We start from the raw sequence: 144,179 nt of genomic DNA, 5'->3' as shown, positions 1-144,179 counted from the left end.
TTAAAACAAATAATTATTGCAAAGGACTGTGGTTTTATTTTTCCAGATTGGTGAGCTGAAAGTCCGATTCTTTCCTTAGATGTTATGACACAAATGAAAATAATGCAGACATTTTTCAAATTTCGGATTTAATCTCTATTTAAAAAGACAAAAGACACATATATAAATGTTGTTAGCCTGATGTGATGTTGGTACTTTTGTTGATTCTTGTACTGATCTGAATGCAAAAATTAGTTTCACTGTACCTCGGTACATGTGACAAATGAAGTATTATACCAAAGTAACAAACTCTTCAGAAATATCCCTGCCACTATTTTAATCCAATGCGTTTGTGCCTTTGATAAGACAGGAAGCAAAGAGATCCATCCAAACACATTATTATTGGCTCAATTTCGGCAATTATAGATATAACGAGGGGCTTTCATTCCCGGAATGAGTTGGGAAAATATAGATCCCACACGGATTCAGCGCTGTGAAGCACTGTAGATTGTTCACATCAACCAAGGGTGATCCTTGCATCATTGATCCCAGTCAACTCAGTTTCCATGAGGAACTCATGAGGAACTAACTCCATCCGAGTGTCAATTCTTTGTGTCCAGTCTCAGCCTAATGTGAGACCAAGCATGAGTAAATGCAAGTAATTCAGCATTTCTGGAAGAATGTAGCAAGGCAAATTGTCCTGCACGTGGTTAACTTTATCAATACCCAATATGACATCGGACACAAAAAAAAAACAATCAAACCAAAACAACGGGTTCCTCTAAAACACTTTACTATGGCTATCCACAGCGCACTGGGAGAAAAGAAAACCACATTTGCTGGAGTCTTAGAGCTGAACCCTTACATACGCGGAGGGAGGTAATAATCTATTACAACTTTCCATCTCAAAACTGTACTGTCATTCTGTCACTCTGCTTGTACTTATTTGGTTGATGCTGCAAACCGATACATTTCCGGTTGTATTATTCTAAGACATTTTTATTCCTGTAACATGTATGTTGTGGACTGGCTCGGTCCAAGAGTGAGCCCCGTCTGTGCAGACCAGCGGTTTTCAAACGTTACTCTGGAGTTCCTCGCTGTTTCATTCCCGGGGATAGTCACCGTCTCGGAGGTCCGCATCACAATAATGATGTGTCCTTCTGGCGTCCCTGTATTATTGACAAGCTGAAGGATCCTCTGTAAAGACCGAAGCATTTCTTAAATACTGACAAAAAAATGGCTGCTTCCCTGGGAAGCACGTATTTACTAAGAGAAGCAACTGGGGAAGAACTATTTCCACACTCCCAGACCCCTGCACTAATACGTTGCTATGCAGGATTCCTTCAAAAGCCTTGACCCACATCCATCTGAACAATGTTTTTTTGTTCCATAAAGATTATTTTTGTACTTGTGATTAATTAAATTAATAAATCCAGAAACTGAGAGAGATCCTCTGACAGTAGAGACACAACATTGTCACTTTGTCGATCTCTTCATGTGGGAGCGCTCCAGTTTGAAAACCTACGGTTTACAGAGCAGAAATGCTATCTAAGTCATGCACTTGTTAAGATAATGTTTCATATTTAGGCCTGTGGAATTGCTCTGAGATATAGAGAAATAGAGGCTGATTACATGTGACATACTGTAAGTCTGGCAAAGGTATGTGTTACAGAGCAGCTGCATGCTATTTACACTCAATACTACTCTGCTTATAAAGATGTGCATCCTTTTATGTCATTATTGAAATAATGAGCAAAACAATCAGAGATTTATCTAACGCCTGCACAGTGCAGACTTATTTCATTAAAAAATTTCTAGGAACATGGCAGTAAGAAAGGGCAATTCAGCTCAGGAGTCGTTCAGCTTCGTCAACGCCCTGGTCCACCTGCATTCTTCCCATCTATTTATCCTGAATCCTTGGTTGTCCTAACTAATGCAATCAGTGCAATGTGTGCACATAAACTAGTTGCCATACGTTACAATTCCCCCCCATTCCTGGAAGTGTTGAGCATGATAGGACATAGTTCTTCAGTGACTTGCACCATATTGTACTTAACCCAAGTTACCAACATGTATTACTGGCATATCCTGCCATTCTCACCTTAAACATCAACATTCTCACAATCCAGCGGAGCTGTATTTAAGAAGCAGCTTAATTTGTTGGTTATTCAAAAGCAATTAAATTGCAAACGTTTAGCCACATTGCCTTCAGGCTAAGTGAGTAATTTAGTTTGGAGATACAGCGCGAATACAAGCTCTGCAGGCCACCGAGTCCGCGCCGACCAGCGATCTCCGCACGCTAACACTATCCTACACACACACTAGGGACAATTTACAATTTTACCAACCCAATTAGCCTACAATCCTGTACGCCTTTGGAGTGTGTGGTGGAATCCAAAGTACCTGGAGAAAACCCACGCAGGTCACGGGGAAAATATACAAACTCCGGACTGACAGCTCCTGCAGTCAGGATTGAACCATGTTCTCTGGTGCTGTAAGACAGCAACTCTACCACTGTGTCACTGTCTGATCCCAGTAAACACATATTTGCCCCTTGTGTTGCTGCCAACAAGTCCAGCATTGATCCTTTCTTTGATTTAAATGACCCCTTCCAATGCCTTACTGCCATAACCTCTGGAGGAGCACCCACCGGCAATTAATGAAGACTGGCCATGGACAAACATTGGGCAAAGACAGGATTGGGATCCAACGTCCCTGATATTGACGAATCTGTTAATAGTCCTGTATTAGGAATAGCCACGTAGGACAGGGAGCATCCAATCAGGAAAGAACAGTAATAAGAAGACTCGAATGATCAAGCTTAGTCATTTTTATTTTATCTGGTGTGCGTGTCGGAGGGGGAGGCGGGGAGTTGTATTATGTGAACTGTTGTCTAATATCTTTCTGAATGAAATATTGTCTATTTTTAGACCTAGTGCGTTTAAGCAAACAGTGAGTAACAGTAAGTTCTGCAGCGAGCGCTGTTAATGGAACAAATCACCAGCAACACAGATGCTTTTGTGTGCCTGACTTGGTTCACAATGATACTCTTCACTCCATTGAATGTTTAAAAATGTCATATTTGTCCTAATCGCCAGTGCTCATCCCTCACCGTACCGATTCGTACAAAAGCAACCAAAAGGGAAAATCGCAGCCTTCTGGTGGTGTCGGCATCATCTTTCGCCCCTTTCATCAGCACAACTAAAATTAGATTGGATTGTTATCTGCAATTAGCAGTGATATCCCTTTCCCAATGTTTGCCTGGCCAGTTCTAGAGTTGAAGAGCCAATGCTAACAAACCATGTAGGAACAGACCTTGTAGGAACAGACGGAGCAGTAGATGCATCAGCATTTAAGGATTGCCCAGGGGCATAAAAGTCTTTTGGTTGAGAGAGCAGGGGGAAGACTGAGGAAAGATAAAGATTGGTAGCATTGAATGTTGGAGATGGTTTGATGAGTGTTGATTTGAATTTAAGGGATGATGAGACACAAATCAAGCAGTAATTCGCAATGGATTTGATTTAAAGCAAATTTTAAAAAGGATATGCGTTAAATTTGCTGTGGGTTTATCGGTCCCTTGTTCAGAAAGTCCGGCACAATGCCGTTAGTAATGGCACCAAGACATTGGCACTTGTGCCTTTCACCAGGATTTCTATTGACATTTGGCACAGGGAATCCCCGACAATCCTCTCTCAGTCGAAAATAACAGATAAGGAAATCAAACTGCGTGTTGACAATCGCGGAGCTTCTCTAATTGTGGCAGCGAAGGGGATCATTCACAGGATTTATCTCACAATTGACAAAAAAAAAAATGTTTAATCTCACCCCCAATTAGAAGATAGTTTGTTCACAGAGTGCTTGGAAACATGCTGAACTTTGCACTTGTTTGAAGTATTTAACCTCCTGCCCTTGGATCTTGTTTAACCTGTAGAGATGATACTGAAAGCAATCTGACATCTGCATCGTAAGGTTGTGATTCAGATCCTCCTATTGAATACCCTAATCAGGATTGTCATTCCAATATAATGCTGTAGGCGTGTTATAATGCATTGGATGATGTGTCTTAGAGGAGAGATTGAACTGTGATTGTCAGTTTTGTGAGGATGATGTAAAGGAATGTATGACTGTTCTTTATGTAATAAAAAGTCAGCCTAGGTGATTGGATTAAGGTGCAGGTCATCGTTGATCCCATTGAATGGGAAAGCCAGTAAAAGGAGTAAAAAAACAGCTCGCCCACCCTTTCACCAGGGACACCTAAGGCCCAATGTGTCACCCTGAAGTGTTCTCAGAGGGTTAGAAGGCTGATGGGATTGGGGTAAATCCATCAACAATTCTATCTCTGACACCAAAAGCCATTCCATCAACTCATTACGCGTGCATGGATGCAGGAATGTTGGATCGGCCTGGACTTGGATGCCATCTGCAGTAGAATAACCTTCTTGCTCATGCTGTTTTCTTGAAGAATGGACATTTGGAAAGCCAGTGAGAAGTTGCTGGGCTTGTGGGCCTGCGGTCCCAATCCATAAATAAATACAAGCCTTCTTGTTAAAGGCTCGGCGACATCTATTCCAGTCGCCGAGCCTTTAACACGAAGTACACGTCGCAGCCCAACGTGCAAAATTGATTTCATTTTAATCTCAACTAATTTGAAAATCATTCAATTTGTCTGAGTTAGGGATCTGAATTAATCACAGATGTTTAGGCTGCAAAGCTAATCAGGAATGTTTGCTGTGAATTGTTTGTTGATTAGTTCAGTGAAAACTGCCAGAGAAATCCAAGCCAAATTAATTATTTCAGAGTTTTCTGGAAATGTTTTGTTCAAGTTGATGGAGTGATCTGTTACTCTCCAGAGCCCAATGCTAAAAACCAAGACCTACCCCAGGGCACCTGTTGCAATGCCTATTTAACAGAGTTTCTGCTCACCACAGTGTTGTGACTGAGATTCTTTAGACGTCTCGCATTCAAAACTTGTCTATTGCACAGTTGATTGTAGGATAAAGGTGTCTCTACTCTAACCCTAACCCTAACCCTAACCCTAATCCTAGATTGTAGGATAAAGGTGTCTCTACTCTGAGCTAACATTGTGACCACATTATATGGTACTTGAATCCCAAGATTGTTAAATTGCTTCCATAATGGAGGTAAACATTTGTCATGCAGGTCAAATTAGGTGTCATGTTGTGAACGATGTTACTGCCTATGAAGCTAATGCCCATTAGAAGTATCAGAACAGCACGCATGGGTGATTTACCACCATTGCTGCAAGATGAGTTTGATGTTCAAGCTACCCCACTATATTCTAACACACAGCAGAACATACAACCAGAAGAGGTTATCAACTAGTTGGAGATCAGTTACTAATGATATTTGTTGGCTTGTACAGTTCCACCAAGCTTTAGTGGTCTCCACGGTGCTTTAAAATTCTTGAAGTCCACAAGGAGTTTTCTGCCAGACGCTGAAAAACTGCAGAAACAAAGAACAGCAAATGCTTGTTTATAACAAGGATAAACACAAAGTGCTGGAGTAACTCAGCGAGTCAGGCAGCGTCTCTGGAGAAAAAGGATGGGTGGCGTTTCGGGTCGGGACCCTTCTTCAAACCCGGAGTCCTGACCCGAAACATCACCCATCCTTTTTCTTCAGAGATGCTGCCCGACCCGCTGAGTTACCCCAGCACTTTGTGTCCATCTTTGCTGAAAATCTTGACGTTTAGCGTAGTTGGTACATATTTTGGAATGCAGCGTAACTCGGAGAACAGGCAGAGGGTTCAGAAGGGGGGGGGGAGCTGTCAGAAGAGGGGGGAGAAGGACGGGATAAGAGCTCTTGTGCAAAGATTAACCCTGAGTACAGTTCTGCTTGCTCAATCTCATGGATGGCCAGTGTGTGGGGAAACTGGTGCTTCATTAAGGATCAGCTCACTAATAAATATCACCACCCCACTAGCAAAGTATGCTGAGGACCACATTGCCAGTTGCTGTCTAGGTCATTGTGGCTATGAAATGTTAGGGGCGTGATTCCTTTAAGGCTAAGGCAAGAAACATTTGCAACACCTCTCAGCCTGCTGACCATTGCTGCACAAGGGAGAGGTAGGTCACTGATACGCTCTAATCCAGAAAGGTTGAGTGCATTTCATTCCCTCTGGGCAGACGCCAACAGTAAGAGCAAACTAACAGCTTTGGGAGATTTGCAGCTTCCCCATGACACAGAGTGCCACTGACAATGTGCACGTTGTCTTGAAGGTGTCTACGGCACAAACCCAAAGGGATTCCAGTCCCTCGTTTGCAGTTAGTTTGCGACTAAGCACGGCACATTATGATCTCCTGGCAGCAGTCAAAAGGTATTCATCCTGATGCTGTCCAGAAATGACATGCTTCTGAGTCTCCATAGCAAACCAGAGGGTAACTACTTTATGACAAGGAATATCAATGCACAATCCATTCAAAGGTAGGGCAATGCACATTGAATGGATGCCATGTCACAAGAAACGTGGTAAGGCATCCTGTTGACTCGAGATTCATGGTCATTTCCTGCATGCTCCAGAGCCTTGACAGAATAGTGGTGAACCTGTACATTGGGCAGCAGATGGGTCCACACAAGAACACCAGCCCATTTCTGCCTGGCCTATGTGCCACCAGCCCACGTTACCAATAAATACCAGCTTAATTTTCCATTCACCAACAACCCATGTCATACCTTCTCTCATAGCCTCTGCTTGCGACATTTCTCAAACAAAGGGAATTATAAAGTAAAAATTCCTAACTTAGAAATCAAAATCTGTCAAATTGCCGACTTGTCTATATTGCCTTTGTTCAGTTGCTCCGCTCGCATTTGCCTGCGCTAGAGTTCCTTTGAGGTGCTGCCAGTTGCTGCCGCATTGCTGCATGCAAAGCCCCTGCTGATTCCGCATGGGTTTCTCACAAACCTGTCATTGCATTCATTGTCCATATCATCTGACCACAGCAGCTGTACAAGCCCCATCCAAATGCCCCATCTATGGCATCTGCAATTAAGCTCTTGCAGAACCTCATTCCCCTTCTGCTTAGCCTTTGCTGCAAGTCCAGTGCTCAGCGTACGTACCCTCTTGCCTCCACATTCATCCCCAAGTTCCCTGCATTGCAGTGCACTGAGCTATTGGTTGTGAATGCCAGACTATCCACAATTGTGCCTTGACCAACACTCGATTCTTACTCTCCATGCACCTTTTGGCTGTCAGAATGGACAACGTTACAAGTGAAAGAGGATGGGAAGGAAAGGGAGAGAAATACTGTGTTTGATTGTGGGATGCTATGAATTGGAAGATTGAGAATGAGGTCACCGTCTTCCTCCACGGTCTTCCCTCCCCATATCCCTCATCGTCCCCAGACTCAGTAACTCTCACACAAGTGATGTCCAACAGGCTTCTGTGTGGCAACAAGATGATGGAACGGCACTTTACCTCTGCTGCTTAGCTGTTGCCCTGACTGTGCACTGCCTTGTCCTGTGATAGAGAGGAATGTGCCTCAACACAATGTGATCTATTTGGATAGTGCAGCTACACGTAAATAACCCGCTGTGTGTGCAAGCTATGAGATGTGTTTGTGTGATGTTGCACCAAGTGTGGGAGAATGTGGTACAGATTATGAATAATAGGCTCCAGGTTTGATCGTGCAAAGTTGCTGATGAGTGAGTGATAAGGATGTGGTGCACTGAGAACTGTGTGCTACTGCTGGTGCTTTTGATGGCATTTTAAGATGCATTCAGACTTTGATTGTTGATGTGAGGCAGCATCAAGCTTCTAACGACAGGATTCAAGTTCTCAATGCTTGAATCCTGGCATTGACTCCCACCTCAATGTGTACTTGTTGCCTTCTGTGTGAGGCTAGGGGAGCACCCACTCCCTCAACCCACCCTTTATTGCAAGCCCCTTCAGAAACAGGACCTCCCTCCCCTCCTGGACACAGGCCTTCATTATAACACAGGAGAGCCCCAGAGTATGCTCCCTTCATTGCCATGCCACTCTTAAATGTTTCCCAGGTCTGCTGCAGAATACACACCAGCTCCTGCCTCAGAATGCCTTCCCTTCAAGAGGCACAAGTTGACTTAAAATAGCATTGCCTTGTCTTAATTGGTGCTAGCCACTCACAAAATTGGATCCCTGCTTAGCAACACACCAATGGAAAGGATAACTCCCATCTGGGCTGCAGACTGAATTTGTTATAATTATCAGACAACACAAACAGCAGACTACAAAAGATCACCATGCAGGTTTTTTGAGGACCATCCAATTTAGCCTCCTCTGTTTTTCAGAAGAATTCATATTTCTACATGAGTAAGTCATTATATTCAGCGCTAACCACCCACGATCCAATGCCCGTGACATTGCCAATTTATGAGCAAGATTTATTTTTTTTGCCATAGGTCTAAGTCCATTAGGAATGAGGGTTGCCAGGCCTGATGGAAATATTCTTGAAGGTTTAATTGCAGAAAAATCAATTCCACCCCATTCCAGCCATCGCTCGCCAGGCTTATAAATTGTTGTGGTGTACGCCTTCCCACAGCTGTTCAGTGGCAAACAGCCTTCAAATTACAGGATTGGATGGTACAGAGTCTTAAAGCAGCTCTGTTTGTTTTGCCTCCAGTATGCTATGAATGAATCTTTTAAAAAACATACAAATAACTTATTTATGTTCCCCCCCCCTCCCCCTCCGAGTTTTACCTGCAATGGCATCTCGGAAGTTTGTTTTTATTTCCTGCAGGCACCAGGGTCCATTCCCCCACTGTGGGCTGGATCTCAGCTCAGTGCCTGGTCAACCCGATGTCCACCACCTATTTCTCATCCCCCCATGCCTGGATCATTGAATTGCTGGTGAAGTATTGCAGTGACATTCTGACAGCACTCCTGACTTCAGAAGGCCAGCAAGCGTCGCCTGTGTTGAGCTGGAATTGGTCACATGTGGGCCAGCTTTACTTCCCTAACGATCCCCAGAAGATTTATTTTTACAACAATTGCCACAGACGACTGTGGAGGCCAAGTCAAAGTACATTTTTAAGGCGGAGATTGACAGATTCTTGATTAGTACGGGTGTCAGGGGTTATGAGGTGATGGCAGGAAATGGGGTTGAGAGGAAAAGATAGATCAGCCATGATTGAATGGTAGAGTAGACATGATGGGCCGAATGGCCTTATTCTTCTCCTAGAACTTATGAAGCTTTCATAATTACTTCTGCTTCCAGGTTTTTTTAAAGTGAAGTCAAATTCATGGTGATGATCAATTTGATCTTAATCTTGACCGATTAGTAATCTTGGGATATTATCCTGCTGCCTGTACGATTGCAGATCTAATTGTACCAGTCTTGGGATTTGAGACCAGGGTCACATAGGTTAAAGTATAACTGATTGCATCACTCCATGCCATGACAATGATAACCATGTAATTTGCACTAATTTTTAAAACAGAGTTGTTGTCTTGTAAATATAAAAGACTTGAGTAGCCTCTTTCTGTGCGATATCATTCTATGGTTGAAGCCTTTCCCGACATTTTGTTACCTATTAACCAACAATGTTACTGGTTATTCCTTTGTTGACATGTCCTTGGTTTATAAATTGGGTCTAATATCGGTAACATAATTTTATTCTTTTTGTTCCCCTCTCTTCCTTCAGAGTGAAAGAATTGAGAAAGGCCAAGGAACCTGAAGATTCACAGAAGCACCCCATAGCAATGTAACATTGCTTCCTGACTGTTTTCTTTATGTTTATATCAGAGACATTTACAAAGATCACTAGAGATTTGGGAAGATTAGCAACACTCTCATCGCAACAAGGCTCTAGAAACTTTTTTTCTCTCGACCACATCGGCACTTTTATGGAACTTTTTTTAAAGAAAACGAAACAAGGCGCCATAGAACTTGCAACTTATTGTTTTAAGAACTTGAAAACTAACTTGTAGAATGAAATAACCTCTTTACCAGCCTGGTGCGTAGTACTGTAAACTTGTGTCAAGGTTTGCAACACAAAAAAAAGGGGCTTTTTTTGTCGGGATTAAGCAAATGTATGTAGAGATATCAAAGAGTGAAGAAAAAAGCAGGTCAGTGCATTGAGGGGAGTGTTAGTCTGAAAGGAAAGGTGATGCACAGCTTATGTGGATCCTGAGCCAGGGGGTCACGGGTTTTGCACGTTCTGGTGGGTGTGATCACGGCCACCCTGCAGTGATAGGGAGTGGTCCAATACTAGGCCTGGGACTTCCTCTCTTCGAACTTCTTCCTTGCTTTCATCAAATCCTGCTGTTGATCCATGCTGGGATTGAACATAATGCAAGGGTAGGAAGGAGGAGGAAGAAGAGTTGGAGATGAGCCCTGTCTCCAGATGTTGGATGCAAGCAATGTGCAATTTGCCAAATGGAAGTGGCCTGTGGCTACATATAATCTGCTCGTTCAGTTAACTGGGCAAGGTGCCTGAAATCTGATATATTTTCCTTGCCCGTTCTCTCCTTTTCTGACTAGAACCCTCCATACCAGAAGTACTACGGTCTTAAAAACTCTCTTAAGGACCAATGGTAACTTCTTGGGGCCAAACAAAGAGAACAGCTTGAAGCTATATAATTTTATTTTCTGTATATTGGTTAAACCTTGTGGATATTTGGTGTGTGTGTGTGTGCGTGCATGTGTGTTTCAAACCAACCAATGTTTTGCGTATCTTTCAGCCCACTTTTGGTTGTAAACTGTGAAGGAAATCAGAAGTTTAACAGTTTCTGAAGTCCCGGAGCCTTACTGTTTTGGAGATACTCATCACTGTTAGATCAGGTAGCAAGCTGGGCTGAATGTCCCAGTCAGCTGGAAGTCACCTGGCAAATCTGCACCAGATTCAGCCTACTAGGTAGGGTATGCACTGCAAAGAAAGGTGAATAATTACTTGCAAAAGACCCCATTCTCAAATATAGGTATTGTCCTCACTGATCTGGAGGGGCAAACGTGAACTGACAAGTCTCTGCTGTTGGAATAATAGTCACTAATCAAAAGAGTTCCTTGCAGAATACCTTGTGCAATCTCTAGCGTCAGATCCGTTATTCGTTAGTGGGAGTTGGTGGGCTGGTTGCCTGCTGGGGACATCACAGCTAAGAACAGACCCGATGGAAACATATATGCACACTTTTCCAGCTGGGTTGACTGGATCCTGATTGAGAGCAGCAAAGCCAACTGGTTTCTCCCTTGATCCCATGCTAACCAGGAAGGACCATCGCATACCAGAGTCTTGGTAGACTTAAATGTGGTTTTGTTTGGAAATCTGAAGCCCGCATGAAAGCTGAGCGGCACCAGGATTGAATGCCTCAGAGGGACACTGAGTTACACCGTCAGAGAGCATGTCATCTCCATGCCTCCAGACTCCACGGAGATAGGTCACTCCCAAGTTAAGTAATTATGTGCAATGTACAGTAAGTGGATTTATCACATCTTCATCTCAATCAGTGTATTCTGCATTGATGGACTTTGGTGGGGTGACCTACACTACACAAACAGCATGCAGTGTATAGAGCCAGCCAAGTATTCATTACCCCCTCAGGTGCTACATTGATATGTGTGGGTCATTTAAATAAGTTTAAAAATAATGAAATGATGGAGTGACTGTGTGTGTGTATAAACTTATTGTTGAGGTTTTTTTTTAATGTCTTACCAGATCTTACGAGAGTTGCTGGAACTGAGATTTTAAGATGGTGGTTGGGTCACCTGGTGAGATACACCCAAAGCTAACACAGGAGGCCCTGGCATGTCTACAAACATACCCTTGCAGTATTCCCTGTATTGCCCTTTATCCCTCTCTTCCCCTCTCCTTGTCTCGTGAAGGGCGTTACTGCTACAGGTCAAGCCCCAGGTGCTGTCCATGTTCCAGGCAACATGTAATTCTCAGCTAACATCTCTGTAACCAGTCTATCTTAAATTGGCTGCTGTGTTTCTTTAAATATGACAGTGATGAAAAGTAGTTAATTGGCTGTATCTCGGGACATCCTGAGTTTGCTTTATCCAAGCACTCATTGTTTGGAGAAGAGGCTTGGAATTGTCTGTGGTGTTGACATGTGGAGCCCAGACCTTTGGCTCCAAGAAACAGTGCAAACTGACCGATTACTTCCGTTCCTGTCTCCATGCTGGCCAATTATCAGTGTTACGTTGATTTGAAATGAACCATGAGGGACATATACTTTCATCAACAGTCAACAACGAGCCTGGTCTTCCCAAGGCCAAAGGCCAGTGTGAGGAGAGAGGATTTCAATTTTCCCGAGTGTTAAAGGCTAGTAATATGAGATTGAAGCTGGCCCTACTTTTCTATAAACAGAAAAGGCCTCCCAAGGCCAACAGTGTTGAAGGTGGCACAGCCTTATTTTCCAGATTGCCTGCCAGTTGGGGATGTTGAAGAAAAGCAATGTATTTTATTGGACCATCTAGTTTGCTGTTGCAAAGGGGCAGGAAACTTGGATTAGGTTTGTACTGAGATACAGACAGAAACCCAACCAACCCTCCATAAACTCATTATTGATCCATTATTGAACCCTTTGCCGTGGTCAAAGTAAAACAGATTGCTGCCCACTCTATTGCCATGAGCTGATTTGAGAAAATCATGCAGTTTTATTCTTCTTAGCTTAGTTTTAAATTACTGTGAACTAGCATAACGGAATGCTTCTTGAACAACCTGAGCCATCTAAAACAAAATGCTTCTGGTGGGGGGGGGGGGGGTAAACCACATCAGTATTTCTAGTAGAGGGTAGATGTGTTGCTACTATGCAATCGTGCTATCGTTGGTAAACATTATTACTGACAGCTCAGTGCATCAAGTTGTAAAGCAAGACCCTTCCCCAAATAACATTTCAAACTAATGAACAAACAAAATTGAACAAACTGACTCCCTCCATCTACCTTTACCCTTCAATTATACCTTGTGAGGCACCATTAAAAAGCCCCCCTGCGGTCTTTATTATGTTGCTTCACTGGCTGCATATCATTAAAAAAACATTGTACTGTCAAAAAAAAAGTCTTACTCTGCTTCTCACCATTGAGTTCACAAAGTACGAGTATCTGCTGCACTTCGGGCCATGGCAGGGTAATGATCCTGTTCTGTCTGTCATCATTGCAAGCTGAGGAGGTGCCCAGGTGCAGCCCAGGTGTGTTGAGGTGAGAGTACCTCACCACATTTGTTTGCGATTGAAATGTTCTCTCACTGACCACACTACAAAGACAAAGGGAATGGAGGGGGGTTGGGTTTGCTGACAATGGGGGCAGGAGGTTCCACATAAGCTGGGTATTAACCTTATCCAAAAACTCCCGAAACCTTTCTTCCTCAACAGTCACTGTCACCTTGCTCGTGTCCTGTCACATCCTGCACTTTATTTTGCCTTACTTTATAACTTTTTTTTAGTCTGAACTTTTTTTTAATATATATATAATATATAAATAGTTTATTTAAAGCTTTGATTATTTAATTTATTTTCTTTTGTTCTTTCTTTATTTCAAAAAGCATTTAAGCTTTTTTAGCCTTTCAAAAATAGGACAATTTTTTTGTGGGGTCACATTCATTGCCTTGACATCGTACAAGACAGTAAGGTCTTGTATGATGTATTCTGCTGGCCAGTAATGTCCATATTCTTGGCTACTGTCAGTAACCTGGGTGGACTCTGTATATATTGAAGATCATGATAGGGAGATGAATGAAAACAATGAAAAAAAGTGGGATGCCAACAATGAATTATTTTACTGTGAGTGGTTATGAGATTGGTAATGGCAGAATGGGAATTTGTATAGTTTTATCTGAATGAGCTAGCAATGTGGATATACTGTTTGTAAATAATGTATATATACTTAAAATGATGGAAAAAAAACACCAGAGATATGTGCATGACTGTAATGAACAAAAAAAAAACAAAAGGAAGTATTAGAAGCAAATGACCTGTAAAATGAAAAAAAAATCACTGTAAGAATTCCTTATTTTAAATGTTCTTTAGAAGAACATTTTTGCTAAAGCATGATTACTTGCAAAAAAACTACTGTACTTAGAATTAGAAAACAGACAGCAAAATGATATAACTGAAAAGTTTATGTTTACATATTTCTTTTCTGTTTGGCTACCAAGACTTATCTCCTTTGCCAATGGGTGCCAAGTAATGTGAATGCTGTATTGCTAAAAGAAAAGACACAACATTAAGTTATAATCTTTGCTGAGCAGGTTACTGTAAGGATATAATATATATATATATAGCATTATACCATAAATCACTCTTTGAAAAGAAAGATTAACAGGCATTTTTATGTTAAATACTGTGTGATACAGTGGAAAATGTTACACACATAATACACACATACATATGCATACAAATACACGCACACATACAGGACACAATAGATTTTGAAAAAAATATATTACATAAATCAAACTTGACAGTAATGGAAAGAATGTCCACTTCATCTGTTCATCTGAGATTAGACAAACAGGTCACAACATTGCACAAAAAAAAATAAAAAAAATAAAATTCTAGAAAATGCAAAGCTTTGTTGCACACTGCAACAACCCAGAGACATATGCTACGACAGAGACTCCTGGGGTTGCTCACAATTGCATGTGATACTAGTGTAGATTCTCCTTTTTTTTTTTTTTTGTCTCTCTTTTCTTGCCCCTTCCTTTTTTTTCCCCCCCTCTCTTTCTTCCTCTACACTCTCTTGTTTTTAACCTTTTTGATTTCAACCTTTTGTTTCAATTGTTCCTCTTTTTGTATGTCTGCATGTGAGAGCGTCACTGGGTCGTTTAGAATCTTTACAAGGGATAGCCCAGCTGCCAGAGTCATGCAAACATTTTAAATTCCCCGTCAAAATTATGTAAGATGTTTTTGAATGCTTTATAATCCTTTCTGCTGTAAATTAAAAAAACAAAGAAAAATCTCTCCATGTTAGTTTGTTAAATTTATTTCTGAATATATATCGTTTGATACTTACTAACTTTCTCGTTCTCTGGACAACCTTTTGACTCTCGGCACCAAGGTGCCCTCCAATGGATTGGTTATCAAACCATTTCATTCTGGTTTATTTCCTGTTTCTTTTTATTATTGCTCTTCCCTGGATATCACTTTCCTGTCATTGGTCTTCCTTTTCCTTCTCTCGACTTCCCCTTCCCTCACCCGATCTTACTGTTTGCTTTTCCCCATCCCTGAAATGTCTCCTTTACTGGCGCCCACCTTCCCCTTTTTCTTTCCCAGCTGCGTGCAACTTCAGTCTCCTCTCACATCTCACCTGGCTCCCGAGTTCCACCTCCAGTTGATGGTGCCTGGAGGTTGGTTCTGTTCTCCATCGTTGCCCCAATCAAATGTATCCCAGTTCCAATATTTCTTTAACTAATGAGCAAAATTTATATCAAGGAAAATGAAAGGTATCCATTTTATTTATTACCTCCCCTAGTCAATCACGGTGTGCCAACAATTGGTGGGTCATTTATGGGGGCACGTGCACAATCCTGGAAGGTTACGAACTCCACCTTCTTCAGTGGGCCATGATGAAGAAGGTCAGCAGGCTGTTAGACCACCATGTGTCCCTTTTACCATGAGAGACTGTGGATCATGATCAGGTTGAGCTTTTCCCCCCAAAGCACAGACTGACCATCAGATTGAGTGTTATGGCTGCTGTTAATCCTCAGTAGTGTCTCTCAGTTTCTGGCCTCAGTGTTGTTCTGCCATGGTCCCGTGCTTTTCTGTGGCCAATGAAATAAATACTTGTCTGGCTGCACAGTTGGTCCTGCACGGGTATATGGTTAAATGTCTGACTTTCTTATTGTCTCTCTCTGTCATTGTCTCAATGGGTAATTGTCTAATTTCCGTTTGTGCCTCCCTCTACCTACAACGTAGGCAATTCAGTATCACAGGACTAGTGTATGCCCTTTTCCAGCCAGGTCCTCACACCTCTGTGGGACTGCCTCATCTTCCACTGGCATTATTTGCTCCAAAGAGTTAACTACTGACGAGATGTCACCCCAAGTGTGTGCTTCCTTCCTCAAGGTAGTTCAAGCACATTGTTGTTCTTGGAGGTTGAATCGTTAGCTTGGCCTCCTACAGAACAAGCTAACTCCTTGAAACATGGCTAGGAGCAATCAAAGATGGACAAGATAACTTTAAATGAAGGTGGAAAGCACTCACTTCAAATGTAAATAAAATGGTAGACCTCGTTCTTACACCTTTGAAAAGGACAAACCCTGGAACATTGAAGACAAATGTGGGCACTGGAATCTGCCCAGCAATAGAAGGATTACTATAACATTTACCTGAATAAAGCAGTGAATCAAAAGGTGGTACTGATTGTGGTGGAGGTACAGTGCTGGACTCGGACAGAGCAGTATTTGATGTCAAAAGGAGCAGTGATATTTCACTTTTTGATTCTCCTCCTTCATAATTGTAATGGCTTATTTCAAGGCTACAGGGTTCAGGCCACGTTGGTCATCTTCCTGCCATTTGTCCGTGCTTGCTGCAGCAAGCACGGACAAGATCACGTATCAGAGCTGAGAAAATGTACAGTGAAATATTGGAGGCTAACTCAGCATGTTGTCCACCAGCCATTGAATATTCAGTTCATCGGCAGAAATGACAGTCGGAACCACAAACTCCCCTTGCCTCATCTATAAAACAGACCATTGGAAACTGCTAACATAACACAAGGAACAATGGAGGTGCTGAACATTTGGCTTGGCATGGCACGACAATAATCTCAACAATAAGCGGCATTCACAGAGTGAGTAAACTTCGAAGAGAGTCCAACGCATCCAACTCAAAGGTACACAAAAATGCTGGAGAAACTCAGCGGGTGCAGCAGCATCTATGGAGCGAAGCCTTGGCTACTTCATTACTGGCTTGCAGACTGACTGACTTTAGAGATACAGTGCAGAAACAGGCCCTTCGGCCCACCGAGTCTGCGCCGACCAGCAATCACCCTGTATACTAGCACTATCCTACACACTATGGACAATTTACAGAAGCCAATTGACCTACAAATCTGTGCATCTTTGGAGTGTGGGAGGAAACCAGAGCACCTGGAGAAAACCCACGCGGTCACAAAGAGAACGTGCAAACTCCATACAGACAACACCAGTGGTCAGAATTGAACCTGGGTCCATGGCGCTGTAAGGCAGTAAGTCTACCGCTGCGCCACTGAGCTGACCCTGCTCCAAAGCATTCATTGGTATGGCTGAAGCCGGCTGAAGGAAGACAAAATGAGTGCAGCCCAAATGTTAAATGGAAATGTAATTTTGAACCGTGTGACAGATAAAAGTTAATCCACACCTCTGTTGTGTTTTCACTTCTAATGCTACATGGCGGTTAGTTTTATACAGGAACCAGCAATGTCATTGGGATTCCTTTGTTAACAATTTGCTAATCCAACAGCTACTACAACACATGATATGTATAAAATGTCAGCTTGCATTAAGAACCTGTTTTGTGAGAGAGTACTGTGTCTGTGAGATGTGTTGCCAGCTGATATGGTGAGCACTGGCCTTCAAGCCAGGCCTGCTCCAGAAGATAAGGCATGACAAAGAATGTTTCTCATGATACCAGTTATTCGTCTGGACTGGATTTCAATCATCCAAAGCAGTCAGAAGAAATTTTTGTTTAAATGCCTCAGGGGAAGGAGGGAGACAGCAAGTGTGTCCTACCTGTTGAATAATTGATTTATTCGCATGACAAGCAATGTCATGTGTGGGGGAATCTAGATCAAGTTTTTAAATCATTCGAGAGTAATGTCAGGAATCTATAATATTCTGCTATACGTACTCACAAATCCCTTTATCATCCCCTTTACAATGGTGCTGTGTGCAGGTAATGTAACAAGAGTGCCATGAGTTCAACCTATCGATACACGAGAGAAAGACACCTTTGAAGGTGAGTTGGATATCATTCCGTTTGAGGTTGTTCATTTGCTTTTGGACTTCAACACACGATACATATAGCCTGCTGGTAGTGTGGCATTGGTAGAAGCTGACGCCCGTTGCACTAGTTAGGAGTGGCCATGTCTGGACTTCATTTGGCATGACTGTCAGCAAACATGTCATCAGCACTGGCCCAGAAAGCCCTCCTCCCTCCAATTAATAGGCGCCACGATTAGGTTACACGTCTGATAACATATGAACATCAAAGTTGCGAGCCGTATAATTAAATTGAATAGCATTGTGATATAGCGTATCAGCACAAATTGCATACCCGTCAAGTGACACAGTGATGAGTGGGGGCCTAATCTGCCCACCAGGAGGCTGGTGATACTGGGTGCAGTGATGGATTTGTTCCATAGATTAGCATGTCTAGATCAGCTGTAAAATTGATGCTGTGTTCACTTCCCACTGGTAAAGTGTCATGCCTACAGAACTAATTTAAAATCACCCCGCTAGAATCAAAGAATATCTTTAGGCCCATTGTTCATGTATTATCTAACCTAATTCTCTAGCTCTTGCTCGATAATAGTGGTTTTTACTTTCCGTTCAAGTATTGAACTAGTTCCCCTTTTGGAAGTTACTATTAAATCCTTCCTCTATTCTGTCAGCATAGTTCAGATCAGTTTACTCTGTTAAACAATGCCTGCATGACACGCTGCTTCTTTTTCTCTTTATCTTAAATCTATTATAAAATTAATCAAATGATGAATGATTGTCCTCGCACTTGAAACTGTTTCTGGTTATTCACTCTGTCGGAATGAGGGGAAATCTCGGTCTCGGATGCGTGAGGCGGTTTAGTTATGCTCAATGCTAACAAATACCTTCAAAAGCAAGGTTCGGACGCCATGGGACGAGATGAAAAGAAGAAACATGAAGACTTGAGCTCTGCCTGTCAAAACGCAAGTGAAAGACGAACCTGGAGGTGAGTTGGACATCAATAGATTTCCATTTGCAAAGACGTTTGAGGTGTTCAATTGCATTTGAAATCATGACAGTGTTTACAGAATTTTTGCTCATTGGAATTGTTGTGAGCAATTTGTTCACTGCATTGAGAAACGGGTAATCTACATTGGTGCATGAGAGAATGGAAAATAAAGAGGCTAGGTAGTCAGTACAAAAATTCCCAAACAGGTATTTACTAAAATTTACTGACTTTGAATTCTTGAGGTGAGATTCATATTTTTTTAAAACAGCTCAGTATTTGTGGGTTAATTCCTGGATTATATGAATCCTGAGCTAAAATCTAGTTTGGGAACTAAATTTGGTTGAAGATAGATTTGGAAATAAAAACCATCAGCAGAAGTAACCAGTTAGGAACCCAGCTGGATGCCGGAGTGACCTTTGGACAAAAGTCTTGTTAGGGTCTCTGCCTAACTCCAGTTTCATGTCACCATGATAGACACAAATTGCTGGAGTAACGAAGCGCCACAGGAAGCATCTCGGGAGAGAAGGAATGGGTGACTTTTTGGTCAAAACACTTCTTCGTGTCACCATGGTTGGTCCAACTGAAGTGGCCCAGATGGACACTTGTATTAGCAGCGAGCAGAGATGCTGCGTTACTGCGTCGCCAATCTTGTGCAATCCTGACTTCCACTGTTGTCTGTGTGGAGTTTGCATGTTTTCATGTGACTTCATCAATTTCCTCTCACATCCCAAAGATGTGTGTGTTTTGGGGGTCAATTGACCGTTTTAAATTGCCTTCAGTGTGTGGGTAAGTGTTGGAAATGTAGGAGGAATAGATAATAGGAAACTTAGAGCAAGTTGGGAAGGGCTCGATAGACTCAATGGCCTCCTCCTATGTCGCTAGGGAAAACAGAAATAGGCAACATGGGCAGCACAGTGGCGCAGTGGTAGAGTTGTTGCCTTACAGCGTCCGAGATCCTGGTTCAATCCTGACTACGGTGCTGCCTGTATGGAGTTTGTACGTTCTCCCCGTGACCACGTGGGTTTTCTCCGAGATCTTTGGTTTCCTCCCACACTCCAAAGATGTACAGGTTTGTAGAAGTGTAAGTGTATAAGTGTAAATTGTCCCTAGTGTGTGTAGGATAGCGTTAGTGTGCGGGGATCGCTGGTCGGTGCGGACTCGGTGGGCCGAAGGGCCTGTTCCCGTGCTGTATCACTAAACTAGTATCACTAGTATGCTGTATCACTAAACTTGTGGGGCTGCCCCCCACAAGCACCTCACCCAAACGCACCCCACCCACACACTCCTAACCCCACAAACACCGACAGTGCACACACACATCACCCCCCCCCCCCCCCCCATCCTGTCATCTCCCACTGAGAGTTAATGTTTAAAATCTCAGCGGTGCGTGATAGTTTACAAGTTGAAGCCAAATCACATACAAGTTACGATGCCTATCCTGATGGCCAAAATATCTCCAAGTGTTGCAGAGGTTTGGAATGCAAAACACAGCTGACACTGGGAGGAACTAATTACAAATCTGGCAAATAGTTCTTTGTTAAACAGGGCCTTCAGCCCATTGAGTCCACGCCAACCAGCAATCCGTGTACACAACCACTATCCTACACACGAGGGACAATTTACAATCTTTACCGAAGCCAATTGACCTACAAACCTGTACGTCTTTGGAGTGTGGGAGAAAACCGGAGCACCTGGGGAAAATCCATGCGGTCACAGGGAGAAAATAGAAACTCCGTACCGACTGAACCCGAGGTCAGGATCAAACCCGGGTCTCTACCGCTCCACAACTCTACCGCTGTGTCACCATGCCACTGTGCCACCATGCCACCATGCCACAGCTTGTCAGTAACAGTAACTGGTGACCAATGCAAATCAAAGAGGATGGAGATTTTAATTTAGCCATTGGGCTTAAAATGATGTAGCTCATTGTCAAAATCTTGGCTGTACCCTCAACTTACATATCAGTTGTGGCATCTACGATCAAATAGTACATTTACTGATTGCAGAAAAGCAGTGAATTTATTTGTCACGTTTAGCACAATGATTGGCTTCCTAGGTCTAGGCATAAGTTCAGGGGCGACCGCGCCTTTGCGGTTGCAGCTCCTAGACTGTGGAACAGCATCCCTCTTCCCATCAGGACTGCCCCCTCCATCGACTCTTTTAAGTCGAGACTTAAAACTCATCTTTACTCTCTGAGGGAGGGCTATATGTATGTATTTTAGTATGTACTTAATCTATGAACCAATGTTGTATGACGTTAGTACCTCCATCAATGCAAAGCAATTTGGTCAACGAGAGTTGTTTTTTAAATGTGCTATAGAAATAAAAGTGACTTGACTTGACTTCCTGTATTTTTAACATGTGTAGATGGGGCCACGGTGCAGGATTTCACGATGGCACTCCAACAGCACGACACGGGGAGAGACAGCCTGGATACTTCTGAGCTCTGGTTAGTGTTTGCCTCCCTGGATACAGATGTTGCTGTCAGGGAAACATAATGAAAAGGACTTTGGAAACAAAAGCTGCCGTAAACACAGGAAGAGCGGATTCTCCAGAGACCCAGGTACAATAACACCCGTCCATATTTCCATGGCTTTCTTGAACTTATGCACTGCAGCATTATTAACGAGTAACAATTTTACACAGTTTTATCTCTTACATTACTTCCTCACTAATGTTTGTTGAAATTGCCACAGCTCAAAAACCATCGGCTTTGATTTTGAATTTGTGTAACAGGTGAAAGTAAATTAGAAACCTGACTGTCATTGTCTGATATAACTTGTTTTCTGTATCGGTCTGTGTGAACGAGGTGTAACAGTCTGCAGAATCATTTCACTCATTCTGCACGATTGCACTGGTGGGATGTACCCCATTCTTCAGGTGACTTTCACAGTCACCAGTGAGTCCTGGTTGAGAATGGCGGCTGGATCCTCACACCAGAGGGGGCAACACCTTCTTGTGATATCTTCCTGTGCACCCTTTTAAAAACTTCTCAGCTACGTGGCTTCAATGTTGTACTGAAGTGTGGCTTTGCTGCCAAAGTTTGGCCCACATCAGAGGTGTGTTCTTTCAGTTGGGGCATCTAACACCCCCTGCCTGCTCTTTCAGGTGGATGTAATTGATCCCATGTCACTCCTTAGTAGAGTGAAAGGCCAATGCTTATCGTTCAACCAATATGATTAGTCTTTGTTGTTTCAGCACAATGCTGCCTGTGGGCAGTTGCTGTGTATAGATCTCATGTCCTGATCCTGCATTACAACAGTAACGGGAAAAAGTGATTCAATGGTTACCTGGAGATCACAAAAAAACACCACGTAAGCCTGACACAGACATGCTTCAAAGGTAATTTATTTGTCACACATGCAACTGCAGGGTGAAATTCTTTTTTCATATATTACACATGCAGACGTTGCCATTTTTGACGCCATTATTCAAAGTCCAATCGGCCCGCCGCACGGTCTACTGGAGCAGTTCCCGCAAACCGACATCCCTCTCCTCGCCCGGCCATCTTTGTGTCCCGTGGGCGTTTCCTGCAGCTGACCTTGAAGGTGCTGGTTGCATTAACCCGGTTCACCTTCCCGTGTTGTTTCATTCTATGGTGCTGAGCAATTCTAACGTACTTAGCTTTACTCTGCAGAGAACAATTCTTTATCACTGCACTTCAGCCAACATTCACAACCAACGTGTTTTGAATTCCTGCAATAGGGTTTTACATTCATTTTGCTATTTAGTTGAGATGGTGGTTCATGATGTCCTAACACTGACCTTGACAGAGCTCCTTCATGCAATTATTACCATTTTAATTATACATATTTTTAGAAAAATGAGAGAAAATACTGGAAACTGGGTTGGCACTTTTCAACATTTTCAAATTTAATTTCAGAATTCCAGCTTTCACAATGTTTTGCCTCTACATTGTTGGAATCCCTTTTCCAAATACACTTTGGTCCTTTTCCACTCGAACTCAATCATATTGTGTGGTGTTTCTCTGGCACATTACCAGCCTATTGTTAGTGTCTGCACTCAGAGAGTGACAGGAGGTTAATCACAGGACTAGCTGAGTCACAAGACAAGCAGATGAATCCACTTACCAGCAGAAATCCCTGGATCAGGGACAGCAAGCCTGGAATGTCTGTTAAACTTCTCAGGGTTGGGGCTCAAAGCAGCCTAACCTCCAGTGGCCAGGCCATTTCAGTCATGGGGGAACATGATTCTCCAAATCTTCCTGAGGTTGAACATGGTGGTTTAGATAAACACCCTCCATATTACAGATCCTTGCTCAGTTCCCAAACCTACCTGGCCATATTGGTGGATGTTTCAATACAACATTCAAATTCAGAGTAGGGCGATCGAGGACCAGAGGACATAGGTTCAAGGTGAAGGGGAAAAGATGTAATAGCAATCCGAGGAGTAACTTTTTCACACAGAGGGTGGTGGGTGTATGGAACAAGCTGCCAGAGGAGGTAGTTGAGGCTGGGACTATCCAATTGTTTAAGAAACAGTTGGACAGGTACATGAATAGGACAGGTTTGGAGGGTTATGGACCAAGCGCAGGCAAGTGGGACTAAAGGTAGCTGGGACATTGTTGGCCGGTGTTGGCAAGTTAAGCCGAAGGGCCTGTTTCCACACTGTATCACTCTATGACTATGACCTAGCCACGGAACCATAATTACACGTCTCACACATCCATCCGCTTATTGCCCATCTTCCCTTAACCAATTGGAAACCAAACAGACTCATAATTACCTGTTTGGATGATGCTACGCTTTCTAATCTGCCAAATACTTTTGTAAGTCATTAAAGAAAATCACTTGCATCTTATAATACCAACACCAGTTTGCCTCAATGTGTGTTTGGAGATTAATTCCTGGAGTTTCCAGGGCAGTCCTGGAGGGGCAGCAATGTAAAACGTAACCACTCAGGATAATGGCCATTATTAGTCAGGGAGATGAATAGAAAACCAGGGAGGTTATGCTCAACTTTATACACCATTGGTCAGAGCTCAGCTGAAGTACTGTGTATGGTCCTAATCACCACAAGATAGGAAAGATGTGACAGCGCTGAAAGAGTGCAGAGGAGATTCACCAGGATGTTGCCCGGGATGGAGTGTTTGAGAGGCTGGGTCTGTTCTGCCTGGAATGGAGTAGGCTAAGAACTGAGCTATATAAAATTTGCGAGGGGTACAGATATTGTAGACTGCAGGAAACCTTTCCCCATATCAGCTAAAAACAGATAAAACAAGACGACATAGATTTAACTAAGGGGAAAGAGATTCAGAGGGGGTTATGTAACATCTGAAGGGAAATAATTTACAGTACCTATGTGGTTAGGGAGTTGGACTAGTTAAATTGCTTACACAAAGGCAGAATGAACTTGATGGACCAAATGGGGGGGGGGGGCACAGTGGCATAACAGTAGAGTTGCTGCCTTACAGTGCCAGAGACCCAGGTTTGATCCTGACTACGAGTGCTGTCTGTACGGAGTTTGTATATCCTCCCTGTGACCGCGTGGGTTTTCACCGGGTGCTCCAGTTTCCTCCCACACTCCAAAGAGTACAAGTTTGTAGGTTCATTGGCTTCAGTAAGTTGTAAAAATTGTCCCTAGTGTATGTATGTTAGTGTACGGGGTGGTCACTGGTCAGCATGGACTCGGTGGGCCGAACGGCCTGTTTCCACACTATATCTCTAAAGACTAAAGTCTCCTTAATGACATACTATATTAGTGCCTCCACTCCAGGGAATCCTGCATTAGCAGCTGATCCCTTGCCTGGCTGTTCCAGTGAGCTAAAGGAATGGTAGGTCATTTCCTGCCTGAAGTGGGTCCCGACCTGAAACATCCCCTATCCATCTTCTTCAAGAATGTTGCCTGACCTGCTGAGTTACTTATGTCTTTTTTTGTTCAAGGCTAATCAAAGGTGTCCTTGTGTGTAAACCAGCATCTGCAGTTCCTTGCATCCACTAGGTGATATTCTCTCCTTGTACATGTAGCTTGTTGTCTTCCATAGTGGAGCTGGGTGCCGCAAACTCCGCGATGGAGTTGACATCAACAGCAGCAATTCAGAATGATCTTTATGCAAGGGAGCTGGAAGTGATTATGACGTGAACCCTTCGTGGCAGAGTATTCCAGGCACGTAAGTGGGTATTTGCTTTGCTTTGTAGGAGGTAACATGTCACTTAGGACTGTCATTCTGAACTCCTACCTGCTCATTACAGAAGTTTAGTTGCAAGTCTTGATCTCTATACATTTCTGGCTGGTAAAACCTCAGGAGATGAGCCCTTTTATGCCACCTCCAGCAAAGTCCCTGTGGCTACCCGAGATGCCTTGAATGCTATTAGTTAATTTCCATCCTATCCAACAAAAGAAATGTTACCTGTAAACAGACCCTCTTTGGAAGTAAGTTGTGAGTTCAGGTAAGTCTCAAAGGGTGAGGGGAGAGAAGCCTTGATTTAAGTGAGAGCAGCATGCAGAGTAAGCAGTAAGGCTGCAAAGTGCTTCCCTGGCAGAGAAAGCCATTTGTGTATTGGCCCTTTTAATATATTATTTCAGTGGACACAGGGTTAGCAAACAACGACAGGCCTTTTTCAGATAAGTGAAGTTAAAAATCTTGCTTGAGACAAATACTGAGCGTTGCACTTCTGTTGACATAATGTGAAGGAATTTTATACCAGTCAGGGGTTGAGTTTCCTGCCTGGTGCCAACGAGCGGGACAATACTATTCCAGTCTGGGTTAAGCCTCTTTTCAACTGCACAGCAACTTTTTCGATATTTTCCCTTTATGAGAAGGAATCAAAATTTTCGAATTTTAGGTGGTTGATTAAACCTGTAGAGATGTTTTGTTCCTATTGGGGAGAGGGTTGACCAGTTAACTGAATATAATCATGGCATTGTCTATCACGACACCTCAGTCATGTGGAATGTCAAGAATTAAAAAAATCATAAATCTAGACCTATCTCACCAGGGACTAACTTTACTGAACCTTTTTTCCTTCCAATATTTAATATGTATAAGAATATGTGTGTGTTTATGATTGTGTTTATAGTTTGTTTGGTTGTTTGTTTGTTTGTCTTTTTGCACAAAGTCCGCGAGCATTGCCACTTTTCATTTCACTGCACATCTGCATGTGTATGTGACGAATAGACTTGACTTGACCATGTTGATCTGAAATAAAGCAGCAAGTTCTGGTGAAGGTTCTTTGACGTGTAACGTTAATTCTTAAACATTTTGTTTTACAGATGCTGCCTCACCTGTTGAATGTTTGTAGTGCTCATTAGATTTAAGCGCCTTGAGTATTAGAAAGGCGCTATATAAATCCCATCCATTATTATTATTATTATTGTATTTGTGTCAGTAAGAGCAATACCCAAATCTCCCACTCTTTCCCCTCAGCACTACATGTTCACAAACACAGGTATCCCAATGTCTTACCTCATTTCTACAGATGTTTTATCTTTCCCCTTCCAACTCTGACAACATTCCTCCCTGCCTTGCTGGACGTTGTCAGGAGCAAAGATCAGGAGCATCCGAGTATGCTGGGGGGGGGAGAGGGAGGAGTAGGGAGAGGGCGGCGCAGGACAGGCCAGGCCAGGCCCGAGGTGGGCAGAGGCCGAGGGCGGGGACGAGCAGAGGGCGGGGACGGGGGCGGGGACGAGCAGAGGCGGAGGGCGGGGACGAGCAGGGGACGGGGACGAGCAGAGGCCGAGGGCGGGGACGAGCAGGGGACGGGGACGGGGACGAGCAGAGGCCGAGGACGGGGGCGGGGACGAGCAGGGGACGGGGACGAGCAGAGGCCGAGGGCGGGGGCGGGGACGAGCAGAGGCGGAGGGCGGGGACGAGCAGGGGACGGGGACGGGGACGGGGACGAGCAGAGGCCGAGGACGGGGGCGGGGACGAGCAGGGGACGGGGACGAGCAGAGGCGGAGGGCGGGGACGAGCAGAGGGCGGGGACGAGCAGAGGCCGAGGGAGGGGCAAACAGGCCGCTGGCAGTGCAGGATAAAGCTCCAGTATATTTGGTGGAGGCCGCGCTGGTGCCGTGACGTCTCCGAGCCGCTGAGGACAACACCCGACTCCCGGCCGCTGCGTCGACGGCTCATTGTGAGAAGACATGTAAGTTCTTACCCCCGGGCCTCTCAGCATTCGCTCCCTTCCAGTACCGCACATTTTATTGACCTCTTTCTCCCACTCCCCGGCGCAATCCCAGGCTTATGCTGAGGCAAGGCCGCGGGCGGGGGATTGTAGAACCGGGCCGCCGGTCACTCTCTCAGTGAATGTTCATTTATAAAAAAAACTCCCCACCTTCAGTTGGTAGCAGAGTATTATGAGAAATTGGTTCCAAATGCTGGAGTTTGTCGGAAACTTGTTGCAGTCTTTGCTGTCAGTGTCTCTGAGGTTCAACAAGTTGCCTTCCTTGAGGCCTGGTTTTGAAGGGAGAGATACATTATTGTACTTTTCGTAATTTAAAGTTGCTGACTATTTTGGAAAATATCAAGCTTGCTTTTCCCCAGAAGATTTCTTGGCTGCTGCTTTCAATCATAGATAATGAAAATGCAACAAGTAGTGTTAACCCTTTCTGAAAACTGAAAGATTAGTAGTTATCTAATCATGCTTTTTTTTATTTAATGGAAAATTGTCGTGTTTCTTCTTTATTGTTTTGGGTTTGGTCCAAGCGCAAAGTTCCTCGGAAATTTAGTGAATCACCTGACCTTTTCAAGACGGGGTGTACAAATTGAGGAATGCTCTGATGCAAAACCCATTTAAACTATAATGAATGCCGTGTTGGCAAAATGTCGGAGAATAATGTTATATAAATTCAGATTAATCTGATTAAAGCTCGTGGCATTTTTCTATTCATATATTTTGTGATGACTCCTGACCACATGTTTGAAGGAATGGTTTTATTAATATGTGGTTGGATATGTCAAGGTGTACTTCCCAATTCTTAAAGCTAATACTTCATATTGTTTGTTGTTGACACTACTTCCAAAACTTTGTACTAAATTTGGTTGAGTTCAAATCCCAGCAGATGAAATGAGAATTTTAAATTCAATTAGTGTAAAAACGGTGTCAAAAAGTCAATAGATTAATTGTCATTGTCATAAGTGAATATGCCTTGTTGCTGAACAGTTAGGAAAATTGCCTACTTTGGCTTGTATTGAAATTAGTGGCATGGTAGTTGATTAATAGGTCTTCAAACTGGCCCAAAATGCAATTTGTGGCATTTGGGCTTGGACAGTGACTGTAGGTCTTGCCAGTGAAACTGTGTTGTGTGTCAAAAGTTGATCAAAATTAGATTACATGTAGCTCTGAGGAGTTGACTTGTTAGACATTCCCAGCTGGGCTTGACTATTTTCAGATTGGCATTGGCATTCCTTAGATTTGGATTGCTCTTTCTAAGGGAATATTTAATGTCAATTTTGATTTGCAACTCATTGGTGATTTGCATCTATTAACTGAGCCATCTGGCAGCATAATTCAGAACAGTGACTATAGGGCATGAATTAAATTGACAGTCTTGAAGAGTCCTCGCCCAAAATGCAGTCTGCCCATTTCCCTCCACAGATGCTGAGTTCCTCTGGTAGTTTTTTTGCTTGTGATTCCAGCATCTACAGTCTCTTGTATCTTCTTAAATTGTGTTGTTGGGAAGCTAAGTAAAGATAGTGCCAATTGATACCTACAATGATCGACATGGGATTTCCCAGAATTTGCTCCAATGTTAAAATTGCATTAAACAAATATGGCAGTATGCATGCTGGTCATAATCAATTTCTGTTCCCACCTCTCAATTCCTCTGTGCCTTCTCCCATTTTGGTGAAATAGAAACGTAGTCATTGACCATTTTTTTCTCTCCGATAGTTATTCATCTCTATTTGAATTTGTTGAATCAAATTAATCAAATTTAAAAAAAATAATCGGGGCTTTTGAAGGTCTTGCATAAAACATCTTGGGAGTGTCAATAAAAGAAGGCTCTGTTAACTTATCCCTTTCAAACGTTCATTGAAACTGTGGCATCTAGTTTTTTTTTTAATCCAATAAATATCTGGGGTTGCATGCCATCCACCCTCTGGGACTAGGGGAGTGATTTGTAAAATAGTGTAGAATTGACGTCAGTACATGTTGATTGGGGTGTGGGTAGTTTATTCATTGGTCCCAGTATTTGAATCTTTTTTTCCCTCAAACAGCAATGTTAAGTGCTTCACAAGAGCATCATCAAGCAGTACAAGGCCTGACACCGATGAGGGGAGATGGGATAGTTCATTATATTTGTTATGGGATGATGCGAATGGTGAGTTTTAGAGATGAGAACTTTAGAACATGAAAGCAAAGCTGCCAGTGAGTGGAATAAAAAGGACGAAAAAGAGGGTATAGCTAGTTTTGTGCTGTCAAGGCTCTAAACTTTAGAACTGAGCCTGAACAAGCTATTTAGTCACCAGTCCCGAGAACCTGCCTCAGTTTGACACCGAGCACTTTACATGGAATGTTTTATATAAAGTTGTCTTTGTTGTCCCTTGAGCAGCTGACTTCCATGATCTAACTGCTTGTTTCAGATTATTATTGTGGCCCTTCTGAGTTTGAGGAAAATGTTTTTTCCTGTGGAGACAGCATACGTGTTAGTTTTTCAGAAATGGATTAAAAGCCCCATGATCTCAACATCAGTCTGTATACCAGGGGCTTGCTCTTGGGCTGATTGTTAGCATGTCTGTAGCTTTCATTGTTTCTAGCTTGTCTGAGGTTATTTTTTCTACTCTGTACTTCCCCAGTTATAAATATATTGCAAAGTGCTGCAGTGAGTACAGACTTGACCTAATCGTTTTACAAATTGATGAATTATTGGCTGAGAATTCCCAAATACTTGGGTTGCTTGTGGTGGCGTAAAGAGAGTATGAGAGGGAGAGAGAGGCCAGTTGTCTTTTGACCCATTAGTAGTTCTCATTTTGAGATGCAACTCAGCTATTTGGTGTATATTTCTGCCAGAATCCTTATCATCTTATCCAATTATCATTGGCTGGACTAGAATGTTTATAATTTTGCTTTCTTGATGCTATCATGTAATAGCATAGCTGCTTGTACGTTTGTTCCAGCATGTAAATATGGAAGATTCCAAAGCCCTGTATTAGTTTAATTTTGGAATTTAAGCACCCCACCCTCTCAACCACTGTAAGCATTGTAACAATTTTCTGTTGGTTGTGACAAAACATTTTCATCGAAGCGTTCTAATTTCATGCCCTTTTGTAACTCCAGGATTTCAGAATGCCTACTTTCACAATGATAGTCACACATTAGGTACTTAGTAACATGAAGCAAATTTATGTGGAAATTCTCCCCCAAAAAACTGCAGTAATGTGATATGAACATAAATCTTTTTCTGGTAATTATGGCAAAGGATAAATAGATCTTGGAGCATTGGAAGAGTTTGCTTGACTTTTGCAATGTATTTTGGGGATCTAATCAAGCTGATGATGGTGACCTGTCTGAAAGAAAATCTCGCTACTTCTTCCTCCACCTCCACTATCCCCACCCTGCTGGAACCACGATATGGATTTTCCCGTCTGATCTTGAGGACAGTTTTATCTATGACTTCTAGTTTTCACATTGAGTCGTCAGCCATGGTAATTTTTTGCTTACACTTGGGTAGTTTTGGAATAAGTTTCAGCTAGACCTGGGCTTTGTGCTACAATTTGTATAAACAACTTGTGGTGGGGAGTGAAAAAAATGAGCAATGGTGGGGAGTGAAATACAAGAAGTCGTTTGGTTTATATCTTTCACCAGCAAGGAAGTGCTGAGTAGGAAGCATTGGAAGCATTCTCTTGCCTGGGAAAATCTTTCCCACGCAGGCAAAAGTACCTCTTGCTGTGTGTTCCTTTTTATACAGAGACATTAGAGCAACATACTGTATTCAGGCATTGGGTGAGATTTTATTCTGCTTGCCTTTCACATTGTAGCATACCCTGTAAATCTTCTGCATTTAATTTCATTTTGAAGTGCACTCATCTTTTATTATGAGGCACTCAGAAACATCAAAGTTGGAAAAAGATACAAAACCAGTTTGAATTATTCATTCATAGGTGTTATGGTAGTTTGTGTCACTTTTCTCCATTCTTCGAATCTTGGCTGTCATATGGAAGAAGATTGCTGCTCAGTTCACTGAAGAATGTTCTCGGCCTGAAACATCACCCATTCCTTCTCTCCAGAGATGCTGTCTGTCGCTCTAAGTTACTCCAGCATCTTGTGTCGATCTTCGGTGTAAACCAGCGCCTGCAGTTCCTTCCTACACAGTTCACTGAATGATTTAAATTAGAAGCTCCTGGTCTGTTGGTCTTTGTTTTTAGTAATGAGTCCCCCAATGACAAGGCTTGATTACAGACAGCAACAATTACACATTGCTTTGAGATGGTATTTCTCTGAAGAGGCCTGTGAGCTTTGGGTAAACTGGCTGGTCTTTACCTGCAGGATAGTGATGGGAATTGTTGCCTCTAGGTATTCACTTGAGAGTGTAGTTTGATTCTGCATGCCTTTTCTCCATATAAATTAAATTTGTCTCTCACTTGAGCATCTTCCTTGGATATTAAACTAACGTAAATAATTTGACATCTTTGACTTGGTCTGTTGTCCATGCAGATGTGAGAGCAGGAGATGTTGGAGACTGACACCAAAAGCAGTATTGCAAACGGATGAGGAGCTTCATTGTTTCTGGATTCCAACCTAACAAATGTCAATTCCTTCACTGTGTACATCAGTAAACCCCTTCATAACTTTTTTCCAATGACCTCACAGTTGTCGCATAAACATTGATTAAAGCTTTTAACCGGTTAATTCAATCCTGAGCTTTTTGTCAAATGTGATCCGCTTAAATTTGCGTGCACTGAAAAGCAGCAATCACAACTTTCCATCTCTCTGCTCCAATCTTTAATGTATGCTCTTCATTAATCTGAAGACAAGATGAACTTATCCACTGAACTAATAGTGTTACTAACATGTGTGTGTTACTTGGGAAATTAATTGGGAAACACTTTCATAAGTGATAGAGTAGAATTTGGCCATTTGGCCCATCAATGCCATTCAATCATTGCTGATCTATCTCTCCTTCCTGACCTCATTCTCCTACCTACTTCCCCCGTACTAATGAAGAATCTATCTCTGCAGTAAAAATATCTATTGACTGCCTCCTGTGGCAATGAATTCCACAGATTTACCACTCTGACTAAATAAATTCCTCCTCATCTCCTTCCGAAAAGAACTTCCTTCAATTCTGAAGCAATAACCTCTGGTCCATGACTCTTCCACTAGTGGAAACATCCTTTCCACATCCACTCTATCCAGGCCTTTCACTATTCGTTTAGTTTCAATGAGGTCTCCCCTCATCCTTCTAAACACCAGTGCCATCAAACGCTCATTGTTCATTTTTCATTATTGTCTCCCATCAACGTGACCTCTTTTGTCCTGGTTTTTACTCGCAGGCTGGTAGCTTAAGAAAGTATTCTGCTCAGCTCTTCCCCCTGTGGGTGAGGATTTGTTTTTAAAAATTCAAAATGTCATAAGCCTTTGGTGGGTGTGTTCACTGCATTTAAATTCTGTGGGTACCAGGTAATACATAGGTTGACATGTTGGCATTTTTTTCAGTCTGCACTTGAGACGATGTTTGATAAAGGTAGGATTCTGTGTACATTTGCCCGATGCGGCTAAATGCAATGGTGTCTGATTCACCTATAGTTAATTATGAGGCAACATTTGTTCAGTTGAATGGTTAAGTACAAGGAATTGTGGATATATGACTAGATTTGTTTTGAGCTAAGCGTTAATGGAATGCATGATTGGATCAGAAAGCTGTATGTCTGGAAATGGGAAGAGATGGATGCAGTGGAGTTAAGTTCACTGCATACCACCTCAGACTTGTTAGGTTAAATGTGCTGTTTGTGCTGTAAGTTGCAGGCAAAGCTTTAATATATTTTAAGTTATTTCAAAATTAACTTAGCAATATGCTATGGGTGAAGCTTCTATCATTATACATTGAATAAGAGAAGTTGGTGTTAAAATTCATTCAGTCCCATCTTGGTTTAATAATGGAACTTCATTGGTTGGGGCTAGGTTGAACTTGGCTTTTTCTTCTAACATTCAATCTTCAATCTATCCACTCAAGTGCATTCAGTCTGTTTGCCAGTGATCTCTTTCTGATATTGCTTGGCACTAAATGCATGGAGTTAGGGATCAGAAATAGCTAATTAAACTACTGAAATAAGTTCCACCTGTGACTCTTCTAATTGTCTGGTATGTGTGTTCAAGACCGACAGAGAGAGGAGCACAAAACAAACAGTTGTGGCCCAGAGTTTGTGGTTAACAGCAAAGCGTGAATGATTACCACAGACTTCCTTGTGAGTAGTGATCTGTGCCAAGCATTTCCCTTTCGACCATCTGTTGCTGTCAACTGTCTGGGGATCCTTGGTATTCAATAACTGGCTCTGCAACTCTTTACTTTAAAAAAATTTCAACCTTCATGGCTGTAACGATATGAAGGTAGACCAACTAAATATTAGCCATTATTTTTCAAAGAAGTTGCATGTTTATTTTGCTAAGTATTTATTGCTCTACTTCATTTAAAAAATTGAATTTTGAGTGCCCCAATGCAAAATGTTCAAGATGTTTGGAGTGTAATGGAGTATTGGCTACCAGTATCATAGCCACAAATCACGCATCCAAAAAATCGGACTATGTGGCCATGACGTCAGGACCATTTAAGGTTAGGATTCCTCTGTTTCCCACTGATTTCTATATTTGTTGTACACTGAGAAATCTACTGTCAAACTGCATATACTCAATGCAGCATTATTGCAGCTGAGGCACTAAACTAATTCCCTGAACAATCCCAGTGCAGTTTGAATGGGATTTTTCCTGGGATCGTAGCCACGTTTATTCTTGAACTAACATTTAAAGCTTGTAGTTACCTGTTTAGAGCTTACTGCTTTTCTCCCAGGTTGAAATCAAGATAACACTTATTTTAGTGGCTTATAGCATCATATCACTTGATCTACTTAATAATAATTGTCCCTTCCCACCCAAACCACCCCCTCTCCTGACACTTTCTCTTGCAACCGCAGGAAATGCTACACTTGTCGCTTTACCTCCCCCCCCCTTGACTCCACCCAAGCCGTCTTTCCAGGTGCAGCAGAGGTTCACCTGCATCTCCGCCAACCTCATCTATTGCATCCGCTGCTCTACATCGGTGAGACCAAACGTAGGCTTGCCGATCGCTACGCCCAACGCCTCCACTCGGTTCGCATAAACCTACCTGATCTCCCTGTGGCTCAGCACTTCAATTCCCCATTCCGAATCCGACCTTTCTGTCCTGGGCCTCCTCCATAGCCAGAGTGAGGACGACCGTAAATTGGAGGAGCAGCACCTCATATTTCGCTTGGGCAGTTTACACCCCAGCGGTATGAACATTGACTTCTCTAATTTCAGGTAGTCCCTGCTTTCTCCTCCCCTTCTCAGCTCTCCCTCAGCCCACTCTCTCCGCCTCTTCCTTTCTTCTTCCCCACCCTCACATCAGTCTGAAGAGGGTCTCGACCTGAAACGTTGCCTATTTCCTTCGCTCCATAGATGCTACCTCATCCGCTGAGTTTCTCCAGCATTTGTGTCTTCGATTTTCCAGCAACTGCAGTTCCTTCTTAAATACTTAATAATATTGTTGGGTTTTCATTTGGAGGTTTGCTGAGGAATACTTGTGTAGCAGCATTGTGTACCATTCAGCTGTGTTCTGTCCATGATCTTGCATTTCTCAAACCAAGCTGAGGAGACATGGTGGGATGGGTGAGATCCAGAACTAATGTGAACAGGATTGTAGTCATCTGAATATCCAGTGTATGATATATCAGCATGAAGTGTTGAGCTCATTCTTTCTCCAAGGAGAGAGATTTGTTTGTTATGCAGTGCTTTGCAGTTCTATAGCCTAACAGTTTAGCACTGGTGATGACCAACCTGCTTGTATACAGCCCATACATTTGAGTAGACCGGTGGGATGGATTTTCTGGTGCTGCAACTGTGCAAACTCTGTACGTGGCAATATTGTTGCATTTAGCAGAGAAACCTGAGTTAAACACCCTGGTTTAGCTACACAGCCCCTGGTTGGCCTGGGTATTCTCTGGCTGTGTTTCTGGCCATTCGGTTTACGATCATTTCTCTGGTGTGGAACCCTGACGTAACCTGAGAAGAACGTGCTCCAGATAACCTCTCCCTCTAGTGATGCAACATTGAATTGCAATCATATGAAATTGTTTCCTGCATGTCACCACAAGGTGCTGCGATTCAAACTGAAATTCTCAATGTTCAGTGTGCCAGACCAACTCTTTACAGTGTTGTATAAATGGAGCACCTTATGGTACTTCTATACTGTTTTAATGGAACTAATGTTCCTTGTAACTAGTGATGCACAGATTCCAGATATAAACATTCTTGTTGAAATTAACATTCTCCATGGATATTTACTGTCACAGATGCAATTAAACATTACACAGAGAAATTCATTTTGCTTATAATACCGGCAACACCACGTGTGGTGAAATTTTATCGCATTCCCACGTGTTCATTCCACTGGAACGTCTCCCGATTCCCTCCGTTGCCCACGACCGGCTCGGCCTGCAAACTGTTGTCCCTCTTCTTCTGGCCAGCCATCTTGTGGTCTGGGGGCAACCTCCTGCAGCCGACCTAGAGGCGCTGGATTCTTTGTTCATGTCTTGTGGACTAAGTTCAGTATTATTTCGCAGGTGGCCTTTCTTCATGTTGACAAATGTGCAGAGTGTATGCCTCTGTGGGTCAATGTTGCTGAGCCATTGCTCTGTAGGCGAACTAGTATAACAGATCGATAGAAGAAATGAACCTGACCCCTCAATCTCAACATTTATCGTTGAAGCTAAAATGTTAGGTGTTTGTGGAGATCTGAAGGACTAAGCTGTTGCTTCTATTGCAGGTCTGCACCATGTCCCCCAGACACTCCGCCAACTGCTCCAGGGCCCTATGGCAGCAACAGGAAATTGCAGCAGACCCAGGCACAAGTGGATGAGGTAAGAACCATGTCCCAATGCACAGATATGTTTAATGGTTGGAATATAGAAGCCTACAGAAGACAATTTTCATCCACTAAGCACTCAAGCTAGAGAAGAGCCCCAAAATTTGTACTTTTGAAATTAAGTCTGCTTTACGATAAATGAACACTTAAGAGTCACGAACCAAAGATGATTGTCATCTCCTTTGGTTAGTAAACCTGAAATGCTCAGTGATTGCAAACCAAGTTTACTTTCAAAAGTGCAAATTTGTCCTGAAATAAATAAATGTTGGGAACTTGTGAAACCTGGTTTGGTGTTGACTGCTCAACATTCTCAGTCATTAATGATACAGGCTGATCACCCTTATGTTACCTAAAACAGTTATTCATTTGGGTTGTGCTACAGTTTATTTGATTGAGCAGATCTTTAATGTCGATCTGCCTTTGGCTGGTTTAGACAAAAGGTTTGATTTCCACCTTCAAGTGAACCAGGCTGCTGGTGCTCCTGGAACTGACCTTGTTGACCTGCGATGGTCAAGAATCACTTGCAGGTTGCACAGGACTTGTGGTGACCTTCAAGGGAATCGGGTATCTATTGCATATATTTAAGCACCATGCAGCAGTAGCTGCTGAATTGGGGCTATCCCATGTCCACTTTATTTCAGTTAAAAAAATAAAACAAATACAGCCTGTGCCATTCAGCCTGCTTAGAGTAGTTGTTCTAGTTCTAAACTTGATTGTTTGCAACTCCAAACTTGAAGGATTTTGTGGAGACTTGGTAGTCATGCATTCAGTTTCCAGCAAAGGGGGGTTGGGTTACTAGATTTCACTCACCTTGCATCTTCTGGCATTGACTATATCAGAAACTGTCCAAATGACTTCTACCTACAGTTGTACCCATAATAGGTAGAAATTACATTGAACATCATTAGAACCATCTGCTCTGCAGACGCTAATCCAATCAAATAATTTTATTTTCTGTTGCTACTTTATTCTTTATTGAAGTATTTCTCCAGACACTCCAGGTGCATGTACTTCACAACAAGACCAGTAGAACACACTTTCAATAACAAGTTTGAAGTTCCTCCCACCTATCTCGGCTTGATATTAGATTTGCACAGGACAGAATGATTAGCCCATGTGTTTTGAGCCATTCACTCTCTCTTTCCCCCCCCCCCCCCCCCCCCGCTGATAGCCCTGCTGGGTGTTTCTAATGGGTACATTTGAGACCCTGAAGTAAATCCTGCCCCTTACCTTCTCAGGTTATACATTTCAAGCCATAAAGGTTTTAATCTCTGCACTTTCCCCAAATTCTTGCCAGAGACTCAAAATCAGTATCCTTTGGCTACTTGCAGTCATTAGAAACAGTTCTTTGTTTCCACCCTGATTCTTTTGAATAACTGTTTTACTTGACAAAAGGACTGATTAACTACTTGCCTTCATACTCCTCCCACCCCTAATTCCAGAGGAAAAACTCATGGTTTTCTTCACACTAGGTTGCGCAGCAGTCGAGTTGCTGCCTTACTGCGCCAGAGACCCGGGTTCGATCCTGACTTTGCATGCTGTCTGTGTGGAGTTTGCACATTCTCCCTGTGACCTCGTGCTCCGGTTTCCTCCCACATTGTATTGTATTCAATTTATTGTCATCTCATATTAGAGACAACGAAATGAAATTTCCTTACAGTCCAGTAACATATAAATAAATAATAAATAATCCCAAAGACATATGGGTTTGTAATGGTTCGGTAAATTGCCCCCTCGCGATAGAACTTGTGCTTGGGTGAATGTTGGTTGGTGTGGACTCTGTGGACCAAAGGGCCTGTTTCCCTGCTGTGTCTCTCAACTAAACTACACTCTTGCATCTCTGCTACAGTTCAGATAAAAATTCCAGGCGCCTTTTACTTCCTATTCATCGTCAAGACTTTTCCTGTACACTCCGTTCTATTTTGCCACCTTCAGGTTGTGGATATCATGAGAGTGAATGTAGACAGAGTTCTTGAACGAGACCAGAAGCTGACAGAGCTGGATGACCGGGCTGATGCACTGCAAGCAGGGGCGTCGCAGTTTGAGACCAGTGCTGCAAAACTAAAACGCAAATATTGGTGGAAGAACTGTAAGGTAAGATCGTGATTTATTACTTGGCAGTTAGCTTCAGCCATCGTTCCTGATCAGGAATATTTATAACAAAAATAAATCGGTTGCTTAAGTGCTTTTCATAAACTTTTTTATCACACGTTTCTGCATGGAAGTATCCTGACTTGCAATTGAGTTTCATTTGAACATGCAGGCTGGAAGTGACTGATTGAAGTGACTGTTCAAGATGAGTCAATTTGATTGAGTCTAGTTCCTTAAACTGCTGGCATAAGTTATTCTTGTGGTGAGCTGGCCACATTCTTCCTGGGCTTTTTATGCAATGAGCAGATGTGGAGCTGTCAAAACACATCCTCTGGGTAATGAAAAGAAGGCTCCCCTGCTGAAAGTTGGAATGAGTGATATTTGCTACATCAGATTGGAACGCTGCATATCCAAAATTAATGGGTTTTTGTTATCGCTGCATCTGCAGAAGTGGCATTTCCTGCATTGAAATATAATATTCAGGCTTTTATTCCAACAGATGTGGGCAATCTTAATAGCGGTCATCCTGATCATCATAATTATCATAGTTGGTGAGTATTCCTTCTTGCTTTACTTTCCTTTCCATCTTCTGTTCCTGTCTCCAATTCCTAATCTGTCCCTTGAGTACTCCTCCAATAACCTCTGTTTATGGAAACTCAATTCAGAAGATGGTGAAAGTACTTGTGATGGATGCTCAGACTGTCAGGACAAATTTGCCAATGTACAAATTCCTACCGCCTCGACTCTCAGTCCATGCCGCAGGTGTGGTTCATTTAACCAACAAGCTTGCTGGTTGACCTCTGAGCTTGTGTCAAATTGGAGCTGTTTAGGAACCCTCAGTAAATGCTGCCGGCAAAACTTGTCTCATTCCAGCAAAGAACTACTGGGTTTAGATTGGAGACTACTATGTACTTGTACCGCGAAAGTGGCCAGATTGTGACGCTTTGGTCATTTGTGTGACTTGGTTTCCTGCTGTTAAAGCTGCCTTTTGTTATAACTTCCACAACAAACATGCAATCACTGTAGTCCACAATGTGAGTAATCGCGTGGCTGATCTATTCTTTGCTTTCTTTGCAGTTTGGCAGACCTCGTAAGACTGACCAAATTCTTGCCTGTTGGAAATTGGAGGTGGACTTTCAGATTTCAGCTCTACATCTACTGTTTTTAAAATAGTTCATTTTTGTCTCGGCTTAACATGATTAAACATTGGAGGGAATTATTGAGTATAATCAGGAGTTTAGAATGTTGTAAATTAAGTATTGATCTTGTCACCTGAGACGTGTCCATCACACACTGAACTTCAGCGGCATAGTTTCTCAATCTGTTAATTGATAATAGCACCATCTTCTTGGACTTGGATGGGACCAAATTTCTTTGGGCAACTTCAAGTCTTAATGCTTTCATCTAGTGCCTCGTTATCCTGGCCTGAAGTTACCTCAAGATTCAACTCCTGATCACGGCCAAACTTCAACGTATTTGTCTTGCTGAACTTTTTCTTTTTTCTGCGCCCCCACCCCCCACCCACTTCCAAGTAATGCCCCAACTCAAATTTTTAATTTGAGTAAACGGTTCATCAAGTTGAGGGTTATTAGATGAAGTCAGATTGTGTCATGCCAACATTTGAATTGGCTTCTGCTCAAGTAATGATTGAGCAAAGGATCATGAGTGCTAAATGGAGACATGGTTTCTCTGTACCTCAAACCTTGAAGAATACTCTGGACATGGGGTGCACGTGATTACCTCAGTCTGATTGCACAGAATACACAGCTAGCCACCAATAATAGTGTTGCCTGCTGCATCTGTGTTATTGTAGAAAGGGAGGATTCTTCACCAAAATGGTATTTCCCTGTCTAGATGTTTTATAACTCTCCATTGAAGCAGAGTGGCCTGTATATGAAGACCTTTGCCCTATTCCTGTTTCATTTGACACTTGAGCATTATTAGTTTAGAACTCTTCTTTTCCAGATGGGTTCTTTTAAAAGGTTGAATGAACTATTTGCCAACTCTTATCTCGTGGAGATTTGTTTGGATTTCATGCTGTACCTCCAAATTGCTGGATTGGAGGATAATGGAAGATCTACACCACTAATTAGTGATGGTTGTGGTCTAGTTAAAATCCATCCTTCCGATCTCAACAGGAAAATTCAAAAACGCCTTAAATTTGGTAGTGCTAGGTTTTAGCAACCATGTTTTTTTTAAGATATGCCAGTTGCCTAATTTACCTTGGGAGCTTTTCTATAAAATAGCCAAGAACCGTTTGATTATCTTGTGCCTTAACTGGTCTTCATCCTGGTTTGATGTTGTGATTTACTGGATCTCCACTGGAAATCTGTGCCTTTCTAACTTGAAATAGACTTTCTTGAACCATGTACAAAGCTTGCTACGTGACAAGGTAGTGTTTTTGGTACAGTTTACTCAGAGCAAAAAGGGGAGAAATGTTTGGTCATGTACACTATGTGGTTACTACAGAAGTAAATTTGGCTCTAGACTTTGCTAAATATCTTTTTCACAATAAGCCCTTAAATTAATAACTGCATCTTTGATGTGGGTTCACGAATCCGTATTCTTTCTGCACAATTTTTCGTTTTAACGTCCTTGTTGACCTTGTCCTAAAGTCCTTGACATCTAATCGATCTTGAAGTGCGAACTCCTGCACATCTTGATGGCTACACCAAACAGCAAATGAGCTGCTCTGTAGACCTGTGTGCCAGTTGGGTCGGTTCACTGCACTTGCCATTCAATTTCCTAGTGATAGTTTTGGTTAAAATTTATCCAGCACTTGCCTTTGTATTGCACTGTGGGACACTGAACAGTACATTAGTGATGGGGATTCTGCTTGCGACTGCAGTTTTGGTGACCCGAGTGACAGTTTTTATGCTTTGTGAGATGCTCCTTCATTTTGCATCTTTCCATATAAAGGGTCAGGCAGAACTGATAACTTGCCTTTACCAACTCTGCTGCTGAACTGCAGAATTGACCCAAAGTTTGTGCAATGTGGATGAATTGATTCTTGATTGTTTGTTACAATTTAGGCTTTGGTTTAAAATCAGAATTTGAATGAACCATCACCTCGGGTTCAATATTGGTCTGCCAATTTTTTTTTTTCTAACTTTTTAATGGAATTCACTTAATCAGCAATTGGGATTTGTAAATTGAGATGATAATTGTAAACTTGAGCAGGTGCCTTAATGTCTTCAGCCAGCAAGTTTGATGTTTTATTGAGCTTGGTTCTTGTTGCCTTGTGCAGTAGTTACTGCCACTGGGACTAGATCCCAACCGTTACCAAAACCCAAACAAGTGCCTCTTGCCGAGAGTGCCCCACTTAATTACACTATTACAAAGCTTGTCCAGGGTAGCAATGCAGCTAAGCCTGTTCAATTGCATTTTACGATATGAAAAATTTAATAAAATATTTCACAATCTGAAGGCTTGTCATTCATGAGGTTGCGTGCACACTACACTGGGTTTGAAATGCTGGAGTAAGAAAATGCAAGGAAATTTCATTAAAAATGAACAGTCATCTGGTGTCAGAATTAAGAAACTAGTTGTCTTTCTCCAGAACAAGGCTGGCATTTATTGCATCACAAACCCAATGCCCTGAAGGTGTTGGTCGTGTAACGTAAGTGATCTTGTTGAAGTCTTGCCCCAGTGGTGGTTTTGCAGATCTTGAAAGAAGCTGGGATGGTTCTCTCCTTTCTGAATTATCCCTCCTGCTTCTGGGTAATGAGAAATGGCAATATTGAACAGAAGAAAAATTATAGACTGGCAGTATGGATATGGGTGGATTTTGTAAACATGGCGAGATGTTGCAGGAGATGGGTCATATGATATCTACCAACACTATGTGAATGCTTGAACTCAATATGAGTATGTAGGGAGAACATTTGAAGGGAAAGACTATAAATTCCTGTTTTCCTATGATGGGATTTTTCCCGTACCCTGGGAAAAAAGATTTGCAGTTTTATACAACCACATAAGATCATCCCTCGGCCTCCTCTGCTGCATTGAATAAAGTCCTAGCCTGCCCACAACTTTCCCTGTAGCTCAGGCCCTTGGTCCTGGCACTATCGTAAATCTTCTCTGCACTCTTTCCAGCATAATGGCATCTTTCCCGAAGCAGGGTGACCAAAGCTGACCACAATACAAGTGCATACTCACCAATCTTGTACAACTACAACACAATGTCTCAACTTCGATAAATGCCACTGCAGGAAGAATTGGGTAATTCAGAGGGCACCAAAGGTCATTGGTCGAATGGTCATTTTTTTCAGTAAACACTCGGAGAACCTTAATTTGTATTGAGGGTTCGGAAGCCTGCTCAGGATTTGGTGTGTAGGTGAGGGTCAGACACAGGGCGAACTGGAATGTGTTTGAGGGGGAAGAGGTGACAAAGGAAGGCTTCCCGGCGAGCCATGGAGTGGGTGAGGCCGCTGATCAGATCACAAGCAGATTTAATATGAAGCGCAGAAATCAATGGAGGTCAGATGGGGGCCTAGCGTGTCAGTGCCTTTGACTTTGTCAGTGCCCTTAGCTGGCGACTATTTGCATACCTTGGGTATATAAGCAAAGAATCTCATTGTGCCGTCAGATGTGACCTTATAGATTTCATCGTTCATCCATTCACATGCTGCAATCTTGAGTAAAAAACAAACTGCTGGAGGAACTCAGCGGGTGCGTGGCATCTGGGAAGAGCATGGACGCCGAAGAACGCCGTAGATCCATTCCCTCCGTGGATGCTGCCGGACCCGCTGAGTTTCTCCAGCACTTCTGCATGTGGGCGGATGTTGCCTCCAGCGCCCGGCGCGGAGTGACCGCGGACATGGCCCTCTCCCGGAACTTTGCTCGGTATCTTTAATCTCCCGGACCAGATGTTCGCCACATCAGCCCACAACAACTGAAGGCAGCTCATGTTTAAGAATGAAGGCCGCTCGCTTGATTTTAACTGCGCCTCAAAGACAATGAAGTGTTTGTACCGGGCCGGCTACAACCTCGCTGCTGCCTCTTCACAGCCCCTTTCACTCTGTGCCCGCACCCAGTGTGATGTTAATGCGGCTCGTTGGGGCTTCCTCGCCCATTCACAACCCGACCCACCCTTTATGCCTCTAATCAAACTCGAGTGACTTAAACAAGCTCCGGGAGAGTCCATCGAGCTTGTGTTTGGTCTCCACTTTGTGTCAAAAAGCCTGACGCGTGGCAACACGCTCCCTTTCCCCACTCGCCACTTTCCTCGCGGTATCCAGTGGATCGGTGGCGAGATGCTGCCGCGTTGATTGCGCGTCCCGGGTGGCGACTTGTCCCTCCCCGTGGCCGCGGGGTTGGGGGCTGTGGGAGCTCAATGGCACGGAGGCGTTGCTGCGATTTTCCTCGCTGCGAGGCGCCGTCCGCGCTGGAGGCTGTTGTCAGGGAATTGGCTCACATTTAATATGGGCAACGGGGCCCCGCCGATTCGCTGCGGATCAGCAAATTGCTCCTTTTGTTCTGGGGATTTCTTGCGCGAAAAAAAAAGAGCAAGAAGGGAAACTGTTCTTTGACAGCCCGAGAGTCACTTTCACCTTCCAGCGAGTTCAATACAACCGTTTCAAAAAACTATGTGTTGTCGAAAGGAACTGCTGGTTTGCACCGAAAATTGACACAAAACGCTGGAGTAACTCAGCGGGAGAGGCAGCATCTCTGGAGACCCGTCTGTGGGGTAATGGTACAATACTAAGTACCATGAGAAGGATCTCGACCTGATTCGTTACTCATTCCTTCTCTCAAGAGATGCTGACTGTCCCGCTGAGTGACTCCAGCATTTTGTGCCGATCTTCGTTCCAAACTTTGAGCGTTGGAGCACGCACTTCCTCAAGTCACAACCTATACACTCAGAGCCGAGTTCCTCCAGCACAATCTTGTGTTTTACTCAAGATTCAAGACACCTGAAGGCGAAGGAGGGAACGCTGGGCTTCATCAGTAAGGGATGGGGTGTAGAAGAGAGCAGGGCGTTGGTAGATTCGAGAGTAATTCGGTATTTAACTGGAAAGTGGAAAATGACAAGAGAGAGAACTGTCTCAACGCGTTATCCTCTGCCTTTGCCGGCGAGAGGAAGGCGACTGGGGTATCATTCAGAGGCTGGAAAGTGGGGGGGGGGGGGACTAAGATCATGTGGGCAGTGGGTCCAACACAAAGCCGAGATACATCAGTGTTCGCCTCTGAGGTGATCAATGAACCAGGGGATTGGCAAAGAAGGGAGTTTCTAACTATTGGGGGAGCGAGGCGAATGCATTTTCAACACTGGACAGGAAGAAACTACAGATGCTGCTTTGATTCGAAGACACAAAATGCTGGAGTAACTCAGAGCGCCAGGCTGCATCTGTAAAAAAGGAATGGGTGACTTTCAGGTGGAGACCCTTCTTCAGTCTGATGAAGCGTCTCGACCCGAAACGTCATCTATTCCTTTTCTCTGGAGATGCTGCCTGACTCACTGAGTTACGCCAACATTTTGTGTCTATCTTCATCTCCGGACATGTCGGCGCTCCAGTGCATGGTGATGGAAGTCTCTCTCCGGCCGCAAGAGCGCCCGCAGGAAACTATCGATAAGCAGAAGAATGTCTAATTGTGTGGACAGTATATGAAACCATTCGGAAATGCCAATTATCCGATCATGGCGGAGTTGCTTCACAATTCTGTTTATATGTCAGATTTAAAAGACTTCTGAACTGCCCGGACCAGAAGGCGAGTCATGCGGGTCCGGGCCAGGGTGATTCGATCAAATGAGGACAACCTAATTATTAAAACGTGTCCAATCCAACACCAAAACGCGTTCCCAATGAGGAGCGGAGACAGTTAACAGAGTTGAGAGGGGAACTTATGCCGGCCGTTGCCGGGCGGGAGGTGCTGTGAGATTCCTGAGCAGAAAATTGTGATTGTGTCAGGACATGGAGATGATTAGCACGGCGCTGGCTTTGAGCGCGGAGCGTGAAACGGATTTGCCATTTACTACAGAGCGAGAAATGAGCGTTGAATAGCATCCCCACTATGACACTGGCCGCCAGCCCCGACCGCCCTGACACCCGCACACACTCAGCACCACCAATTTATCGCTTCATTTTCCGCTGCGGGAGGGTCACCGCCGCCCAAGATGCGTTTCATTTGTCGGCGCAGAAGCGAAACTGATCAAAGTTACACACAAGTATCTAACTGGAGACGGGCGGCGTTTTGGAGAAAGCAACATTCCGCGATTATTTCATGGAATCTTAGCCTCTCACGATGCACCTCATTTAGAGTCATACAGCGTGGAAACAAACCCTTCTGCCAACTTGTCCACACCGTCCAACATGTCCCGTCTACATTAGTGACACCTACAAGCGTTTGGTCCATATCCCTCTAAACATGTCATTTCCACATACGTGTCTAACTGTTTCTTAGACATTGCAATAGATCTTAAACGCTTCAACTACCTCCTCCGGCATTTCGTCCCATACACCCACCAACCACCCTTTGTGTGAAAAAGTGATCCCTCGGATTCCTATTAAATCTTCCCCACTTCTCCTAAAAGTATTTGCAAAAGTTCATGCACCAAGAATCACTAATTTCCATTTTAGTAATCTTATGGGAATTTGAATCAAATAATTTTTTAAATCGCACTTCTTTCCGCCTCTAACGGTGGGGACAGAATCTCCCGTTGTCTTTGATCAGTTGGTGTTCAATTAATAATTGGTTATGACTTGTTTGTTTTGCTGGACGTTGATTAATGGAGAATAATCCTATCAAGGGCCTTAAGGAAGGAACACTTAATGCAAAGAGTTGACCAACTGACCATTGGCAGATCAGCTCCGTGTTTCAAATCCAGTGGGGAGGAATAATGATGAAGGAATCTCTCTCTCTCTGCCGCGTTACAATGGGCGCGGGCAGCTGCGGGGAGCGGCGACTCCTTGCATTCACATGCAAAGTGGCGATACTTTATAAACCCTCGCCAACGGCGTTCCCGGCTATTTCACCGCACACCTGTTCTTGCGGAGCAAGCACACCCAGAAAAAGACCCCATAACTATAAGGGGAATCAAAAAAGAGTGTGAAATGAAAAATACCAACAAGCCGGCGGGTCGGTTCTTGATCCCAGTCGCCACACAAACCTGCGGCCACAGGAAGGTGGGTGCGAGATTTGCTGGAATCTAGCCGATTTATGAAGTGTGTCGGGAGGAACTGCGGTTAGGCACAAAATGCTGGAGTAACTCAGCGAGACGGGCAGATAAACCGCAAATGCTGGTTTGTGCCAAAGAAAGATACAACAAGCTGGTGTAACTCCAACTGAGTTACTTCATTCGGCCTTATTTTGGAGGTAGATAAAAATGCTGGAGAAACTCAGCGGGTGAGGCAGCATCTGTGGAGCGAAGGAAATAGGGTCGAGTCTGTCTTCGATTTGTGACGTGTTGATTTGTGGAAATTGCAAAGAACGTAACGTGTTTGTTGTTTGCAGATTTCAAAGCCGCTGATGGAGAAAAAGAGAAGGGCTCGGATCAACGAGTGCCTGGAACAGCTGAAGTCGTTGCTGGAAGACCACTACTCAAATAACGTGAGGACCCAAACCTCCCGCCGCCGCGCCAACTCTGCCCAAGTGTTTAGTTTGGTTTAGTTTAGAGATACAGCGCGGAAACAGGCCCTTCGGCCCACCGATTCCGCACAGCCCAGCGATCCCCATCTGACACACACTAGGGACCAGTTAGATTTACACCAAGGCAATTAACCTCCAAGTCTTTGGAGTGTGGGAGGATACCGAAAATATTGGAGAAAACCCATGCAGGTCACAGGGAGAACGTGCGAACTCCGCACAGACAGCACCCGTAGTCAGAAGATAGACACAACACGCTGGAGTAACTCAGCGGGACAGGCAGATTCTCTGGAAAGAAGGGATGTGTCCAGACCCTTACTCAGGATCGAACCCGGATCTCTGGCGCTGTAAGGCAGCAGTTCTACCGCTGCGCCGCCACAGAGAACCAGGTGTTGAGGGTTTTTTCTTGAGTGCTTTCCTTCTCAGTACCTTGCCCATCTCATTTGTTCCCTTCACGTTTTTACGCCACAGATTAGGAAACGCAAACTGGAAAAGGCCGACATCCTGGAATTAACCGTGAAACATCTGAGGGATTTGCAGAGTTCTCGACAGGGTGAGTGTTATCTCAGCCCAGACATTGGCGCGGGGTGGTGGTATGTTTTGGCGGTGTATACGGCCAGTGGAGGGTCGGAGGAGAGGGGTGGGTGAATGGTTCTTTGAGTGGGATTAAAGAAAATTCACGGCAGGGCGAAAGGGGGCTGCCCGGATTAATCGCTGATGGAGAAAAAGAGAGGGGGGGGGGGAGGGTGATCCAAGACCACTCCTAGTGAAGTTGGTGTAGGAAGTTACTGCAGATGCTGGTTTAAACCGAAGATAGACACAAAAAGCTGGGGTAACTCAGCGGGACAGGCAGCATCTCTGGAGAAGTCTTCGAACGGGTTCGAACGGTTTCGATCCAAAACGTCACCTATTCCTTTTCTCCAGAGATGCTTGTCCGACCCGATGAGTTAGTTACTCGCACTTTGTGTCTATCTTCTGAAGTTGGGAAGTGTTATGCGCAGGATATACGTGGAGGTGTTGGCGCGGTGGCCCTGACTGTGTGTGTGTGTGTGTATAGGGGCGGTGCGGATGTCCAGAGACGGAGCGGCGCAGTACCAGGCGGGATTCAGGAGCTGCCTGAACGCAGTCAGCCAGTACCTGCTGCGGAGCAAGGGCACCGAGGAGCACCTGCGGCTGGGCGTACTCAACCACCTGGTCACCGCTTTCCCCGTCTTCTCCGGCTCTGGCTCCGGCTTCGGCGCGGTGGACGGCGGCAGCCGAAACGAAGGCCGGCTTCTCGTCAATCCGGCGGCGCAGCCCCAAGGCGAGCTGTGTGGGCCCGCGGCCAAAGCCACCGCCGCCTCCGCGCTTCGACACAGCATCCAGCAGCAAGTAGCTGACATCGCGGCGACTGAAAATTCCAGCCCAGAGACCCCCGCACAAGAACAGGACGCAGCGCCCGTCGCTGCCCAAACTAAACCCCCCGCCAACCGTGTAGCCTCCTTTGACTTGGAACCGCCGTGGCGGCCTTGGTAGCTCTCTCACCCCCTGCGCTGTACATAGCGTGTACTGAGCTAGTGAGGGAATGAACTGCAGATGCTGAAGATAGACCCAGAATGCTGGAGTAGCTCGGCGGGACAGGCAGCATCTCTGTATAGAAGTGTTTAAGAAGGAACTGCAGATGCTGGAAAATCGAAGGTACACAAAAATGCTGGAGAAACTCAGCGGGTGCAGCACCATCTATGGAGCGAAGGAAATAGGCAACGTTTCATCCCGAAACGTTGCCTATTTCCTTCGCTCCATAGATGCTGCTGCACCCGCTGAGTTTCTCCAGCATTTTTTGTGTACCTTCTCTGGATAGAAGGAACGGGTGACGTTTCGGGTCGAGACCCTTCTTTGTATATAAGTGTATGTAACTGCTTTGTAAGAAAATTGTTGGAATATTAATTCTATATCTAGAAGGAATAAAGGATTTTTCTTTAGATTCCGTCTCAAGCCTTTTGTAACCTTCCTATCTTAAGATCCTTATAGAAACATGGAAAATAGGTGCAGGAGTCGGCCATTCGGCCCTTCGAGCCTGCACCGCCATTCAATATGATCATGGCTGATCATCCAACTCAGTATCCCGTACCTGCCTTATTTCCATACCCCCTGATCCCCTTAGCCACAAGGGCCACATCTAACTCCCTCTTAAATATATATTTCCAGAAGCTTTTTGGAAACCAAGAAGATGTTGGAATCTTGAGCAAAACACGAAGTTCCGGAGGAACTCGGCGGGTCAGGCAGCATCTCTGGAGGGAATGGGCAGACTGAAGAAGGGTCGCGACCCGAAACGACCTCAGTCCATTCCCTCTACATTTGACGCCTGAACCGCTGAGTTCCCCCAGCAACGTGTGTGATTTAATATTCTCCACGATCAGAGGACACACTCGCAGTGTAAGTAACCCACCGACCTCAATTAATAATCTGGCTACAGGTGGTGACTTTAAAATCAGATAGTTATCAGATTAGTGCTATTAGGTCCCTGTGTTTAATGCCGCACGTGCTGCTAAAATTCACCTGGCACCCGTGCATCTTTTAGCGAGAGAAAGCTAAAGACAATTTCGAAACAGTGCATTTTTTTACACGAAAAACGAAGAACATAGAAACATAGAAAATAGATGCACGAGGAGGCCATTCAGCCCTTCGAGCCAGCACCGCCATTCATTGTGATCATGGCTGATCGTCCCCAATCAATAACCCGTGCTGCCTTCTCCCCATATCCCATGACTCCACTAGCCCCTAGAGCTCTATCTAACTCTCTCTTAAATCCATCCAGTGATTTGGCCTCCACTGCCCTCTGTGGCAGGGAATTCCATAAATTCACAACTCTCTGGGTGAAAACGTTTTTTTCTCACCTCAGTCTTCAATGACCTCCCCTTTATTCTAAGACTGTGGCCCCTGGTTCTGGACCAGGGGCCCACGCACACCGCTCTTCCAAAGTTGCCGAGTATTTCAAGGGTCTCCCGGGAGCAGCGTGAACCACAACACACAGCGAACCGGGGACGAGAGATTGGGACGGGGTCCGAATCATTGGTTAAATTAGCCGGTGTTACCGTCTGCCAGCAGGAAGAGACACATGGATACGTTTCGGGAGAGAACCGCGGGATTGAAGGTAGGTCACAGAAAGCTGCATCGCCTTTGGTGAGTCTGAAAAATAAATTATTATTTTTCACTCTTTCGAATTCCAGCGTCACATTGGCTCAGTGGCCACAATAGAAAACGCCCCTAGTCCCAGATAACCACGGTAGCTGATGTCAAATACTGAGTGTTCCGGGGGGGCGGGGGGTGATAACGTGACAATGGTTGTAGATGAGAAGCTGAGCGGACACAGAGCAACATGTCTGTATATGGAAGATAAACACAAATAACTGGAGTACTCAGTGGGACAGGCAGCATCTCTGGAAATAAGGAATGGATGACGTTTCGGATCGAGACCCTTCTTCACAATTCATGTCTGTATATGACTTTGTAATCGATATTCTCTGGGGCCACTGAGTTTCACCGGATGGTTGTGTATTTTATAGGGCGGGTCTCTGTCTGCATGAAGTATCCTCCACATAAAGGGCAACGATTGGGGGGATTCTAGCGTCAGTGGAGTCACATTATGTTACACTTAATGTTCGGGGTCAGGTGCGAACAATAAAACGAACAAAGCACCAATAGCCTTTGTAATGCATTGATCGTGGACACCCCTGTTGGGCAATTGTGTCATTTCATAAACTGTCTGAAGGGGAATAATTGGTGAGTCCGGTTAATCATTGACACGATAATAGTCATTAATCGCCAATCCCTGCTTCCTCTCCCCTCACCGCAGTCATCACAAGATCAAAGGGATCTCACTCAATACAACAACAGCACAAATCTCACGATGGTCGTATTATTCCGGTTTTACTTGGAGTATTAATACAGGAAGGACGTGGAGGATTTGGAAAGGCCACAGTGGAGGTTCGCCAGAATATTGGCGGAATGTTGCTTTCTCCAAAGCTCCGCCCGTCTGGTCAGATACTTGTGTGTAACTTTGATCAGTTTCGCTTCTGCGCCGACAAATGAAACGCATCTTGGGCGGCGGTGACCCTCCCGCAGCGGAAAATGAAGCGATAAATTGGTGGTGCTGAGTGTGTGCGGGTGTCAGGGCGGTCGGGGCTGGCGGCCAGTGTCATAGTGGGGATGCTATTCAACGCTCATTTCTCGCTCTGTAGTAAATGGCAAATCCGTTTCACGCTCCGCGCTCAAAGCCAGCGCCGTGCTAATCATCTCCATGTCCTGACACAATCACAATTTTCTGCTCAGGAATCTCACAGTGCCCCCCGCCACCCGGCAGCAGCTCTCGCTGTTTGAAAACATTTAGCACTGCTCCTCGAGGCTATACCGTTGGCGCTGGGTTGTGCGCTTATGTACCCCACCTGCCCCCTCCCCCCCCCCCCCCCCCCCCCCCCCCCCCTTGTCTGGCGAAATGCCTGAACTCCGGGTATCGCAGGTGGTATCGCAAAGTTCCAGGGCATTTAATGAAGACGCGAGGCCATTGCTATTAACAAAGGCGAGGACGGAGGACTGCAGATGCTGGTTTACAATATGGACACAAAAAGCTCTGCTTACTCAGCAAATTCAGTAAAATGTTGGAGCAACTCAGCGGGTCGGGCAGCATCTCTACAGATCTCTTTTCTCCACAGATGCTGCCTGACCCGCTGAGTTACAGCAGCACTTTGTGGCTATCTTCGAGAATGGAGATGGTTTGTGATACCAATCAATAAGCAAGGTCACATTCACATTATGGTGGTAAACATGTGGAATTCGTTGCCACATGAGGCTGTGGGGGGCCAAGTCAATGGATATTTATATATTTGCAGATTCTTGATTAGTACAGGTGTCGGTGGTTATGGGTGGAAGGCAGGGGAATGGGGGTGAAGGAGGAAGTGATAGATCGTCCATGATTGAATGGCGGAGTGGACCTGATGGGCCGAATTGCCTAATTCTGATCCTATCACTTGTGAACTTTCTAAGGGGGTGATCTCCCCTAGAATGGAAGAGCCGCCGCCAGGGCTTGTTTTTATCGGGGTAGCAGCAGACGAGACGAAATGCGGTGGAAAGCTTCACTGTGCACGTTAGCTGACTTCTGTCAAAAGACACTTGTTTATATCTACACATGTTAATAGAGAAATAATTAGCATGTCTATAGCCCCCTTCACAACGCCTGGACGTCCTTTACAACCAGTCAAGTACTCTTGAAGTGCAGTCATTGCTGTGATTTAGTGACGGGCCGCAGCCCAGAGAGCACCGCACGCTGCAGTTCAGTGCAACTGGCCAGTGGTCACCTCCCGTCGGGGGCTCCATCTCCCGGGGATGGTGCACTACACCTGGGCCGTCGCTGCCCCTCCTCCCCTTCGCCTCTCTCGCAGACCCTATCTCTCCCCCTCTCCCCTCTCCCTCTCCCCCTCTCTCCCCCTCTCCCCCACTCTCCCCACTCTCCCCCACTCTCCCTCTCCCCCACTCCCCCACTCCACCACTCCCCCACTCCCCCTCTCCCCCTCTCCCCCCTCTCCCCACTCCCCCTCTCCCCCACTCCACCACTCCCCAATCCCCCACTCCCCCACTCCCCACTCCCCCACTCCCCCACTCCCCCACTCCCCCACTCCCCCACTCCCCCACTCCCCCACTCCCCCACTCCCCCACTCCCCCACTCCCCCACTCCCCCACTCCCCCTCTCCTCCACTCCCCCTCTCCCCCTTCCCCAATCCACCTCTCCCCCTCTCCCTCTCCCCCTCCCTTCTCTCCCCCTCTCCTCCTCTCTCCCACTCCCCATCCCCCCCTCTCCTCCTCTCAAACCTCGATCGGGATGCTCTCTGTGAGTGGGGAAAACCTGGCAGATAGCATTCAATACAACCAAATATCATACCATGCATGTCTCACTCAAGATCAAACCACCTTTATCAGAATACAACATGGGTAGCTATACATTGCTTGCTGTCGACCATCATCCATATCTAGGAGTCGAATTAAACAAAGATTTGAGTTGGGCGACGCCTATTAATCAAGTGTCTAACAAGACAAATAGAACTCGGCCTTATCAAGAGAAATGTTCACGCATGTAGTACGTCCATTGAAGAGAATGCCCACAAGTCCTTGGCCAGCCGTATGGGATCCCTTCAACAACAACAACAACAACAACAACAACAACAACAAGATCACCCTGGAGAGAGTACAACGTCGAGCAGCCCCCTTTGTATGTAATGACCACAAGCGCAAATCAAGCGTGAATAATATACTGACTTCTCTCGGATGGGATACCCTAGAGCTCCGCAGAATCAGGTCCAAGACTTATTGTAATTTACAAGGAGATTCACAAAATCTCGCCATCAAATCTCCCGCCATCCCAGAGCACCAACTGCCATGAAACAAGACAAAAAAACGGTCCCCACATCATCAACTCGCTAAATTTCAATAAACTGTGCTACCAATATTCCCTTCACCCAAGGACGGTAAGGGAGTGGAATAGGTTACCACCCAACACACGTGCTGCTCCCGGTGTTAAGTCGTTTAAAAAGGGGATTGGGCAACTAGATCTCCTCAACGCGGTCAAAAAGTCCCACTTCAAAATGTAATCACAACTCTACTCACTCCGACCTGCGCGACATAACCACTGGTGAGGTGTTTACGCATTAATCAACCAGAACCAGAAACACTGCCCCAACCACCACCGCCACCTCCCTCTTCCCCAACCCACTTTCCTCTCCCCTGCAACAATCCTACCCTGCCCCAACCCCCACCCCCTCCCTCCCCCTCGCCCACCAAGAGATAACTTTTCACACAAAGGGTAGTGGGTGTATGGAACAAGCTGCCACAGATGGGAATTGAGGCTGGGACTATCCCAATGTTAAAGAAACAATTAGGCAAGTATATTGTTAGGGCACGTTTAGAGGAATATGGACCAAACGCGGGTAGGTTGGACTAGAGTAGTTGGAGCATGTTGGCCGGTGTGGGCAAGTTGGGCCGAAGGGCCTGTTTCCACGCTGTATCACTTTATGACTCTTTGGCATTCACTGTATCCAGGCGTTTCACTATTGGATAAGTTTCAATGAGGTCCCTCGTCATTCTTCCAAACGGTGTTCTATGCTCCCTCCGTTAGTACAGGTGGGATTCCTTTAGTAAGCAACGTCCCCCCATTTAATCAATGCAATATGGGCAATATTGTTAAAAAATAATCAACTGTAGATTCGGTGAAATGATCTTGCAGGGAATTAGGCATTATAACAATATTCTAAGGTGATGAATATTCATTATGCCTCCAACCAACTCCCGATTAATGCGTGGACACTATCAGTAACCCAGACAGTAACGTCAGATTTCTCTATATTGCACCCCCACCCCCACTCCCACCCCCACCCCCATCCCCACCCCCACCCCCACCCCTACCGGTTGTGATTTAGCTGAGACCTGAGTTACTTTCGCCTTCCACCCAATTCAAAAGAACAGTTTCCCTTCTTGCTCTTTTCCCCGCAAGAAACCCCCAGAACAAAAGGAGCAATTTGCTGATCCGCAGCGAATCGGCGGGGCCCCGTTGCCCATATTAAATGTGACACAGTTCCCTGACAACAGCCTCCAGCGCGGACGGCACCTCGCAGCGAGGAAAATCGCAGCAACGCCTCCGTGCCATTGAGCTCCCACAGCCCCCAACCCCGCGGCCACGGGGAGGGACAAGTCGCCACCCGGGACGCGCAATCAACGCGGCAGCATCTCGCCACCGATCCACTGGATACCGCGAGGAAAGTGGCGAGTGGGGAACGGGAGCGTGTTGCCACGCGTCAGGCCTTTGACACAAAGTGGAGACCAAACACAAGCTCGATGGACTCTCCCGGAGCTTGTTTAAGTCACTCGAGTTTGATTAGAGGTATAAAGGGTGGGTCGGGTTGTGAATGGGCGAGGAAGCCCCAACGAGCCGCATTAACATCACACTGGGTGCGGGCACAGAGTGAAAGGGGCTGTGAAGAGGCAGCAGCGAGGTTGTAGCCGGCCCGGTACAAACACTTCATTGTCTTTGGGGCGCAGTTAAAATCAAGCGAGCGGCCTTCATTCTTAAACATGAGCTGCCTTCAGTTGTTGTGGGCTGATGTTGCGAACATCTGGCCCGGGAGATTAAAGATACCGAGCAAAGTTCCGGCCGAGAACTCTGGTTGAGATGTTCCATCTCTAAATCCCTCCAAATTATTGTTTAAATGAGGAACAATATTATTTTGTGTAGGAAGGAACTCCAGATACTGGTTTATACCGAGGATAAACCTCAGCCGATCAGACAGCATCTCCGGAGAAAAGGAATAGGTAACGTTTCGGGTCGATACCCTTCTTCAGTCTGATGCTGCCTGCCCCACTGATTCACTCCAGCATTTTGTCTGAAGAAGAATTCTCGATCCGAAACATCGCCTATTCCTTTTCACCAGAGATGCTGTCTGACTCGCTGAGTTACTCCAAAATTAGTCTCTGGGTATTATAAAAAGGAGAAAGCGGTGCTGGCGTAGGCGCGAAACCAGGAGGAAATATCTGAAGGGTAACGGGTGGTGATTTTATAGTGTGATTGGGATGGGAGAGGGGAACAGTAAACAGGTTGAGTGTGGGTGTCAGTATTATGGGGAGAAGGCAGGAGAATGGGGTTGAGAGAGAAAGGTGGATCAGCCATGTTTGAATGGCGGAATAGGCTTGATGGGCCGAATGGCCTAATGCTGTGATTTTAGTTCTTGGCTACAATTTAACACGTGTCTGCATCAGGGTTTTGTTTAGATTTATCGACAAGGTGATATCGGGCAATCACCTTGCAACTTAAAACCAAATGCAGGTGATTTGCGAATATATTCTCCAGGCATTTGTTCATTTATGGAGGATGTTCTTTGTTGTGCAAAGTTGCCCGAGTTATTGGTTTTCGATTTTACTCCAATATCAATGTTGCCATAGTCCTGGAGTTTGACAAGATTTGAAGTTTGCTTACACGTTGAATTCGAAGTTGATTTTCATATGTGGGCAACTCTTTATATTTCTTTGTGAGTGGGGTGGTGGGGACAGAAGGCGGGGTGGGTGAGGGGGGGGGGGGGGGGGGGGGGAGGAATAGATAGCGTACTTCTGGGAAACAGGGGGAGATCAGGTGAAAAGTTGCTAAGGCAAGGATGGTGAAATACCAACTCCGGGGTTACATAGGATATTGTACATATCCAGTGATTGGAAAGAAAGTCATGTCTATTGAAGGCATTGAAATACATCACGGCGTGCCAAAGCCGTGTTGCTCTCTCAGAAAAAAATAGACATTATACTCAGGTAATCTACTTTTAATATTGATTTTAAAATATAAATCTTGCCATGGGCTCTGATTTAAACCCTTATTGGCGGGTTCTATCCCACGTGCAGACGGCAACAGTTCTTGGTACTGACAGTTAGAATTTGTTTACAGTAAATTCTAGATCTTCCTAGGAAGTTTGGGCCAGGAAGAGGCACAAGGCTGCGACACAGTGGAACTCTGCTCCTTAAACGAGGTTGTTGGAGCCGGGTAATAGTACATCGAGTGCAGTTTGGGGATTTTCCAACCAAAAACAAAGTCGGATAAATGGTTTTATTAATTGATGTCTGATTTCCAAATTGAAACAATACTACTTTGAAAGCCACCCCAGATACGGTATAGATAGTTTCGGGAGTGGATAATTTGGCTGCTTCCTCCGATACTGTTATTGGTCAGATAAAGCTCGGTTATATTTTATTCTATCCTGTCCCTGACTCAACCTAACCCCAAGTCTCCCTCCATCCTGACCTCTCCAGTTCATTTTAAACAGGGTCCGGTTAGTCATTTGGCAGACAAATGAGACCCGAGCTCTGATCAGAAGGATCTCCTTGTAACTGACAGGGTCTCACAGTGAAACTGACAAGCCCACGCTCGCTTGACGAGACCTGAACTCCAATTGAGAATCAAAGGCCATTTATCTCTCGCCTAATAACACCTTCTAGACTGAATCGCCCCTTTCAGAAGTGAATTAGTTGCCATTAACCAAAGGTAATTAGATTCTCTCTTGACCAGAGTGAATGTGAATTCAAATGAGGATTTGAACTCATGATCTCCAGATGAATAGTCCTTTAGTGTTACCACTATCGAACCTCGCGTCTGGGGATTCAATAACCCAACAGCTTTATGGTCACTTTTACTGACACCTGCTCTTTATTTGTGGCGCTTTAAACAATGTGGGCTCATATTCCCAGACTGTCTCGGAGTCTTCTGAATCGCGGGTCCAGTAACTATCGCTGCATATTACCGAGCCACTTCACATAACCTGTTCGGTGGCGATGAACAATGGTAAATTATTACAGATACTGGAAATCCGAAAGTCATGGAAACTCCCCCTCTCTATCTGCTCGTGGTTCCAGCAAATTATTTATTTAATGTTTGATATCAATTTCTCGATCAGGAAAGTTATTGAGCTATAATGGACTCTGCCGTCCCCCACTCGCCCACGCCGACCAGGGTTTATAGCTGGGAAAGGCACAATGTACTGGAGTAACTCAGTAAGCAAGTGGGCAAGTGGGATTACCCAGTTATAAAACCCGAGGAGATACGAGGAACTGGCCTTGCTCGTTCATGCAAAAAGAAAAATACACAAGGTGCTGCACTAACTCGGTGGATCAGGCAGCATCTCTCTGGAACATAGATAGGCGATGTTTCGGGTCGTTACATATCCCGATGTCCCGGTCTCTCCAGCCTCATGCCATCCAGTCCCGGTAACATCTTGATGAATCCTATCTGCATCCTTTCCAGATTAATGATTTCCTCCCTATAGCTGGGCGACCAGAACTGCACCCAGTGCTCCAAGTGTGGTCTCTTCAACACCTTGTACAGCCACAGCATGAAATCCCAACTTCTGTACTCAATAGAGAGACACGAAAATGCTGGAGTAACTCAGCGGGTCATGTAGCATCTCCGGAGAAAAGGAGTGGGTGAGGTTTCCGGTTGAGGCCCTTCTTTAGATCTTTTACTGATGAAAGCAAGCAGGCCAGTCGCATCCTTCAACACATTGTTTACCTATGTCACCACTTTCAGGGGACCATGTACCTCTCTGCTCTGCAACATTCTCCGGGCTCTGCCATGTACTGTGCAAGTCCAACCCTGGTTTAACTTACTAAAATTTAATATCTTACACTCAACAAATTGGTCCAGGTCCTTCTGTAAATTACAGCGTATTCCTCGCACCCCACTGTACCACCAATTTGGGGGCCAAATGCCAATTTACTAAATGCGTTAACTGCACTGTCGTTAGCAATATCTCCTAAACATATCTTACAATTATGTAGATGCTGGAATTCGGAAATAAAAAAAGTAAAGATTGTAAATCCTCAGCATTTGTGGGAAGAGAAAAAGAGTCAACGCTACAGGTTAATTCTGAGCTGGTTGGGAGAAATAAAGCGACATAAATTGCAAGCGCGAGGGGACGTGTAAGAGGAGGAACTGCAGATGCTGGTTTAGACCGACGGGTAAAGTAGCATCTCTGGATAGAAGGAGTGGGTGAGGTTTCGGGTCGAGTCCCTTCTTCAGACGGAGAGTCAGGGGAGAGGGAGACACAGAGACATGGAAGTGTAAGGTGTGAAAACGACACATCAAGGTGGACAGAGATCAAGGAAAATGTAGAAAAGATCACTTTTAGCTGGGGAAAGTTGACAACGAAGATAACATTTAATTAGGAGTAAGGTGGGCGGGGGGGGGGGGAGAGAGGAAAAGCAGGGATATGTGTAAATGTTAGTGTGGAACATACCAGAAAGAAGGTCGCTTTAGCAAATTAAAAAAACATCACATTTGATAAACGTGGTGAGGTTGTACATTTTGAGAGCGGGAAAGAGATTGCGGAGTGTACAATTCGGCGCCGGATTATAGTTTTTTTTCATTTAAATGCAGCAAGCGGGAGTCGCGGATTCGCATCGAACGCGATTCCTGGGCATCATTCGGTGGGTTATTATGGGAGCAGCGCCTTCATAAACAAGCAGCATTTACGGGAGATGCCTCGCTTTTGTTAAATGATAGGATGGATATTAACGAGTTTCTTGTGATTGACTTCGTTGTGATTTGTATTTTGAGGATGAAAAGGAAAACGAATGAAGTGAAGTGAATGGGGAAAAAATGATGCCAAGTTTGGAGGAGATGGCGGGAAAGGACCGGTAAACCGTCTCCGAATTATCTGACTCCGTGACTGTGTGACTTCAAGTCGGGAGGCAGAGGCCAGCTGAGTCCAGGCCTTGGGTGTAAACGCGGGAGGAGGTAGGGGAAAGAGGCAGAGCGGTCGGGGGAGTCGCCTACTGTATGATACAGGTGGTGATACAGAGCCAGTGGGAATCCATACCGTGTGTGGCACCACCTTGGCAGAATAGATGCAAGCATGCCAGGATCTTTCCAATAGATTGAATTAAAGATTCAACAAATGCTGCTTGTTTTCCAACCTCTTCTTCTTCTTTCGTGTGCCGTGCACAGCCTAAAGTCGTTGACCAACTTGTTCTATTTGATCTTCCGTTTGTGCACGTCGAGTTGATTGCATTAGTCGAAACAGGGCGGACCACGTGAAGGTTGCAAACTTCCACCCCTTCCAACCTCTGATGCCTGCATTCGATTCTGAACGAGGCTGAAATTCGTTACTCCCAGAAAGTTGTGTTTCTAAACCTTATTTTATTACTCGTTGGCCTGGCGTGTAAAAAATGTAATCCTTTTTATTTGACCGGGAGACCACATCGGTTTGAGGGAACGGGGGGGGGGGGGGGGGGGGGGGGGGGTTGAGTTTGCGACCATCGTGGTTTATGAAAGGGTCCAGGGGAGGTTTCCGTGAATGATCCCAGGCATCATTGCGTTAACGTAGGGTGAGAGTTTCACGGCGCTGGGCCTGTTCTCTTTAAAAGGATGAGGGGAGACCTCATTGCAACTTACCAAATCGTGAAAGGCCTAGATAGAGTGGATGTGGGGAGGATGGTTCCACTAGCGGGAGAGTCTAGGACCAGAGGCCATAGCCTGGGAATAAAAGGACGTACCTTTATAAAGGAGATGAGGAGGAATTTCTTTAGTCCGAGGGAGGTGGATCTGTGGAATTCATTGCAAGAGTCGGAGGAGAGTCGATGGATATTATTTTAGACGGAGATTGATAGATTCTTGATTAGTAAGGGTGTCAGAGGTTATGGCGAGAAGGCAGGAGAATGGGGTTGACAGGGAAAGATAGGTCAGCCTTGATTGCATGTATACTTGATGGGCGGAATGGCCTCTTTCTGCTCCTAGAACATTTGGTGTTTCGGCTTCTTGATCAAGCTTCGGGTTAGGGGCGGATTGAGTCTGAGTTTGCAACCATAAAGTTAGTTTTCCCGAACATGTAGGAGATTACATTGTTGACTCGGCTGGATAGACTCGGCTTGTACTCGCTAGACAGGATAGACTCGGCTTGTACTCGCTAGAATTTAGAGGATTGAGGGAGGATCTTATCGAAACTTACAAAATTCTGAAGGGGTTGGACAGGCTAGATGCAGGAAGATTGTTCCCGATGTTGGGGAAGTCCAGAATAAGGGGTCACAGTTTAAGGATAAGGGGGAAATCTTTTAGGACCGAGATGAGAAAAACATTTTTCACACAGAGAGTGGTGAATCTGTGGAATTTTCTGCCACAGAAGGTAGTTGAGGCCAGTTCATTGGCTATATTTAAGAGGGAGTTAGATGTGGCCCCTGTGACTAAAGGGATCAGGGTGTATGGAGAGAAGGCAGGTACAGGATACTGTGTTGGATGATCAGCCATGATCATATTGAATGGCGGTGCAGGCTCGAAGGGCCGAATGGCCTACTCCTGCACCAGGACCATTCTATGTTTCTATGTTTCTATGACTCCACCCTGGATATGGAAAGATTCCATGAAACAATATCGGAATGTTGCTTTCTCCAAAGCGCCGCCGGTCTCCAGTTAGATACTTGTGTGTAACTTTGATCAGTTTCGCTTCTGCGCCGACAAATGAAACGCATCGTCAGGATCCGCATCTTGGGCGGCGGTGACCCTCCCGCAGCGGAAAATGAAGCGATAAATTGGTGGTGCTGAGTGTGTGCGGGTGTCAGGGCGGTCGGGGCTGGCGGCCAGTGTCATAGTGGGGATGCTATTCAACGCTCATTTCTCGCTCTGTAGTAAATGGCAAATCCGTTTCACGCTCCGCGCTCAAAGCCAGCGCCGTGCTAATCATCTCCATGTCCTGACACAATCACAATTTTCTGCTCAGGAATCTCACAGCACCTCCCGCCCGGCAACAGCCGGCATAAGTCCCCGCACAAGTCTCCGCTCCTCATTGGGAAAGCATTTTGGTGTTGGATTGAGTTAGGTTGGACACGTTTTAATAATTAGGTTGGCCTAACTTGATTGAATCGCCTTCGCTTTCTTAGTATTTTAAATCTGTATTCCCTATTTGAAGCTTTCAAAAAGCGAGAAACGCTCAATGAAAGGTCAGAATCTCACTGCACCCGCACCCTCTCTCCCTCCTCCTCGCCACCCTCCAGTTTCCCACCGCGAACTGTTCGCCCGTGTTAGCAGAACAAACGTCCTCCAACATTCTCCGCTCCTCATGTGAAAGCCTCATCTGGAAAAGCCTGGGCCGGGGAACGCTTTGAAGTTACTTTCTACATGTTTGTGGTGACTGATGCCTGCAATTGTCATTCGGGTGTGTGTTATTAACCACGCTTTGCCGTGATTGATGATCCCCCCAGCTCTGTAACATTAGCCCTACAATGGACTGGCTCAGCAACCTTGGTCACGGGGCAACCTCGCCACAAATCACCTATCCAGAGCGTTGAAGAGAATTGCCTTCGCAGGTAATTCAATCAACAATAATACACGAAGTCAAGCTTGGTATTGTCTAATGCACCACTACCCTACTGAGGACAATGGACTTTTGTCTGAGGAATTGATGCACACCAACATGCTACAATGCTGAGAACCAAATCCTGCACCGTGTATCTTCCCCTCTGCTCTATCTATGGTATTGGAGTATGAACTGATTGCATTGATGTATGCTATATATCTGAGCTGTTTGGATAGCGTGCTAAACAAAGCCTTTCATTACCTCGGCGCACACGACAAAGATAAATGAACATCTCCTAAACCATAGGGGAAAGAAAGCGATGTTACTAATGTGTGAACTTTCCAATATTCTGTAAAGTTTTCCAATTATAATGTTATGATTATAGAACTAACTTCGAGAAGTAGGTCTGGCGGGTGAGGGGTAGTTTTTCATTCATCGGCCCTCGGTGAGACCGTGGGTAGAGTTTCAAGCGTAAAGGCCGGTGTTACATCGCTTAGATTGTTCACAGACTCTGAGAGTTTCTTCTGACGGAGAGGGAGGGGTTGGGGGATGGAGGTCGGGATGCAGTGAATGGAGAGACGCCAGCTGTCTCTGGAAGACGCAACCGTTTAGACACTCCGCGTTACGGTCATTAGCGATTTCTACCTTTCCCACACCACTAAATGGCAACGCTCCCAGCCAGGCCCCGGGTTTGCTGATGAACCAACGTCTCCATTTATCATCACCCCGCACTCAGTACATTGAGCAGCGGATGAATAGATGCACTCACTCGCCCCACTGTGAGCTCCATCCAATCGTGCTAATTGTGCACAAGGGAATCCTCTCGAGTTTTCTGTCTAAAGTTCTCTTTGGTATTTCATACTGAGTCTGATACAACGGAATGTCATGAGATCAGATTACCAGGTGTTTTCAAGATTATATATATATATATATATATATATATATATAAGATTTTGGGGGGATCATTTTCCTGATGGAGTAATTACTCTCTGGAAGCCTCTCTGTGTTTGGGAAGCGGGATGAAACTACGGCAATCTCAGTGAGTGGTGGAATATGTTAAGGCGGACAATAACTTTCTGATAACTCCCCCCAAAAAAGACAATGCAACTGCAGCACAGAATAGAAAATGAATATTAGAATATATTAGATATTAGAATAGTAGGAATACAACCCAGCGGTATGAAAATTGATTTATGTCAAGTAATCCTTGCATTCCCTCTCTCTCCGTCTCTTCTCCACTCTTGTCGTCCTGCTAGTTGCACTGTTTGCATCCCTTCGTTATCCCACCTCTTCCACAACCAACAACGGGCCATTGTGGGCTCTACCTTTCCCGGGGCATTGCCGCTGGCTCTAATTTGTTCTGTACCCTTTCACACCTCTGTGTTCTCTCTCCCCTGGCTTTCAATCTGAAGAAGGGTGTCAAGCCTAAATATCACCGAATCCTTTCCTCCGTGTCTATCGTCGGTGTAAACCAGCATCTGCAGTTCCTTCCGATACAGAAAATTAATATTATCTCGTTAGAAGTGACAGTGGAGTTGTACTTTGGGGAATATTCTGCACTTTATATTGAATGAAGTGTACGTCTAAATATCCCGCATTGACTTCTCCCACCTGACCTTGCAGCATCCATCCTACCATTTAATTTCGGTCAGTCAGTGGTGAATGTATATGATAACTTCACTCAACACTTCTGCCGATCCAGTCTCCTTTGTGGCTTTTCAACACTTTCTCTTTCCACGGACTTTTGCTCCTTTTATTGTCATTATCAAAAGGAACAATTTGCTGATCCGGAGCGAATCGGCGGGGCCCCGTTGCCCATATTAAATGTGACCCAGTTCCCTGACAACAGCCTCCAGCGCGGACGGCGCCTCGCAGCGAGGAAAATCGCAGCAACGCCTCCGTGCCATTGAGCTCCCACAGCCCCCAACCCCGCGGCCACGGGGAGGGACAAGTCGCCACCCGGGACGCGCAATCAACGCGGCAGCATCTCGCCACCGATCCACTGGATACCGCGAGGAAAGTGGCGAGTGGGGAACGGGAGCGTGTTGCCACGCGTCAGGCCTTTTGACACAAAGTGGAGACCAAACACAAGCTCGATGGACTCTCCCGGAGCTTGTTTAAGTCACTCGAGTTTGATTAGAGGTATAAAGGGTGGGTCGGGTTGTGAATGGGCGAGGAAGCCCCAACGAGCCGCATTAACATCACACTGGGTGCGGGCAGAGTGAAAGGGGCTGTGAAGAGGCAGCAGCGAGGTTGTAGCCGGCCCGGTACAAACACTTCATTGTCTTTGAGGCGCAGTTAAAATCAAGCGAGCGGCCTTCATTCTTAAACATGAGCTGCCTTCGGTTGTTGTGGGCTGATGTGGCGAACATCTGGCCCGGGAGATTAAAGATATCGAGCAGTGTTGGGATCAAAATAGAAAATAAATCGTTGGAGAATTGAAAATGTGTTAGATTCAAAGATTCACATCTATGATGAAACTTGGTGCATTTTGCCAGTTTTTCACACAGGAGTGAGTTGGCGACCGCAGCCCTTGTTCGATGTTTATAGAATGACAGGGTGATAGAGGTTCCTGCTGAGCAAAGTGGCCATTCGGCTCATAATGTGCCGTCAAAGTCAAGAATGTTTAATTGTCTCATGCACCGACAGCGGAATTATGAAATTGTTCATTGCTGCAGAGAGAAAAGATTTTGCCTTCCATCACAGTGAGGAGGAGATTCGCTGTGATGGATGTTTGTGTAAATTGAATTGTTTGTGTGTCTTGTAGGAATTGTCTTTGTATGGCTGTGGAAACGGAGTTTCGTTTGAGCCTCACTGAGGTTCAAATGACATGTAATAAAATATTGTATATTGTATTGTTTACGGGGCCGTTAACATAATAACACACATTATAAATACATAATGATCAATAATACAACAAGCGAATAACAGTAATTCTAGACAATCATAATAGCACAACACCGAGGTCCATGGTGCAACCGAAGACAGAGTCCGCGGAAGGTCAGAGTTGCTGAGGTTAGTGTTGTGCAGTGTTCTAGAGCTTGTTGTTGGTGAGAAGAAGCTGCTCTGGAACCTGGAGGTGTTCGTTCTCAGCCAGATCCATCCGCTTCGCATGTCTTGGTCTGTAAGTTAGACGTTGGGACCGTCAAGTGCTGTTCGGGACACTGCGGCCTTTAACTGTTGCTAGGGACACTGCCTCCCATCCCATGCGCTCCAGTAACCGGCCATGTGTTCTCCTTGAGAATCGAAGTCTTGGCTGTCACTCGGTCTCCAGGTTGATATTGATATCACTGTTAATTGTTCCCAGTGTTACATCAAAGATATTCGAGTGGTTAAACTGTCTATCAAAACGATGCTTTTGTTTTTCTCTTACCCGTAGTTACGTGGTCTACACTTTTAGTAAATAAAGAACAGGATACCGACTGATGTTTTGTAGTCTTTCTGGATCTGGGCGAGTAGGTGGAGAAATGCTAATTCTGGTTTGGAGGAAGTCCACAGCAAAGACATAACCTTCACCGTAGAACATGTTTAAGAAGGAACTGCAGATGCTAGGACAATCGAAGGAAGGCAATAATGCTGGAGAAACTCAGCGGGTGAGGCAGCATCTATGGAGCGAAGGAATGGCTGGCGTTTCGGGTCGAGATCTCGACCCGAAACGTCACCCATTCCTTCGCTCCATAGTTGCTGCCTCACCCGCTGAGTCCCCCCCCGCCCCCGAACCTTAGAACCTCATCAGTTAGAGTGCCCCCCTGACCTCACATCAACATGAAGAAGGGTCTCGACCCGAAACGTCACCCATTCATTCTGTCCAGAGATGCTGCCTGTCCCGCTGAGTTAACCCGGCTTTTTGTGCCTATCTCCAATCTACCTCATTGGCGACTTTTAAACTTTTTTTGGTCGGATTTTATTGCAATTCAGTGTTTTATTTTTGCGCTATATGTGGTCCCCTTTCCTTCATCTCAGTATAAGCTGTTGGATGGCTTATACATTTCATTCATGGATAGTGTTTTCTTTGACAATAGCGTGCAAACAACTTTTCACTGTACCTCGATACACGTGACAATAATAAAATAAAATAAACTAAACGTGAAACTCGGTCACTCGGGATAAGACATAAACACCACGCACAAAGCGCAGATGAAATTGAATGATCTCCTCTATGTTGAGTCTATGCTCTACGCCAGTGATTCCCAACCTGGGGCCATATGGCCCCTTGGGGTCATGGCAAATTTCAGGGAGGCCACAGACATTTTGGGGGATTTAGGGGGCCACGGGTTCAATGAAGGGGGCCACAGAGCTACCACCCTGTTGCCTCCTAAATTTCAGTTCTAATAAATGTAAATCTGTGTATTTGAAATATTGTTGATGTTTGTGGAATAGAATAAAAGAGAATATATGTGCAATTAATAGACATTGATATTTTTATGGAAGGTGTTATAATATTGAAGTACTTTTTTTCCGCTAATAATGTCAGGGGGGGGGGCACAGAAAAATTAAAAGATCCCAAGGGGGCCATGAGCTAAAAAGGTTGGGAAGCACTGCTCTATGCTATATAGTTGGGGTGGGGGGGGGGGGGGGGGGGGGGGGGGCGTCTGGCAACACGCGAAAGGAAATGATGCATTTGTAAGGCTTTAAAGAGTACACAACCGGGGGTAGTAAAGGGGGTTTGCTTGAGATCCGCCACGGTCCGCATGAATAGCCGGGGGAGTGAGATATCCTCTCATTCCATGCGAATGCCAAGTGCGACCACGTCCTACTTGTCGATTCATTCACATCATAACAAAACAACACAACAAAAATGAAGCGAGGAATTGGTGGTGCTGAGTGTGTGCGGGTGTCGGGGCGGTCGGGGCTGGCGGCCAGTGGCATAGTGGGGATGCTATTCAACGCTTATTTCTCGCTCTGTAGTAAATGGCAAATCCATTTCATGCTCCACCCTCAAAGCCAGCGCCGTGCTAATCATCTCCATGTCCTGACACAATCACAATTTTCTGCTCGGAAATCTCACAGCGGTCTCCAGCTCTCTCCGGCCTTCCCACTTTACACCATCAAGCAGCTCCCTCCATTACACCGTGAACAAGCGATGACTCTTCTTAGAGGCAATGCAACAGTTTGTCAGACTGCCGCTAAATTTGTCAGCGCCGTAGGTGGCTGCTATTTGTATACATTGTGTATGCAAGCAGAGAATCTCACTGTGCCTAGTCACACGTGACAATAAAGTATTCCTATCCCTATTCTATTCGAACTTCGGTCTCCATAAGCCTCTGTTTTTTGCCAACCTGCCTTTGGTTCTCTGACCTTGCTAAGTGGGGACTATCTACGTACGAAGAGCGTGCATTGCTCCACAGAGCTACTGAAACTCTGCTCGTCTACATTTCCCAATCAGTTAGCTTGGAGACTTCTCATTCTGAAAAGTGTGACTTTGTACAAAGAGTCTGTGACAATAATAAAATATTGCAGGAAGATTGCTCCCGATGTTGGGGAAGTCCAGGACAAGGGGTCACAGCTTAAGGATAAGGGGGAAATCCTTTAAAACCGAGATGAGAAGAACTTTTTTCACACAGAGAGTGGTGAATCTCTGGAACTCTCTGCCACAGAGGGTAGTCGAGGCCAGTTCATTGGCTATATTTAAGAGGGAGTTAGATGTGGCCCTTGTGGCTAAGGGGATCAGAGGGTATGGAGAGAAGGCAGGTACGGGATACTGAGTTGGATGATCAGCCATGATCATATTGAATGGCGGTGCAGGCTCGAAGGGCCGAATGGCCTACTCCTGCACCTAATTTCTATGTTTCTATGTTTCTATGTCTGAAGAATGATTCGGACCCGAAACACGGCAGCCATCCTTCTTCTCCAGAGATGCTGCCTGACCCGCTGAGTTACTCCAGCACTTTGTGTCTATTTTTGTACAAATCAGTTGGCCAAGGGGGAAATAATCGTCAGTTCAGTGCACTGGTTGATTGAGATTTTTAGGAAATAATGTGTATATAATATATATATTTGCGTATGTGGGTATGCATAGGAAAGAACTACAGATGCTCGTTTAAATTGAAGGTAGACACAAAATGCTGGAGTGACTCAGCGGGCCAGGCAGCATCTATGAAGATTAGGAATGTATGTACAGTATGTATTTGTGTATATATATGTGTGTATATAAATATATATATACATATGTATTACACACACACACACACACACACACACACACACACACACACACACACACACACACACACACACACACACACACACACACACACACACACACACATATATATATACACACACACACACATATATATATGTCTGAAGAAGGGTTTCGGCCTGAAACGTTGCCCATTTCCTTCGCTCCATAGATGCTGCTGCACCCGCTGAGTTTCTCCAGCACTTTTGTCTACCATATACATGTATATATATATATTGAAGAAGCTATTGAATATATAATATATATAATTGAATATATATATATGTGTGTGTGTGTGTGTGTTTGTGTGTATATATATATATTATTCAATAGCCTCTTCAATATTTTCAAACTAGGACATGGTTTTTTTTGTGAAGATAATGATACACCTTCTTCTTCCCCTGCCACCTTTATATGGCCTTGTTTAAATTAGCAAGTTTCTTTGTTGACAGACCAGCGGGTATGTGATGGCACGTTTCCTTGTCACTCTTCCCGTCGCTTCGCATTGGGAGTTTTTTCATGCCGGTGCATTTAGAGTGTGGAGAGATTACAGATCCATATATCCCGAGGTTGCAGCCAGTGGAAGAACAACGCAACTGTGTCTTTATATGGCGCCTTTAACACAACAGGGGCCCTCGAGGAAACGTCTAACAAAATGCAATGGACAGCGAGTCACATTGGGAGATGGCCCAAAGTTTGGTCAAAGAAAGAGGCTTGAAGATGCGTCTTAAAGATGAAAAAAGGAAAGCAGGGAAGACAGTAATGGAAGGACCTCTACAGCTGGGAGCGTTGAGTGCTGAGGCTCCGGTCACCACCCGTGATTGAATAAGGAAATAAAAATATATAAAAACAGAGGATCCACCAAACCGGTGTCACACGCCTCCTGCCGAATAATCCGAAAACATCCGATAACTTTTATTTCGGATGAAGTGACATTGATTTATCAGACATACACACTCACTCACTCAGACACAGACACACATACACCTATAGTATAACCACAGGGAATGTTTTCTACGCCGCGTAAAAATCTTTTTTTTTACTGAAAGGAGCAATTTGCTGATCCGGAGCGAATCGGCGGGGCCCCGTTGCCCATATTAAATATGACCCAGTTCCCTGACAACAGCCTCCAGCGCGGACGGCGCCTCGCAGCGAGGAAAATCGCAGCAACGCCTCCGTGCCATTGAGCTCCCACAGCCCCCAACCCCGCGGCCACGGGGAGGGACAAGTCGCCACCCGGGACGCGCAATCAACGCGGCAGCATCGCGCCACCGGTCCACTGGATACCGCGAGGAAAGTGGCGAGTGGGGAACGGGAGCGTGTTGCCACGCGTCAGACCTTTGGCCCAAAGTGGAGACCAAACACAAGCTCGATGGACTCTCTCTGTCGGAGCTTGTTTAAGTCACTCGAGTTTGATTAGAGGCATAAAGGGTGGGTCGGGTTGTGAATGGGCGAGGAAGCCCCAACGAGCCGCATTAACATCACACTGGATGCGGGCACAGAGTGAAAGGGGCTGTGAAGAGGCAACAGCGAGGTTGTAGCCGGCCCGGCACAGTCCACACCGACTGCCGGAGGTGACAAAAGCAGTCACTCGGTCCTCGCCCTAAACTCCGTCATTGGGCCGTGGTTTTAATCTTCATCAAACAGCTGCTGGAGAAAATTAAAAGCAGCTCTTGAAGAATCTTTACAATGTAGCTGAAACGCTCTTCCCTTTCTCCGTTCCAATGATTCACAATTAAAGGAAGGTTTTAAAAATATAATTAACACAATTTGTGGACAGATGAAGAGGCCGGATTCTAATCTTGTTAATCCCGAATAAATTGCAGTGTTGTTCGGAGACAGGTCTCTTTCAACGACTGCCCCCTTTTACAATGGATCAGATGCAGCATGGTACTTCGTCAGCCATTAATTCCTATTTAATTACAGGCTGGAAATCGACATTATTCCTCCCGAGTTTGTGTGAAGTAATTTCCTGTCTGAATTTGTAATAGCCTCATGAGATTCTCACCTCTATCAAACGGCTTGTCGTTGGATTGGAGTTATACCCCATGGGGCATGAATCCCAAATGGAACGTTATCATGCCTTCGCTGCGGTTCCCTCACACTCGCATCGGGACCTCAGTAGAGTGAAGGGTCAGGCCATTCAACCAGCGTTCTAGCACCAACTTCCATCCACCGTCTCCCCCTCCCCGCCCGCCGCCCCTTCACTATCTCACACCTTCTTGTCGCAGTGTCTATCTGATTCCATAGCTAGATCTTCCCGGAATTATTTTAAGATCAGTGCAGAGTGACAAAGTATTTCAAAGTACTTCGCAAAACTAATATAACTTTTGCAAGGGAATAGGTGAGGTTTCGTGTCGAGACCCTTCATCAGTCTCGCCTCGAAGAGACTGTCTCGATCCGAAACGTCACCTATTCCTTTTCTCCAGAGATGTGTCTGACCCGCTGAGGCATTCCAGCTTCTCGTGTCTATCTTCGGTTTAAACCAGCATCTGCAGTTTCTTTCCACACAGAGCTCTTGCAAAGGTTGGCTTTGTGCAAGAGTAACATTCAAAGGAATCAGATGTGAGGCTTACATCAAGAACAATTATCCTACGTTTCTCCCCCACCACTCCCCCCCACCCCCACATCAGTCAGAAGAAGGGTCTCGACCCGAAACGCCACCTATTCCTTCGCTCCATAGATGCTGCCTCACCCGCTGAGTTTCTCCCGCATTTTTGTCTACCTTCGACTTTTCCAGCATCTGCAGTTCTTTCTTAAACATCTTAGTTCATGCAGCATCTTTCATTTAGGAAAATGCTCCAAATTGCATCACAAATCACCAATCTGAAGAAGGGGCTGACCCGAAACGTCACCCATTACTTCTCTCCAGAGATGCTGCCTGTCCCGCTGAGTTACTCCAGCTGTTTGTGTCTATCTTCACAAATCTATAATCAGACTGACAGAGGGGCTGAACTAAATTAAGATATTAAGCAGGATATTTAGACAAATTTTACTGCCTTCATTTGATGAAAGCAACTTGTTCCAAAGTGCTTTGTTAACCATATTGATAGGTAGCCGTCGCAGCAATGTTCCAGGAAATAAACGAGCACAGCATTTGTTGTTGACAATAACTGAGAGTTGGTAGTGGAAGGAACTGCAGATGCTGGTTTACAGCAAAGAACTGAGAGTTAAGGGCCTGTCCCACTTGGGCGTCATTTGCGGGTCACACAGGTGGGGCGCCGCGCGCGACCGCGCGTCACTACCTATGTCACCACGCACCATGCACGCATCACGACGTGCGCGTCGTACGTCGTGACGCGTAAATGACGCCCAAGTGGGACAGGCCCTTAAGTGTTGGCCAAGGCACTGCAGTTCCTCAGAATGTTTCATGACCTTGTATGTACACTGGAGGCGATGTAGATCAGCTGACATCTAGAGCAGCGGATGCAATAGATGAGGTTGGAGGAGATGCAGGTGAACCTCTGTCGATGTAGCTGATCTACAACGGTGAGACCAAGCGTAGGCTTGGCGATCGTTTCGCCGAACACCTCAGTTCGGTCCGCATTAACCAACCTGACCTCCCGGTGGCTCAGCACTTCAACTCCCCCTCCCATTCCGTATCTGATCTTTCTGTCCTGGGCCTCCTCTATGGCCAGAGTGAGGACCACCGGAAAACTGGAAGAACAGCACCTCATATTCTGCTTGGGCAGTCTGCACCCTAGTGGTATAGGGTGATTTCACGAAAGGTCACTGGATCATAGATCCTCACCCACGTGACCGCAAAATCCAACTGGGGTACAAACGTCACTTCCAGTACATGTTATTGATGCTAGAAACGCGAACTTTCAAACCTGTTAAAAACCGCGAAAACGGCCCGTTTTTGAGCTGTAAATAACTGTGCCAGTCTGGGTGACCGTGAGACACAGCTATCTTACTTTAGAGTCCAGAAGATAAAGAAAAACGAAGGTAAAGACAAGAGAGCGCTGAAGGGAAAATAACAGCGGAAGTTGTTGGCCGTGCAGTAGAAAATATCGGGATTTTATCGCGTTTGCTCACTGCATTTCATCAAAACATCAATAATGCCTTAGTTTTGATGAAATGCAGTGAGCAAACGCGATAATTCCCGATATTTTCTATCTTTATATCTGATGATCTATGATCCAGTGACCTTTCGTGAAATCACCCTATAAACATTGAATTCTCCCAATTCCCTTAGCCCTTGCTGTCTCCTCCCCTTCCTAGCTCTCCCTCAGCCCTCGGGCTCCTCCTCCTCCTTTTTCCTTTTTTCTCCCTGCCCTCTACATCAGTCCTAAGAAGGGAAGATACACAAAAATGCTGGAGAAAAAGCTGCACCCGCTGAGTTTCTCCAGCATTTTTGTGTACCTTCGATTTTCCAGCATCTGCAGTTCCTTCTTGAACAGTCTGAATAAGGGTTTCGGCCCGAAAAGTTGCCTATCTCCTTCGCTCCATAGATAGATGCTGCTGCACCCGCTGAGTTACTCCAGCACTTTTGATTTTGCAGCATCTGCAGTTCCTTCTTGAACAGTCTGAAGAAGGGTTTCGGCCCGAAACGTTGCCTATCTCCTTCGCTCCATAGTTCATAGATGCTGCTGCACCCGCTGAGTTACTCCAGCACTTTTGATTTTGCAGCATCTGCAGTTCCTTCTTGAACAGTCTGAAGAAGGGTTTCGGCCCGAAACGTTGCCTATCTCCTTCGCTCCATAGATGCTGCTGCACCCGCTGAGTTCTCCAGCACAATTTTTATTGTGTATTGTGTGTTCTTTACCATTGTACCGCTGCTGACAAATTCATTTCACTTGCACTTTATGTGCAATGTGACGAATAGAACTGATTGTATTGTATTGATTGTACTTTAGATTTTCCAGCATCTGCAGTTCCTTCTTGAACAAAACGTCAGGAGCACGTTGCGTACGTGTTACGCACGACGTCAGGTGCTGTGGAAACGGCAATGGCGGCGGACTGCACGAAAGTGGCCGCGGGCGTCTGGACGGCGCGCTCGGCGCGGGACGGCCTGGACAAAAGCATCACCCTGCCGCCCGACGAGATATTCCGCAACCTGGAGAACGCCAAGAGTTTCGCCATCGACATAGGTCAGGGGAGGCGGCTGGAGCGGTAGTGGGGAGAGGAGCAGAGGCCTGGGGATGGGGAGGGGGTTGGGGGGGGAGATGGAAGGGCTGGGCCGCCAAGTGGACGCTCGGCCCACCGCGCTGCCCTCTGGGACTTGTCGTTCATTCAGGTCCCGCCGCTGGTTTGATGACGATGTCCAGGGAGCTGGGCAAACTACAACTCCCATAACGCACCGCTCACCTCTCAGCAATACATAAACAAGTGCAACTTGTGGATTAAATGCAAGCAGCCAGCCCAGAACACGTATATGTTGGACTTTTTAATTACACATAGCAGTGTAGCACAGGAATTCGGCGCCTTTAACGAATAGGATGCCAATTTAATCCATTCTGATTGCACGTGATTCGTATCCCTCCGTTACCTACATTACCTGAAGAAGGGCCTCAACCGAAACGTCACCCACTCCTTCTCTCCAGAGACGCAGAGTTTCGCTGTTTGTGTCACTCGTCGCAGCCAACAATGGACTATTGTGGTCTCCTTTCTTTGGTCATCGTTGCTGCCTATAATTTGTCTTTTTGCAAACCGTTCATTCATTTGTTCTATGTACCTTTTCATATCTCTCATTACCTTCTCTCTTGACTGAGTCTGAAGAAGGGTCTTGACCCAAAACCTATCTATTCATTTTCTCTAGAGATGCTGCCTGATCCACTGAGTCACTCCAGCTTTTTGTGTCTTATCTTCGGTATAAACCAGCATCTGTAGTTCCTTCCTACACATTTTTTATGCTAATGACTCCAGCCATTAGATTGCGTTGGAAAGAACTACAGATGCCAGTTTATACCGAAGATAGACACAAAAAGCTGGAGTAACTCAGGCATATCATGCAGCATCTCCAGAGAAAAGGAATAGGTGATGTTTGTTTATCTTTTGAAGCCCATTGAGTTAAGTCCTACAAGGTTTCTTGGTGCCTTGGTTCTGTTGCACAGCCTCAATGTCAGGGGCAGCAGCTTTCCTTTTGCTTCTGGAATTATATTTTGTTCTGCTTTTGGTCTAACTCATGATGAGATCTGGGGAAATCCTAACAGCAGAATCTTGTGAGCAAATGCTACCAAATAACATAGTGGATTATATCTATATTTACAGTGCTGATATTTGAGAGTGTTTAGGTAGTAAGCCAAATTTGATTCCTCCTGTTCTTTATGGATGTGATATACAATACCAAATAATAACTTAACAGTACAGCTTGACTTGAGACTCGCTCCAAAGTGCATATCTTTAGTTTTGGAACAGAGATGTTGTCTCCTACCATGTTCTTTGTTGTATCTGGTTATCAGTCATTTCTTAATGTCCAATGGAATAAATCAAATTAGTTTAAACCTGGTTTCTGTGAAGTTGGGGATCTCCGCTGAGGTAGATCATCGACTTTGATTGCACGTAGTTGCATACTCCAGCCTGACGTAATTGTACCCTCACTATCTATCTTATGGGCAGTATGTCGGGTTGGTGTGACAGCTGCGCATTATAGAGGTATTTGACTTGTGTTGCCTGTCTGAGCTACAGAATTAGCAGCATGTTCTTTGTTAACAGGTGGCTCTTTGACAAAGCTGGCCTACTACTCAACGGTGCAGCACAAGGTCGCCAAAGTGCGATCATTCGATCATTATGGCAGAGTAAGTATGTGAAGAGTCTACAAATCCACCTATTCCCTGGAGCCATTATCAGTCTAAAATTGTTATAGCTGTAATTGAGGGCCTGAACGTCTTATCTTTCCAGCCAAGTCATCTTTTTTACTCCCTTGTCCTGCCCCATCGTTAACAAAAATATACTTTTACCTGTAATTCTGGTATTTCACCATGGGTATTTTGTTGTTAACTCCACAGTGTGTCTGGTGTCTTACTGAATGGTCAGGCTCTCAATTTTACAAAATATGTCGATGCTTGTGGTATATTTGGAAAGAAGATAAGTAGGTAAATCGGCCCTCACGTATGCTTATCTCCTAGATTAATTTAATGGCTGAATATGGTGATAGGAATCTACTGATATTGTGCTTGGGTGAAGATCAGCGGGCTAGGTGGAAGGTGTGGTAGTTTTGACACTGATTCCTGAAATAATTTGCAAATATATATTAGTTTAAATAAAGAACGTTGTTTCAGTAGAAAGTGATTGACCAAAAATGATCAGCAGCCAAAAAAACCGGATGCTACGATGGGTGATGTACAAATGTTTGCTCTTTAAGGTAACGTTTGGGGAGTTTTAAAGGAGGATAGAAGAAAACATTATAACCATTTTGTGGATCACGGAGATGGGGGCTGGACAAGCGTTGAAAGAATGGAGGGTTCTTGGAGAGTATGAATGGAGGAAGTTGTGGTAATGGGAAAGTGTGCTCATGGGGTGATTGGAACAAGGGGAAGAATATTTTTAAATAGGTATGTAGATATTTGAAGAATTATCATAGGCCTGTAATAACGGGACTTGTGAGAGTTGGGTTAGGATTTGAACTTTTGTAAGAGCTCAAAATGGATAATGAGAGATTGACTGGGAGAGCGTTGGAATCTGAAACGATAGAGCTAGTGATGGACACTATGATGGAGTCGAATTTAATGATCTCTGATGGAGAAGGAACATTTTTGAATCTAGGCAATAATTGGATGGTGGGATTAACATGCAAACATAGAAAATAGATGTAGGAGTAGGCCATTCAACCCTTCGAGCCAGCACCGTCATTCAATATGATTATGGCTGAGCGTCCAAAATCAGTACCCCATTCCGACTTTTTCCCCATATCCCTTGATTCCCTTAGCCATAAGAGCTAAATCTAACTCCATCTTGAAAACATCCAGTGAATTGGCCTCCACTGCCTTCTGTGGCAGAATTCCACAGACTCACAACTCTCTGGGTGAAACGTTTTTCCTCATCTCAGTCGTAAATAGCCTATCCCGTACTCCTAAATTGGGACCCCTGGTTCTCGTTTGTATTTAATCTAATTAATTTTGCAACAATAGCTTGCTACAGGATTGATGATCATGGAAAACACTGAAGATGTTTCAGTGTCCAGATGGACAAAGTGTCCAGATGGACAAAGTCCGATGGCTGCAGCAATAGAGTTTGAGAATGGTCTGTACACTTGGACCCCTGTAGAAAGTGTACTTGTATCTTGAAGGGAATGAAGTCCTGGGCAATAAGATACTCATGAGCTGGTGCAATACATAAGCACAATAATTTTTAATAAGTTCTCTGGTGATGGAACCTTCTGTTAATGAAACGATGAAAAGTTCCTAAAACTAATTGTTCCTGCACAAACTGAAAGAAGGTGCATGATTTAATCTGATTGGCTGATAAGCATAAACCATAATGTATAAATAGTTATGAAAACTTTGATTGAAATTAATTTTTAATTGGGCCAAGCCTTCAATTCTTAATGTCTAAACTAAGAATATAATCTAGTTTAGTCCATCAAATCTGGGCAACTTATGCTTTTGTTTCTTCCTATTTGAATTTTCTGTTGCTTAATATTTGGAGAGGTTTGTTTTTAATGTTCTCTTATGGATTCAATTATTTGAAGTCAGGACATGAAACCATGCTAATCAACTTATTTCAGAAGACTGATTACAAACTGCCTGAGGTTCCATTGGGGGCCAGTATATTGAATTTCTATGCTGTCAAATTTCACAGTGACATACCTCTCCAAAAAAATTATCGGTGTTTGCATTCCATGTTTCAGATCGTGACCTTGTGTTTGTGTTTTTCCAAGGGTCATGATGATGAGCCATTGTATGAGATTTCAGTTCAGGAAGAGATCACTGCCAGACTTCATTTTGTTAAATTTGAAAATGCTTATATAGAAACGTGTTTGGACTTCATCAAAGCCCATCTGGTCAACACCGAGACCAAAGTAATTAAAGCTACGGGAGGCGGTGCTCACAAGTTCAAGAACCTGATTGAGAAGAAACTAGGACTGAAGTAAGTGAAAGCTTCAAAGTTAGTGATAATCATTGGTGACGATGATGGGGGGGTGGGGTGGGGGGGATGGGTGGGGTATGGGGGGGGATGGGGGGCGATGGGGGGGGGGGAATGTGGAGTACAGAGGCAAATAAATAAATGATGGTTCTTTGTCTCAAACATTGTGGAGGTTACTGTAAGTGATGAGGAATATTGTACTGCAGATGCTGGTGTATGTAATCAGAAAACTCCCTGAAGCATTGTAAATTATGGGTGTGATAATAATTGGAATGCCTAATTAAACATGCCGGCTAACTTTTGGATGAACTAGGTCATTTATCCTGTGCATTAATCAGTGGTCTGAAGGACCAGTGTTTGTTTAACCCTGGTCCTAACTTTAGCAACAGCATTAGCAAAAAATATGGCCTTGATGTTCCCATTGATTATTAATACTGAAAATTGAAGAGGCAGATTAGGAATCAGAAAGGTGGTGGGGTAAATCTGGGAAATGTCAGGTACAGTGAGCTGGGCATGTATTGCAGCTGGTTAATACCTTCTGTGCTATGCTACAATACTCCTCTCATGTTGTTCACAGTGGCCAAGGTTTATATTGTGACCAAGTAAAGACACAAAGTGCTGGTGTAACTCAGCGGGTCAGGCAGCATCCTGGGAGAACATGGGCAGGTGAAGTTTCTGGTTGGGACCCTTCTTGAGACTGATGCTGCCTGACCCACTGATTTGCTCCAGCACTTTGTGTATTTTTGTTTTTTAAACCAGCATCTGCAGCTCCTTGTTTCTGCTTTATTTTATGACCCTTCTGTTGTATCTGATTGAACTGCCAGCTTTTTATTGTTAAATAAACATTGTTAACTATTGCTATGGAGGAAATAGCTGTTTTATGGATATTGGGCATTTGGAGTCTAGATGTTGTGTGGGAGACATAACAATATTGAATGTCACTGAAATAAGCAGTTCAGTGAAATGAAATGCCTTGTGCATATCTTTATTCCAATTATGTGTCTTAGCTGACAAAGTTTTGTTATTTCAGATTTAAAAGTTATAGATCAACTACTTTTGTGAGTGTTTTTTTAATGCAACACCCTATTAATAAATCCCTACCAGTGTGAGTGAGTTTCTCTCTGTCCTGGCAATTTCATTCAAAATCTTCAATTGTTTCTTCCTTCTGCTGTGATACCTCTGCAATCCTTAATAATATTTTGGTTAATTTTCCCATTGGAAACCAGCACCAATTGTCGCTAATGCTTTCAAGGCTGGTGAATGATGAGAATAATTTATACTGCTCCCTCGGTCAGACCAGGCCATACATGGTACTCCTGAATGTGGCGCAGTATGTGTTGTGTATTTAATATACACCTCACTGTTAGGAGAGTTGAAGTAAATACTGGTCAAAAGATAAAGGAATTAGTGAAAATTTTAAAGGCAGGAACGGTGTTTCAGGTAATGATAGATACATGCCATGTGGGTTGGAAATCACATATCATTTCTGTTGCATGATTTAGTCTGTTTTCAGGAGAATGCAGGAGAACATGCTGTTCTGCTGTTGCTGTGCTCTTCATACACTGGAACTGAACAATTTCAGTCTTAATTTATTTTAACTTGATTCTCTTGTTAGAACAGAATTCAGGTTAGGTTCTTCATAGTTTATGCTTAATGCGAACAATTCATTTTATAATTTCATTCTGTTGCTTCAGTCAATATAGTGATTTTGTCACAGCTTTCTGACTGAGGCTTACCTTTCAATATCTTTGCAGAGTGGATAAGGAAGATGAAATGACTTGCTTAATCAAAGGTTGCAACTTTGTTCTGCGAAATATTCCACATGAGGCTTTTGTGTACGTGAAGCATGCAGAGCCTGAATTCCGATTTCAGACAACACACCCAGACATCTTTCCCTACCTGCTGGTCAACATTGGGTCAGGGGTATCTATAGTCCGGGTAAGTAGGACCTGTCTACCCAAGCCCTGTCAATGATCGACAATAATGCAGTGTGGCTGTGTTCTGCTTTGGCCATTTTAGAAAATTGAGAGGATTGTTCCACTCAGTTATCTCTCAAAAGTAAGGGATATCTATAAATTCAGCTACACATTGTGTTTCAATGTCTTATTGCTATGTGTTGACTCCTTAGCTTTTCAAAGACAGCATACTGAATTGATCCAGAAGCTTGGTTACAATCTTTTAAAATTAATCCATTTGTCAAAGTACAGTTTTATTTGCAGCTTTGAAGTTATTTGTCCTAGCAATCAATTTTTCAAAGTATGCTGACTTGCATCATGAGTACCAAGCTTAAACTGAAGTGGGGTTTTACCTGATAGACTCTGAACGGGAAGCTATTATTGGTTGTCAGATGTTTTGATTGTACTTTTCACAGAACATCTGCTTGTGTAGTAGCTGGAACAGGTTGTCTTGTAAAGAAACTATGAGCAGACTCGATTTGTATGTATTTGAAAAGGTGAGAGGGAAATGGATACATTCCTAAGTAGTCTTTGTAGGGTGGAGAGGATATTTCAGTTTGTGTGAGAATTGAAAACTCACGGTTTAAAAGTAAGGCATTTGTTCTTTTAAGAAAATGAATCTTTGGAACCCTCTACCTTAAAGGGTGCTGGACTCAGCACCTTTTTTTAACCTGTTCATTGCCATCCTCGAATATACTCGGGTCATGGCCAATAGTGGAAAAAAAAACTTGGCAGTGACCAGGTTAATGCCAAAGTTACCATATAAGCAAGGAGTGATCAGTTACCAAGGGTAGACAGGAATATAAAGACGAGCCTACGACCATCAAAGTACTGGAGGAACTCAGCAGGTCAGACGGCATTGGAGGAAGGAAATGGACGGACAACATTTTGGGTTGGGGCCCTTCAGACCGCCCGTTATCTACCTGACCCGTTATGCTGCTCGACCTGCTGAGTTCTTCCAGCACTTTGTTTTTGCTTGAGATTTCAGTACCTGCAGTCCTTTGTGTCTCTGGTTACAACCAGACCAGCTGTAATGCTATGAAGCAGAGGAGCAGGATTGCCAGCCAGAGTGGCCTATTCCTGCACTTAATCTATATGTTTGAATATATGTTGATGTGTTTGAGAGAGTTGCTTGCACACAACTTCTCCTTGAAAATGGGGCATCATAAAATGCTAATTAACACATTTTCTCTTGTTGTGATTCCTCTTGTCCATGCAGGTGGAATCTGAAGACCAATTTGAGCGAATAGGAGGAAGCTCAATAGGAGGTGGTACATTTTGGGGACTCGGAGCTTTGCTGACACAAACAAAGGTATTTATGGTTGTTCTATCTCTTGTTCTTATATGCCTAACCATAGCCAGAAGTGCAGGCTTGAAGCAGTCTTTGATTCTGTTTTAAAGTAGAGAACTTCTAGGATCGGCATGGCAGTCCTCTGCCCAAATGAGATTTAAACAAAATAAAATGGCATGCATTTATGGAGCATATTTCATAATTTCAAAACTTCCGAAGTATCGTACACTTTTGGATTGTAGCCAACCGTATTATAATGATACAGTAGCTGATTTGGCCACAGCAAGTTTAATCGATGATATTGATTGAGGGAGAAATATTGGTTAGGCACAAAGGCAAACGTTCTTGCTTCTTTTTGAAAGTGCTATGGAATTTTAGATGCATCGAAAAGGATGGATGAGGGGGCCTCGTTTATGTTACTCAAAAGGCAGCACCCCTAACAGTGCAGCAGGCCCTTCCTAATTGCTCATATGTGTGTCAATGTAGATATTGTGCATGTCTTTCTGAAGCAGTACCTGAGAACATGACCTTCTGCTTTGCCTCGCCCCTATAATTCTGGCTGACACCTTTAATCAGTTTTAAGAGTTCTTCCACAACAATGATAAGAATGGCAGGTGCATCATTCTGTTGAAGATTCCAGTTAAAATGCTGCCTTGTTCCCCAAAATACTTGCTCAGAGAAATCTTGCGCTTTTTTGTGTGTTGTTCTTCGTGAAAGTATATTATCGTTGTGCTCCATTAACTAAATTAATAAAATAATTAGCCACAATTCTGCATTATCAATTAAAAACGATTTCCTGAAGTTTGCTTTTCTGCATCCATCAGTCAAGATTGACTATTGACATTCATTTTTTTCTTTCCAGCGTTTTGATGAATTGTTACAACTTGCATCAAGAGGGCAGCATACTAATGTAGACATGTTAGTTCGTGACATTTACGGAGGGGCATATGAATCCTTTGGCTTGACTGGGGACCTTATTGCTAGTAGCTTTGGAAAATCTGCAACTACAGATAAAGGTAGGTGCGCCTTGGTAGATATTTGGCCGTTGGCTTGTTGTTTGAGGCAAGGTGGCCACAATGACACAAAGTCTAATTTCACTCATTTCACCTCCATCTTTTCATTTCTGTTTTTGAATTTTTCACTGTTTCATGTAAAATTGTGGACCGCACAATTTAATGTGGTATAACTGAAGTTTGCCACTTGGTGTATGATGAATAGAATCAGATGTTCATCTGCATTCTTTTCCTCTGTAATAGTTATTAAGAAAGGTGATGTTTGAGATTTGTGTTGCTTTGCAAAAAACATTAATATCTCATCCATGTGTAACCCCTGTTTACTTCCCCTAACCTTACAGAGCATTCAATCTGTGTTGTTTTTCTGTACGCAGAATTCACTAAAGAGGACATGGCCAAAAGTTTACTTCACATGATCAGCAATGACATCGGCCAACTGGCTTGCCTGTATGCCAAACTGCATAACCTTAGCAGAGTTTACTTTGGTGGGTTTTTTATCCGAGGACATCCTGTTACCATGCACACAATTACCTACAGTATCAACTACTTCACAAAGGTACCAATCGTGGCGAATGTTGTGGGTGAAGGCGCGTGGCAATGGTTGGGAAGTGGGGACCATGCGAGTTGCTTGTTCCAATTAATCTCAACAGTCATTCAGCTAAATTGTTTAACAGTTAACTTCTCCCATCAATTCAACCTTATTAATTTCTTTACAAATGTGAAATTCAGTGGAATTACACATTTATCGTTGTTTATTGTTGGTTTTATCTTATTTGGTGGTTAGGGTGAAGTCCAGGCACTCTTTCTGAGACATGAAGGATATCTTGGTGCCATCGGCGCCTTCCTGAAGGGAGCAGAAGAGGACAGTAAGCACTTGTTTCAATGTAATTCAGTTATGGTTAAAATTTGGAAGATTATTTTTCACATTTGATTCTGATCTGTCTCTCATTTAGATCACTTACAATCTGTATCTTAATGCTATAGATTCAAAGTGAAAAATTACCTGAAACATCTGTCGTCTACTTAGCATTTTTTCTTAGAAACTTAGAAATCGCAGCAATTCTGGGAGCAAGAACTCCAAATTTTCCATGATCCTTAATGTGAAGAAGTGTTCCTGATAACTCCACTGAGTGGACTAGCCCTGATTTAGTTATGACTCTTCACCAACGGGAACAGTATCTCTCCATCAATGCACATGAACCCCTGTGTTCATCTTAGATTATCTGTGCTCTTAATTCTTATTTAAAGAATGTACAGTATCATAATGCAGGCTATCCTCATAATGTAAAGTCGATCAACTTGATTCATTTGAGCAGAATACTTGCAACTTGTCCAAATTATGGCATTCATGGTAATTGCTCTCCATGGTAGAATTTGTGTAGGGTTACTGGGTGTGCATTGATTTTTGGTAAATCTATTTCATTTTAGTAATGTTTAAATTTTCACTGCTATCAAAACTGTAGCCCTTCCATGGCCATCTCATCTTATTACTTTTTACCCTATCTTTTACCTTTCAGATCCTAATCAATATAGTTGGGGGGAGAACTATGCTGGCAGTTCAGGTTTAATGAGCAGTTCTCCTGAAGTACATCCAATGCAGCGGACACGGAGTGGAACGGTATGCCTCTCTAATACGAATTGTGTTTTGTTATTGCACCAAAAGTTGTATAAAATCTGTTTTATTGAAACTGTTGACAGCAGTCAATACAGTGGGCAAAATACTCCCGCGTTCATCAGTAAATCTTCTCTTAGAATAGTGTGTAGCAAGCAGGCTTGTAGATACCAAGGAGTTGTTGAACATACATTTTTGTCTAGGATGGCACAGATTAAATTTAGGTGTTTTCAAATGTCATGTAATGTAATTTGTTCCAAAGGATTTGCTAAAATGTCCTTAATTATGCTTAATTTGGTTTTGCAGATTAATATGTGCTATTTGTTGATCAATACATGTGGCCATCAGTGCAGGATTGAGCCCCAGGTTGACAATAACAAAGTTTTGTAACGGTATTCTCCACAGTAGGGGCTACATTTGAAGTGTTAACGCAGTCTGGAAATAAAAAGCTATTTATTGAGTTAATTTACGCACTGGGCCTCTTGTGTAAAAAAAAAAAAAAATGATGCTTTCATTTAATGAAAGGCATGGATAAAGACCTTTGCTTGAACTCTCCATACATAATTTTTGCACTTTTGATAGTCATCTGAGAGGATTTCCAAACAGGCCCATGGTCGTAATTATTTTGGGGTTTTGTTTACATCATTTTTATAAATTGCAGTTTTATTGATGCACCAATGTAAATGTGTATAGGGGAATTGTGAGTTTAGACAGTACTTTTTGTAGACGTTTTCTGGGTATCTTTGTCGCGTCACTGGACTGATACCAGTGCTGCCAGGTGGAGATTTGCAAAAGCAGAATCTTTACTACCTCATACTGAAGAAAATATTTGGTTACTTCATGCAAAAGGATGAATTACAAGGATAATTGTTAACACAAAGGTGTTATTTCAAATGTCTCAGACTGTATCATACATTATTTATACTGTATCATACATTATTTTTTTGTATTTTTGCATTAAATTAGACTACAACTAGTTACTAATTTAAGATTTATTAGCTCATTTCCAATCCAAAGCAAGTAGAATTTCAGCTGTCAGTTTAAACATTCTTCGGCAGAGCCAGCCTGCATAATGTAGCCATAATCTGTTTAAGTCTTGACATTTATTTTTTTTAATCCACCCTCTTGTATCCACCCTATAATCTCCCTATTATCTCCCTATAAGTCTGGATAGGATTTCTGGAGAGTTGGTGAAAGACATCCACCTGTTGCTTGTTGGGGTATGCAGGGTATATGGTTTAGTTATCTCTCTCATTTTGCACATTTACAGTGCCCTCCATAATGTTTGGGACAAAGACCCACCATTTATTTATTTGCCTCTGTGCTCTACAATTTGAGATTTGTAATGGAAAAAAATCACATGTGGTTAAATTACATATTGTCAGATTTTATTAAATGCCATTTTTATACATTTTGGTTTCACCATGTGAAATTACAGCGGTGTGTATACATAGTCCCCTGCATTTCAGGGCAACATAATGTTTGGGACACATGGCTTCACAGGCGTTTCTAATTGCTCAGGTGGGTTTAATTGCCTTCTTAATGCAATAAGAGAGCTCTCAGCACCTAGTCTTTCCTCCAGTCTTTCCATCACATTTGGAAACTTTTATTGCTGTTTATCAACATGAGGACCAAAGTTGTGCCAATGAAAGTCAAATAAGCCATTATGAGACTGAGAAACAAGAATAAAACTGTTAGAGACATCAGCCAAACCTTAGTCTTACCAAAATCAACTGTTTGGAACATCAATAAGAAGAAAGAGAACACTGGTGAGCTTACTAATCACAAAGGGACTGGCAGGCCAAGGAAGACCTCCACAGCTGATGACAGAAGAATTATCTCTATGATAAAGAAAAATCCCCAAACACTGTCCAACAGATCAGAAACACTCTTCAGGAGTCAGGTGTGGATTTGTCAATGACCACTGTCCACAGAAGACTTCATGAACAGAAATACAGAGGCTACACTGCAAGATGAAAACCGCTAGTTAGCTGCAGAATTAGGATTGCCAGGTTACAGTTTGCCAAGAAGTACTTAAAAGAGCACCACAGTTCTGGAAAAAAAGTATTGTGGACAGATGAGATGAAGATTAATGGCAAGTGATTAACAGAGTGATGGCAAGAGCAAAGTATAGAGGAGAGAAAGAACTGCCCAAGATCCAAAGTATACCACGCATCTGTGAAACACGGTGATGGGGGTGTTATAGCCTGGGCATGTATGGCTGCTGAAGGTACTGGCTCACTTATCTTCATTGATGACACACCTGCTGATGGTAATAGCATAATTAATTCTGAAGTGTATGGACACATCCTATCTGCTCAAGTCCAAACAAATCACTCAAAACTCATTGGCCGGCGGTTCATTCTACAGTCAGACAATGATCCCAAACATACTGCTAAAGCAACAAAGGAATTTTTCAAAGCTAAAAAAGGGTAAATTATTGAGTGGTCAAGTCAATCAACCAATCTGAACCCAATTGAGCATGCCTTTTATATGCTGAAGAGAAAACTGAAGGGGCACTAGCCCCCAAAACAAGCATAAGCTAAAGATGGCTGCAATACAGGCCTGGCAGAGAGCATCACCAGAGAAGACACCCAGCAACTGGTGATGTCCATGAATCACACACTTCAAGCAGTCATTGCATACAAAGATATGCAACAAAATACTAAACATGACTACTTTCATTTACATGACATTGCTGTGTCCCAATCATTATGGTGCCCTGAAAGGGGAGGGGTGGGGGGGGAGACTATGTATAAACACTGCTGCAATTTTTACATGGTGAAACCAAAATGTATACAAATGGCCTTTATTAAAATCTGACAATGTGCACTTTAACAACATGTGACTTTTTTTTCTATTACAAATCTCAAATTGTGGATACAGAGGCAAATGAATAAATGATGGGTCTTTGTCCCAAACATTATAGAGGGCACTGTACATTCTAACGTGCATCTTTCATTCCTTTCTGGTCTCTTCCATGTTCTGATAATCCTCCTGCAGTTTTCAGTAAGTGATCCTCTTTATTTTGCACTCCCCCAGCTTTGCTTGATTGTCTTAGCTCCCCTGTGTAACTCTTATCCCTTTAGAGAAGGAGTGAAAAATAGTAATCAGCAGTTTAATGGACAATCAGCATTGAAGGTGAATAGGTTGATTAGCCATGTCTTTAGCTGCAGTCATAATTTGTCTCTGCAGTGTTGTGAGGAGTCTATTATTGTTGATTACAGCTACTGTTTGCATATTCCTTAGAGGGAATTGCTGGATGGCATGCTCAATTTACTAATCTGTGCTTGGTCACACTTGAAATGCAATACTGGCACTTTATAAGCCCATCTGTTTTATTTCCTTGCATGTCCCACGGTCTTTCCAAAGTTGTCAATTGAAAATATACTAAATTCACCTGCGAATGGATAGTGAGATTGAAAGCAATACATTGTGCGCATTGGTGATAGATTGTAAGGATTCAAAGGGTTTTCAACCTTTATGCAGTTTAAATGCCTCCAGTAGCTGATTGCTAAATTGGACATGTAGCTGTGCTATTGATTAAAACAAAATCTAAACTGAGATCTGAGAGGCCTGTATTTAAAGCTTTAATTACATAATCAAACTGTACACTGATGAAGCAGATTCAGCCATTTTAAAGAGTTATCCCCCTTGTATTTTCCCCATTGGCCAATAGATTTTTACATTGCTTCTAAGTGAGCATCACCCTTTTAGGAATGTTTGCATTCTCCTTTCAGGGTCAGAGCAACTTGTGTAAACGTTTGTCTGTGGCATTTAGTTTTCCAATCTTTCAGCATAGAAACTGATTCAGAGTGGCTCCCTTAACTTTTCTCTTTACAAGGAGATCGTCTAAAATTTCTCTTGACTGAACATATAGTCCCTCCTAGATGTAATTCCCAAACATTTCCTCTGCATTCTCTGAGGATTTGGGTGCCAGGGCCCTAGTGCGAATCCTTGCTCACCACTGGGTTTCCTCCAGCAATTAATTGACCCTTGGCTTGGTGCGAGTTGCTGGTGATGATGACATTTGGTAACCAGGAGTAAGCAGTGAGGCCACCTGCTGCTAGGTTGTAGAGTTCAAGGCTGCAGGCTGGCTAGCATGGTGAGTGTGAGCCAATGGTGATGACAAGGGTAAGCCCTAAGACAGGGGTCGGCAACCTGCGGCTCACGGGCCAGAACCGGCCCGTAACCCAAAATCATCCGGCCCGCAGGTGCATATTTTTTCAATTCGTTTTCGCGACCTGGGTACTGCAGCCAGCCCCGGGGATGCGAGCTGATCTGGGAACTGCAGCTCGTCCCTGGGCGCTACAGCCAGTCCCGTGGCAGGCGAGGGACCTGGAAACTGCAGAAAACTAATTGAAAAACATGTGAAAACTAAAGCGAAAAGCAACACCAAGTGTCACACTATGGCGATAGATGTGGCCCGCCATCCACTCACAGACATGGGTCCTGGCCCCTATGCAGAACAAGGTTGCCAACCCCTGCCCTTAGCCCTACACGTCCAAACTCAGTGACGATGTCACATGCTCTGGCTTGCCCTAGCATGCACTCTGCTGGAGGCTCTGGTTTGCTGCAGGCTCCCTGCCCCACCGTCTATCAGTAACGCATCTTTCCAATATATTGCCACATTGACCTCTTTCAACGCTGATTCCCGTAGTGCTTGTTCCTAGTAGCACATTGTGTGCTAAGTGAGGTGCTGGTGGCATAGCTTTTATCTATGTTTTTTCTACATTATGACCAGTTTTTGGCTTTTATAGAACTAGAAGTAGAATTAATTCTGTTTTCCTGCTTTTTGTGGCTACAATGCTTCTGAAGCCTTCTAGCTTATCTTTAGCTCATTATTATTATTGCCGGTGTGAAATGGAAGCGCTAATTATTGTCGACACAAAAATTACCAGATAGAATCTTTGTGCGTATGACCATACATTCATAATTTTGAGCGTGCATACATGCCAAGTGGGAATTTAAAAGTAAGTGTTTCTTTGGACAGTAAATTGAAGGTTTGGTTCATTGGCAGTTTGACATGTTGGAGATGGATCGTCTGGATCGGCAGCTGGTGAATCTTCCCCTCCTACACGATGCATCATCGTACGTCCCCGATACCGTTGACCTCACTGAAGATGCCATGGCAAGAGAATATTGGCTGAGCTGCTTCGAAGATGCTTTAGATGGTGTAAGTTACATATACGTAGAATTGCTTACAATCTATATTGCCAGAACAGGCCTTTCGATGCAACTGGTCTCTGCTGGCCTCTTTTTTTCCCTTGTGTGGTTATCAAATCTCCTCCTAAATACACCTGTGATATTCTCCTTGGCCTTGGAAGTTGCTGCTGCTGTGATAGAAACACGCTACTTCATCTTCCTAGGATGAAGCAGACAATATTGAAGGGTATTGACCTGAAATGTCACCTATTCCTATTCTCCAGAGATGCTGTCTGACCCGCTGAGTTACTCCAGCTTTTTGTGTCTGTTTGGTTTAAACCAGCATCTGCAGTTCCTTCCTATACAATATTGTTTGCAAGTTATATTTGGCAATTATGTCTCTCTCTCTCTCTCCCCCCACCCTTTTCCAACTGCTGGCCATTGAAGGTGTGACATCTTCTCAATATCTTGTTCAACTGAACATTCACTGTGGGCAAGTAGAGAAAATAATCCAATCTGGCAGTTCCATGAAAGTAGACTGAATCTCTATTAAGTTGCACACCTAGCTTCTCCATGAATATTTCCTGAGTAATGATCAGATAAGGAAAGCCCAGCTTTTGTCTTTTCTACTTTAACAAAGCTAAAAGTGCAGATTCTCAGTAATGGCACTGACTAAGATCAGACGAATCTGGAATTGAACAAGATGTATCATGTTTTATGGTACCTTTTATTCCCTAAACCAGGAGGAATTCAATTTACAGATTTTAAGCCCAATAATCAGTCTGAATACGTAGCTTAGTATTGATGAACATTCCTCTGCGTTGCACTTTCACCTCTGACATTCAGCACTGAATTAATGCTGCACAATTTTTACTGTGTTAACCCCTCCGCCCAGTTTGCTCTAAGTTGCACATCCAGGAGCTCTGGACTGTGCAGGAAATTTGGTCACATCTCAGCAACATTGGTTTACCATGTAACAGACAAGAGGATGGAGGCACATTCCCCATCTCTGAGCATTGTTGTAGGGCTTAGTCACCTTAGGCAGGGCATTTTGAGAATGTCCATAAAAAGACTTAGAGAATTTAACCAGTTCTGGATGTCATACTTAAGTGTAAAGGCTCTGAGTGCATGGAAAGGATTTCTTAAAATTATTCCAAACAAAGAGACTTCAATTTTCTGGATAGAATTAGGTTCTCCGTGAACTAGAGGGGACTTGTTCTATTTAGAATCCTGAACAATAGAGAAAAACTGTTCCCATTGATGGAAATTATCAATTTTTCCCACTAATCAAATTTTCCCTTGCTATCGGATGTTATTCCTATTAATACACAACACTTTTAATTCACTTTTTAAAATATTACACATAATGTGATAGGTTTTCAGTGAGCCCAGTGAGTTCCAGTGGAGCACGGCAAGTAGTGCCCCAGCAAGTCTCAGGGCAGCACAGTAAGCAAAGCTCCAGCGAGTTTGAAGGGAGTTTTATTTTCCATCAAATAGATGGCCACCTGCTCCTTGTGTGGGAAATGAGGCTTTTGTGAGTTTAAAAGGAGTGCAGGAAATGGTCTCTGGTGGAACTGGGAAATGGGGGCACTGGTGACTAAAAAGGGAGCAATCGAAACTGGGTCCCAGTGCGTTTCACAGGAGCATGGGAAGTGGAGCCCTGGTTAGTTTAAAGAGAATATAAGAAACTGCTCCATTAAGTCTCACCCTGCCATACCCCTCTTGTTACTGGTGTGCAAAAGAAAACAGAGCTAAAAGAATTGAGATCTTTCCTCCCTCAGATCTGGAATGAAAGCATGTGATTCTTGATCTCGAGGTGCTGGTGATGAAGATGCAGCAGCTACCACGAGACATTGTGGAAGCTGAGCTTTGAGATAATGTTTTTTTAACTGGCAAAAAAAAGGCATTCTTGGCAGAACTCCACAGACTGCCCCACTCTGGAAAAACTATATACAAGCCTCTTATTTGCTGCTAAGAATGCCTGTCCCCCCCCCCCCCCCCCCCCCCCCCCCCCCCCGAGTACAGCAAACATTCTATCAAACTTCTTGCTTCAATAGACAACAGGTGTAGGAGTAGGCCATTGGGCTCTTCGAGCCAGCATCGCCATTCAATATGATCATGGCTGATCATCCCCAATCAGTACCCCGTTCCTGCCTTCTCCCCATATCCCCTGACTGCTATTTTTAAGAGTCCGATCTAGCTCTCTATTGAAAGCATCATGGGAATACATTCTCATATAGGACATAACACAGTTGTCACTTTGCATTTAGAAATGCTACCTGTTGGTTGCACTTCAATATGACTTGGTATGCTATTGCACTTCAATATGACTTGGTATGCTATTATCTGAGATTTGTAAAACAGTATTATGGAGCTTAAATACACAAAACAGGAGCTCAGCTAGCTGTCTATCTGTATTCTGCATTGATATGTGTCTCGAGGTGCTTCGTAGTTATGTGATCATGATAAAATGTAAAACTGAGTCAAAGAAATGGTGCATGACAATGATTGATTGAATAGTTAGGTTTTAATGAGATTCTTAAACGAGAAAATTCAAGAGCTTGGGGCTGAGGTAGCGGAAGGCACTGCTATTCAGTGGTGGAGACAAAGAAACTGAGGATACAGCTGGTATTGAGAAGATAAGTCCTCGGGTGGGAGCTGTGTTTGGGTGGTGTATAAATCTTACACTCGAGCTCATCTCTGATTGGGAATGCATGACGGGCTAGAGCAAGAGGAAGAAAGTTTTTAAATGGTCAGGAAAGTATTGGGAAGAATTGAGCCTGCTGATGATGGATGACAGTACAATTGTGGTTGTAGGTTGGAGATAATTATGAGCTTGGAACCGTGTCACCAGATGTTTGTGTGATAACCTGTGTGATCAATACTACAATGTGTTCATAGCACTGAGGAGAGTCAGAATATGAATGGCTCCTCACCGTCCCTTAGTGGTTAAGGAGGGAATTGTGGAAGTTGTGTGGTTCCCTGGGTGGAATATGAGCTGATTGGCTACCCTGCCTCAGGCAAGAGTATGATATCCTGACAATGAATCTGCATTATGGAACAAGTTATGTTCACTTTTTTTTTCAGTTCTAAATTGCAAAAAACTGTCCCCAACCAACACTTTCAAAATCAAATTTTAATGGTCTTTGATGTCTATTGCTCTGGGATAGTTGCCGGCAAGGCTGGCCTTTATTAGAACCATGTGAGAAGTAATTAGTTGGTTGTGAAATGCTTTGAGTTGCTCTGAGGAAATGCTAAAGAACAACGTCAATGCAAGTTCCTCATCACGGTTCCTGCTTGTTCTTTAAAACTGCAGAAAATTCAGCCAAGATTGGTCGATGCAATATGAACCTGTTTCATTTCCTTTGTTTCAGGTAGTAAAGCGGGCAGTCGTCAGTCAGCCACAGTCACTGGATGCCCCAGAGCGAGCAGAGAAATTTCGCCAGAAATATAGGCACAAACTTCAGACATTGAGGCATCAACCATTGTGAGTTTTGACTATTTAAAAAAAAATAGATCGCAATTACATGTAGATTGATCCACAAAACATCCAATCCCAATGTGTTGATCACTTCAAATATTGAATATGATGAGATTGTGAATATAAATATTTAATTGATTAAATTCTAATGTTTGGTTTGTTATAAATCAAAGTTGAACTGCAGCTCCCTCACCAGGAATAGCCGAGGCTAATAGCAATAGTATTAAGATAGAATGCAGCTAGGATGGGATGACCTGGGATGGGGGTGCATAAATGCTAGCTGAACTCAGTAGCTCATTTCAGTGCTGCCTGGTCTGTGTAATTGTATGGACATGTCACATAACCTTGCAGGTGTAATACTCATTGATGCAAGTGCTTCTGATACTGATCACAGTTCTGGTTGCCACGGGACTGTAAGGTGATAGGGGGATTGGGTGTTGGGGGATACATTGGGAATGTTGTTATTGGAAAAGAAAAGGTTGAGAAGTTAATGATTGCTGTTCTTAGGATTCTAAAGGGACTAATGCATCTTGTCCAGAACAGTAGCACCAGAGGAGACAGCCTGCAATTTAAGGAGGTAAATTCAAAACTAATTTGCAGACACATTATATTATTGAGAGTAGTAGTAATGATATGGGCTAGGTACTCCAGGAAGACAGTGGAAGCAATTTAACACAGATTCATTAGACTTGTCTTGGGGGAAATATTTTTGGAATCTGTTGCGCGCTATTTGAGAGTGATATAGTTTATTGTAGCGTGGCTGAAAGGAAGAGAGCAGTTTGGATTTGTCGATTTAAAACATGTCCAGTACTGGTCACCTGCCTGGATTTATTGTAAAGTAATTGATTGGGATTGCTGTTGTGAGTACATAAAACCTTGTATTATTGTGAGACCAGCAAGCTTGTAGCAGGTGAATTCAAAGATCCATGGCCATTGTGGCAGGTTTTGTGAAAAAGGTTTGGTATTTCACAAATATAAAGTATACAGTTGCCAAAGAGGCGGAGAGATACTTGAACAAAAATGCTTGACTTGGGAAATCCGTAATGGTGAATTTACAGGTAAAAATAAATAATTTAAAAAAAATACCCAGACTTGTTTTATTTCCATCCTCCCTATTTTCTTCAATCCTGAAGTCTCAACTACTTGCTTAGAGCCCTTCCCTGAAAATAATTGGAACCCTGCAGTACTTCACAAGGAATGACATGCGTGTTAATAAACTTTTTAGTATGGAAATTATCAAAGCCAAGTTCAATCTAATATTCTCACTTCCTTCACTTTCCATTGGGGAATGTGATCTTAGGCAGCATTATGATTGTTGATCACATAAATTTTTATACATCTTTAGCTGTCCTGGTATATCCTGAAAATGCTTTTCACTTCCATTTTCTCTCAGTGCATATGGATCCCTAACAGTCAGAAGCTTGCTGGACACGCGGGAGCACTGTCTGAATGAATTCAACTTTCCAGATCCTTACTCAAAAGTAGGCACTCCTGCTTTCCTTTACTTTATCTCGAAAAAAGAAATGGCATTCATTTACATGCAAAACAAAGGGTCGGCTGAGTGTCTTTGACTTTTATGTTGCGTTGATGATGGAAAACAGTGACCTGTGCTGACAGTACTGTGTGGTTGACAATGAAAGAGCCTTTGAACTATTTTAGGGATTGTACGATGAAGAGTTGGCTGCTAGGGGGTGCTGTTGTGCAAACAATGCTCTCCGGTATCACCAGAAATGTGTGCAGCCTACTCACCGCGCTAGTTCACCACTAACTCTTTTTGTAGAAAAGACTTTGAAGGAGATTCTTTATTTTAAACTACTTCCAATTTTACTGTGTCACTAAACTAAATAAACACCTAATAATTAAAAACCAATAATGCTAGATTTTTGTAAGTTGTAGTTACGTTATTGTCACATGTACAGTGATACAGCCTTGTCTTGCATACATTCCAATAAAATCATGCCATACTAATGCACAGTAATACACAGGTAAAAGTGAGCAATGACTGAGTTGATTTGGAACAGTTGCAAATACTTTCTTTTTACAAAGGTGTGATTTTGAAGCAAAATGACAAGGAAGTGAGGAACAAAAAAATCTAGATAATTGTTTGATTGATTTAATATACTGATAAGAGGCACTGGGGTGAATAATTATTTTTCCTTTCTTCCCCTTTGTAATATTTGAACTTAAAATGGGTTCTTTAAATGAATGTAACACTTGCATTGCAAGTTGAACTTATGGCCAGAGGAAGTGTCCCATGGGTTGAGGCAGCTACAAAATACTGGAAAAATGCAACTGGCTTTCTTACATCTTTATTTAGTTTTTGCTTATGTTTTCTGTGAAAACATATGTTAGAAATTAACCCCAGGATGAGATGGGGTTTATTTTTTTGGGGGGTGGGGGGCGAAGAGTATGTTGAAGGGATTTGCGCATTGGCAACAGATTTGTGGCAGGACTTGCAGTAACAAAGATGAGATTTTTTTAAATGCATGTAATTTGCTGCCCTTGTCTTTTTGAATTGTAAATTTAGATTATGCTATCAAGTTAGCCTTAACCAGCTGTTGATGCTTCATGCTGGACATATAGTGTACATAAGTGTTTTGGGTGATCAGTGGGGTGCCAATTAATTGAGTTGCTTTGTCCTGCAAGAAAAGTAAACTCCTGCATTTATATAGTTTATTTTTGTGTCGCTCCTCAGATGTCTCTCAAAGTTCTACATAGACAAATAATGATTTTTGATGTGCAGGAAACATGGCAGCCAATTTGTGCACAACAGAATCCCACAAACTGCAGTGTCCCTTAATGTTGATGAGGATCCTACAGTTTAACAACTTCACCTTTGATAAAGTAGCAGGCCCTTTGGCTAACCTAGACTGTGCCGACCAGTGATCTCCCCATATACTAGCACAATCTTACATTCTAGGGACAGTTTACAGAAGCCAATTAACCTACAAACCTGTGGGTCTTTTGAATGTGGGAGGAATCCGGACTAGCCAGTCGGTAAAAAGTTACGTGGTCACAGGACGAATGTACAAGTTCCATACAGACAGCACCCGTGCTCAGGATCGAACCCGGGTCACTGGCGCTGTAAGGCAGCAACGCAACCGCTGCACCACCGTGCCGCTATCTCATTTCCTTTCTGGCTTATACTTCAGAAAACCTGGATTTAAACATCAGAGGCCAATTTGACAAAAGGTTTCAATCTTGAAATGCAACTCAGCTTCACAGTCCACCACTGCTGCCTAACCTGCGGCGTGTTCTCAGCATTTTCTGTTCTAATTTCATATCTTTCATATTTCTAGCATCAGCATTTTGTTTGAGATTTCATGGAGCTTCTTTTTGATTCTGATTGTTGCTTCAACTTCCTGCTCCAGGGACTTGATGCTTTAATACAATGCTGAATGAGTAGTATCTAGCAGATGATAAATTGAGGTCTTACTTGCCCCTCACAGTCAAAAAAGATCTTATGAACCAGCTTGACAACAAGCAGGTATCTTCTCCTTGTGTCCTGGCCCAGACTTACTCATTAAGCATCATTGGTGAAATAGATTATTGAGTAATTTATCTTCTTGCTATAAAAGCAGAATTTCTGGTCAACGACGCATTGCTATGTTTAAGGGCTGAGTACACATTGGCTGCTGTGTCTCCTACGAGTGATTAACTTCACAAGTATTTCAGAGTGGCATAGATAGATAGGGTAGGCTGTCAGAACCCTTTTCCCAGGGTGGAACTGTCCAACACTAAAGGGCATGGAGGTAAGGTGAGAGGGGGAAAGTTTAATGGAGATGTGCAGGACAAGTTTTTTACACAGTGGTGGATCTGGAACGCATTAGCAGGAGTGATGGCGGAGGCAGATACCATGATGGCATTTAAGAGGCTTTTAGATAGGCATGGAAATGCAGGAAATATAAGGATATGCAGGCAGATGAGATCAGTTTAACTTGGCATCATGTTCAGCGCAAACATTGTGGGCCGAAGGGCCTGTTCCTGTGCTGTACTGTTCTATGTTTTATATATTAATCATGTATTGTTCTGGGACCTCTTGGGATCAGAAAAGGTGCAATGAAAGGAACTTTGTATCTTTAAGATTTCACCAGTGTTGGGGTAAACATCTGTATGTAGTAGAGAAAGATTTTCCCCATAAATTTTGCAATGCTTATATTAGTCTGGGGTTGGCATTGCTAGCAGATTAGTAGTGTTGAGACATTGTAATAAGAACATAAGAAATGGGAACAATAGATCATCTGGCCCTTGGGGCTGCAGCAACAGTCATTATGATCATAGCTGATCAATCTCAGCTCCATTTTCCAGTATTATTCCCTTTAATGTTCAGAAATTGACAATGCAGTGACTGAACCTCTACCACCCTCCTGGATAGACAAGCCCGAGGATTCGCCATCCCCTGAATTTCACTGCACATTTCGTATGTGTATGTGACGAATAAACTTGACTTGACTTGACTTGGAGAAATTTATCCTTGTATCGGTTCTAAATTGCGTGCCATTTATTCTGAAATTGTGCCAGTGATTCCTCAGCCAGGGGATGTTGTATTTTAGGAGGGGTAAGTTAAATGTGAATGCATTATATTTTATACGATAGATTCATTTATCCTTTTAAGAAATCTGACCTGTGTACTGTTGCCCAAATCTCATTCCACAACCTGCTGAACCTCTTTTGTGTATTTCTTTTCATGCCCAGGAGCTTGTGCTAATTGTAGCATTCGGTTAATTTTTGCACATGTGAGTCAATGCAATCAGTATTATGTTGTGTGCAGATGGACATTTGGTTGCAAATTTCACTGTACCTTAATTGGTTAAGTGACAATAAACGCAAACTTGAACTCGAACTTGAACCTCAGTTTGTCGAGACTAGTCTGTGGCACATGGTCTGTTGCACAGAGTATAAACAACCCTGAAATTGCAACAGACATTTATACCCCACTTTGGTTACTTGCATGACATTAGAAGATGAGCATCAGTTTGTGATCCATGTATAACATTCATGTGTTAGTTTTTTGTCATTTTCTGAAATTTGACTGGAGCCTTGTGCATTCACTGTTTTCCAGGTGAAGCAAAGGGAAAATGACGTTGCATTGAAACACTTTCAGAAGGTGGTGAGGAACTTGGACTCGCTGAGCATGGAGGAGCGGCAGTTTGCATTAGTGAAAGGTCTTTTAGCAGGAAATGTCTTTGACTGGGGAGCCAAAGCTGTTTCAGAGTAAGTTTGACAGAAACTCAATAAACTGTTTAATACTATGATATCTTGCTGGGTTGGTGAAATCTCAGGGGAAAATAGTGCATTTACAGACTAAAGGGGCAACTGGTTTTTGAAACACGGTTTAACTGTTGTAATAACATTTAGCAAAGTGAGCTTATTTCAGTATCCTTTGCAACGTCCTGGACCTGCCTGTCTTTGATCATGTCTTTCTGTTGTCACATTTAGTGTTCTTGAAACAAATTCAGCGTTTGGTTTTGAAGAAGCGATGAAACGACTGCAAGGTAAGGAGCCGTGTTGCATCTTGTGTCATCGTAAGAATTTAAAGTAATTCAACTCTACAATAAGAAGGACAATTCCCAGTTGGTGCTATAACTTAATATTAAATATTCCACATCAACAGCGGTACACAATTCCCCTCTCCCCAAACCCTGACCCCAGCATAGACACAGTATTGGTCTAATACTGAAATGTTTCTTCTCCGAGGGTTTCAGACTTTTTTAGAGTCCATCCCTGAAGGATTTGGTGTGAATGATTAACTCTTGCATGCTTTTGTATTTCTCAGCACGCCCTTGGCTGGTCGATGCATATAATGACTGGATCGAGCGACTTAAGGTAGGAATTTTCATGCATGGCCACTGTTTGCATTTGCACTGTTTGCAGGTCAGGTTATTCCACCAGGATGATCTGAGAAATAGAGGTCAAAGCTTTAATTTTAGATATGGGTGTAAAACGTGGGAGTGAGTCACAAGATGGTTCCTTAAAAGTGATTTGTTGGGTGTGTGGAATCATATGATGCCATAGCTGTATACATGAAACAAATTTGTAAAATAGTATTATTCGATCTCATAATCTGATAAATATTTATCCAAGGTAGATACAAAATGCTGGAGTAACTCAGCGGGACAGGCAGCATCTGGAGAGAAGGAATGGGTGACGTTTGGGTCGAGACCCTTCTTCAGACTGAAAGTCAATTGAAAGCTGCCCAAGCAAAATAAAAGATGCTGTTCCTCCATTTTGCATTTAGCTTCACTCTGACAAAGGAGGAGGCCTAGGACAGTGTGTGAAAATGGAAAGGGGAATTAGAGTGTTTAGCAACCGGGAGATCAGGTAGGTCCAGGCAGGTTGAGTGAAGGTGTTCAGCAAAACGATTGCCTAGTCTACGTTTGGTCCTGCCGATACATAAGAGTCCACATCTTGAACAACGGATACAGTAGATGAGGTTGGGGGAGATGCAAATGAAAATCTGCCTAACCTGAAAGGACTGTCGGGGTCCCTGGGCAGAGTTGAGGGAGGAGGTATAGGGGCAGGTGTTGCATCTCCTGCAGTTGCATGAGAAGGTACCTGGGGAGGGTGTGGATTGGGTGGGAAGAGATGTGTTAACCAGGGTGATGCGGTGGAAACAGTCTCTGCAGAAGGCGGAAAGGGGTGAAGATGGGAAGATGCCACTAGATGTGATCCCGTTGGATGTGTCGAAAATGTCGGAGGATTATGTTTTGTATGCGACGGCTAATGGGATGAAAGGTAAGGACTAGGGGGACTCTGTCCCTATTGCGACTAGGGGAGGGGGAGCAAGGGCGGAGCTGCGGGGTACTGAGGAGACACGTGTGAGGACCTTATCTATGATGGAAGAGGGGAACCCATGTTCCCTAAAGAATGAGGACACCTCTGATGTCCTGGTAAGGAACACCTCATCTTGGGCGCAGATGCGTCGTAGATGAAGGAATATGGAGGAGTAGGGGATAGAGTCTTTGCAGGAAGCAGGGTGGGAAGAAGTGTAGTCGAGATAGTTGTGGGAGTCAGTGGGTTTGTAATAGATGTCAGTCGATAATCTATCGCCTGTGAAGGAGACGATGAGATCAAGAAAGGAAAGACCTTATCTTGCCTAATTCGGCTTGTCCTCCACACCAAAGCCCAAAGTTCCCCAAAGCCTACACTGTGATTTTGAGACTGCCCCTCTCAAATGACGGCTCTCACAGGAGCTTGCCTTCCTTGTCTATGCTGCTAGTAAGATTGAAGCTGTTGAATACTGAGTTCTGTAAGTGCCTTATTCAGGATAAATGTGTTAGAAAATGTGTGCAGAAAGCTAATGTTTCTTTCTAGTTTTCTCTTTTAAATTGTTTTCAATTGACATTTTGCTTCTAAGCGATTGTGAACAAAGCACCTGGAAAAGCATTGCAACAATTTCAATCAAATGGGGAGGTAGAGTTTTTATATCCAGAATAATAAATATATAGAAATTCAGGTGCAACCAGGAATCAAGTTATTTGCTCCACATGGTTTATAAATAGAATATTGTGTAGCTGTACTGAATTGTAGGACAGCTAGTTAGTAAAATATCATAAATGTCAAGAATAAAACACAAGTGGTTGGAACTGCCATTAAGTTTTTAATTTGTCTGTAGCCATAAATCAATCTGATGTTCGTAGCACGCATTGTTAGTTCTATTCTATTCTATTCCTATCATATGTCAGTAATAACTATTCGCAATGCCATTAAGTTGTCTTGATAGTTCTGTTTTATGAAAACAGACTCTGCAAGAAATTCTGCACATTTCTTCAAGACATGACCAATTGAATGATTAGAGATTAAAAAGCTGAGATGAGATTTACTTAGTGATCAAATACCAAACGCTACTGGCTTTCTCTTGCAGGGTCCTCCTCACAAATGTGCCTTATTTTTCGTAGATAATAGTGGGATAGACATAATTCTTGGAGTTTTCCCATTTGTCAGGGAGCTGCTGTCCAAAGGCACTGAGGTAAGGTATCGCACATTGCTTCATTTCATTGTGAAATAATGAACCACCTACCGACCCCTCCTCTTGTTCTATTCCTTGTGCTACCCCAAATTGCTTAACTAGTGAATTTGTTTGTCTGTGAGTGCTGAGGCTTCACTGTCTGAGCCATTGTGCTGGACTTGGTGGCAGTGGGCCCCACAACTGCCGGTAATACACTGAGCTACTTGGGAGTTAAATGCATCACACCAATGAACCTTATCCAATAACAACTGGGTACCAGTGTGCAGAGGGGGCAGGCCTTAAAAATTAAGGTACCAGTGTAGGAGGTTTTGTGGGAGAAAAAATGGAAAGGCCGCGCAGAGATGGTTACTTAAAGCTGACCTCCTGGTGCGCGAGTACCAGCCTTAAATAAGTCTCCCGTTACTTTGTAACAGGTGATTTATCAAAACTGGTGCTCGTGCACCAGGAGCTCAGCCTTAAATAACATCAACTTCACGTGGCCTTTCCATTTTTGCTCCAACACCAGCGAAAACCTGCTCTACATGTGTGAATGTTTGGCCAGATTAGCCTCAAGGGTGCCCTGATATTCAATGGTGACTCCAGGAAGGCAGAAGTAAAGAAGAGATGAGAATTGGGAGGATGATAACTTATTTTCCATCTATTAGGGAGATGTTCTTTCATTAGTGTCGCTCAGGAGGTCAGCTGTTAATCCTTCCCCACTCCCAACCCTGTGTGAGCTTTAGGTCATTGACTAAAGGCTTCACATACTGAAGCTACTGCACAGCTGCCTGGTGCCATTAATGTTTTATTCTAAGTTTGAAGCGTTCTTGCTGTAGGCTTGGCTACAAATTGAACAAATGTTAAAGATATAAAAATGTAATTTAGTTTCAAATTTTGTTCTGGTGCGATGGTGTAATTGTGTGCTCTTTGCTGCATTTGTTTAAGCAGAGAGCATTTACCATGTTTGAACTTCTATAATAATAAATTAAAATGCTCATATCTATTTTATGTGTAAACTATATTAATATGGATGTTTTAGCCGTGTGCCATGCAAAGTTAGGTGGAATAGAGGTGCAGAACACAATTACTTTAAGATAGGGCATCTTGGTGAGCGTGGACAAGCTGGGCTGAAGGGCCTGTACCTGTGCTGTAGAATTCTATCATACATGATCCATCTGTACAGATCCAGCTGAGCCCTTTAAATTAGAACATAGAACAGTCAACATAGGAAAGGGCCTTTGGCCCACAATGTCTGCTGAATATGATGACAAAACAAATTCTTTATGTGCCAACACATAATCTATATCCCTCCACACTCTGTATATTCAAGGGCTGGGAGGGAGAAAGAGCTAATAATAGGATGTCTGGCTGTTCATACATCTTCCTTTTCCTCCCTTGGATGACATGGTTCGCAACAAACATTGGAGGAAATCTGTGTTTCACTTAAGACTTTTCACATGGAGAAATGTCAGCTAGATACATCTCGTGTAACTTCACTCGCCATGCTAGTTTCATCAAGTGTTTTTGCTACGTGTAGGATGGGTTTTCACATTGCAGTAACAGTAAGTTGACATGTTGGAGAGGAATAAATCATTTTGAAAACTATATTTATTCATGATAAACATCACCTCCTGAGTTATAAGTGTGTCAAAGATGACCTTGTTCGCAACTTCTCCCCTTCCCACATCTTCCCTTTGCCAGCTAGCTGTTGTGCAGAAGAACTTTGTGTAGATGTTGCCAATTTGGTGCCTGATCATCTTTCTCTGTCTATCATCCATTTCCCCTCCTTTATGAGCAGTCCAAGCAGCTGGGACTAATACTATATGGAGAATGGATAGGCAGTGACAGTGCTTGGACAATGTGCTGGAACATCTGGATCATTGCTGTAGATGCATTTGATGCAATGGGAGAAATTTGAGTCTTATTTTGCCATGCGGCTTTTACAGCACAGAAGTGGATTTGTTTAATTTCACTCCGAGCTTTCTGACATTACTGTTTTCCAATGCAGGTTATTTTAGCCAGTAACTCAGGACCAGCATTAAATGATGTTACTTGCTGTGAGTTGACAATAGTTACGGAGAGGATTGCAGCAATGGATTCAGTCATCAGGTATGAAACTGAACTTCATCCACCTTTGGTTCAGGTAAATGAAACCACTTACTTGTCAGAAGAATTCTGATAACATGGACCACTTTGCAGTTTTGCTTTCTTGTTGAATTTCATTGAATTTACACGGCTAACGAAACAGTGGGACTATGGGCTGAAATGTTTCGTTTGATACTGTAAGATTCTGTGGATCTTGGAATAGCTATAGATAAGCTGCTTGCATCGCCTTGAGTTTAGCCGGTCTTAGTTCAGGAACTGATCTTGCTCAGAGAGTGAAGACAAGGCCAGTTCCAATGATGATGCCCTCTTCCATCAAATAACTTCCTGATACAGGCAACCAACTAAGCTCACCTGTGAAAGATTTACTTAGGGACAGGACCTTTGTGCTTATTGATTCCCACTTTAATTGAGCGACAAAAAGCCACGCAACATTTTACACTGTTTCTCTCAACAGAAGAAATTGTATATGAGGGCTTGGTCTTTCTCCAGGGATCTGATGATTTTCTGCCATCTTTTTAATAGTTATTTGGTTCCTGTAATCTTGTTTGTTGAGGCTGTTGCTAATCCTTCCATGGCCTTGTAATCATTCGCTTCAAGTCTGTCTGAAACATTGCAAGTGATAACCATTTAACTTTGCTCCCTTTACTTTTTACAGGACAGCTTTAGAAAAAGATAAATTATTGCTAGTTCAGAGTGGCTCCAGTTCACCATGTCTCGATCTGAGGTACGTTTACCCCAATTGCCCAATCTTTTTTTCACCAACTTAATTTAATTTTATTTGTCTGTGTTGGGCCTCATTTCCTTCTTCAAATGTGGGCACATTACATTGCGTTCTGTCATCTTATCCTTTTCCTGTTACTTTTCATTTTCCAGCTCCTTTGTTTTGTAAGATCTTGAATGTACAAATTAATTTTGTTCAACAGTGCAAGAAAAAGTCAAGTTAGTCAACTGCAATTCAATTTCTTGGTCTTAATCCTATCCCGTCATGCTGACAATGCCAGACTCATTCACATTTTAAGACATTTTTCATTCTCGCTCCTCCTTCATCTACCCATTGAATCATCTTTCAGGCATGAGGATGATTGGGTAACTCAAAATCCAAGTGGTGGTTATTCATCCTTCCTCATGAAGTATAATTACTGGCCACTTCTAATGACCGCACTGCAGTCCTGATTGACAACAGAAGTCTGGCAAGGGTTCTGGAACATTCCGGTCTTTGCTGCTAAGTTGCCAGTAGCAACTGAACCATTGGGGAGTTGTTGTCCTGTTCTGTTGCTATGCCTGTGCTCCATGGGCTGAGTAATCTGGCATCAGTTCTGCCAATATCTGGCAGGAGGAGTGTAGCCTGTGTTTGTCTGTGTGATGTCCATCAATGTTTTTCTAGTATTCTTCCACTTACTTCACATCTCTGTCAGCCAGAGCTCAGTGGACTGCTAATTGAAACCGTGCCCCCCCACCCCAGCTCCCCAACAATTAGCCAGAGCACCAGAGACAGTGGCAGAAGGAGGCCATTCTGCCCTCTGAGCAGGCTGCTCCATTCATTAACGTCATGGGTTGTTTTTGAGATGCTTCCACTATTAGTTACAAGATTAGTGGTTGGACATTTAAAGCAGTGGTGTGCAGGAACCTCTAACAAGCAAACTGACATTGCTTTTGCATCTGATCTAGTTGCAAGAACAGCTACTTGGTTGCAGGATGACAAGATTGGGAATTCAATAGTAGGGGGTTTAGAGACACAGTGCGGAAACAAGCCCTTCGGCCCACTGGGTCCGCGCCGACCTGCGATCCCTGCATATTAACATTAACACACACAGGACAATTTTTACATATACCGAGCCAATTTACCTACATACCTGCACGTCTTTGGAATGTGGCGGGAAACCAAAGATCTCGGAGAAAACCCACGCTGTCACGGGGAGAACGTACAAACTCCGAACAGGCAGCACCCTTATTCGGGAATGAAGCCGGGTCTCCGGCGCTGCAAACGCTGTAAATCAGCAACTCTATCGCTGCACCACCGTGCCGTCATATAAGAGTCCAAAGGAATAGGTGAAAAACATTGTTAATTAAGGAAGGAATCTGTGAGGTGCTGAGTGGTGACATCGATGCAGTGAATACTGAGGTGGTGGTGGTTTCAGTGCAAAGAATAACGGGAATAGGAAAGCAGGTGGGATTCTGTCTGCCCTCTAGATGTTGCTGCTCGATAGGATAAAATGTAAATGGTAAATATTGAAGGCATGTAAGAGTGACCCACAATTATCATGAGTAATTTTAATCTTTATTGATAGGATTAATCAAACTTGAATTGAACAAACTATGTTGTGCGTCAAGGAATATTCCTTAAAGCAGTATGATACGGAACTTACTCACGACGAAGGGTCTCAACCTGAAATGTTACCCATTCCTTCTCTCCAGAGATGCTGCCTGTCCCGCTGAGTTACTCCAGCTTTTTGTGTCTAACTTCAGTTTAAACCAGCATCTGCAGCTCCTTACGCTACTCGTGAACAGGTTATTTACAGTTCTTTATGTCTAATGGCGTTGGATAGTGTTGGGAGCGTTGAGGCTGTGCATCAGAAACAGATAGAAGCCTTGCATGAAAGGAGCTATCTATTGCACCAGCCCCATCAGCCACTACCTGATCTATCTGTGGAAGAGTTGGCAATTCCCACTTTGTCATCGTGAGCCCCCACAGAACCCAAGTGGAAGGAAATATTTTTTTAACGCAAGGATCAGCAAGGAATGAGCTATTAAAAGGTCTTGGTCTGTTTTTCTGTACTTTGACCCTCTCTGCACCTGTATTTGTTTTGGCCATTGATGTACTTCGCTTAATGCTTTTCTAACTTCTTCACTTTGTTTCTCCCCTTCGTTAATTGCCTTCAAGGTTAGAGAGTGATGTTGCAGGCTGCGTCTGATGTTCAAGGTTAGAGAGTGACGTTGCAGGCTGCGTCTGATGGTTCTTGTATTTCTCTTTTTTTTTAGTCGGCTTGACAAAGGATTGGCGACGGTGGTGTGGGAGAGGAAGACTGACTTAGTGATCATTGAAGGCATGGGCCGAGCTATTCATACAAATTATTACGCTGCATTACGTTGTGAAAGCCTGAAACTCGCTGTCATCAAGAACGCCTGGTTGGCAGAGCGGCTTGGTGGAAACATCTTCAGTGTAGTTTTTAAATATGAGATGGCACCAAAGTGAAAATGTGGACTACTTGCTGAGGAAGGACTTGGCGTTGCACTGACACTGAGAGGGCCGTGGAATGTATTGTAATATTTTCTGTGATTATATATTTGCAGATTGGAAAAAAAGTTAATATGGATCTGCAAAGCTTTTGTGTCAGAAGCAATAATATATATTATATATGTACAGCTACCATATACTTGTTTTAAGAAAACATTTATTGTACAGACAGTATTTGTGGAAATGAATATTGTTTTGCTTTTGTTCACTCAAGACAATCAGGTTTAATGCTATCCCTTTCTCAAGCTGTTCCCTTGAATAAATCGAGAATGGATGGTGTGAAATGCAGATGCTAAGGTTTGGGTCCCTCTAAGATGAATTGGTACATGGCTCAGATTTACATCCTGTGATTGGCACTCAGTAAAACAGTTATACATGTCTTTAAATCTTGAATTATATCAGAAGAGAACAATTTAAGTAATTTAAAATTAAGGATATAGTAGTGTTCAATGCAAGTTGTTTACTGTATTAATATGTACAGTGGGAGTGAATTAGTCTGGTGGATTTAGTAAGGGGGAGCACTTTGAGTCTTAACAGGTTTACATTGAAGTCTACTGCATTGTAGACTCTTTGACTCACCCTGGCAATGCCTACCAAAAGAACGCATCTGTGCTAATCCCATTTATCAGCACCTAGTCTGTATCCTTCTCTGCTTTGGCCATTCAAATATTTAGTTTAGTTTAGTGATACAGGTCCTTCCGCCCACCGAGTCCGCACCGACCAGCGATCCCCACTTACCAGCGACTACTTAAATATTGTGAGGGCATCTGCCTCCAAAACCCTCTCGGGCACTCAATTACAAATTCCAACCACTCTCTCAGTAATAAAGACCTCCTCGTGTCCCTCTAAGCCTCTTGCTCCTTATTGTAAACTTCTGCTCTCTGGATATAGGCATTTCAAGTCTGTCATGTGTTCTGTTTCCTTGCCAGATGAAAGAATGCAATCTTGTGCTTTTATGGAAAGCTTGGGGATAGTCCAAAATACGTTAAAATCAATGAGGTGCTATTTAAATCTTTGTGATATGGGAAATGCTTCAGCCAATTAATACTCTACAAGGGCCCCTCAAACAGCAATGGGGTAGTGTCCAAATCAACCAAACAAAAATACTGTCCCATCACACCCCCTGTAATTATTCCCTGCGGCTTTTACATTCTCGAGTTTACATTTTCCTCTAAAGATAGCATCTTCAGCAGCCTCTCCATCACTTTGCACTGTGCTAGAGAGTCATCCGAGACTTTGAAATGTATTTCTGGGCTTGGATTGAGCTCATAACCTCTCAGTTCTTGCAAGAAAGATCTGCACTGATGGGCTGTTAACACCTACACAGTACCATTTCCATGAGCGCCACAGGCAAAGTCTGCAATCTGAAGCAACTAATATCTACAAACAGTAATTCAAAGGATTATATCTATAATTTGTTGTAACCTACACTGTGCATCAGCAATCCTGAGGCCTTATTTCATGAATGACCTTCTACCTGGCAAAAAAATGAGTGTGGCGTGAATTGATTCACCCTATTGTTCGTGTGATGGCATGTAAACAAAGGTTTTGTCAGGCAGCAAGTGTTGCATACAATTCTGCCCTTTATAATTCATTGCAAGCAATGCTTGGTGCAAGGATTCTGTTTGTAGGAAGGAACTGCAGATGCCGGTTTACACCGAAGATGGACATTAAATGCGGGAGTAACTCAGCGGGACAGGCAGCATCGCTGGAGAGAAGGAATGGGTAAAGTTTCGGGTTGAGACCTTTCTTCAGACTTGAGAGTCGGGGGAGAGGGATTAGTTCTCCAACTAGTTTCATTTTCCTCCTGATTAAATATTACTGATTGTGTGGATTGGTGTCACCTTCCCCTCTGCTAACAATGTACCATTCTACATTTCCTTGATCATCGTACCCTTTGATCTGTGTTTTCACACTTTACCCTGTCTTATCTCGTTCTCCCTCTCCCCTGAATCTCAGTCTGAAGAAGTCTCGACCCAAAACGTCACCCATTCCTTCTGTTCAAGAATTCTACTTTGTGTGTGTGTGTGTGTGTGTGTGTGTGTGTGGACCTGGTAATAGGATGGTGATGGAGCAATGAGAGAAGGTTCAGCCAAGATAGTAGAATGTTTATATGGTGTTTTCTCATGAAGCTGTAAAGCTTCAAAGAGGTCCTGATATTTCAATGAAGAATTTACGGTCAGATAAATTGTAGGCCGATTATAATGGGGGTGTCGGGGTTGGAATTTAAATAGCTTAGAGTTAAAGGAGTCTGTCAACATTTGCAGTCTAGGCTTGTGTTCAAACAAGAGTCCCTGAGTATTCTTAGGTATTCGGACAAGCAATCTGATTTACCAATGTACTTTGGATATAATAATCCTCAATGTAGCCCAAATGGAGAGGTTTGAATAATTTCCTTACGACTTTGAGGGAGTCCATTTAGTTGGAATTTATGCTGGCTCTTAGCGAAATCCCATTCCTCTGCTTATTTTTCTGTGATCTATTCTCATTCACATGGCCATCAACATCACCTGAACTCCATTACCATCCACCTATCAACACCAGGGGCAATTTACAACGGCCAATTAACTTACTAACTTGCACGTTTTTGAAATGTAAGAGGCAACCTGAGCAGGCAGGGTAGCCCAAGTGGTTGCATGTAGGACATGCAAACTCCACAGAGGCAGCACTGGAGGTCAGGATTGAACCTGGAAGCCACACTACCTATGCACCACTGTTACTTTACAACTAAGCCTGGTGATCATACTGGGTTTATGCATGTAATATGCAATGTCTTTAAAAGTCTTTTGCAGTTGAAATAACTCTCCTTGAGAGTCTGGTATAGTTTTGCTCAGTTTGTCATTAAAACCCCAATCCTAAAGTGCCTTCTATTCAACTGCTGAAATGGTGGTGGCAAGATTCACTTGCTCTTTTTAAGCCCCTACTAGTTATTGCTTTGGTCTCCCTTGCTGAAGCAAGCGGGTGTCCTCAGGAAGTGACATGCTGCGCAGAATAGTATCTGATATGATTAATAGTATGGAAAAGGTGCATGAACAGCACCCCTTCAAATTTTCACCCAAAAAGATTTGGCAATTCTTTCCCCAAAATAGAAACACTGGATCAATTGAAAGTTTCAGGATTAAGTTTGGTGACATTTGTTGCTTAGGAAATTGCATTGCAGTTGACTCTTGAGTGTGGCTACTTGGGTTCCAAGTGGCAAAAGGTAACTTTAAAAACCCCCACTAAAACCAAGAAACTTGGGTCATGGGAATAGGACTCAGTTGAGAAGCTTGTGAAGGGAGAGCCTTTCTGATTGGACAATTGGCCAAACATCTATTGGACCAAAGTTCTGAATAAAAGAAATCTTTCTTAGCCTTTGCAAAAGTTTCAAATTTGTTCTTTATTTTCTTAGGACTTGCTAAAGTGCCTCAGAAGAATCATCTTGAACAATTGCTGGTGGTGTGGTCACACGGTTGGCATTTGAATGAGTAACTGGCTGGATAATTGTTTGCTGGGAAAGGAATATTGAGTAGAACCCATACTCTTGCAATAGTACTGTGGTGACATTTGTATTCATTGAGAGTGTTGTTGAGGTTTTGGTTTAAATCATCAAAGATGACACCCTTGCATATGCAGCATTCTTTCAGAATTGTGCCAGCAAAGTTGCGTGTTGAAGCTGATATTGGGGATTGAACCCATGATTTTCTGCTGTGAAAATCTCTAGTACTGCTTTCCCAGCTCAGCACCCACCTACAGTGAATATTGGGTATGGACCATTCAATTATATGTTTGCCATCTATAAAATCTTGCTTCCTTTTCAATTAGTAATAGTACAGCTGAACCTCGTGGATCTTGTACAAGTTTCAGTTTATAACCACGGGCACGGTTTTATGTACTATTTTTAAAGTTCTTAAAGGCTAACGTGACCGAATAGAATGGCCAGTCAGCACAAACTCTGCTGAGTTAGCCCAATTTGTCTTCATAAGAAATGGCACAAATAATACTCGTTACTGTACCCTGCTCCCATGCTGAAACTCTCCTTCAGATGCAATGGCTTGAGGTGAAAAGAATGCTTCATAAACAGATTGCTTCCTGTGGTGGGATTGGAGAGGCACATTATGCAACATTAATTGAAAAGTAATTAAGACCAGATTCCAATGCAGCAGCCTACAGCTGTTTTTTAATTAATGTGCCAGGCAAGAGATAGTATATGTAATGTTTGAGACAATGTGCCATCGATGCGAATTGTCTGCAAGAAGAGCTTCGGTTTGTTGCAGTAATATGGACAGAAAATCGTAACGGACGGCACAGTTAATCCTTCCAATTAGAGACTGCAGACCTCAGGGCAACCACATTGCTTATATTCTGTTACAATAGCAGTTCCTATTTATAGAGAGATTTTATATACATAACAAGAGTCCAACCTGACCCTCATGGCCTGATTGCACTGCACTAGCACCGGATATGCCGTCTACAGGACATATTCAACCAAGGGAACAGGCTGGGAAAGAGAACAACCTTACTGTATTTTATGTGATCAACCAGGTAACACCATGTGTATAAATTAAATACAGATTATTTTGGAAGGAATATTTAGTACTGTGATTTTTGTTTATGCCTTGATATGAAAAAAATGATATACTTGGCACGTGCCCTGTTTTTTCCTCCTTTGGTTTGGCCTGTGTAGAATATCATGGTGATCAGGGTGTTAATCAAGTCACTTTATTTCTATAGCACATTTAATATGTTACACGGATGTAGAACAGGTTTGATGGAGCAGTGTATCTTAATATGTACATTACAATTTGTATTGAAATTATTGCTATTTTGCTTGGTTTTCATCAGTTTAGGTTTACTCCAGAAGAGATTGTTATTTCAGCTAGAAAGGAGTTTGGTCAACTTTCATGTTCATTGAAAACAAGGTTTTAACTCTGGTTCTCTTTGCACAGATGCTGCCTGTCCCAAGAGTGTCGAGTATTTTCTATGCTCTGATTTCCGGCACCTGGGGTTTATTTTGATTCCCATTATGTACAAGTTGATTTTGATAATTTTCACTTTAGCATTCTCTTGATCGATTACTTGTTTTTTCTTGAAACAAATTGTTGCACTGTGAGAAACATCTGCCCAATGCACTGCGGTTACAGCTAAAGTTGCTTTAACGGCACATTCAAAACTGGTGACCTCCACCACCAAAAAAGACCAGGGTCACAAATGCACACGAACACTCGCAGATCCCCCTCCAAGGCACAACCTCTCAACTTACAAATATAGTGTTGTTTTCTTCATTGCTAAGTCTAATGCCATGAATTCCCTTCACAACAAAATGATGGGGATATCTTGACCAAAATGTCTGCAGCCACCCACTATGGTGCTCATGACAATTTATTGGATAATTAAAGTTGGGCAGCGAAATGTTGCTATGTCATTTACCAAAAGAACCCTCAGACATTCAGCTATTTACTACAGGGGATTATCTCATGTTAAGTTTCACCTTCTGACCTGGAAATGCAGCATTTAAAACATACCCCAAACTACATCAATCTTGTTGATATCAAATCATTTTATTGAATTATTCATACTGCCAAATGCAAGGCCATCATGAGTATTAACATAAAGCTAACTGAACTTTATATTAAATTGATTTAATGAAAGCTTCACTTTGCAAAACCATTCTGCATTGGAGTACCAGATTAGTCTAAAATCAGCATTAGCATGAGACCTATGTTATTACAGAGTACATTACAAGTTAAAGACAATGATTACCAAAGGCATGCACAATTTAAAAAGGAATAGAATGAAACTGAAGAACGTTGACCTCTTTCAGACATCTTTATTGACGTGCTTCACCAGAGATTTGCAATGGAAGGTGGACACCAAGCCTCAAGCAAACACTGTCCAGGGGCTGAGAACTTGCTTAAAGTATAAGAGTCAACAGAAAAAAAAGGCAGGGACAGGTAGGAAGTAAATTTACACTGCTTGAATTTAGGCTGCTGAGGATATTTGCAATTGAGTTCTGCAGTCTAAATCCAGTTGGTGCCAGGGGGGTAGAAACTACTTAACGTGAAGATGGGAGATGTGGTGGTGAGGTGAGAAAAGCATGATTACATAGATCAGTGTATTCCCAAGCTGTGGTACTAACATTCTGGTGTAATATCCAATGTCAGGCCCTGCGGTTTGCAGAACTGTTTCAATTGCTTTCACTGCTGGCAATGGGGACTAAGAGCACAAAGTACTGGTCAGGCAGTATCTGTGGAGAACATTCAGGCACATTTTTTTCCAAGTGGATAACATTTCAAGTGTTCTGATGAGATGACATAAACCTAGGTTTTGCCAGTTCTGCCAGTTGTCAGTTCCACCTCAATTGTATTGTCAATAAATTCTGGTTGTGTATTGTAGAACCTGTTCTACACCCAACGTATTTATAGGGGATTTGCACTATTAATTCCTCCTTTTAGAGTGGGCGAGGGTGGGGTGGGGTGGGGATTAGAATCCTCCCCGGGCAAATGGTCCCTATTAGAATTTCAGATATTTTACCTGCTTTTTTCCAGTGTTTGAGTGATTATTTGCAGCAGATTTCTTTACATTTTTCCAATATTTAAAATTGAACATTTAGCACCTTTATAAAAAAAAAAAAAAAAAGGCTAGCTTCTATTGACCATGTTTTGAAGGTAACTCAAATGTAGCTTTCCATGGCTTTAGTTTTAGCGCGGAAACAGGCCCTTCGACCCACCGAGTCCACCCCGACCAGTTAGCATTACTACATTCCTACTGACTGGGGACAATTTACAATTTTTACCAAAGCCAAATTAACCTACAAACCTTTGGCGTGTGGGAGGAAACGGAAGATCTCGGAGAAAACCCACGCGGTCACGGGGAGAAAGTACAAACTCCGTACAGACAGCACCCGTAGTCAGGATCAAACCCAGGTATCTGGCACTGTAAGGCAGCAACTCTACCCCTGCGCCACCGTGCCGGCCGTGTTGAAGGTCTTATTCAGCAATTTCACAGGCACTGGATCATGTGAGCAGACCTGAATGCGTCCACCTGTCTGTTTCCATGGACATCTATTGTCTCCATATAAGCACACAGTCAGAATAGAAGGCTGTAATAACTCAATTATAACTCGGGACAGTGGAGCATGTGGCTTGTAAGATAACCAAACTCCTTAACTGTATTACATTCCTTAAACGTGGTACATTGCAGAGTGAAGAGTCCATGTAATTGCAATGGTTTGTGGAACTTGGTTGAGCTGCATGCAAGTGAAAGTGAAAGGCTTGGATAGAGTGGATGTGGAGAGGATGTTTCCACTAGTGGGAGAGTCTAGGACCAGAGGTTATAGCCTCAAAATTAAAGGACATTCTTTTGGAAGGAGACGAGGAAGAATTTCTTTAGTCAGAGGTTGGTGAATCTGTGAAATTCTTTGCCACAGAAGGCTCTGGAGGCCAAGTCAACGGATATTTTTAAGGCCGAGATAGATTCTTGATTAGTACGCGTGTCAGGGGTTACAGGGAGAAGGCAGGAGAATAGGGTTAGGAGGGAGAGATAGATCAGCCAGGATTGAATGGTGGCGTTTACTTGATGGGCCGAATGGCCTAATTCTGTTATTATCACTTATGGCGTTATGTATGGTAGCCAGGAAGAATGGGTTTCTCGCCTGCCATGGACCCCACCAGCATTATTTGTTTTGCAGTGTTAAAATTGAAGCACTTTATAGGATTTTCTGCCATAATATAATCTTACCTGAAAAACTAATCTCTTTCAGAAATGTTTTTTTTAATATATAATTTACAAAATTGGTGACCATTAATCACTGTTTATTTATTATAGATGATGCCTTGCTTTGTATTGCAGAAGATTTATGACACAAAAAGAAGTGTTTTGACATGCCCTGGATAAATGTTTTTCCTCATCTGTCTCCTTTCCTTTGACCAATACTCTGCCCCATGTTTTACGACCCTTCTGCTAAGGAGAATAGGTTCATCTTATTTATTCTCAGGCCCCTCGTTATTTTACTCGCCTCAAATAAAGCTTCCTTTGCCCTCTTCCTTTTAAAAGAAAACAATAGTAAATTATCCAAACTCTCTTTCTGAATCTTTTCTGCAGTAGAATCAGATCCTTCCTATAATGCCCTGACCAGGATTGTTACATGAAATAATTGTCTCCATAATGTTTGGAGTTCAGCTACATGCTGTAATTTTACAGGTTAACATTAGCAGAAGAAAATTGTGTATATCATTAAATTCAACTTTTGTCTTCCACGGTGAAGTCTTCAGGCCTTGGTCTTTTTATTGACCTCATTTCTCTCTTTAAATCGAAGATTAATTTCTTCAGTGAAAACATTGCAGCATGATTTCTGTAAATGAAAAGGATGACAAAGGAAACAATAAGAACATTAATCCTGACAACGGCCACACTTTTAACACCTTTCAAGATGTGAATGCTGCAGTGCAGGCTTCAAGCCAACTTTGGAATGTATCCCATTTATTGTACAGTGCGGAAAAATTCTTCCTGAGTCCTACAAATGTTTATTTCTCTGTGACTCCAGTCTGGAGCAGAAGCCATACTCTCCATCTCGCCTTACCAGAACCCTGAGCTGACATCAAAGTTCCTTTTGGGAAGTTGATTAAAAAAAAAATTTCTTCCTTTGCATCATCTCCATTTTTCTTCATTCGTTCTGCCCTGATTTCCTTTACTTTGGTTCACATTTTGGGAAAGGTGTGGGAAGAGTTTGGCGTGCAGCTCATATTAGCAATGTTACAAAATTTTGAGATTAAAAAAATCAAGTCTGCAATTTATCCCATCAGATAAAGCATAAAAATAACTTTAATTTGACACCTAATTCACTTTCATATCTCAAGTATTTAAAAAGTTATGGCCATTTTCATACTCGGAAATTAGCATCTTGATTTTCTATGGACATAACAAAAAAGCTGTGATCGTGGACAGTCAAATGGCCATAACTTTCTTAAAAATTAAGAGAACTGAATGAAATTTTCAGTTATCATAAATTGAAGCATTCTGAAACAAATATAAAATAATCTTACTTGGATGACCTGAAATTAAAGCATATAATTAGTTAGTTACCCAATTGTAGCTCATTTCAGACTTCAATTACTAGATCTAAACATCTATCCATTTCTTAATAAATGATTAACATTTTTAAATAGCCTAAGTGTCCAAATAATATTCACAAATAATTCATAATAAAACATGATTTTAAAATCTCATTTACATTAATTTATAGGCCAAATGGAAGGAATTTAGTGTTCAATTGCTGTAAATTAAAGTCCATTTAAATCAGCTTTCTAGTGGGATCCTGTGAACGCGCTGGTTTAGAACGTTCACATTGCGGTAGATTTGTGCCCTCAAATGCCCAGAAAAATACTGCGGGATATAATGGGGCCCAAATTAGCTACTCGCAACATTAAACTTTGTATAAAGGGATCTTAAGAAGCCCTTTTTAACGTAAAAATAAACAACCTACCTTCCGTTTTCCCCTGTATGAGATCCGGCCCGTTGTCGGCGGTCGGGGGTTTAGAGGTTAATTTTTAACCTACTATAACAAGTAAAGAAAGCCCTTAAAACTAAAAATAGCTCCAGCTACGGAATCTTCCAGCGATTTTTCGTTAATAATTAACTAGGCTGAAAAACCTCGATTTGAACAGCCTAGGGAAAATCGCGTTTTAAACCCGCCCCCCTCTAAACGGCGCCAAAATCGCGCACACGGGCTGGGACAGATTTTCAGCGACGCTTCAGGTAGGCTTTGCAACATACCTACTCATATCCACCTGTATAAAATATAAAGCTCTTTCAGGCTCTTCCCACCCCTCCGTGCACCCAACTCCACATCATATGGACCATTGTGCCATCTCCCCCCCCCAGGACAGAATGGAGATCAAGGTAGTTATTCAAGTCCAACCTGCAACTTGATTTTATGACCATGAAGAATCTAGATTAAAACAAAGATACGATAATTCTAACCCGGTAGACAAAAAATGCTGGAGAAATTCAGCGGGTGAGGCAGCATCTATGGAGCGAAGGAAATGGGCAAAGTTTCGGGTCGAAACCCTTCTTCCTTCGCTCCATAGATGCTGCCTCACCCGCTGAGTTTCCCCAGCATTTTTGCCTACCTTTGATTTTCCAGCATCTGCCGATCCTTCTTAAAGAATAATTCTGACCTGGTTTGCTTCAACACAGTTAAAGACAGAAGCAGTTGTGTGTGAAAGTCGCCATCATTCAACAATAACACCTTTCATTTATGTAATGTCTTTGGCAGAGCAAAATGGCCCATTTCACTGAAATTCGTACTGAACACTAAATGTTGGCAATCCGAGGGCAGATGCACAAAATCACATCTAAGCTTTTAAGGAGTATGTTAGAGGAGGAACAAATGCCGCTGGCCTTCAGGATCGTCAGGATGGCGTAGCAATGTTGGTACCTTTAAATGCGGGCTGGAGATGGAGTCCCACTAATATCTGAACCCAATGAGATTGTGAACAGTAAGACAATGGAGGACTGGAGAATTGGTATCATTTTAGGAAGCAAGTGATTACTTAACCAGAAGCTAGAGTACGTTAGCAAAAGTCCATGGGTAAGTGGTGGTTGGTGCAAACCAGGGCGTGGGATGTAGAGCTTTGGATGACCTTCAAGGTTTTGGAGTGTTGAAGCCAAGTATTTGAGTAGTTACACAAAATAAAGGCAAGGGGAGGTTCGGTTGGTGTTTTGGAGACAGGTGGGCTTTATAATGCTTTTTATTCTAAGCTGTCAACTTTTGATGGAAGCCCAATAACCATGATCATATTGAATGGCGGTGCAGGCTCGAAGGGCCGAATGGCCTACTCCTGCACCTATTTTCTATGTTTCTAACCAGGTCTCCCAACCACAACCCATGAAATTAAATGCAGAAATAAGTCCTCTCCCTCAAAAAAAACCTTTTCTATTTGTCCAATATCTTCAAAATAATAATTGTTACGTATACATGGTCACTCCAAGCTCACGCATTTCTACAGGGAATGAGCCATAGAACAGAATTATGCCATTTAAATTCAATGTATTTGTAGCTTAATTGATCCTATTTAACAACACACGTCCAGCCATATCATCTTTCTCAATGCTTTCTCCCCGGTAATGAGAACATGGAAGTTCCTTATGTGGGCAAACAATTGTTTGTGTTGAAGGGAACACCAGGAAAAGCAAATAAAATGTTCTATGGAACCAGTCATAGTCACAGCTGTGGTGAGATTTGATTGTTTCTTCCAGAGATCTCTTATGAAAGTGAGTGCATTCGGGAGTGTTTTACCTCGGTGAAAAAGGAAGGTGGCAAAGAGCACATTATATGAAAGAGTGCATAGTGATGTTCGCAAGTGCCCACATGGGTTGTGAGGGTGGGAAGGGAGAGTGTTGAGTGTGTGTTGGATACAAATCAGCTTGATTTTTCAAGCATAGCTGTGTGGAGAATAGATTATTTCAGAACCTCTCTGCAGCCGGGGTAAGGGGCACGGAACAGGAGGTTGGAGCTTTGATTGAAGTGATACACAACGTCGTGACATTAGGAAAAAGGTTTCCGGAGCGAGGAGAAATGATGAAAATACATACATCTTGATCAGCCTTTTTTCTTGATTTGATGGCCAATTCAATGCCAGCGATGATCAAGGCCAAAGACAATCCAATCGCTAGAAGGAGTAAGGCGCCACCAATCTCGTTTAGTTTCACTGGACTCCATTGATTTGAGCTATCTTCATTGTTGCAAGATGACCTCCACCACTTGGCCCTCAGTTGATTCAAATGTCCAGACTCTTCCAGTTCCAATATGACAAGACTCAAATTATATTTGAGTGGATCACCTTGGACCACAAACAGAACAAATACCTTATATATCACTCAAGCAAAGTTTATCATTAATGTCAACTGAACATGAGAAAGCATGAAGATAGACACAAAAAGCTGGAGTAATTCAACGGGTCGGGCAGCATCCCTTGAGAAAAGGAAAACGTGACGTTTCGGGTTGAGACCCTTCTTTAGACTCAAGCAGGGTCTCGACCAGTTGAGAGTTACTCCAGCTTTTTGTGTCTATGTTCGAATTAAACTAGCATCTGCAGTTCCTTCCTACATAAGACGGGTGGCGCAGCAGTAAGGTTTCTGCCATACAGCGCTTGCAGCACCGGAGACCAGGGTTTGATCCCGACTACGGGTGCTGTCTGTACGGAGTTTGTACGTTCTCATGGGTTTTCTCCGATCTCTTCGGTTTCCCCCCCACATTCCAAAGACAAACAGGTTTGTAGGTTTAAGAAGGAACTGCAGATGCTGGAAAATCGAAGGTAGACAAAAATGATGGAGAAACTCAGCGGGTGCGTCAGCATCTATGGAGCGAAGGAAATAGGCAACGTTTCGGGTCGAAACCCTTCTTCAGGTTTGTAAGTTAATTGGCTTGGTATAAGTGTAAATTGTTCCTAGTGTGCGTAGGATAGTGTTAATGTGCGGGGATCGCTGAGGTCTGTTTCTGCGCTGTATTTCCAAAACTAAAATATGAGATTGGAGGTGAGGTACGGAATGTTGAGTGGGAAGCGCGTTCATGGCCTTGTGATGTCGTCGGAGGACCACCAAGAAATTGTGTCCCCCCCATGTTTCGATAGCGATTTCCGCCCCTGATGTAGTCGTGGTTTTGATGTAAAGATTCTCAAAAGAAGCTCCAACATAGGACTGGAGTTAAATAAACAGTTGGGTTTCGCAGTAAGATGCAACTCACCGAGACGAGTGGCTAGTCCATATCCCCTCATTGCAGCAACATCTGGGACCCTCATCAAGTTGCAGTTATTTGCAGCAGCCAGGTCTATTGTTGCTGTTTCACCAATCAGGGCATAATTGGAGGTGAGAACACGTTCCGTCCCTTCCCTCATTGTCCGCACCAGAGCAGAATCATCTTTGCTGCTCATCGCTGAATAGATTTCATGGTAGACTCGAATTTTTGATTGCTATGGGAACATTCATGTTAGAAAGGTCACATTTTTATATCCTTTTGCCTTATACAATAAATCTTTTAACTTAAAAATGACTCCTTGTTTATTCAAAGACAATATTGGTCATCTTAGACATCTTTTAGTAATTCTCTGCTTTCACCATTGGTTTTGTCCGGGGCTTTTGTTGCATAAACTGTTCAATCTTTAACTCCTTCCAGTTCTGCTAAAGTCATTGATTTGTGCTGTTAACTTTGTTTCCCTGATCTGAGCATTTTGTTAATTTTAATTTCAGTTTTTAGCATTGTCAGTATTTTGCTTCTATGGAGAGAGTTGAAAGTGTGGCCTTCTGCTTGTTCACTGTTGCCATATCAATCACTGTTGGATGATTAGTCTCCAGTGAGGGTAAGTGCGTTTGACTTGATTGACTCGTTTCAAAACTGAGTTAATTCCTATTCCAAGATCCAAGAAACATATAACATTCTTAAGGGATTGGACACGCTAGATGAAGGAAAAATATTCCCCATGTTGGGGGAGTCCAGAACCAGGGGTCACAGTTTAAGAATAAGGGCTAGGCCATTTAGGACTGAGACGAGGAAAAACTTTTTCACCCAGAGAGTTGTGAGTCTGTGGAATTCTCTGCATGTTTTCAAGAGTGAGTTAGATTTAGCTCTTGGGGCTAACAAAATCAAGGGATGGGAATAAGCAGGAACGGGGAACTGATTTTGGATGATTAGCCATGATCATATTGAATGGCGATGCTGTCTTGAAGGGCCGAATGGCCTCCTCCTGCACCTATTTTCTATGTTTCTGTGCTTCTATTCCACCCCTCTCCCATTTTCTTGATCTCCATTGTAGGGGACCGAGTATCGACTGCCATCTACTGTAAACTGACTGACTCCCACCGATATCTGGACTACACTTGCTCCCATCCAGCCTCTTGCAAAGATACTATCCCCTACTTTCAATTTCTCTGTCCCCATTGCATCTGCTCCAAAGATGAGGCATTCAATTCTAGTTCATCCATTATGTGCTCCTTCTTTAATAAACGTGGTCTCCCCTTGCTGTCATAGATGGGTTCCTCTCCCGTGACTCCTCTGTGTCCCGTAGTTCTGCTCCTGCTCCCTCTCCCACCAGACGGAACCAGGATGGAGTTCCCCTGGCCCTCGCCTATTACCCCACAAGCCTTTGCCTCTAACACTTCATCCTCCAACATTTCTGTCACCACCACCGTGATGCCTCTACCAGGCACATCTTCCCATTCCCACCCCTCTACACCTTTCGCAGAGACCGCACCCTCCCGCCGCACCTCAGTGCTTCACGTCCCTTCCCACCCAAACCACCCGTCTCTCGAGATACTTCCCCCTGTAACTGCAGGAGATGTTACACCTGTCCTTATACCTCCTCCCTCACCTCCATCCAGGGACGCCAGCAGGTGAGACAGGCGTGCATTTTGTCGAACCTCATCTACTGCATCCAGTGTTCCCAGTGCGGCCTCCTCTACATTGGCATGACCAAGCATTGACTCGGGGACCGTTTCGCCAAACACATGCCCAGTCCACCAAGTCTTGCAGGATCTCCTGGATGCTATCCATTTTAACACCTCTTCTCATTCCCATTCTCAGGACCTTTCTGTCCTGGGTCTTCTCCATTGCCTGAGTGAAGCCACAAGCAAACTGGAGGAACTACACATCCTCTGTCGGTTGGGTACCTTACAACTCTATAGTGTGAACATTGAGTTCAATTTAACATAAAAACATAACCCTTCCCCTCTTCCTTCTTCTCCCATATTACTCCCCCATTCCACCCCTTCCCCTCTATCCCACCTGAACTCACACCTATTTAGTTTTGTTTAGAGATACAGCACGCAAACATGTATTTCGGCCCACTGAGTCCACGCCAGCTAGCGATCCCCGCCAATTAACGCTATCCTACACACACTAGGGACAATTTACACGTACACCAAGCCAATTAACATACATACCTGTACGTCTTTGGAGTGTTGGAGGAAACCAAAGATCTCTAAGAAAACGCACGCAGTCACGGGGAGAATGTACAAACTCCGTACAGATAGCACCCGCAATTGGGATCGAACCCGGGCCTCTGGTGCTGCAAGCGCTGTAAGGCAGCAACTCTATCGCAGCCCCACCCTATCCTCCTGCCGTTTCTTCTCCCCCATCCCATTCCATCTACATTCCTTCCTCTAGCTTCACGGATCACAATTCTTCAATCCTGTTGTCTCACACCTTCTGCCTTTGGCCCTTGTCCAACCATGTGCCAAATAAACCTCCTCACCTGTGTCGGACTATTAGCTGCCAGGCCTTCCCCATCCTTTCCTCCCCCCCCGCCCCTTACAATCAGGCTGAAGAAGTGTTCTGACAAAAAGCGTTGCCAATGCATGTTCTGAGGTGCTGCCTGGGCCGCTGAGCTACTCCAGCACTTTGTGTCTTCTTAATTCCTTTTGCCTTGAGCATTCTTTATAGATGACGTTGAGCTGCCTTTCATTATTCAGTTACCAGGCTGCCTCTACTTCTTAAGTTACTGGGACTGAAGATTTCTTCTTATGGTTTTTCAAACTTAAAATGTGGGTGCCACAGGCAAAGCTGCCACTGTTGCTGATACCAAGTCACTCTGGCAAGACGGTGAAAAGTTGTCAGGAATAAGCTCACTGGTTTATTCGGGCAGTAAGAGTGTAATTAAACCACATAGACAAATTGAATCTTCTCAGTACATTTGTGAACTGGTTCAGTGTTTGATGGCAATCAATGGGCGCTTGGTAATTTCACATCTTAAAAAAAATCTCTACTCATAAACATTGGACGCGCTCCTGGTTCTTAGTTCTGGTCTCCTCAGCCAGTAATGCAATCATTGTGTTACCACCTCCATGTGTAGTGCTATAATGTCCTCCACATTGCCGCTACTTACATACTGAAAATCTCTTCCCAACAGCGCTGCTGCCCAGAGCCTTATTATGCCCCTGTCCCACTTAGGAAACCTGAACGGAAACCTCTGGAGACTTTGCGCCCCACCCAAGGTTTCCGTGCGGTTCCCGGAGGTTGCAGGTGGTTGCCGGAGGTTGCAGGTAGTGGAAGCAGGTAGGGAGACTGACAAAAACCTCCGGGAACCGCACGGAAACCTTGGGTGGGGCGCAAAGTCTCCAGAGGTTTCCGTTCCGGTCTCCTAAGTGGGACAGGGGCATTATTCCGTTCAAGAGTCCTGGCTCCTCAGTATTGTGAAATACAGTAGAGGTGGTAACAGCTGAACCTATTAAATCGGGGTCCAATCAGGGATTAAGGTGCTTGTAACCCGTACCCTGACACTGCCTATTCTCACTGGCTCTCTATCTGAATCTAGCGAGATGGAGATTGAGGGAAAGAAATCCCGCTATACAGAAGTACGCACCTTGAAGAAATTGAAGGTGGAACCAGCACCGAGGGTCCCATATTCAATCTTACTTTGTTTTGTAAGGTCGCTAAAGGATTTGATGTGTGATCCCTGCTTCTCCGAGTTTAATGAAGCTCCGTAGTTGGTTGCATATGTCACCAGGAAAATAATGCCAAACATCCACCAGAATGCCGCAATGATACGTGTGGACAAGGCTTTGGGAAGTGGTTCCGCACCTGTTGGAAAATAAGGATTTCATCCACAATTATTTGCAGCAAAGGAAGAGGCCTTTCAGCCCAATTCATCTGTGGTGTTAATGTCCGTATGAGGCTCCTTCCACCAGACTGCACCTCACCCATCAAGGTTTATCCTTGAGTTTGCCAGCTACTGCTAATAGCATACTTTATATTCAAACCACTCCCTGCCAAAATAATGTTCTCCTGAATTACTTTTGTATTTATTAGTGTTGATGTTTATTTAAGATAAATCCCTACTCCCCAAAAATTAAGTTATCTTCCAAGACTTATTAAGTTATCGATGATTAAAGATTTCTCAGTTTACGCTCTTACCCTTCCTTCTGTCCTGGAGCATGGCCCGTTGTACCTGCTTCTTCCATCTACCTGTTATCCTATTCTGCAAATTAGAAATCTACTGCAACTTCCCCAGTGCTTCACTAGTGTGCGATACAATCCGGTGGCCCGAATGTGCCTGGTACTACAAATAGGTTTGAGACTTTAATGATACAGCTCAAAAACAAGCCCCTCAGCCCACTGAGTCCGCACCGACCAGCGATCACCCCGTACACTAACACTATCCTACACACGAGACAATGTACAATTTTACCGAAGCCAATTGACCTATAAACCTGTACGTCATTGGAGTGTGGGAGGAAACCGGAGCACCTGCAAAAAACCCACGTGGTCCCAGGGAGAGCGTACAAACTCCATACAGAGAGCACCCATGGTCAGGATCGATCGTGGGTCTCTGTCCGCTGTAAGGCAGCAACTCTACCACATTGCCACCCCGGCCACCAGTCCCATCTACCTGTTGTCCTATTCTATACGAGCTGTACTAAAAGCTACTTAGCTCACCCTTATAATATTTCTCACAGGTCAGCACAATCAATGAGGATAACATTGCACGCGAGATGGTACAAAGGGAACCTCTGAAGATATGCCGGAACTGGGAAATTCTCAGTTATGTGGAAAGATTGGATAGGTTGAGGTATTGCTGAGGTGATAACGGACTTGTTAAATTTAAACAATATGGAATTTTCTTCACCAGACCTCTCGAGTGAAATGGAGAAAGGGGAATACATGAAGTTAATCCACAAACCAAAAAAATTAATTTAGAGCATAACAGAGCTATGCTTGCGGGAATTAACAGCCGCCTTAAATTCCCAGTTAATTGAACTATGTAGAGGTTTTAGTGGAAACGATAGGTGGGTTAGCAACATACAAGGACACAGAGCTTGCAAGGGGAAAGGTGAAGTGAATGTGGTGAATGAACTTATGTGGGGAATGTGAAGCTATTCACGTTCACGATGTGAAGTTTAACAAGGAGGAAGACAAAACAAATTGCTGTTTAAACATAATCATTCAACAACATATTGCAGCACAAAGCGATCAGGGATTCCTAGAACATGAAATAGAAAGGGTGGAAGTGCAGGTGCAACTGGTAATTGCGAAGGTGAGTGTAATATTGGATGTTATTGTGTGGGCGTGCGGTGGAGAGAAGGTTCACAAGAGGAAGGGAGTGACATGTGAGGAGAGGTTAGGCAAGTTGGTCTACTCTCAATGGAGTTTAGAAAAAGGAGATCTTCCTGAAACGTATATGTTTCTGAAGTGGATGGACAAGGTTAATGCCAAGAGGATGTTTCTCCAAATGGTAGTGCCTGGAAGTAGGGAACGGTTCATTGTTGGGTGCTGAATGAAAGAGCAAGTTCAAGATGGCAAATGAACTTTAATACTGATCCACTCTGGAGCTCAACACCAGTTTCCCACTCTATTCCCATATCCCTCATCTTAATGGAAATGGAAATTTAAATGTCAACCTGCACCTTGAATGTATTCAATGACTCCCATCTCCACACCTCTCTGGGATGGAGAATTTCACACAGTAGACAGCTTGGAGGAGGGAAACACACGCCAGTCGACTGATGACTGGAACCACCTCATATCCAGGAAGTCCTCTCTCTGACACCAAAGCCCAGGACTGGTGCGACGAGTTTGATCTCTTCGCCCAACTTTCCATCAGTAAAACTCTCTTGCCCTTTCACCCAGAGAGTCACAAGCCTCTGTATAATCCTCACTTCCATCTTTAATGAGAAAACCCTTATTCTGAACCTTTAGCCCCTGGTTCTGGATATCACCACTACAAGATACATCCTCTCAGAATTCACCTTGTCTTTTGACCTATTTCTCTAAGCAGAAAGTCAATAAGTTCTGTTGAGGGGGTGCAGTGTGCTGGTGTAGGGAGGTTGAATATTGGGCATGAAAGAATTAAGGAAGTGAGATTGGGCTGGGCAGATCTTAGGCAGCGGATAAAGACATGATGGACTCCGGGTTTCTCTGCGATTCTGCTCAGCGCTCGGTCACTCTTTACCTTGCAAAGTGAGAGCTCCAATTCCAAACCAGAAGCTGTCGAGCAGAGAAAAGCGATTCCTCTCAACCTGAGGTTCATTCCATTCACCGGGACTCAGTCTGGAAGATAATTGTCTCGTCACCCTCAGTACTTTGAATAACATGCACCATTTTTCTGCGATAATAGCAGAATGTTTCACCCGTATACTTTTACATATATTAAACACCAACCTGAAAAATTTAGGTTCTTCTATATAACCAATGCTGTGCATGTTTGGTGCAATAGTATTGAAGCAGATTAGCTCCATATCTAATGTGTAGGAAGGAACTGCTGGTTTACACAGAAGACAGACACAAAATGCTGGAGTCGCTCAGCGGGACATGCAGCATCTCTGGAGAGAGGGAATAGGTGACGCCTTGGGTCCAGGTCCTTCTTCAGTGTCTGCCATCAGTGGAATTTGCCATTTGAACTCTGAGGACAATATGCGTGGACAGAGATGCTGCCCGTCCCGCTGAGTTACTTCAGCATTTTGTGTCTAACTCCATATCTATGTGCTGTTGTGTGCTGGACCTGCTCTCTAATTTTTGCTCATCGTGTAGAGGAATCTTTACTTTATATCTGACCTGTGAAAGCAGTAAACTATTGCTGTGGCTAGACACAAAAAGATGGAGTAACTCAGCGGGACAGGCATCATCTCTGGGAAGAAGGAATGCGTGACGTTTTGGGTCGAGACCCTTCTTCAGACATCTTCTTCGTCTGAAGAAAGGTCTCGACCCGAAACGTCACTCATTCCTTCTCTCCAGAGCTGCTGAGTTACTCCAGCTTTTTGTGTCTATCTTCAGTCTATGCTTTCAAGGGAGAGTTCGATAGAGCTCTTAAAGAAAGCAGAGTCAAGGGATATGGCGAGAAGGCAGGAACTGGGTACTGATTGTGAATGATCAGCCATGATCACAGTGAAAGGCGGTGCTGGCTTGAAGGGCTGAATGGCCTATTCCTGCTGCAGTTCCTTCCAAACCATTGCTGTGGCAACTGCTTTCCAGCCAGTGGCAGAGTTGAGCTGTCTAAAGCTGTTCTGTCAGAAATGCCAGAAATGTTTGCAGTTGTGGTGATGGTCCCTCCATTGTGTCTGCCTAATTCCAAGCTGTTACAAAGGTCACACTGTGTGAACTTGTCATATATGGACCATTATTGCCAAGACACTGGATCATTTGTTGGAGGGATGGATTACAGTTGCCCAGTGTGTGGGATTACACCTGATGCTAATGATTACATGCGTGCCCAGTGTGTGAGGATTACCTTGCTGCCAGGAACATGCAGAAGCTGGTCAACAGGAAAGCGAAGACCAGACTGAACCAGGTCTCAGTGGCGAAAGGGCTCAAGAACTGGAAGAGGCGGCTGCTCTTGGCGTTGGAGTCCTTGCGCACCATGATGCTGATCCCCACGGACATGAACGGGCGGGTGAAGCCAAAGTCATTCTCTCGCACCCTGGTGATGGTGAGAGGAGCAAAGGCCAGGTCTGCCTCCTGCCGAGAGAGAGTCAGCCAGACAAACACAGTGACACCAGAGCTTCAACCCTCCCCTCTCTGCGACTGCAGCAGGCACATGAGCTACATATAATTTCACAGGTGGGGGCTGGGGTTGCAAATGGCCCTTTAGTCTTGTTGGCGAAGTTTGTGGTAAATTCCCATTCATTGTCTTGGATGTTAATTGCAGGAGTCTACTTTACAATAGACAGCACTTAGCAACGTAACGCTCTGCAGCTGATGATCGGGTGCTGGGCTACCCCTTGGTTTATCCTTAAAGCCGGGGGCACAGACTCCGGTAGTGGAGTTGTGTGGCAACAGGTAAGGTCTTCGTGTACCTGAATCTCTCTACGTTCATGGCATGTGGAGGTTGAGTGGGTCAGTCTGTGCAGGAGTACGTGCTGAGGGATGGACTGAAGCTCGGTGCAGCCAACGCCAAGGCTCTGTGGGGGATGGCCACAGTCTAGGGTCTTTCCGCTGCTGGACATGGGGGGCAGGGTGTGGTGTAGACGCCCCACAAAATAAGGAAAATTCAGTTTTAAAATAATTAGTGAATAAAAACCTGGCATCTGTGGTGGCGCAGCGGCAGAGTTGCTGCCTCACAGCGCCAGAGACCCAGGTTCGATCCTGACTATGGGTGCTGCCTGTACGGAGTCTGTACATTCTTCCTGTGAGGGAGGGCGTGGGTTTTCTCCAGGTGCCCTGTTTTCCTCTCACACTCCAAAGGCGAACCGGTTTGTAGGTTAATTGGCTTCTGTAAATTATCCCGAGTGTGCAGGATAGTGCTGGTGTCCAGGGTGATGGCTGGTTGGCATGGACTCAATGGGCCAAAGGGCTTGTTTCCACGCTGTATCTCTAGAGTCGGAAGTGTAAAAGTCTTTAGTCTGTGAAAGTGTCTAGCGAACTGTGAGAGTGTTGAGTTAAGGGGAGAAAGTCTTAAGGGAAGGAACTCTACAATCCTCATTCAGTTTGATCTGGATGCATCTGTGACACAAAGCAACATGGCTTACCGGCCAGTTCTCCAAAATCATCCATAAACTGCTGAAAGTATGAGAACCCATAAATCCAGCAGGATTTGTTGTGCTACAAAGTGACCTGCGCATGTGGACCATAGGACTTCAGCAAGAGCCTCCACAACGTTGATAGGACAATGAGGAGCTGCATAAACATAGACCTCCCAGCACAGTCCACGTCAAAAATTAAATCCATAGAAAACTTGCCTTTCTCATCAGCTCCCCCAGCAATCCGTTCCACTTCCCGTTTTCCGATTTAAACCCATAATATCCGTCCTTCACGAGTTGGATTTCGTATTGGAAGTTGAGCTTTCCCGCGACTATCTCAAGGAGGTCAATGCAGAAGCCCTCGTATCCTCCGGTGGCTTTGGCCATTACAAACGGATCTTGCTATTAATGGACATATCAAGAAAGCTTTATCAGAGTGTTGACTGAACCCATCTCTCCAACAGTGGGTATAGGAGCAGTGCAGAGCATGTCCATCAGGCGTCTTCCCCCTCCCCGTCCTGCCTCGGTGTTGAACCCCAATCCCACGTTGTGAAACATGGCCTAACACGTGTGCAGCACTTCTGGGTGAGAACTCGATGTCAGATGAAAAGTTGGTGGAATGTGATATAAATGGCAAAAGGGAATGGAATTGTAATTTGGAAACTTGGAAGGTTTGGGATTGTATGGAGGGAACAGGGGAGTGAAACTGATTGGATCAGTCAACCACTGGGTTAGCAAAGATCGCGGGCTGGATTCTGTGAATGATTCTTGAACATGGAACGGTATCAGTTGAGAGAAGCCCCTGGTCTCAGGTGAGGTGCCAATGCTGATTATGCACCAGTCTCTCTGGACTCTGTGAGTGTCAGCCTCAAAGATGTGCTCTTAGTTTAAGACAGAGAATGAAACTCTTAATAATAGCCCAAAGTGCCTTCTGTTGATAAACAAAATAAATTCCATTATTGTGATGTTTAAGAAGGAACTGCAGATGCTGGGAAAACGAAGGTGGACAAATGTGCTGGAGAAACTCAGCGGGTGCGGCAGCATTTATGGAGTGAAGGAAATAGGCAACGTTTCGGGCCGAAACTGGATTCTGTTACTGGCCTGTGCAGAGTATCGACTACTTTTTGTGATGGTGTGCGGCGATACATTGTACCGGCACCCTTAAAGAGTTAAAAATGAGATTTTCTAAATTTATTAAATGTTGTATTGATTTTATACTTTTTAGTCAGCAGTTTATTAAATTAAAAGTTGATAGTTCATAAATCAACACAAAAGAAGGGTGTATAATAATGGAAAACAAATCTTAATAAATGTCGCTATATTTTTAAATGATATGCATACTGGCATTTTTTTGTCCACAAAAAAGCACTGGTACAGATGGTACTTGTAATTCTGTTGTTGAAATCCCATAGTTCACAACAACTCAAATTGGGCCGTGTTAGTGCCCCTGATCTAACTGGAGACTCGTCAATGAATGCACTGAAGGAGTAGTCTCTGTCACTCAGGTCCATTCAACATCCCTTGTGTGGTATTGTTTCACACCAGCCTTTGTTCAGGCCAGTTTCATGCTGATGGTCCTTGTGAGCATGAGCTTCTCTCAGGCATTCACTGGGCTACTACTAAACTACTACTGAGCTGCTACCAAATACAGCACATCACCCTCCATCAATCCCAAGCTACACCTCAACGTTGAGAAAGGTGAGAGGCCAGCGTGTAACTACTCTGATCTTCTGTCTATGGTAGATTTCTTCTAAAGCAAAATTATTTGGGAAGACAGAGAGTGAAATGTACTGTTGCTGGGCACACTGTTCATTGCCCTGTGACAATTCTTTTAGTGTGACCCGTGATTGCTGGAGTTCACAGCATTGAAGAGTGTTGTATCATTGAAGAGTACATTGCCAGAATGGTTAAGAAGGAACTGCAGATGCTGGAAAATCCAAGGTAGACAAAAGTGCTGGAGAAATTCAGCGGTTGTGGCAGCATCTACGGAGCGAAGGAAATAGGTAACGTTTCGGGTCGAGACCCTCCTTCAGACTTACCATGATGGTGGTGACCACAAGCTTCTGCTCAGAAAGTTGACGCCTCTCTCTTTCAGGAGCCTGTGGAGAAATGAGAAGAGTTAAACCATCAGACATAGGAGCAGACGTGGGTCATCCAGCCCCTCGAGTCCACTCCACCATTCAATCATGTTGTTTAAGAAGGAACTGCAGATGCTGGAAAATCGAAGGTACACAAGAATGCTGGAGAAACTCAGCGGGTGCAGCAGCATCTATGGAGCGAAGGAAATAGGCAACGTTTCGTCCCGAAACGTTGCCTATTTCCTTCGCTCCATAGATGCTGCTGCACTCGCTGAGTTTCTCCAGCATTTTTGTGCACCCACCATTCAATCATGTTTGATCTATTTTTCCCTCTCAACCCCCTTCTCCTGCCTTCTCCCTGTGATCTTTGATTTAAATCTTTTTATTTGAATTTCACAGCAATTTGCATACATACAATGATAACAGACAGTGACAGTCAAGGCATAATTGTGCAACAGTATGTAAGCGACCCTCAAAGCCCTTACCCGTACCCACCTTCAACCCACCCGAATCAGGTCGGAACCAAACGGGGACAAACAACACTCACATACATACACATCCACACAAATATGGTAAGATAAACGAAACAGAAAGTACTATAAAAAAATAAAAATAAAATTAAAAAAAAGGGGGTCACTAATAACAGTAAATAAGTAAGTAATTAAATAAATAAGTGTGGGGAGGGGGGGGGGGGTAAGGGGAGAGCAGCTGCAGTAGAGCAGAACAATGGTGGAGAGCACTCAGTCCTCTTCCGAGTCCAGGGACAAGTTGAGAGAGTTAACAAGTTCCAAGAAAGGGTTCCATGTATCTAGGAATGTCTTGGTAGAGCCTTTGAGAGAGAACCTAAGTTTTTCAAGCTTTAAATTGTAAAGCACCTCCTTAATCCAGCGGGCGTGTGTCGGGGGACAGGTGAGCCTCCAGTTAAGCAAGATCAGTCTCCGGGCTAACAAGGTTGTAAAAGCTAGGACCCGTTTCACCGCAACAGAGAGGTTGGTGTTGGGAGGGGTACCGAAAATGGCTGACAGTGGGTTTGGAGGAATAGTCTGGCCGTAGGCTCTGCTTATCAAGTCGAAAGCACTCCTCCAAAAGGCTGCTAGCTTAGGGCAAGACCAAAACATATGGCTATGGTTGGCAGGAGATTGATTACATCTGTTGCAGGTGTCCCTAACAGCGGGGTAAATTCTAGATAATCTTGCATTTGTGTAGTGGACTTTGTGAAGGACTTTGCATTGGATTAGGCCATGACGGGCACATATGGAGGAAGAATGGGTCAAGTCCAAGGCAGAGTCCCATTGCTGGTCTGTTAGTTTCGTATTCAGCTCACCCTCCCACGCAGCTTTTAATGAGGTATGAGGTTTCAATATAACCGACCCTAACAAGTTGTACAAAACAGAGATGCATTTCTTCCGGTTGGGATCTAGAGCTAAGATGGTATCGGTCAGGGTTTCAGGGGGGCGATTTGGGAAATGGGGGAATGTCTTCTTCACAAAATCCCTAATCTGGAAAAAACGAAAAAGGTGGGAGTTTGGGAGGCTATAGTTGGACGAGAGCTCCGCAAAAGACGAAAAGATGCCATCCTTGTATAGGTTTTTGATACTACTGATACCGTTGCTATGCCAGATTTTGAATGCGTGGTCTGTACTTGAAGGTTTAAAGATGTGATTTTTAAGCAGTGGGGTCAAGATGGAAGGGCCTTGTAAACCAAAGTTTTTCCTGAGTTGACTCCATATCTTGAGCGAGAGGGACGCAATTGGGCCTGCACCCACAGATGTTATAGAAAGGGGGAGTTGGGAGCATAGGACAGACCGCAACGGGAGATGTGAACTCGCCTTTTCCATGTGTACCCAGGTCGGTAGGTGGTCGCAATCATCATTCATCCAATACAGGAGTTTTTGCAAGTTAGCTGCCCAATAGTATCGCCTAAAGTCAGGAAGTGCCAAACCGCCGTCACTCTTAGGAGACTGCAATATCGCCTTTCGGATTCTAGCCGGTTTGCTACCCCATAAAAATTTAGATATTGTCCTTTCTAATTTATCAAAAAAAGATTTAGTGATAAGTATAGGGACGTGCTGGTAAAGATACAGGAATTTGGGTAGGACGACCATCTTGACCAGATTTATCCGGCCCACGAGGGATAGCGGTAAAACTGACCAGCGGTCAAAATCTCTTTCAGCTTTCTCAACCAGAGGCAGAAAGTTTGTGCGGAACATATCAGATAAGGGTGTTGTGATAAAGATGCCGAGGTAACGAAACCCGTCCTCTGCCCATTTGAATGAGGTTAAAGAGCGAGGGAGCTGCTTAGCCAATGAGTTAATCGGTAATAGCTCACTCTTTTGGTAGTTAAGTTTATAACCAGAATACGCACCAAACCGTTCTAAAATATTCGTAATCACAGGGAGAGAGCTGACTGGGTTCGAGATGTACAGGAGCAGGTCATCCGCATACAATGAGACTTTATGAGTTGTGTCGAACCGTGTAATACCTTTAAAGCCCTTCTCTGAGCGTAACCTGTGATCTTTGATGACCTTCCGAATCAAGAACTTGTCTTAAAAATACCTAATGTCTTGGCTTCCACATTTGTCTGCAGCAGTGAATTCCAGAGATTCACCACCCTCCCGCTAAAGAAATCCCGGCTCATCTCCATCTTGAAGGTACAACCTTTTATTCTGAGGTTGTGCCCTCTGGTTCTAGACTCTCCTATTACTGGAAACATCCGTTCCACGTCCATTCTATCTAAACCTTTCATTACCTGGTTGGCTTCAATGAGATTCACCCTCATCTTTCCAAACTTTCATTGAGTTAGCAGATGGGACCATTGCCTTTTGTTGAAAGTCACTTCTGATAAGAAGGGTATTTGGGGAGATCAGGGCCGGATTTAGATGAAGAGAGGCCCTAAGCTGTTCCACTTGCGAGGCCCACTCCACGTTGGTTTTCAGCGCTGGCCGCGAGGCAGCGAATGGACAGCCATGGCGGCCAAATCTCCCACAATTCAAAGCGAGTGCCCAGTGCCGACCAGTTGCCGTTGCAGTGCGCATGCGCAGGGCGGCCAATGATGTGCTGGCCGTGGTTGTGCGCGTGTGCAGGGGGGAAGGACGTGCAGGCTGCAACAATGCGCATGTGCAAGGCGGCCTGCCGTGCCGGCAGATGAGGAGCGAGCGGAGCCCGGCGGCCCGGACACGGATAGTGGGGGGAGATGGAAAGTGAGAGATAGAGAGGGGGGCCCACCCAGAGTTGAACAGTAGGTGTCCTGCCTTGGCCAGAGGCCCCCTTAGACCCCGAGGCCCTAAGCTTATGCTTGTCTAGCTTATAGGTAAATCCGGCCCTGGGGGCGATCCAATGGTGATGTTGGGGTTCAGAGACTAAAGTTCTCGGGTTCCAGCTTGTTTACCTTCATTATCAAGTGGATACAGGGGTAACAGCTCAGCTTGCTACGTGGAGACTGAAGATTTAATTTATGTTCATAATCCCCCCGTGGAATTGAAATAAACTGCGGAACATTCCCTCTGCCCAGCTGCCAAGATCGACTTTCCTTGAACACAAATTGGTTGCAAAAAATACCAATAGATATTCCACAGCAGGGTGTCAAGTGGTTCACAGGTGGCGCAGTGACACTAACAGAATATGATGTTTTATAGTCTCATGTATCGATGTTCAGAAAGTTATTTGAATATTCAGATTGTCTGCATGAATATTTATATTTTTCCGGCATGCTACCCCCGGAAGAGGGAGTTGGACGAGATTCAACGGTGACTTTGAACTGCGAGTTGGGTAAAGAAAAGGGAGAGAAGTGTCACCGGGGAGCGGGCGGGGGGCAAGGGCAGGGCAGTGGGATCAATTGAAAAGCCCCTTCAAAGAGTTGTTGGAGGCACAGTGGGTGAACTGCTTGCGATTCTCACATTTTGTTCAACATGCAAATATCCAGCTTGAGATGATAGCGTTCAATTCAACTATATAAATATTTAAATGTGCTATTCACATATTCATTGAAATTTCCAGCACAGTGTGAAGGCTTTGAGCCTGTGCCGATTCTCAGCACTCTGCCTTTTCCCAGTACCCCTTGTAAATGTGCATATTTAAAATTAATCCCACTTTTCAGTTCAATTCAGTTCACTTTTAGTCCCCCAGCCTGATGAAGGGTAAATCACCAATGGCTTGTGATCAAACTATATTCTGTGAATAAGCTTACGATCCTGATTAAGCTTAAGATCGACACAAAATGCTGGAGTAACTCAGCGGGTCAGGCAGCATCTCTGGACAACAGGAATAGGAGATGTTTCGGGTCGAGACCCATCTTCAGAATGAACATCACATCACCTATTCCTTTTCTCCAGAGATGCGGCCTGACCTGCTGGGTTACTCCAGCATTTTGTGTCTATCTTCGGTGCAAACCAGCACCTTCAGTTCCTTCTTACACGCTGCGAATAAGCTTATTGGGACATCGGGCTAAAGATCAGATGTAAATCGTGAGACCATCTACCCTCACTTTTATCCACGGTTTCAAATACCTTCATCCACCAGAGAGCTGGACCTCCTGCTCCTGCCGCTCATGTCCACCTACAGCCTCACTGCATTGCACGGAGGAACAAAATCTCTGTTCATTCTTCTGAAATCACCTTGCTACATTTCTCCACATTAGACTCACCTTTATGTTTACCCGCCTGACCTTCTAAGCTGCCATTAACTCCAGAAAGCCCACCGTCCCTCTCCTTCGATAAGTGCTCTTTCAATGCATGTGTCACCTACGATTTTTGTGGGGACATATCTGGGGTACTTGCCCAGGCATAGAATAGCTGACACAGAATATCTCTAGGTGTGGACTACGTATGATATGTGGAATATTTACAAAAAGAGGATATTGATAAATCGCAGGAAATGTATATGCATATGCAACAGGAACATTTGCACATGCATCGTGAATATATATATATATATATATATATATATATATATATATATATATATATATATAACGCATAACTAAACGTGCATAGATATTTTGTAAATAGTGAAGATCTAATAATCTCACTGGCCACGCAAATGGAAAGTAACCCACTAACCTCTGGAAGGTTGTCGTCGTTTTCCACGGCACCTGTGAAGATAAATCTCAGGCTGGTATCAAAATTGGCAAAAATGTACACATGAATAATAGTTTAACAAAGAACTGCAAATGCTGGAAAAATCGAAGGTAGACAAAAATGCTGGAGAAACTCAGCGGGTGAGGCAGCATCTATGGAGTGAAGGAATAGGTGAAGGAATCTATTCCTTCGCTCCATAGATGCTGCCTCGCCCATGTGAATAATAGTGTTAATTTTAACAAACATAAACTGCACAACCTCTGCCTGTAGCTGGTTGCCGGTGAGGCTGAGGTACGGACTAGGCCTTATGCCTTCTTCACCACCATCCATAGATTCACAACTCTCTGGATGAAAAAGTTGTTTCTCATCTCAGTCCTAAATGGCCTACCCCTTATTCTTAGACTGTGTGCCCTCGTTCTGGACTCCCCCAACATCAGGAACATTTTCCCTGCATCTAGCCTTTAAGAAATTTATATGTTTCTATAAGATCCCCTCTCATTCCAGTGAATGCAAGCCCAGTCGACCCATTCTTTCATCATATGACAAGTTCGATGTAGAAATGCGATTTCTGAGAATGCACTGAATGTGGAGAATAAAGAAATCCTCTGTTGATTTGCATTGAGCGAGGAGATTCCCTCCCTTCCCACAGCCTTTGGCCAGTGGAGATTGTCCTCTGACCCCCTCTGTATCCACAGTGCCAGACAAGAGTTGATGAAGAGGCACCACTCTCAGGCCTGTGAAGCCCAGGAGATGAAAGGCTGGTCCTAAACGCTCTCTTGTGTGTGAGCTGTTCATTTGCAAGCATTCCGCAGCGGCACTCGTCAAATCTTTCCCTTCTCGTGCTCCCTCCCTCTCCCACTTCAGAATTGCTCACAATGAAACAGATAAAACTGCTCAGACGGAACAAGGGAGGCCTTTTACACCAGTCCAAGAGGAAGGATACAATTAAATGAGGAGCAGAAAGGAAGGGAGCATGCTGAGACTCTGAATAATTAATCACCATTCAAGAAAAATAGGCTTTAAAACAAAACAACAGCTTTTTAGTAGCTTCCTCGTTTCCTGAATCAGATTATGTTGAGAATCTCTGAGACCTTTTATCTTCATGCATTTCAGTGAGGAGCAAGTCTATGGGTAAGGAATGGCTGGAGATGGACATTTCATGAGGTTGGTGTGGTTGGCGATGTATTTGGTTCAGTTCATGGAGATAACAACAGTGTAACAGTAATGGGTGCCAGGGATCACCAGGAGAACTCGCAATGGATGGAGCTGTCAACACAATAAAAAAGATGCATATCTGAAGCATGGTTTATAACTCATATTCCATCCTCCTTCCCTCCGCTCCTGGCAGATCCCAAGGAAATACTACACAGAGGGTACACGGATACCCATGTGCTATGATTCACCAAGAGCCTGTTCCACCATAAGACATCGTACCAGACTACGTGTGTAAGAAGAAATTGCAGATGCTGGTTTACACACCGAAAATAGACACATAGAAACATAGAAAATAGGTGCAGGTGGAGGCCATTTGGCCCTTCTAAACCAGCACCGCCATTCATTGAGATCATGGCTGATCATCCCCAATCAGTAACCCGTGCCTGCCTTCTCCCCATATCCCCTGATTCCACTAGCCCCTAGAGCTCTATCAAACTCTCTTTTAAATTCATCCAGTGAATTGGCCTCTACTGCCTTCTGTGGCAGAGAATGCCACAAATTCACAACTCTCTGGGTGAAAACATTTTTTCTCATCTCAATTTTAAATGTCCTCCCCTTTATTCTTTGACTGTGGCCCCTGGTTCTAGACTAACCCAACATTGGGACCATTTTCCCCGCAGTCCTTTTATAATTTTATATGTTTCTATAAGATCCTCACTCTTCCTAAATTCCAGTGAATAGAAGCCCAGTCTTTCCAATCTTTCCTCATATGACAGTCCCGCCATCCCGGGGATTAACCTCATGAACCTACGTTGCACTGCCTCAATAGCAAGGATGTCCTTCCTCAAATTAGGGGACCAAAACTGCACACAATACTCCAGATGAGGTCTCACCAGGGCCCTGTATAACTGCAGAAGGACCTCTTTACTCCTAAACTCAAATCCTCTCGTTATGAAGGCCAACTTGCCATCAGCCTTCTTCATTGCCTGCTATTCCTGCATGTTTACTTTCAGTGACTGGTGTACAAGGACACCCAGGTCTCGTTGCACTTCCTTTTTTCCTAACCTGACACCAATGAGATAATAATCTGCCTCCTTGTTCTTGCTACCAAAGTGGATAACCTCACATTTATCTACATTATACTGCATCTGCCATGCATCTGACCACTCACTCAACCTGTCCAAGTCAATCTACAACCTCCTAGCATCCTCTTCACACTTCACACTGCCACCCAGCTTTGTGTCATCTGCAAATTTGCTAGTGTTACTTTTGATTCCATCATCTAAATCATTTATATAGTTGTGGCCCCAGCACCGAGCCTTGTGGCATTCCACTTGCCACTGCCTACCATTCTGACAGGGACCCATTTATTCCTACTCTCTGTTTCCTGCCTGCCAACCAATTCTCTATCCATGTCAATACCCTAACCTCCAATACCATGTGCTCTAATTGTTCCCACTAATCTCTGATGTGGGACCTTATCAAAGGCTTTCTGAAAGTCTAGATACACTACATCCTTCATCCATTTTACTAATCACATCCTCAAAAAATTCCAGAAGATTAGTCAAGCAGGATTTCCCCTTCATAAATCCATGCTAACCTGGACCAATCCTTTTACTGCTCTCCAAATGTGCCGTTATTACTTCATTAATAATTGACTCCAGCATCTTCCCCACCACCGATGTCAGGCTAAGTGGTCTATAATTCCCTGTTTTCTCTCTCGCTCCTTTCTTGAAAAGTGGGATAACATTATCTACCCTCCAATCCACATGAACTGATCCTGAATCTATAGAACATTGGAAAATGATCACCAATGCGTTCACGAGCCACCTCCTTGAGTACCCTGGGATGCAGATCATCAGGCCCTGGGGACTTATAAGCCTTCCGTCCTATCAGTCTACCCAATATTATTTCTCGCCTAATGCTAATTTCTTTCAGTTCCTCTGTCTCCATAGATCCTGTGTCCTCCAGTACATCTGGGAAATTGTTTGTGTCTTCCTTAGTGAATACAGAACCATTTCAAGTCTTTTGCCATTTCCTTGTTCCCAGTAATAATTTCACCTGTTTCTGCCTTCAAGTGACCTACATTTGTCTTTATTAATCTTTTTCTCTTAACATACCTAAAGAAGCTTTGACTATCCTTCTTTATATTCTTGGCCGGCTTACCCTTGTACTTCATCTTTTCAGCCCGTATTGCCCTTTTTGTTACCTCGGGTTGTATCTTTGGCAGTTTCCCAATCCTCTGGCTTCCCGCTACTCTTTGCTGTGTTATACACCTTTTATTTTATTTTTATTCCATCCCTAACTTCCCTTGTCAGCCACGGTTGCCTCTTACTCCCCTTAGAATCTTTCTTCCTCTTTGGAATGATATGATCCTGCATCTTCTGGATTATGCCCAGAAATTCCTGCCATTGCTGTTCCACCATCATTCCTGCTGGGATCCTTTTCCAGTCGACTTTGTCCAGCTCCTCTCTCGTGCCTTCATGGTCCCCTTTGTTCAATTGCAACAGCGACACTACTGATTTAACCTTCTCCCTCTAAAATTGCAGATTAAAATGTATCATATTATGGTCACTACCTCCTAGCAGTTCCTTTTACTTGAGTTCCCTTATTAAATCTGGTTCATTAGACAACAGTAAATCCAGAATTGCCTTCTCTCTGGTAGGCTCCAATACCAACTGCTCTAAGAACACATCTCGGAGGAACTCTACAAACTCCCTTTCTTGGGGTCCAGAACCAACCTGATTTTTCCAGTCTATCTGCATGTTGAAATCTCCCATAACCACAGTGGCATAACCTTTGTTACATGCCAATTTGAACTCCAGCTGCAACTTGTACCCTATCTCCATGCTACTGTTTGAGGGCCTGTAGATAACTCCCATTAGTGTCTTTCTTCCTTTACAATTCCTCAATTCTATCCACAGCGACTCTACATCCTCAGTCCCTATGTCACCCCTCGCAAGGGACTGAATTTCATCCCTCACTAACAGATCTACCCCACCTCCTCTGCCCACCTGCCTGTCCTTTCTACAGGATGTATAACCCTGAATATTCAGTTCCCAGGCCCGATCCTCATGCAGCCACGTCTCTGTAATCCCCACAATGTCATATCTACCAATCTCTAACTGAGCCTCAAGCTCATCCACTTTACTTCTTATACTTTGCGCATTCATATATAACACTTTTAATCCATTTCTCACCTCACCTTTCACATCGATTCCTATTTCACTTGGCCATACTCTTCTATCCCTTCGTGAGCTTTCTGTCCAGTTAATTTTGGTGTCTTTCTTAACTTTTCCTATACTCTCTTTAACTCCCTTAAACTCCATCCTTGCATTTCCAAATTGTCCCCCCCCCCCCACTTAATGCTGGAGTAACTAAGCGGGACAGGAAACATCTCAGCGCGGGGGAACCACTGTGGGAGGGGCAGGAGGGGGGAGAACACGAGAGGAGCCGGTGTACTTTGTAACTTTGCCTGTGCCGTTTGTGGCCACTAATTGTACACAAGCAAAGAATCTCACTGTGCCTTGTAACATGTGACAATAAAGTAGTCCATTACATCTCTGGAGAGAAGGAATGGGTGACGATTCGGGTCGAGACCCTGTGTACCCGACCACTCCCGACCTGACCGCAGTCACTGGCAGTCTTTGTTCACAGGGCTGACAATGCCAGCGTTTGTTTCGCATCTCCCATCGTCTCTGAACTAATGAGATGGTTCAAAGTCAACAAAGTTTGTGTCCTGTCTGAGTCAGACTGGGGAACATTGGCAGGTTTCCCCCCCCCAGAATTGTTGCTATGACCCCTTAATTTCATGCTTCCTGTTATAGAGTTGTGGAGCACGGAAACAGGCCCTTCGGCCCAACTCATCCATGCTGACCAAGATGCCCTATCTAAGATGATTCCATTTGCCCGCGTTTGGCCCATATCCCTCTAAACCTTTCCTAACCATGTACCTGTCAAAATGCCATTATAGTAACTGCCTCAACTACCACTTCTGGCAGCTCGTTCCATATACTCGGTGTGATTAAGTTGTCCCTCAGGGTCAAATCTTGCCCCTCTCACCTTAAACGTAAGTCCTCTGGTTTTTGATTCCCCGACTCTAGGTAATAGACTTATTGAGATTGGGTTTTTTTAAATTTCCTGATTTATTTAATGACTTGAATTGAACTTCACCAGCTCTCATGCTGGGTGCAATGATAAGTGGTTCCATTGAATGAGGTTCCGAACCAGTAACTTACAATGATCTCCGTGCGTTCTCTCCCCCCCCCCCCCCCCCCCCCTCCCCTCCCCTCAAATCTCAATGACATGAACAACAATTGCACCCACCTTAACGAAAAGGATTGCATTTATGTAGCACCTTTCCCAAAACATCCCGAAGATCTGAAGAAGGGTCTTGACCCGAAATGTCACCCAATCCTACCTGTCCCGCTGAGTTACTCCAGCAATTTGTGTCTATCTTCGGTGTAAACCAGCGTCTGCAGTTGTTTCCTACACGCTTCTCAACTGACACCTACGTTGCTATTATCAAGCAGGGAGCCCAGCAGTCACTCGCTGCACAGCGCGGTCCCGCGAACAACTGTGGTGGCAATGTATTAATTGAGAGCCGATGCTTAGGGAAAGAGGGACACCGCTCAGCGCCTCTCCCACCGCCTCACACACACCTCCACCCGGCCAGTGAGCGTGTGTAGGGGCGTCGCTCTGCCGCAGATGGTGAGGCCATTCAGCCCGATCAGATTGTACTGGGAATCCCTACCCCTTCCTTGAAGATGAGCGAGTCAGTTTTAGTTATTAACCCTGATTTGCTACACATTCATGTTTAGTTTACCATTTTGAGGTCAGTAATTTCCCATTTGCAAGAGTGTTGTCTTCATACCTGCTCTGGCCGTGAAGAGTGTCAGTAGGAGAGCCAGAGTCAGCAGCAAATTCACGCCGTTCCCCATCGCAACCAGCCTGCAAATAGACAAAGTGAATTATTACCCCGGCTCAGGGCGGCGTGGACTTGGCCGGTCAATGGTCTGAAGAAGGGTCTCGACCCGAAACATCGCACATTCCTTCCTTCTCTCCAGAGATGCTTCTCTCCAGAGATGCTGAGTTACTCCAGCACTCTGTGTCTGTCTATCAATGCTCATCGTCTGCTCTGATGTGAAGAATTATCACAAAGCTCAACAACATTCTCCTCGCCGCAGGTCAAGAGGGTGTGAGCGGCAAGTCAGGCAGCCGAGGGGGAGACAGCGGGGGAGCCGAGGGGGAGGCCCGGGTTCGACCCTGACTACGGGCGCTCTCTGTGCGGAGTTTGTCCGTTCCCGTGTGCAGAAAGGAACTAGAGATACTGGTGTACACTGAAGGTAAACACAGAGTGCTGGAGTAACTCAGCGGGTCAGGCAGCATCTCTGGAGAAAAAGGATGTGTCGGGCAGAGATGCTGCCTGATCGCTGAGTTACTTCAGCACTTTGTACATTCACGTTGTGACCGCGTGGGGTTTTCTCCAGGGTCTCCGGTTTCCTCCCACACTCCAAGGACGTGCAGGTTTGTCGGTTAATTGGCTTCTGTACAGATTGTAAATTGTCCCTAATAGGGTAGTTAGTGCTAGTGTATGGGGTGATCGCTAGTCGGCACGGACTCGGTGGGCCGAAGGGCATGTTTCCACGCGGTATCTGTAAAAGTCTAAAGACTCCCGACATTGTGGGACCCTGATTCAGAGTTTCTGCACTGCTCCAGATGTGCGTCCGCATCTGTGGGAACTTCTGCTGAGAATGGGGCAACATGTTTAGAATCGCTAGGCGGATATCTGCAGCTATAAGACTGCTGGATGGCCGTGTTAACCAACCGAATAATGAAATGCCTGGACAGTGTGATTGGGGAGAGAGTGTTTGCAGTAGTGGGAGAGTCTAGAGCAGTGGTTCCCAACATTTTTTTGGCCATGCCCCACCTAATCACCTCTAAAATCCTGATGCCCCCCCCCCCCCCCATGTGATGATATATAATTCTTATCATTTAAAAAGTGAACTCCGTTTCAGCTGAAGAACCTTAAAACGCCAATACCTTGGTTTAAACAAGCTTCAAAAGAAATATGATAATAAAAGAGTATTCACAGGTAATAAAGAGAGAGAAAATTTCTATATTAGAATATTGAAATATTTGTGGATTGGCTCAATTGCCCCCCTTAAAAATCAAATTGCCCCCCTGTGGGGCGTACGCCCCACGTTGGGAACCACTGGTCTAGAGGCAGAGGACACAGCCTCAGAATAAAAGGAGGTACCTTTAGAATGGAGACGAGGAATATTTTTTTTAGCCAGAAGGCGGTGGGTGAATCTGAGGAATCCATTGTCGCAGGCGGCTGTGGAGACCAAATATTTACAGCCGCTATTGATAGGTTCTTGATTAGTAAGGAAGGTAAAGATTGTGGGTAGAAGGCAGGATAATGGGTCTGAGAGAGGGAATAATGGATCAGCCATGATCGAATGGCATAGGAGATTCTTTGGGGGTGAATGGCCTGAACATTCTGGTCCGATGTCTATTGGTCTTAGTGGAGCGCAGTCGGGAGACCTCAGCAAGGCAAGTGTATAATACCTCGGAGGACAGTTTGAAAGTTTGCTTTCAGTTTCAACATAAAAAATGCTTCACCATCGCGACTGTGATACTCCATTGACTCCATTTATACCTCACGCTGCCTCGGCAAGACCAGCAGCATAATCAAGGACTAGTCACACCCCGGCCACTCCCTCTTCTCCCCTCTCCTATCGGGCAACAGGTATAAACATGTGAAAACGCGCACCTCCCCAGATTCAGGGACAGCTTCTTCCCAGCTGTTTGCAGGCAACTGAAGCATCCTACTGTCCTGAATTACTATCTATCTCATTGGTGACCCTCGGACTATGTTTGATCGGATGTTACCGGCTTTATCTTGCACTGTACGTGTTTCCTTTGTCATGTATCTGTACACTGCGAATGGCTCGATTGTATTAAATTGTAATCCACTGACTGGTTAGTACGCAACACAAGCTTTCCACTGTACCCCGGCACATAGAAAATAGGCGCAGGAGTAAGCCATTCGGCCCTTCGATATGATCATGGCTGATCATCCAACTCAGTATCCTGTACCTGCCTTCTCTCCATACCCCCTGATCCCTTTAGCCACAAGGGCCACATCTAACTCCCTCTTAAATATAGCCAATGAACTGGCCTCAACTACCTTCTGTGGCAGAGAGTTCCAGAGATTCACCACTCTCTGTGTGAAAAATGTTTTTCTCATCTCGGCTCTAAAGGATTTCCGCTTTATCCTTTAATGGGACATCGGAGACTGTTGAACTTTAGTGTGACCATTAACGAAATTGATCTGAACTGATTAGTCCAACACTCTCTCCAACCTCTGGTGTGTGTGTGTGTGTGTGTTCTGCTCTCCTCTCCCCTCTGACAGGGCTGAGAAACCCAATTATTACTCGTGGGGCTTGTGTGCTAGAAAACATCTCGATCCGGCCTCTGGGTCACACTGACAACAACAGGCTGCCGAAACCCAACGTTTCAGTTCCATCCGTGATCTTGCAGGAACATCATTGAGATAAATTACATCTAGGGTTGCAGCGCTCAGATAATAAAAAAAAAGTATTTGCTCCTGACATTAGCTACATTCAGACACACCAGTGGACTGATTCCAAAGCTCGGAGAGCTGCACACATCCAGATGTCGCTGCTCAAACATGCACGCTGCAGGCTGACATCCTCCGACTTCAAATGTGATTCACCAAAATTTCAGTGAGAGCTAAAAGGCACGAAAATAGATGAGAGGGGGAGGTAGAATAGATTACAGTTGTCTCTCTTTTCTCTCTTGCTCTTTTCCACTCTCTCGTTTTCTCTCTCTCTCGTTTCTCTCCCCCTCACACCCACTCTCTCCCCTCCACTCTCTCTGCCCCTTCTCCCCTCTCCTCACCTCCCCCCTCCCTCTCTTTCCACGAGTCTCATCGTTCTCTCTGTTTTAAGAAGGAACTGCAGATGCTGGAACATCGAAGGTATACAAAAATGCTGGAGAAACTCAGCGGGTGCAGCAGCATCTATGGAGCGAAGTTCCTTAAGAAGGAACTGCAGATGCTGGAAAATCGAAGGTACAAAAATGCTGGAGAAACTCAGCGGGTGCAGCAGCATCTATGGAGCGAAGGAACTTCGCTCCATAGATGCTGCTGCACCCGCTGAGTTTCTCCAGCATTTTTGCATACCTTCATCTTTCTCTCTTCCCGATTCACTCCCCCTTCTCTAATCCTCTCTTCCCCCTCTCTCCACCCACCCACCCCCACCCCCACTCTGCCTTTCTTTCTCACTGTCTCTCTTTCTCACTCTTCCCCCCTTTCTCGCTCCCTCCCTCTCTCGCCTCCCCCTTTTATAATGACCCCTCTCTGTTTTCTCGCTCAGTGACTTCCACAATACTGTGATTTTTCCAACATATGTATCCAAAGGAGTGAGGATTTTTCACTTGAACTTCACTAAAGCTCAATAGTCTCCGATGTCCCAGCTCCCAAACTAACTCTGGCTACCCAGAATCAGCAGCAACTTACTCAGATGTCGACAGGAAGAGTTTGTGAATCCCTCTCTCACCCACGGTTTTCTTTTTATGACTAGCCGCTGTGCATCACCCTGTCTGTCCTGTCCGTGTTGAAGCCGCCCAATCTACAAATGTCTGAGATACGAACAAAGGGGGTTTGGGGTGAGGGAGGGTCCCAGTTGCCGGGGAGGAGCCAGGGGAAGAACTTTCTAGCAACGAGAGGATTGTGCATGCATAGACTACTGAATGCTAAATTAGTTTGAGAGCCACTTTGTAGATGTCCCCTGCAAGGAGACCTGACTTGGATTAGATCCTAACTTTGTTTTCCCAAAGCTTGCAAGCACTCTCTCTCAGAAAGAGCGGAGAGAGAGAGAGAAAGAGAGCACGAAATAAAAAAACAAAAAAAAAAAAAAAAAAAAAAAAGAGCGAGAGAGAGAAGAGAGAGCGAGAGAGAGAGAGAGAGAGAGAGAGAGAGAGGAGGAGAGGGAGAGAGAGGGCGGTAGATGCAGAAGACGGGGACGGAACGAAACCATGAAGGGGGGAAACAGGGAGAGAGAGAGAAGGCGGAGCAACGGGCTAGAACGAAGATGAGAGAGGAGAGGGAGAAGGGAGAGAGCGAGAGTAGAGAGAGAGAGAGAGTAGAGAGCTAAGCATAGAGAGAGCGAGAGAGAGGAGATGAGAGAGCGGCGAGATAGGAGACGAGCTAGAGCAGAGAGCAGAGAGAGAGAGAGACGAGTGAAGAGAAGGCTTCTAGTTCTTTCTCTCTCCTCCTTTGCCTTCCCTCCCCCTCACTTGTTTCCACTTTCTCTCTCTCATTCTCTCCCTTTCTCATCCTCTCTCTCTGTCTCGTTCTCTCTCTCTCATTCTCTCTCCCTCGCACTCTCTCCTCCCCCTCCCCACTTCAATAAGATGTTTTGCATTTCATTATCTTGTCGTGGGGAGATCTAGAAACAGGAGTTATAGGTTCAGAATAACGGATTACCCATTACAGATGGAAGTGAGAAAGAATATCTCAGAGGGTTGTGACTCCTTGAAATTCTCCACCCCAGACAGATGCGGAGTTAGAGTCATTGAATATATTCCAGGTACAGGTTGACTTAAATTTCGATTGAGCTGAGAGATATGAGGATAGAGTGGGAACGTATGTTGAGGTCCTGAGTGGATCAGTATTAAATTTCAATTGTCCTCTTGGGCTTGCTCCCTCATTCAACACCCAACCATGCACCGCTCCCTGGTGTCTAGAACTACTCAGAGAAACACCCTCTTGGTGTTAACCTTGTCCATCTGATAGTCCTGGCCAAATTGGAGATGCCAGGACACTAACATTGAGTAAAGGCTACTGGGCTGCTAGGCCATTTGGTCAATTTCAATGTGCCTTCTGCAGAAATGGGACAAGCTGCAGAATGGTACCAGTTTGTCTGGAGCCTAGATCAGAGCTGCAGAAAGAGAATGGGAACATCTGCAGATCCTGACAATTAGGTGCAAAATGCATAGAATGGATTGGATGAATGCAAACCAGACATACAC

At 43.9% G+C, this 144,179-nt stretch overlaps 5 protein-coding genes and 1 long non-coding RNA gene across 12 annotated transcripts in view; 4 read left to right on the top strand and 2 right to left on the bottom strand.

The window, feature by feature from the left end:
* Positions 1 to 14,870, top strand: part of camta1 (calmodulin binding transcription activator 1) — an 880,549-nt gene extending 865,679 nt beyond the window's left edge. For 2 of the 3 annotated variants that reach the window (XM_033048136.1, XM_033048135.1), the window contains one exon: positions 9,616 to 14,870. In XM_033048136.1, the coding sequence (XP_032904027.1) occupies positions 9,616 to 9,679 (64 nt within the window). In that variant the 3' untranslated portion in view covers positions 9,680 to 14,870. Of the gene's footprint in view, positions 1 to 789; positions 859 to 9,615 lie in introns of all 3 variants that reach the window. The other variant, XM_033048133.1, reaches the window with a different exon arrangement.
* Positions 14,871 to 22,152: 7,282 nt separating this feature from the next.
* Positions 22,153 to 26,428, bottom strand: LOC116990454. The gene is made up of 2 exons (XR_004416551.1): positions 26,247 to 26,428; positions 22,153 to 22,516 (listed from the first exon to the last, which is right to left on the bottom strand). It is a non-coding gene; the product is annotated as an uncharacterized LOC116990454 (long non-coding RNA).
* Positions 26,429 to 26,735: 307 nt separating this feature from the next.
* On the top strand, positions 26,736 to 41,392 carry vamp3 (vesicle associated membrane protein 3). Its single transcript, XM_033048129.1, has 5 exons — positions 26,736 to 26,925; positions 35,777 to 35,870; positions 37,811 to 37,969; positions 38,466 to 38,517; positions 39,044 to 41,392. Coding segments are annotated over exons 1-5 (324 nt in total). The 5' UTR covers positions 26,736 to 26,923; the 3' UTR covers positions 39,061 to 41,392.
* Positions 41,393 to 45,829: 4,437 nt separating this feature from the next.
* hes3 (hes family bHLH transcription factor 3) lies at positions 45,830 to 48,167 on the top strand. The gene is made up of 4 exons (XM_033047997.1): positions 45,830 to 46,092; positions 46,421 to 46,516; positions 47,024 to 47,105; positions 47,610 to 48,167. The coding sequence occupies exons 1-4, from the start codon at positions 46,021 to 46,023 to the stop codon at positions 48,065 to 48,067; spliced, it is 708 nt and encodes a 235-aa protein (XP_032903888.1). The 5' UTR covers positions 45,830 to 46,020; the 3' UTR covers positions 48,068 to 48,167.
* Positions 48,168 to 72,505: 24,338 nt separating this feature from the next.
* Positions 72,506 to 111,007, top strand: pank4 (pantothenate kinase 4 (inactive)). Of its 5 annotated transcripts, none has more exons than XM_033048125.1 (19): positions 72,506 to 72,669; positions 74,234 to 74,316; positions 76,398 to 76,606; positions 78,358 to 78,541; positions 79,778 to 79,870; positions 80,712 to 80,865; positions 81,237 to 81,418; positions 81,647 to 81,728; positions 82,380 to 82,480; positions 87,495 to 87,650; positions 90,994 to 91,106; positions 92,494 to 92,581; positions 96,163 to 96,314; positions 96,540 to 96,595; positions 96,877 to 96,926; positions 98,965 to 99,069; positions 101,057 to 101,157; positions 101,810 to 101,878; positions 104,134 to 111,007. In XM_033048125.1, exons 1-19 carry the CDS (start codon positions 72,528 to 72,530, stop codon positions 104,345 to 104,347), a joined length of 2,334 nt encoding a protein of 777 aa, XP_032904016.1. In that variant the 5' UTR covers positions 72,506 to 72,527; the 3' UTR covers positions 104,348 to 111,007. The 5 variants fall into 5 exon arrangements, 4 of the variants coding, with proteins under 4 accessions (XP_032904016.1, XP_032904015.1, XP_032904018.1 ...); XM_033048124.1 differs by having other exon boundaries at positions 81,647 to 81,746; XM_033048127.1 differs by having other exon boundaries at positions 81,647 to 81,746; positions 101,057 to 101,191; positions 104,134 to 104,291.
* Positions 111,008 to 112,161: 1,154 nt separating this feature from the next.
* On the bottom strand, positions 112,162 to 142,871 carry LOC116990452 (probable glutamate receptor). The gene is made up of 11 exons (XM_033048128.1): positions 142,666 to 142,871; positions 138,994 to 139,070; positions 132,948 to 132,979; positions 127,852 to 127,911; positions 126,032 to 126,214; positions 124,585 to 124,811; positions 123,310 to 123,407; positions 120,724 to 120,941; positions 117,114 to 117,339; positions 115,964 to 116,211; positions 112,162 to 112,721 (listed from the first exon to the last, which is right to left on the bottom strand). Exons 2-11 carry the CDS (start codon positions 139,058 to 139,060, stop codon positions 112,638 to 112,640), a joined length of 1,443 nt encoding a protein of 480 aa, XP_032904019.1. The 5' UTR covers positions 139,061 to 139,070; positions 142,666 to 142,871; the 3' UTR covers positions 112,162 to 112,637.
* Positions 142,872 to 144,179: the final 1,308 nt, after the last annotated feature.

Source organism: Amblyraja radiata, chromosome 31 (assembly GCF_010909765.2).
Source record: "Amblyraja radiata isolate CabotCenter1 chromosome 31, sAmbRad1.1.pri, whole genome shotgun sequence".
NCBI lineage: Eukaryota > Metazoa > Chordata > Chondrichthyes > Rajiformes > Rajidae > Amblyraja > Amblyraja radiata.
Note: the sequence above shows the minus strand (reverse complement) of the source record. Positions and strands in the feature narration are given on the sequence as shown.

What these genes read in the sequence shown, in the direction of transcription:
- LOC116990452 (XM_033048128.1), bottom strand. Translation starts at nt 139,060, where the DNA reads ATGGGGAACGGCGTGAATTTGCTGCTGACTCTGGCTCTCCTACTGACA. An exon ending in ACGACGACAACCTTCCAGAG is followed by an intron (nt 127,912 to 132,947) that starts GTTAGTGGGTTA and finishes ATTTCTCCACAG; the next exon opens with GCTCCTGAAAGAGAGAGGCG. An exon ending in TTGTGGTCACCACCATCATG is followed by an intron (nt 126,215 to 127,851) that starts GTAAGTCTGAAG and finishes GTCCATTAATAG; the next exon opens with CAAGATCCGTTTGTAATGGC.
- pank4 (XM_033048124.1), top strand. Translation starts at nt 72,528, where the DNA reads ATGGCGGCGGACTGCACGAAAGTGGCCGCGGGCGTCTGGACGGCGCGC. An exon ending in AGCGGACACGGAGTGGAACG is followed by an intron (nt 82,481 to 87,494) that starts GTATGCCTCTCT and finishes GTTCATTGGCAG; the next exon opens with TTTGACATGTTGGAGATGGA. An exon ending in ACTGGATCGAGCGACTTAAG is followed by an intron (nt 96,927 to 98,964) that starts GTAGGAATTTTC and finishes TTTCTCTTGCAG; the next exon opens with GGTCCTCCTCACAAATGTGC.
- vamp3 (XM_033048129.1), top strand. An exon ending in CCCAGGCACAAGTGGATGAG is followed by an intron (nt 35,871 to 37,810) that starts GTAAGAACCATG and finishes TGCCACCTTCAG; the next exon opens with GTTGTGGATATCATGAGAGT. An exon ending in ATTGGTGGAAGAACTGTAAG is followed by an intron (nt 37,970 to 38,465) that starts GTAAGATCGTGA and finishes TTATTCCAACAG; the next exon opens with ATGTGGGCAATCTTAATAGC.
- hes3 (XM_033047997.1), top strand. Translation starts at nt 46,021, where the DNA reads ATGAAAAATACCAACAAGCCGGCGGGTCGGTTCTTGATCCCAGTCGCC. An exon ending in AAGACCACTACTCAAATAAC is followed by an intron (nt 46,517 to 47,023) that starts GTGAGGACCCAA and finishes TTTACGCCACAG; the next exon opens with ATTAGGAAACGCAAACTGGA. An exon ending in TTTGCAGAGTTCTCGACAGG is followed by an intron (nt 47,106 to 47,609) that starts GTGAGTGTTATC and finishes GTGTGTGTATAG; the next exon opens with GGGCGGTGCGGATGTCCAGA.